This window comes from Dromaius novaehollandiae, chromosome 34, assembly GCF_036370855.1.
Source record: "Dromaius novaehollandiae isolate bDroNov1 chromosome 34, bDroNov1.hap1, whole genome shotgun sequence".
Classification (NCBI taxonomy): Eukaryota; Metazoa; Chordata; class Aves; order Casuariiformes; family Dromaiidae; genus Dromaius; species Dromaius novaehollandiae.
The window spans coordinates 497586-617722 of NC_088133.1; the positions used below are offsets into that span (position 1 = coordinate 497586).

At 71.1% G+C, this 120137-nt stretch overlaps 12 protein-coding genes and 1 long non-coding RNA gene across 24 annotated transcripts; 5 read left to right on the plus strand and 8 right to left on the minus strand.

Moving 5' to 3' along the window:
• Positions 1-2571: 2571 nt before the first annotated feature.
• SIPA1L3 (signal induced proliferation associated 1 like 3) lies at positions 2572-40790 on the plus strand. 3 transcript variants are annotated; one of them, XM_064503086.1, is made up of 23 exons: positions 2572-2692; positions 6696-6851; positions 18317-18423; positions 28073-29876; positions 30269-30399; positions 30931-31119; positions 31688-31862; positions 32009-32112; positions 32468-32625; positions 33066-33642; positions 34297-34571; positions 35261-35512; positions 36102-36251; positions 36527-36654; positions 36885-37003; positions 37289-37695; positions 37814-38029; positions 38574-38736; positions 38827-39028; positions 39412-39555; positions 40173-40284; positions 40373-40454; positions 40559-40790. In XM_064503086.1, exons 4-23 carry the CDS (start codon positions 28391-28393, stop codon positions 40706-40708), a joined length of 5220 nt encoding a protein of 1739 aa, XP_064359156.1. In that variant the 5' UTR covers positions 2572-2692; positions 6696-6851; positions 18317-18423; positions 28073-28390; the 3' UTR covers positions 40709-40790. The 3 variants fall into 3 exon arrangements, with proteins under 3 accessions (XP_064359156.1, XP_064359158.1, XP_064359157.1); XM_064503088.1 differs by having other exon boundaries at positions 37817-38029; XM_064503087.1 differs by lacking the exon at positions 18317-18423.
• Positions 40791-42790: 2000 nt separating this feature from the next.
• DPF1 (double PHD fingers 1) lies at positions 42791-51594 on the minus strand. Of its 6 annotated transcripts, none has more exons than XM_064503098.1 (12): positions 51428-51594; positions 48034-48194; positions 47348-47440; positions 47154-47281; positions 46306-46395; positions 46149-46227; positions 45899-46030; positions 44309-44359; positions 43519-43638; positions 43198-43310; positions 43042-43123; positions 42791-42970 (listed from the first exon to the last, which is right to left on the minus strand). In XM_064503098.1, exons 1-12 carry the CDS (start codon positions 51457-51459, stop codon positions 42900-42902), a joined length of 1152 nt encoding a protein of 383 aa, XP_064359168.1. In that variant the 5' UTR covers positions 51460-51594; the 3' UTR covers positions 42791-42899. The 6 variants fall into 6 exon arrangements, with proteins under 6 accessions (XP_064359168.1, XP_064359169.1, XP_064359167.1 ...); XM_064503099.1 differs by lacking the exon at positions 51428-51594 and adding an exon at positions 49153-49278; XM_064503097.1 differs by having other exon boundaries at positions 43519-43581; positions 47154-47440.
• Positions 51595-53376: 1782 nt separating this feature from the next.
• Positions 53377-61300, minus strand: NUMBL (NUMB like endocytic adaptor protein). The gene is made up of 9 exons (XM_064503092.1): positions 61171-61300; positions 58940-59081; positions 58466-58540; positions 58300-58374; positions 58080-58220; positions 56446-56650; positions 56047-56355; positions 55775-55930; positions 53377-55286 (listed from the first exon to the last, which is right to left on the minus strand). The coding sequence occupies exons 2-9, from the start codon at positions 59063-59065 to the stop codon at positions 54775-54777; spliced, it is 1599 nt and encodes a 532-aa protein (XP_064359162.1). The 5' UTR covers positions 59066-59081; positions 61171-61300; the 3' UTR covers positions 53377-54774.
• On the plus strand, positions 60750-72792 carry SNRPA (small nuclear ribonucleoprotein polypeptide A). Of its 4 annotated transcripts, XM_064503105.1 has the most exons (8): positions 60750-60754; positions 70026-70063; positions 70872-70966; positions 71210-71382; positions 71465-71641; positions 71717-71857; positions 72068-72156; positions 72237-72792. In XM_064503105.1, exons 3-8 carry the CDS (start codon positions 70894-70896, stop codon positions 72394-72396), a joined length of 813 nt encoding a protein of 270 aa, XP_064359175.1. In that variant the 5' UTR covers positions 60750-60754; positions 70026-70063; positions 70872-70893; the 3' UTR covers positions 72397-72792. The 4 variants fall into 4 exon arrangements, with proteins under 4 accessions (XP_064359175.1, XP_064359174.1, XP_064359173.1 ...); XM_064503104.1 differs by lacking the exons at positions 60750-60754; positions 70026-70063 and adding an exon at positions 70117-70235; XM_064503102.1 differs by lacking the exons at positions 60750-60754; positions 70026-70063 and adding an exon at positions 70259-70281.
• Positions 62098-66923, minus strand: COQ8B (coenzyme Q8B). Of its 2 annotated transcripts, XM_064503090.1 has the most exons (14): positions 66769-66923; positions 66561-66608; positions 65706-65931; positions 65550-65627; positions 65319-65441; positions 65152-65237; positions 64662-64802; positions 64490-64571; positions 64285-64378; positions 64064-64205; positions 63793-63900; positions 63500-63565; positions 63339-63425; positions 62098-63263 (listed from the first exon to the last, which is right to left on the minus strand). In XM_064503090.1, exons 1-14 carry the CDS (start codon positions 66781-66783, stop codon positions 62985-62987), a joined length of 1575 nt encoding a protein of 524 aa, XP_064359160.1. In that variant the 5' UTR covers positions 66784-66923; the 3' UTR covers positions 62098-62984. The 2 variants fall into 2 exon arrangements, with proteins under 2 accessions (XP_064359160.1, XP_064359161.1); XM_064503091.1 differs by lacking the exon at positions 66561-66608 and having other exon boundaries at positions 66769-66922.
• On the minus strand, positions 67720-69393 carry ACTMAP (actin maturation protease). Its single transcript, XM_064503101.1, has 5 exons — positions 68961-69393; positions 68765-68889; positions 68547-68676; positions 68385-68455; positions 67720-68304 (listed from the first exon to the last, which is right to left on the minus strand). Exons 1-5 carry the CDS (start codon positions 69287-69289, stop codon positions 67970-67972), a joined length of 990 nt encoding a protein of 329 aa, XP_064359171.1. The 5' UTR covers positions 69290-69393; the 3' UTR covers positions 67720-67969.
• Positions 72793-72878: 86 nt separating the features above from the next.
• Positions 72879-73788, plus strand: MIA (MIA SH3 domain containing). Its single transcript, XM_026097949.2, has 4 exons — positions 72879-73203; positions 73269-73402; positions 73476-73586; positions 73667-73788. Exons 1-4 carry the CDS (start codon positions 73092-73094, stop codon positions 73700-73702), a joined length of 393 nt encoding a protein of 130 aa, XP_025953734.2. The 5' UTR covers positions 72879-73091; the 3' UTR covers positions 73703-73788.
• Positions 73789-74099: 311 nt separating this feature from the next.
• On the plus strand, positions 74100-81712 carry RAB4B (RAB4B, member RAS oncogene family). Its single transcript, XM_064503106.1, has 8 exons — positions 74100-74294; positions 77118-77198; positions 78363-78477; positions 79111-79173; positions 79317-79471; positions 79897-79992; positions 80187-80336; positions 80444-81712. The coding sequence occupies exons 1-7, from the start codon at positions 74279-74281 to the stop codon at positions 80300-80302; spliced, it is 642 nt and encodes a 213-aa protein (XP_064359176.1). The 5' UTR covers positions 74100-74278; the 3' UTR covers positions 80303-80336; positions 80444-81712.
• Positions 81713-82969: 1257 nt separating this feature from the next.
• On the minus strand, positions 82970-86119 carry LOC112981919 (cytochrome P450 2C11-like). The gene is made up of 9 exons (XM_064503094.1): positions 85955-86119; positions 85683-85845; positions 85423-85572; positions 85184-85344; positions 84235-84411; positions 84019-84160; positions 83763-83950; positions 83307-83448; positions 82970-83222 (listed from the first exon to the last, which is right to left on the minus strand). Exons 1-9 carry the CDS (start codon positions 86117-86119, stop codon positions 83041-83043), a joined length of 1470 nt encoding a protein of 489 aa, XP_064359164.1. The 3' UTR covers positions 82970-83040.
• A 678-nt stretch (positions 86120-86797) lies between these two features.
• Positions 86798-91583, minus strand: LOC135325251 (cytochrome P450 2G1-like). The gene is made up of 9 exons (XM_064503108.1): positions 91171-91583; positions 90257-90419; positions 89614-89763; positions 89370-89530; positions 88778-88954; positions 88572-88713; positions 88271-88458; positions 88043-88184; positions 86798-86979 (listed from the first exon to the last, which is right to left on the minus strand). Exons 1-9 carry the CDS (start codon positions 91351-91353, stop codon positions 86798-86800), a joined length of 1488 nt encoding a protein of 495 aa, XP_064359178.1. The 5' UTR covers positions 91354-91583.
• An 816-nt stretch (positions 91584-92399) lies between these two features.
• Positions 92400-96772, minus strand: LOC135325249 (cytochrome P450 2G1-like). The gene is made up of 9 exons (XM_064503093.1): positions 96568-96772; positions 95928-96090; positions 95046-95195; positions 94806-94966; positions 94191-94367; positions 93961-94102; positions 93682-93869; positions 92725-92866; positions 92400-92598 (listed from the first exon to the last, which is right to left on the minus strand). The coding sequence occupies exons 1-9, from the start codon at positions 96745-96747 to the stop codon at positions 92417-92419; spliced, it is 1485 nt and encodes a 494-aa protein (XP_064359163.1). The 5' UTR covers positions 96748-96772; the 3' UTR covers positions 92400-92416.
• A 982-nt stretch (positions 96773-97754) lies between these two features.
• LOC135325252 (uncharacterized) lies at positions 97755-101668 on the minus strand. Its single transcript, XR_010386378.1, has 2 exons — positions 101609-101668; positions 97755-101097 (listed from the first exon to the last, which is right to left on the minus strand). It is a non-coding gene; the product is annotated as an uncharacterized LOC135325252 (long non-coding RNA).
• Positions 101669-101686: 18 nt separating this feature from the next.
• On the plus strand, positions 101687-117519 carry AXL (AXL receptor tyrosine kinase). Its single transcript, XM_064503089.1, has 19 exons — positions 101687-102065; positions 103247-103457; positions 103776-103876; positions 104614-104796; positions 106229-106309; positions 106385-106500; positions 107542-107779; positions 108861-109000; positions 109373-109508; positions 110632-110809; positions 110888-110979; positions 111871-111966; positions 112679-112756; positions 112833-112925; positions 113256-113377; positions 114455-114564; positions 115091-115250; positions 116012-116148; positions 117037-117519. The coding sequence occupies exons 1-19, from the start codon at positions 101945-101947 to the stop codon at positions 117389-117391; spliced, it is 2748 nt and encodes a 915-aa protein (XP_064359159.1). The 5' UTR covers positions 101687-101944; the 3' UTR covers positions 117392-117519.
• The last annotated feature ends 2618 nt before the right edge of the window (positions 117520-120137 follow it).

A 120137-nucleotide genomic window follows, 5' to 3' on the forward strand; every position in this document is an offset into this window, starting at 1 on the left:
GGTGCCCCTGCCAGCCCCCGCCGCGGCCATGCCGGAGCCCCGCGCGCCGCCGTGCCGCTGGGCGCCGGCCAGAGCGGGGAGGGGGCCGCGGGGGGCCATGTCTCCGTGCTGAGTCTGGGCAGCCTCTGCCGCGCCCGGGGGTGCTTCGCCCTGGGCGCCTCGGCCGGGCCCGGGAGGGAGGAGGGGGACGGCACTGGGGGTGGCTGTGATGGGTGCAAACCTGGGGGGAAAAGCTCAGTTTACATCCCCTGCTCGCCCGGGGAGCTTGGGGCGAGGGGCAGCTCCTCGTGCCTCACCTCTGCCCGCCGCCCTCCTCTTCCTCAGCCCGGCCTCCGGCACGGGTCCCCGCGGCATCGCCTGCCTGGTGCCCCCCAGCTCCGTGGGCAGCTCCGGGGACTCGCTCCGCTCCGTCTCCGGGCTGCTCCGCAGCCGCTGCTCCGCCAGGGACAGGCTGGACGTCAGGGGCTCCTCCGGGGGCCGGCGGAGGGTGCAGACGCAGAGCGCGACGCCCAGGCAGCCGGCCAGCACCCGCGTCGGCACCCGGCTGCGGGCGTCGTAGAGGCGCACGGTGCTCTCGCACAGCGCGACCAGGGCGCGCGCCGCCGGCTCCGCCTGGACCCGCTGCACCAGCTCCCTGCCGGGCACGCGCACGCCGCCGGCCGGGCTGGGGGCCGCGGGGGTCCCCGTGCCCAGCACCCACCAGCCCAGCACGCCCAGGCCGCCGGTTGGCGTCCCGGACACCAGGCAACGGAGGCCAAGGATGGGGACATTGCCGTAGGTTTCAGGGATGCCGGGGTTGGAGTCCTGGCTGGGGGTCAGAGCCAGGAATGGGGACGTTTCTGCAAGTTTGGGGGATGCTGGGGTTGGCGTGCCAGCTGGGGGTTGGAGCAGGGGATTGGGACATTGCCGTAGGTTTTGGGAATGCCAGGGTTGGTGTCCCAGACACCAGGGAACGGAGCCGGGGATGGGGACGTTGCCATAGGTTTCAGGAATGCTGGGGTTGGTGTCCCGGACACCAGGGAAAAGAGCCGGGGATGGGGACGTTGCCATAGGTTTCGGGAATGCCAGCATTGGCGTCCTGGCTAGGGGTCAGAGCAGGGGATTGGGACGTTTCCGCAGGTTTTGGGAATGCTAAGGCGTCAACCCAGCGGGTTCGGAGCGGGGGACTGGGATATTTCTGTAGGTTTTGGGAATGCTGGGGTTGGTGTCCTGGCTAGGGGTCGGAGCCAGGGTTGGGGACATTTCCGTAGGTTTTGGGGATGCCGGGGTTTGTGCTCCGGCTGGGGGTCAGAGCCGGGGATCGGGACGTTTCCGCAGGTTTTGGGGCCGCGGATGGGGCAGGGAGCCGCGCGCCGCCGGGGTCACGTCCTGGCCGGGGGCCGGAGCAGGGGGATTTTGGTGTTTTGGCGGTTTCGGGGAGGGGGGGTCTCACCTCGGGCTGGCTGCTGCCCGGCCTCTCCCAGGCGAGGGCGACGAAGATGTGGTGGGTGTCGGCGGGGCAGAAGCAGACGGGGGCGGTGGGGCGGCCGGGGCTGCTGGCCCGGTAGGTGACGGTGGGGTGGTCGCTCAGGGGGCCTCGCGGGGGCCCTGCGGGCAGAGGGACGTGCCGGGGGGGCAGCCGCGGCCCCGCTCCCCGGGGTGGTGGGGTGCCCAGGCCCTACCGCGGCCGCCGGCAGGCTGTGGAGGATCTGGGCCCGCAGCTCCCGCCACGGCGGCTGCATCGCCCTCGCGGCCCCTTTTTGGGGTGACAGGTGGCAGTTTTCTCCCAAGGGGCTGCAGAGACCCCCCCCCCCCCCGAGGCCTCAGGCAGGGCTGGGCCCGCCAGGCCCTGTCGCCATGGCTGGGCCGGTTGCCATGGTGACGCGCGGGCATGGCGGCTTGGCCCCCGGTGACACGGTGACACGGCCCCCGGTTGTCCCGGGTCACCGTCCTCCACACCTGGGACGTGGCTTCGCGTCGCAGCCGCTAGTGGGCGATGCCACAGAGGCCATGGCCGGCCGGCGAGGCCACCCTGGTCCCCCATCCCCTCCGTCATGTCCCATCTGTGTCCCCTCCACGTCTCATCCAGGCCCTCCTGTGTCCCCTCTGTATCCTCCATGTGCCCACCTGTGCCCCCCCCCCCACGTCCCCTTGTAAGGGGCTACGGGGGGCTGCCTGGCCCTGCCCCAGGCGGGGGTGACCCCTTTCCTTGCTGCATTGATGGGGGGGTCCCCATCTGGCATGTGTCACCTGTCCCTGTTGCCAGGGCGGGGGGGAGCCCCCATGCCCCCCAGCATTGGCACTTCATGTGTGGCACGGGGGGGCTGACTCTCAGTGTCACTCGGGGTTAACTTGCCTGCTGCATGGGGGGCACTGACCCCCTCCAAAGGGGATTTAGGCCTCGCACCCCTCCCCCGAGCCCCCCCGGGACCCCCCCCCCGCCTCGCACAGGAACGGGGCGCCTGCCCCTTTAAAACCGCCCCCCCCCGCCGCAGCGCCGCAGCGCCCTCTCGCGGAGTGGAGGGCGCCGAGCAGGGCGGGGCGACTGTCTCCGCCCCCTCCGTGGCCCCGCCCCCCGGTGGCACCACCCCTCCGTGGCCCCGCCCCCGCGGCGTGCACTCCCTCCCTTCAGTCGCCTCGCGCCCGGCTCCGGGGTGCCCTCGCGCCGCTGCCGCGCCGCTATTGGCCCGTGTCCTCGCGCCGCTGTTGCCAGGTGAGAGACCCCTTCCCTTGGCCCTGCCGCCGGCTCAGTCTCCCCCGCGGGCTCGGGGGAGACGGGCGGGGAGCGGGGGGTGCCGCCGCCGCCGTCCCGCGGCGCCTCTTCCGGGCGGGCGCGGGCTGCGGGGAGGCGTAGAGCGCGCCGGGTGCGTGGGGGGGGGGGGTGACTAAAACCACCGGCTCCCCTGTTCCTTTTCCCCGCGGGCAGCGGCCGGCGGTGCTGGGAGTTGTAGTCCCCGGGCGCCCGCGTGGCCCTGGCGGCGGCCGGGGAGGGAGGGCAGAGAGGACTACAGCTCCCAGCAGCCCCCGCGCGGGCTGCGGGAGGGGGTGGTGCCGCTGCCCCGGAGGAGTTGGGGCCCCGTGGCGCGGGGGTGCCGCCGGGGGGGCTCGGAGAGGCCTCGTGCTTTGCGGGGGGAGGCGTAGCAAAAGGAAGGGTCGGGGGAGGGGGGCTGGTGCCCTGGGGGGGGCTTTTGAGATCCTTTTTTTGGGGGGGGGGGTTGTAGCAGTGGGGGGGCTCCTGGGGTGGCTGGTGCCTTGGGGGCTGCTGTGCCCCATAGGGGTTTGTTGCCCCTGCAAAGGGGGGGCTTCCTGGTGCAGGGGGCATTTGTAGGCCCCCCCCCCCCCGCCCTGGGGAAGGTGGCAAGGACGGGGCCTGGCTCCTGCCAGGCCCCCTGGGAGGAGGGAAGAGGAGGGGGCAGCCCGAAACCAGGGCTGCCCCCTCGCAAGGGGGGCAGGGGGATGTTCCCCCCTTGCCGCCAGCGTCGTCCTGGGGAAGAGCCCCTTTCCTGGCCATTTTTGGGGGGAGACGGCGACCGTCCGCAGGGTCCTTGGTGCGGGGAGGCACGCGCCGTCGGGAAGGACCACCGCGGTGCAATTCCAGCCTGGCGGTTTTGGGGAGCTGGTGAGCGGGTCCCCAAAGTCCCAGGCCGCCCCGGCCCTTCCCGGTGGGGCGGGAGGGGGCTCACCTCAGGTGGGGGCCGGGGGCTCTCCGATCCCAGCGGCGGGCCCGCAGGTCCCAGCTCCCCTCCCGGCGCTGGGCACGCTGCACCGTGAATCTCCTGACCTAATTCGGGATCGTGGAGACAATCGACTATTCATTCACTGGGGAAGTTGCCTGTGAATGTGCAGGGCCGCTTCTTTGGTGGCTTGTGTGCGTGTTTGTTTAAAAAAATAAATAAAATAAAAAAATCCGGCGCTGATGTCAGCAGGGGATGACTCGGAAAGCCGGCGGCGCGGGGCGCTTCGCCTCGTCGGCCAGCGGCGCGTTAGCAGGGTCGGCGCGTTGTGCCCGGCGTGCGCCGGCACGTCCTTGGGGCCGCAGCACCACGTTGGGCCGTTTCCCGGCTTTCCACCCGTTTCTGCGCGGAGCTCGTCCCAGCGCGGCTTAACCCCGCGACGCTGGGCGGACCCGGGCGAGGGGTGAAGCCGCCGACGAAGGAGCGCGGATGTTTTTTGCATCAAGTCCTCTGTGCGGGTAAATGGGGCTGCGTTCGCGGCCCGGCCCGGCGCTGCCGCGCTCCGTTTCGGGGCGGACGGTCCGGGCAGGTCTTCCTTTAAAAACGCCGTCCGTGCACACGGAGGAGCTCGACGTGCAACAGGAATCAAAGGCCGGTGTTGTAAGAGAAGCTGAATCAGCTAAACGGGAGCAGAGCAGACGATGTTGAGGAGGAGGACGTTAAACTCGCTGCCTTTGCCTTGGGGTATCGGCTCCCTGGCGCTGCGCGAGCAGCAGCTGCGGCGCGGACGCGCGGGGGGATTCGGCGTGAGCCCCCGGGGGGGTTTACGGCGCTGGGGCAGGGGCTGTCGCAGGCAGGTTCGGCATCGCCCGCTCGTCTTGGCCGGCGTCTCGGTGCCCCCAGGGTTCGTGCTCGGGGGAGCAGGTGAGACGAAGGCGGCTCGCGGCTCGGGGGGGTCGGGGGGCCGCACGCACCGATGCGGCAGCCCCCGCCCCGATCCCGGCTAAGAGATTTCTTGCCGCCTCCGAAAGGCGTTTGGAGGAGGAGCCGTACCTGTGCTGGCACCGAGCCGTGCCCTTCCTTTGGGCTGAAAAGTGGTTTTTCTTTTGTTTTGCGTCGGTTTGGGGTTTCGTTCCGAGGTTAATCCGGGAGGTTTCTGCTCCCGCGGTCCCGAACACCTGGGTGGGTCCTCACAGATTTCCAGCCAGCATTTGAGGAGCTCCCTGGGATATTAATGAGCGAGAGAGAAAACAGGGCTGTTTTGCCAGAAAATGCTTGCTCAGAACTGTAAGTGTGAGCAGGAAAGGACTGTGCTGCGTGTCCGGGAACGGGGCTGCGTTTCTGAACGGCGCCGTGGAAGGGGCCTGTTCCCCCCGGAGCCTCGGAGAACGCGTGTGATTCCCATTAGCATTAATGGAAACTGGTGTAAATTAAAGTCTTTATTTGCTTTGCTAAGATGTCTTGTTCAACTTAGCGCCGGCTCCAAAATTACCCTTTAAAAAGATATTCAGCTTTCAGAGCAATCTCAATGGAAATGCTCCCTTTAAAGAGGGGGGAGGAAAAACAACCAAAGCGGGGGGGGGAAAAAATCCCCGACCTCCCAGTGCTTCCTCCAGACACGGTTTGTTTAAACAAATGTCCCCTCCTCTGCAGTGTTTGCAACCCAAACACAGAGGCAGGGAGCGTGCAGAAGTGAAACCGGCCTGGATAGTTCCCTTTGTCCAAAGGGTTTGCAAACCTGTTCGTGACCCGGCGCGGCAGCAGCATCCTCGGGGGGGAGGCAGGTCCCCCCTCGTGCAAGGTGCCTGCCCTGCAGGGTTTGTTTTCGGCCCATGCGAGGACTGGGGCGGGCGGATTCCCGCGAGCAGGCCCGGACGGGGTGCTGGCGAGCGCCCGGCAGGGCTCGGCGCGGGGAGCGTGCCAGGCGGCAGAGCGGATCCTGCTCCGTGCCGCGCAGGTGCCACGTCGGCAGCAGCTCCGGAGGCTTCGCGCCCCGCTTCGCCGGGTTTGCGTACCAGCTGGGGGGAAAACCCTCCCCGAGCGGCAAAAGGGCACCGGCGTCGTGCCGCGTCCGGCCGCCCGGACACGGTTCCGCGGCGGTCTCTGGGATGCCTCTCCGAAGGGCCGCGCTCCTCCGGGCCCCCTCCCGCAGGCTGCCTGTTGAGGATGCGCGTGTGTTTTTTAATTAAATCCCATAATGAAACTTGCCTCATCCTGACCTATTTGCGCAGGCACCAAAGAGAGCCTGACTCCGAGCGGGGCCGTTTGTTAACGAGTTGCCGCTAATGAGAGCGGCTGGGAACGTGCTGATGGGTTTCGTTCTTGGCACGTCGGAGGACCTGTGTCCTTGCTGCGGTGGGAAGGCAGCGGGGCCTTTTCCGTCGGATCGTGCCTCTCCGTTATGTACGGTGCCGCCGGCACGGGCGACGTCCCGCCGAGGGTCCGGCCCCGGCTGGTCTCGGGGCTCCCGGCCCGTGTCGCGCGTCCGCTGGAGCCGCGGGGCCGGAGCTCGGGCCGTCGGGATAGCGACCTCCGTCAGAGCCGGAGGAACCGTGTGTGCACGGACCAGGGGCTGACTTACCCTCCTGGATGGGCTTTTTGCGTGCTGTCTTATTGGGTTTTTTATTAGCATTTTGTTTGCACGCAGGTCTGATTAGCAGCACGTTCTCCACCCATATATGTTTACCCCTTCCTCCAGCTTCTGAAATACCTCTAGTTCAAGATAAGAAGCAACAGGAATTAAGGTTTGAAGCTCTTCAGAGCTTCTGAAGAGCACCTAGTGTGCAGGGGGATCCTTGGTGCCGCTGAAATCCCAATAACGGGGACGAGACCGCGGCCACCGCGCGGGACCCTCGGGTGCGGGGAGGCGGGCGCGGGGCGGATCGCCGCAGGCATGGGCTGGCAGGCCGGATCCCTGCGGTTCCTGTGGAAAAGCCATGAACGGGGGCAAATCTCTTCATCTCTTGTCATGCTAAAATGAACTCGCTGTGTCTCTTCTTATAGCTATGAACTTACTATTTCTTTTTTTTTTTTTCCTTTTAGTTCAGAGCCTTTCCTCAAGTTTTGACCCGGCTGATGACGGCACTTCTATCCCTGCAATCGTTGGGCGAACGCTGCAGGAAACCTCTCTTGTCGGCTGTCTCGCCCCGGAAAGCTCCCGTCGGGTGAAGGGGAGTCTCCGAGCCCGGGCCCCGCGCGGTAAGGAGCTCCCGAGGCTTTCCTACCCGTTCCTACGTGTGCAGAGGAAACCGGGCTGGAAAAGCTCCCGCCGCTGACGGCGGCCTGGCTGAGGCTTGGCTCATTGTTGTGCTTATTGGGTGTGTAGGCTTGGATTTAGCCCGCTCCGTTCGAGGAAGCAAGCTGGACTTGGCCCTGCAGCAGGGAGGTGGAGAGCTCTCGGCCCCTGTCAGCGTTCGGGTCGCGGCATTCGCCCCTGTGCGGCGCGTGGGGCCGTGGCCGCCTCCGAGCCCCTTCCCTGTTGTTCTGGCTGTGCAGACAGTTGGCTGCTGGTCTCCGCTGAGCAGTCGCAAGCTCGACAGAAACCATTGTCCTCTTCGGCCGAGGATTACAACCCCGTCCTCTTTCACACGCACTGTTTTCACAGCAACGGGTGCCTTTGAATAATGGGTTTTGAGGTTCGCTCTGCAGTCCGTTTGAATTAGCTGGAGGCATGTATCATTAATCCCTGTTCTTTATCAGGAGCTGCATGCTAAAGTCCTTTCCCTGGGGGAGAGAGGTCCCGCGTGCTAACGGCCGCTGCTGCGGGATCGGTGCTGGTAGGTGTCGCAGGCGTTCGCAGCCGGTGGAGGCTGGTGCTTTCTGGGCTTCAGGAGCTGACAGTGGCGTGCTTTGGTTGTGAATTCAGGTTATTTTTCTTACAATCATAAAAACACTTTGGAAAAAGGTGGAGAAAGCCCTCTGGTTTGCTTTTTGGACTTTCATCTACTTAATGACTCTGTTGCTGATAAGAGTGTGTTAGGAAACAGATCTGTTGGTCGAAACAACCCTTCGTGCTGTTTGGTTGATGAATCAACAGCAGCGGCTCAAAGCTGGTGCTGTCGCAGCTGGGCCGTCGGTGTGAAGGAGGTGGGAAGCGGCGACAGTAGCAGGTCTCTGCCGCGAGGAGCTTTCCCTCGGGAAACACCGCGGGAGCGCGGAGCAGCGCGTCCCGGCGCCGGGACGCTTTCCCCCTCCGCCGCCGACTTGCCGCCCCGACGCCATTGAGCCCCGGGGACGGCGGTGCCCCCTTTCCCCCCGGCTCAGCCTCGGAGCCGTGTCCCCGTTTGGGCACCTCGGAGGGAGCGCGTTGGGGCCGGGACGCGGTGCTGCGGGGCTCGGGATGCTCCTCCGGCAGACGCTGCCTGGCGCTTGCGCGGGCCTCGCTGCGGTGCTGGCGGGAGGTTTGGCAGCGTGCGCGTTGCCTCGTCGCCCTAGAGAAATGACAGACGTAAAGACGTCGCAATCGGTGCAACCTTAACTCAACAGACAGCGTGGGAAGAGGAGGTGAGGCTGTTACCGTGTCCTTCGCGCTCCTCGCTGCGCTGCTTGCAGCCGTGCTGTTCGATGTGCCAGAAATCCTCCTTCGGCTTCCAGGACTCCCGCTGTACTCGAATGAAATCACCCTGCCCTAGCTTTCCCTCCTTCCCCGCGGGCTCCGTCGGTGTAATCCAGACCAATGAGGCTATTTGAGTGTGCTTCCCCCGCTGTGTGTTTGGTGCGTGTGAAAGGAAATGGCTATCAGCACGTTGCTCTCTTCTTGCTCCGCTTTCCCTGAGCAGAAGCGCGGCCGGGGAAGGAGGCGTTAGCAGGCAGCCCGCGGCCCGGAGCTCCCCAGCAACCGAGCAGGCGATGCTCCTTACGCTGGAGATGAGCAGGTTTTAATTAAATGGCGAGCTAAAGGAGCAAAGTTCCCTAACAGCAGACGTCTCACCCGTTTCTACTGCCCGATATCCTGCTCGATGCTAGTGAGAAAAAAACCTCCTGGGGGAAGGTTCAGGGTTCCCCCTTGGCTTGAGCAAGGCCAAGGCGGTGCTCCCGCTCCCCAGGGCTCTCAGCGGCACAAGCTCGGCGGGTGCTCCGTGCGGGCGGTTCGTGGGAAAGGCTCCGGGAATGCGCGACCTGGAGAGGTGCCGCACCATGGACCAGTGCGGCTGCGTTTAACGGACCTGCTTGGTCTTGAGCGCTGGCTCCGCGCTGCGAGCAACCTCCCGGAGGTGTCCGAGTGTGCCGGCGTGCTTCCTCCGCGGGTGCCCGGAGCTGCTGCCGTGCTGGGACCGTCAGAACCGCCGTTACCTGATACCGGCGTTGGCGCGTTTCTAGCGCCAGGCAAGTACGAATCTGCCTGTACTTAGAGTTCTGTTGAAAAGTCCCGTGTTGTCTTTGGTTTGACGTGCAGGGCGAATACTGGACTATCTCTAATTATACCGTCTCCATCAGATAAACGCGGGGAGATCTGTCTGGCTAATGCCGAGATTAGCTCGGAGCATAAATATGAAGGCAGCATCTGGACCGCGTCCTGCCTTCCTCCCAAGCGGGCGCAACGTGCTCCCGCAGCACCGAGGGCCGCTCCCGTGACAAGGTCTGAATTGTCATTTTGTGCCATGTTGTACGTAGTTCTGATATTTAACCATCTGGTTTTTATCCTTTTCCCCCCCTTTTTGCAATGATAAAATTAATGGCATTCTCATTGCTCAGTAATAGGGATTATTTGGCCTTAACCAGCCCTAATTAGGCACAAAATTGTGAACCTCTTAGCTTAATCACTTTACTAATTTTCTCTTTGGAGGCCGCAGCATTAGCTGTCGACTGGTTTTGTTCTTGCTTGGCTCTTACCTGAAGCTCAGCTTTGCCAACTGTGGGTCTGCGTGTGATGCTCAGGAAAGGCTCTTTTACCAGAGAAACTGCAAAACTGGGAAGAGAGGCTTGTCTGACCCCGCTGCTCCGTGGCCTCTCCAAGTCAACCCCTGGGTAGGCCAAGAGCTCTGCCACGGGGCTGGGGAGAAAACTGCATCCGTGGCTAGAGCAGAAGACGGTATATTTGGGTATATTTGGTTTTTTTCCTGGCATTTACTTGCTTGGTTCTTGGTTCAAGTCCTTGCAGTTCCTCTTTGCGGTGGGCTCGGTGCTGAGTGCGGGGTTACAGGGGAGGCTTCCCTGGAAGGAACCGTGAGATTTCAGGGTAAAAACTCAGATCTTCTGCGAGACACACGGTATAAATAGCCTGTCCACCCAAATGCAGCCAGCCAACCGCCCTGGCTCTGGCCAAACCAAACGCACCTACAAGCAAGTCACAAGCGTGATGCTTTTCCTGTTGGCCATGAATGACCTTCAGCGGCTTGTCGCTTCCTGGGGACAAGTGTGCAGCTACGGAGCGCTTGGGTCATCGCATGCTCCTTTTTAAGGTCTAATCGCGAGAAACGAGGAGTCCTTTGCACCGAGCCCCGGCAGAACTGGGAGCGCCCGTGCGAAACGTGCTGCGGCTCCCGCGCCGGGGAGGTGAGCGTGGCCCGAGCCGCTGCCGCTGCCGCTCTCCAGATTGCCCTCAATTTGTCACATCGTGCTCGTTTGCAGCAACTGGGACGTGTTCTTGCGTTACCAAGTAACAGCAAATTGGGGGCAAATTATGTATTATTTTTAATTGCTTGGCCTTTATGCTAAGGCTACATTAGCGAGTTGCTAAACCGGCAAATGTTGCAGAAGGAAGCGCGGAGCGAGGCAAGAGAAGCCGACTGTGTAATGGGCCCTCTTGTCACAGGCTTCTAACTTCTGAAAACAGAAATAATTTTCAATCTGGAAAAAAAATACTGCTTTGCCAGTAAGAAGCCTCACTTTCAGGAGATATCTGCAGCGCTTCCCTGAGCTCCCAGGATGGGGTTTGCAGCGTGCGCTGCAGCTGCATGGCTGTCCGTGGAGCGCGGGAGGGAGGAGGCGTAACATCTCGGGAGCGACCCACGAGGTTTTTGGTGCTGGTGGTGGCTGCGAGGAGCAGGGTGCCGTCGTGGCACTGGGGTCTCAAGGTGGAGGAAGGTGTTAAATCCTTGGTCCTCATCCTCTGCTGTCCGGTTCACCGGCATCGTCCTGCACTGGTGCCTCTGCTCCCTCTGTGCCTGGGTCTCTCTCCCGGTTTCGTCCTGTCTGTTGAGCCTGGAAGTGAGTTTTCTTCGGATACTTCGGTTCCTCCTGCAAGTGAGTTTTCTTCGGTGCATGTCCCGCACCTACCCCAGGGGACGTTTGGGCCTTCGGCGCTGCTGTGGCAAAGGGAGCCCGTGAAACGCTGGGGCGCAGGATCTGACCCGTCGCCTCGTCCCCGCGGAGGTCGTTAGCGGCGTGCCGGGGAAGGCGCTGGGGCCCTGTGCGTCCCCCCAGGTCCTGCGCTCTCTTTGTGGCTGTCGCTTGTTGGCTGTTCGTTAAGTACCTGTTTGTTTGGCTTTTTAGTTCTTCGCTCAATTAGAGCCGGTGTTTCACCCTTGGCAACCGGTTGCCTCTGTGAGCAGCCAGGCTTGAGCCCTGGGGTCAGCGCGCTGGATCTGCGGGCTCTTTCCTAGAAAAGCAGGTTTGCGTGTCCGCGCTCCTGCCCAGGCTCGCGCGGTGACGGAGAGGAGCGGTGGCAGGTTTCCGTGGGCTGTAACCCGCGGATGGAGAAAGCCCCGGGCACCCCGGGCCCTCTAATCCTGTTGCAAAAGCGTCAGATTAAGTGCTTGGCCCGTCTGATGCCGTTTCTGGCTGAAGAGGACCAAGCAGGCGAGCGGGGACAGACCGAGCCCGTCCGCAGCACGGCAGCGCTTGCGGCCCCGGGGCTCCGCTGCTGCGGGTCAGCCCCGCGCCCGAGCTCTCCCTCTCGGAGCTGCGGATGGAGGACGCGGCCGATCCCGGCAGCCCGGCTACGTGCGAGGCTGTTAACAACTTAGCTGTCAACGGAAAGAAGAGTTGCTGCCTTCAACGCTTTCTAGAAGCCCTGCGGACCAGAAGCCCCTTCCCAGGCTGATGATGAACGCTTGTTCGGGAGCCCTGGGGTTCGGCGAGGAGCAGCTCTAAGATCCTGCGTGCGAAAAGGGTGAAAATGTTTGCTTAGGAAAACCGCCCGTGCCTTATCCAGCCAACCCCCTCTGAGCTTCAAAGCGGGGCTAAGTGCCTCTGACCTCTTTGCTGCGGATGAAGTGGCCGCTCTCACAAATGCAATTACTGCCTTTCCTCCAGCCCAGCTGGACCCAAAAAGCGTTGCGTTGGATAAGCCTGGCGCTTTTTCACTGCAGCCAGCTTGGGCAGTGGTTTCTGACATGGAAGTAGGTGCGAATGATCATTGGTAACGCCACTTTCGTGCGACTCCCGGTGTCTTTGCTCCGGGGTCCGTGTCCGTGGTTGTCCACCCGCAGCTGCGCAGGGCTCCTGAGGTCTTTGCACCTGGATAATCCCACGGAAAGCCTGCCTGGGCTTCGAGGTGGGGCGCTGCCGTGTAGCCGGCACATCAGCGCGCGAAGGCTCCCGTGCTTGGGAAAGAGAAGTCTCTGCACTGTGAACTCCCGTTCTACCGACCTCGCTGAGCCAACGCAGCAACGTCCAGGGCAAACTTCCCCGTTACGAGATGCGGCGGCTGCGCTGGATCCTCGCGTCGAGGGACGGGAGAATTCCCATTCCCCATTAACGGCGAGCTCCATTTTGAGATGTGCACTGAGGGAAGACAGCGGCCACAGGGCTGTAGGCTGAACTCGAAATTATTTTGATCTCGTCTCAGACCAGCCAGGAGGTATAAAGAACCTATTCATTCCTCCAGCTGGAGCAGAGGTTAAGTGCGTCTGTTAAATATGCTGTTATGAACACTAACCCTTTAAACGAGATGACGGGGGTAGGCTGGAGGTTGTGGGCTGCTAAATTAAAGTAGTAGGAGCTTTTGTGATGAGAGATTAAGGCTGTTTGTGGAGACTCATCTCCCGTTGTACAGAAAGTTTATGTTGCTGTGGTCCACAGCGGACCCTTACAAAGGCTTAATCCACGCAGACTTCTAAAATTATAAAGCATTTGTTGACTTGCTGGTACAGACCAAACAAATGGATGAGTATCGCCAGTTGAAAAATAAAAAGCATTAAAGTTTCTCAGATGATTGCTCGGTAATCCCCCGGCTCCGGATGGAGGGCAGCGGATTTCCCGCTGGGTTCTGCCTCTCGGGAAGATTTTCACTCGACGTCTCCATCTGTAATCCAGGAATTGCACGGCTCTGCTCCAAGGTTGGTGGTTTTAGCTTTGCTTGGACGATCTAGCAGAAACACCGAGTTTTGCAGCATGCAGCAATCTGCGCTCGGTCACCTGCACTAGCGTAATCTGGATTTGGGATGCAGGGTCGGTTCTGGAGGGATGCTGTAATTTGACAAATCTTGGTCCTTTCTCTTCTTCGAATTCTAGTGATTTCAACAGTCTTGGGCCTGTTCGTAGCTCTTTGTAGTCGAGCCTTTCCCCCCTGCCTTGCTCCCGCTCGCTTTGCTGGTGCGTTGGGCAGCGGACGCAGGCCGGTTTCCAGCCAGCTGCTAGGACAGCATGGAGGGGGCCGCAGAAAATCACAGCGATTTGTTGAAATCGAAACACAGGGGCTTCAGCCGGAGCTAAGGCCAGCAAGGCCTGGAGCAGCGCGCGCTCTGCACCTTAGCAATCATTTACCCCAGTGCAAACAGCGAGGTGTTAGCAGTGCTCGGAGCAGGCACGGTCGGACCTCTTCTTACCTGACGGAGAGCTGCGTTTCGGGGCTGGGCTCGGACCCTCTGCCCGGGGGCAGCTGGCCGTAGCAGCACCCCGGTTGCAGAAGCTGCTGCCCCGAGTTCGCGCCGGGCTGGAAAGCCCAGGGCCGCCGTCGCGCCGGGCTGCCGCGTCCCCTCCCCAACGGGTCCGGCGAGGCTGCACCGCGCCGGCGCTGCCGCAAGAGCGGGGAGCCGGGAGGATGCTCGTGCGGGTGGGGATCCGGCGAGGCGATGCCGGCAAGTCCTCCTGCCGTCACGTGGATCTCCACGGGACAAGTCCTCCTGCCGTCGCGTGGATCTTCTGCCCTGCTGCCAGCGGATGAATTTGCTGCCTTCTGCAAATAGAAGATCGGACCGCCTGCCTTTCCCGTCACCCCGGCTTCGCGAGGTCGCTGGCAGTCACGGAGCGGGGCGGTTCCGATTTGGTTAAGGTGGGGTTGTTTTTTTAATACTTGATTTGCATCGGTGGGAAACATCCAGAGAGACCTTGAGGTTCAGCGTGGGGCTGCTGCAAGTGCAGGAGCAGCCGGCACGCCAGATGCGGGTGGATGGTCAGGAGTGTTTATGTGATTCAGGTGCGCCTGGGACCTCTTCTGCTCTCCTGTAAACACCGCGTGAGCCCCTTCCTTCCTTCCTTCCGTCCGTCCGCAGTTATATCGAGTCATCTTGCAGTAATATATTCAAAATTTGGGTCTTGGTGGAGGAAGCAGCCCACCCCTTGCCAAGCAGCTGTTCTGCTGGGCTGGATTTCTGCCCAGGAATAATTTCATCCCAAAAGGAGCAGTCCAGGGCTCGGTCTTGTTCTTAAAACCTGCTGCATGTTGCTCCACGTGATTTTTTCCAAGCGTTTATCCGTGCGGCGGCCGGGGAGCTGCTGGGGCTGGGGGTGCATCGCCTGCACCGCCGCCCTCCCGGGCCTTTGGGGCCGGCTAGAGAAGCCCGTCAGCATCGCCAGCCTCGCGCGGAGTCAGCAGGGCTGATTGCAGCCGGCTCGCCTTGACACGGTCCCTCCTGAATGTTTCATGTCACGCCTTTAAATATTTCAGCGCGTATGTCTTTCACGCCCCTGCTCCTTCCCCCCGGACGGGGCTGGATGCGGTTTGCTGCAGGCGGGAGCCCGCGGCCGCCGGAGCCGCCGCCGATGGGGCCGGGCATTCGGCGCCCGGGGAGGAGGCTTTCCGCACGACTGCGGCTCCAGCGGGGCCCTATTTTTCTTTCTACCACGCTGATTTTTGCAGCACGTATTTGCTGAAGCCGTCCTTCAGAAGCTAGCTTCCTTTGATCCCTGCCGTTAAACTGATTTTTCTTGTCATGGGGATAATTCACGGGATGAAACGTTGCAAGAACGATGCCTCCCGCGTTCCTCCCCTTGATAAGGGTTAAATCTCTCCACGTTTGGGAGCGGAGAGGAAGGTTGGACCGCGGCTCCTCCAGCTCGGCCTGCGAGCGGCCCTCGCTTTGCTGCGGGGGGTCGGCAGCGTTTCCCACGCGCCCGTAGCAGCATCGGGAATCCTCGCGCAGCCCCTTCCTCCCGCCCCGCCGCTCCCCTTATAGCCCTGTATCTTTAGCAGGAGCTTTGGCTGAAGGGGCCCGGCCTTGCTCGCGGCAGCACGGTCCCTGCTAGAAGAGGGTCCCGGGCGGCTTTGCCCATCCCTCCCTCCCGGTCCGGCTTCGGGGCCGGGCCAGGCTCGCGTTGCCCTAGACTCGAGGGTTGCAGGCTCGTTCCGAGCGTTGCTGTAGCCATTGAACCGAATTTCCCGTGCTTCCGATGGAAAATCCCCCCTTGGCGGCCTGCTTTCGTGGAAACGCACAATCCCGCTGTCCTGGGCACTCCCCGGCTCTCGGCGCAGCCGCGGCCCCCCGGCTCGCTCCGCGTTTCCCGAGTGCAGCTCCGCATCGCGGACGGAAAAACCACCGCGGGGCCGGGGCGTGGAGAGGGTTGTATAACTGCTCTGAGCGCTTGTCTGTGCAGGTTTGTGCCCGTGCCGGTGCGAGGGCAGGGCGGGAGCCGGCTCTGGGCCGGCCGGCTCTGCTCTCCCGCGTCCCCCGTGCGCGGCCGTGCCCCCCGCTTGCACCCGCGCGGCGGAGTCGCGGCCAGGCTTCCCCAGCACGCGCCGGCGCACACGAACGTGCGGCTGCCAAATGAAAAATTAACGCCTCCGTGAATCTTTCGTGTTTGCTCCACTTTCCGTCGCCGCAGCCGCGGGAGAGCGCGTTCCCCCCGGCAGCGCGGTGGGCAGGGTGCTCATCACCCGCTGCCCGAAGCCGCTGCCCCGCTGTCTCCAGCGGGAGAGCTGGGCGAGCGGAGGGTGCCGGGCCCGGAGCGGCTCCGCGGGGAGGCCGGGACCCTCCCCAGCTCCTAATGGCACTTTGCATTTCGGTAACGAAGCAGCTTGGGGCGTGCAAAGTCCCCTGCAGCGTGCAACGGCCCCCGTGCTGGTAGCGTGTGTGCGATGTCCCCCCGCGACGGGCAATGCCCCCCACGACAAGCAATGCCCCCACGCTGGCGCCGTGCAACCCCCGCAGCTTTCCGAGGGCGGTTCTCGTCTCCGTGTCGCTCCGGCCGCGCCATCGGCACACCTCGGAGCCGCGCGGCGCTGGGCCGGGCGCCGGCGCTGGAATGGGCCGTGCGGCCGTGTTTGCACACTCGCTGAGCGCACACACCCGCCCGCTCGCCGCGCTCTGGTATGTTCATAAGAGAAATTTGATATCAGCCGCTGTAAATGCCTATCGCGGTGATCTCATTTCTGAAGCCGAGCAAACATGCCATTATGCGGGAAAAGGGTCTCTCCGGCGGCGGGCTGGGCTGCTCGCGAGCTCCCCGGGCGCCGTTTCCGCAAGAGCGCTCTGTAAACTTAACATGCAGCAAACCGCGTTGAAACGAAAACCCGCTCATCTTCAGCCCCGCGCTGGAAGCAGCTCCCAGCCGAAACGCGGCTCTGGGGCGAGCTGCCGGGAGTCAGCGTTTGAGTTTCACCTGGCAGAGTTTGTTTTGGGGTGAAGCCACTTTGCTTCATAACTGCGCCGTCGGGGAAGCGGGAGTGCAGCGTTTCGGAATATAACACTCGGAAAACACCCCGAGCCGCTGAGCCGGGCGGCTCTTTCTGCAAACTATGGGGAAGTCGCTTGGAAATCAGGCTGGGAGCAAGCCACGGGCATGTTGCGTGCATCTCCTGGTAACCAAATTAATTGCTCCCCAGGCTATAAGCTCATAACTCGTAAGCAGTAAAACGAGATCCCTCCCTGAATGAGCAGGGATCGGCATTCGAATTAACCGGTTCGCTTCGCGCAACCCACGACGCCGAATGTTTTCCAGGTTAATCTCGCAGCTCTGCCGAGGGCTTTGGCAGCGCGGGAGCAGACGCCGGCCCCGCGCGGGCAGGGGGAGCGGGTTTCCCTCCGTCCCTCGGGCCCTCTGCAGCCCTCAGTCCGGATAAAAACAATATGGAAGATGAACCGGTCGCTGCTCTGTAAGCGAGAGGAGCCAAACGGTGCGGAGGTGCCCGGCGGGTGGATCTTCCGCGAGGTTTCTTCCCCCGCCGCGGTGGAATTGATGCATTAGCGAGATGCAGTAAATGCGATCTCGTTAGCGGCCGTGCTTTCCCTGCCGGGTTCTTTCCGAGTTTTTCTGGCTTTTTGTGGAATGAAACCTTAAGTCCGAGTGTCTGAACCTCCTTTCGTACCTGTGGCACAAAAGGGTTTATTTCTAGAATCTGTACTTTATTGTTTTCGGATGAAAAGGACTTTTTAACCCTTGGATTGAAGCAGGTAGCGATGCCGGTAGTGCAGGAGCTGGGCAGCAGCTGCTCTTCCAAGCAAACGCTGACCTTCGCTGTCAAAACGCCCCGAACGCTAGAGACCCGGGGGCGATTTTGCTGTCGGTAAACAGGAGTCCGCGCGCTCCTGGGATGCCGCTGCCCGTCTGCGCTTCTGGGCGCGACCAGCCTGGGTGGGTGAGTCAGTCGTTACGGGGAAACAGGGCTGAAAGTCGGCCCGTCCCGCGCGCCAACCTCGGCCCGTCCCGCTCACGCACCACGGCACGTCTCCCGGCCTTTGCCCCGCGGTGAGCGCGGCATCTCCCGGGCCGACCCGCCCCGAGTGCCCGGGGCCGACCTCTCTGCTGCTGCTCCCGGCCGACGTCTCTGCCTGCGGGTTTTGAGGGGAAAGACTTGCTTTCCGCGACTCTTAGCGCCGTACCTGGTGTTGCTCCTGCGCACCCAAATTGTGTGCAAAATGCTTCGTTGCTTAAGCCGTCCCGCGGGAACCGCTGCATCCTCGCTCCCAAGAAGCGCTCGGGACGGCTCGCGCCCTGCCGCGGCTCACAGCGAGCAGCTTTGCTGGGCTTCCCCCGGGGAGCCTCGGCGTCACCGCGGCTCGCAGCGAGCAGCTTTGCTGGGCTTCCCCCGGGGAGCCTCGGCGTCACCGCGGCTCGCAGCGAGCAGCTTTGCTGGGCTTCCCCCGGGACCCCAGGACGGGTCCATCGAGACGAAACCCCGGGCCGGGTCGCAGAGGCACCGAGAGGCCAAGCGCTGCCGACGGCGCCCGAGGCCGTCGGCAAGGGGCTCGTGCCCGGCGGGGTCCCTCGTGGCTCGGGAAGAGTCACCGCCTCCCTCGGGAGCCTCTGCTGCTGTTCGGATAATCAGGAGTAAAACCGGGAGGTGTCGGAAGGCGGCGGAGCTGGTCGGGCCGTGCCGTCGGGCCGGCGCTGAGGCACCCGCTCCCTTTGCACCCGCGCGTGGGCAGCGGCTGGGCGCCGAGCTCCGAGTTTCTGGCTTAGGAAGCTTTTTTCTCGTTCATCTGATGGGATTTGGGTGTGTAAACGTTACGGAGTACGCGTGACTAAGAGAAAGCGAGTGAGTTCGGGATTGCCCGGGGGACTGGGGAGTTTTGTCTGAATCACGCTTTTTTGGTCAAAACGAGCACGTCTTTGCGTTACAGCGTTGCCGCGCGGCCTCGGACGAGAGCGGTCCCCGTCGCCGCACGCCCAGTGCGAGGGAGCTTTGCCACGGACGCTGGGCGGACGGAGTAGAGGAGCCGGAAGCCTGGTGAGTCCGGGTGGGAACGGGGCGTCGCGGAAGCGGTGCCGGTAGAACCGTGGTGGGTATCGCGCCAGGCCGGCGTGTGCCCACGTCCCGGCCGGGATGCTCCCGGAGCCGGGGGTGCGCCCACGTCCCGGCCGGGATGCTCCCGGAGCCGGGGGTGCTCCCACGTCCCAGCCGGGATGCTCCCAGAGCTCCTTGTTTGGGCGCTGAAGGGGTTTTACGGGCTCATCTGGGTGCCGACACGTTTATCGCGGCGTTACGAGCCTGCTGCCTTCGTGCAGGAGCACGGCGCTTCCCGGGGTCCGCTTCCAGGGCCCTCAAGTGAGAGCTTCTCCCCTGCTCTGGAAAGCCGAGGTGTTTTCGCCGTCGCTGTGACGGGGGGTTGCATGGGCTGGTGGCAGCGCCCGGCGCTCGCGGTGGGGTGGGGGTTTTGCTCCGCCGTTGCGTCCCCTCCCGACTCAGCGCCGTTAGCTGCAAAGCCACCCGCAAGCCTGGCGGGTGCCTGGCCCGGGGGGGCCTGGGGTTTCCAGCCGCGGTGCCGTGAGCCGCTGCTCCCCGTTTCTAGCAACAAAGCCGTGGCATCGCGGTGGAGGGATCTGATCCGGGCTGCGGTAACGCTCGGAGACCTGGGTTTGGGATGTGCCCCATCACGCTGCGAGGAGACAGTGTCTGGTTTCAAAAGCTGCTTGCAAAGTTGCCCGGCAGCTGTAAACGCAGAGATCGGCACGTGCACGTGCAGGGCTGCGCAACCGGGTAACGACTGCGCGCGCCAGGAGCCAGCGTCGATCCCTGCCCACGGCGCATCCGGCCTCTCTGCGTCCGGCAGTGCTGTAGCACGACACAAAGTCGTTTAGTAACTGAGAGCGTCACTGCCTTCCCCTGCTTTCGACGTCCCTTGATAGGAGAGGCTTTGGGCGCTCTGGAAGATGGATTGCTCCGGTCTTCTTCCCAGCGAAAGTCTCCGGAGTCCCTAGGCCCTCGGGTGGCTTTTGTCGCGCTTTGGAGCTGCCGCTTCCCGGGGAAAGTCCTGCATCTGCGTGGGACCGAAAAGCTGGCGTAAGAGCTCTTCGTCGCAGAGGACCTTCGGAAAGGGCTTTCTGCAGGAATGCGACCTCCGTGCCGGTGCCGTCGGGAACCCGGCGCTAGCGCAGCCCTCCTGGGGATGGAGGGAAGGGGCAGAGAAATCCCGGGACTGCCGCAGGGAGCAGCCGTCCGGCCCCGTGGCAGAGCCGCAAAGCAGGGGGAGGCCGAGGTCTGCGGGCTGGGGGCCGGCAGGAGAAAACCGAGTCCCCGGTGCCCCTCGTGGCGGGCAGCCAGGAAGGGCTGTCAGCCCGGTGCCGGCCGCAGGTGGGACCGCGGGGGCTTCTCCGCGTTCGAGCCTGCTGTAATGTGTTTTCGGAAGCCCCCAGCCCCGGCCATCGCGAGATCGGTCCTGCTGAATTCCCTGGGCCAAGCTTCACGCGGAGAGGGTGGCCGTGCCGCAACGGCCCTCTGCATCGTGTCCGGGAGCACTTTGCTTTTCCTAGGAATTTCCTTTGCATTCTGGGGCCATCCTGCGTCTCCCTCCCTCCTTTGCCCTGGGCGGTGGCGGTGGCATCGTGCGGCGGCTGGGAGGACACCTGCAGCGGCCAGCTGCTCCGCGCGTGCGTGAAAAGAGCCAAATCCGACTGCCGGATTTGCAACGGCCGCGTGCTAACCCCGCTGCTGCTGATCTGCTGCGTAAACAAAGGCGGCCGCTCCGGCTCCTCCGAGCCCGCGTAGCCGAGAGCGTCCTGCCAGGGAGTCCCTAACCCCGGCTGCAGGGCTCCTCCGCACGCGGCCGCGGCTCGGCGGTGCCCTCGGAGAAGGGAGAGCGGTGCCGGGTAGCGCGGGGGGTGTCAGCACCCGAGCCCAAACGTGCGGCGTGCTCAGGCCGGTGGAAACCAGGTGCTCCAAGGGAAGTGAAGTGCCCGGCCGGAGACGCGGCTCCGGGGTCCGGCAGACGTCCAGCGCGTTCGGGTGCCTGAACGGCCGTTCGTGTTCCTCGAAACACCCCTGGTTAAGGGGCCGCTTTGTGTTTAAATCCCCGAATCTGTTCACTCTCCACCCGCTTTGCTGATGTGCTTTGCTGCCTAAATAGGACCGTGAGGCTTCGGAGGGCTGCGGGCAGGATACATCCCTCTCCGCTGGCGGGAAGGGAGCAGCGAGGGTGGGAGGGTGTCAGAGCACGCAGGTGACCTCGGCCACGAAAGCCGGGACCTCCCCGCGATTGCCGATGGCGAGCAGCAGCCGAGGCCGGGAGATGCGCCGCATCCCGCTGGGAAGGCCGAGCAGAGTCAGGCCGACCTTCCCTGCATCCAGGAGATCACGGCTTAGGAATGTTCCTGCGGGGAATTGCGTATCGACCCCGCTCCGACCATCTGTGCTGTCCAGTTATTCCCCTCTCGCTGGCTGCCGCTGATTTCTCATTTTCCGGAGGAAATATCACGGCAGAGGGGACGGCGCATAGCTGCGGGATGACACGCTGCGGCTTCCCTCGGCAGCCGCGATGCCCAGGAGACGCGCGAAGATGCAGATGAGAGCGGAAAACACGGGTCAGAGGAAGTCTCGGGCACTCTCCTCACTCATGGCTTAGTCAAGAGCTTGGGAGCCGGGTTTGCCCCGGTGCAGCCGGGCGAGCAGCCCCCGGGTAACCTTGGCCAGGAGCCGTGCGGGCTCGCATACCTCAGCTGGATTAACCTCTGCGTCGGGAAACACGAGCCGTAAAGCTTTATAACTCTTTATTAAATACGGCAGTAAAGCAGAACCTCCTGAGTAATCTGCCCTTTTTCGGAGGGACGAAACCTTGTCCCTTCGCTTGGGAGGGACAGAGATTTATTCCTGGTCTTCCTGGGGCTGCTTCCAGCTGTCATAATTACCAGAGGTAAACATAGATCGTAAGTGTTTTGACTCCTACCAGGTTTTCCATCGAAAGTCCTGACCGAGATGACAATGTGGAGGAGGGATGATGAATTCTTCTGGAATTTAACCCTCTGCGGCTCGCTCCCGAGCGGGCCGGGGCCGCCTGCGGCGTCTTGGATTACTCCCGGGGTTGCTTTTGTTCTGCTTGCGTGACAGTTAAAACAAAATCTGCCAATTAAACCTGAAACTTGATGCCTGTTTTGTACCTGCTGCAAACGCGCGTTAACGACTAATCCCGGGGTCTGGGGAGAGAGTGCCGACCCGGAGCCGGCGGATGTCGCCTGCCCTCGGGAGGACGTGAGATGGGAGGGACGAGCCGGAGCGAGGTGAGGCTGGAGGGCTGCGAACCGCGTCCTCGCGCTCGCTCCGTCCTCGGCAAGCTGCTCTCCCTAATAGGCCGGTCTGTATTGGAACAGAAAACAAATATTTTTGTCGTTTCGAAATGCTTCGGCATGACGCTACATAGCGCTGGATGGAATGCACATGGAATTAATTATCCGCGGATGCAGAGAACACGCGAATACATCGGATGAGGTGCTTTCTGCTGCAGACTCTGTAAAAGAAATGAACATCAGGCATCGAGTTCTGGCATTCATTTTGGGGTGGAGAGTGGGGTTTATTAATAGCTGATGTCTATTTAAGGGCAGGCAATTCTGATAGTATTAGTCCCTCTTCAAGATCTCTATTTTGGATCAAATTCTGCAGCTTTATGACTGGCTTGTCTGTTTAGATACATTCGCTGTTGCTCTTTGGGGTGGATTTTGTCCACGAGGGAGCCGGTTCCTGCCCTTGGCAAGGCTCTGAGCGTCGAGCTGAACGGAGCCCTTCAGGACCGCTGTGCGCTTTGACGTTGGTGCTGATGTCCTGACTAATGCTTGATTCACGAGCGCTGCTCCGAGGTTGCCTTGTGGTTCTGACGGCCTTGGCCTGGCTTCCCCTTCTGCTGCACACTCATCCCCGGCGCGAGCACGGGGAAGAAAATTCCCCCGCTCTTGGTGCCGCTTCCCGCTCTGCAAAATGGGGATCGTCGTCTGCCTCTCGCCTCTTTTTTCCTGCGTGAGCTGTTTGTCCCGGCTCCGCAGCTGCCTGCGTTAACCGCTCAAAGCCCTGCGGAAAGGCGATGGGGAACGGGACGGATTTGCCGAGACGGCGCGCGTCCACGGCATCACCTCTATCGATAGTGTGCATAATTTATGCTAATACGTGCCAAACCATCTGTTGCTCCCCTTTATGGACTGGCCGAATGGCTCTCGGTCGATGTAATTACCCTTCTGTAAACATCCCTTTTGTGCCGGAAAGAAATGAAGTCAGCCTTTGGAGCGCTTGCCCTCCTTGGCACTCTCCGGGTGCCGATCTCCAGCCTCGGAGCCGGAGCCGCCGGCGGGGAGCTTTCGTCCGGACAGAGAAGTGCCGCTGGGTTTGCGCGAGGAGCAGCGCGGGGCTTCGCTTTGGTTTTGGGGCCCGAGCGGAGCTGCCGTGCCGACGCCGCGCCCCGGACCGGCGTTTCGGCTCTGTGGGGAGCGCGGCCTTGGCGGAGGCGTTGGGGCACGGCCGCTCCTCCCGCCGGGGGCTGCTCCGGCCGGTCTCCGCGCTGCCTTCCACCACCCTCCGCTTTTGGAGAGCTGGGAACGCCGCTCCAAGCGCCTCGGCGCTTCGCCGTGGGGCTCGCGGCCCCCCCCCCCCCCCCCCCGCGCCCCGGCTTTGCTGACGGCCCTTTCAAAGGCTCCTCGGCATCAGCTGGCCGGGGCGGCGGGCTGGGAATTGGCCTGCCCTCGGCGCCGGCGGCCATCTGGCCGAGGTGACGCGCCGGCCGCGGGGCACAAAAGCAGCTCCCTGCCCTCCCACGGCTTAATCGGATGCGGGAAGCCCCCGGCCCCAGCTGGCCCCGTTCCCCTTTCCCATGGGCGCGCGGACGAGGGCAGCTCTTGCTCCGCCTGTTTGGGTTTCAGCGGCGATGGGCACGGCGGGCCTGGGGCATCGGCTGTGCGTCGCGGTGGGACCAGCCGCCTGCCGCCCGCTCCGCGCCGACCCCAGCCGCGCGCCCCGGGGCGCCGGGTAAATCGCCGCTCCGCGCAGACAGCGCGCGAGATTAATCGAAGCCCTGAAGTTTGCGGATAATGCCGGGATTTAGCAATCATCGGATTGCTCCGGTTGGAAGACTTCTCCGGGCCGGGGTTGTCATGGCGACGGAGCATTCCCGCGGAGGGGCTGCATCCGCGGCTCATCCCCCGGTGTGTCCCTTGCGGGGAAGGGGGACGCCCGGTTCCCCCCCGGGGACCGCATGGAGCCAGCCGGGGCCTCGGGAGCTGCTCCGGCGCATCCCTCACGAGCAGCCCGGAGCCGGCGCGCGGGCGAAGGAGCCTCGAAGCCCGTCCGGGCCATGACCGTTTCTGCGGGGGGGCAGGTGCAGCGAAGCACGGCGGGACTGAACGCGTTAAAACGCTTCCCCTGCTCCCATTTCTCGATTAATTTCTGCAATAATATATGCAGATCCCCTTAGCAGGGTACCGCAAAGGCTTCAGCCGAGAAATTCCCCTCGAACGTGGCTTTGTGTCCCCTCTCCGTGCATTGACATAAAAGCAGTGCTGCGAGGGACGAGGGGAGGTGTTTGGAGGGGGGACGTGCTGCTGCACCCCGGTCGCCACCGGCCCGCGGCAGCCGCCCTTTCCCGCAGCCCCGTCCCGTCCCCGCGGCCGCGGCGCAAGGACGAACGTTGCAGCGCGTTGCGCCGGTCCCGAGCAGCGCCGGGGCCCCGCCTGGGAGAGCCGCGCCGGGGGGGAGCCCCGCTCCTGGCCTCGCAGCCCGGGCTGCGCACGTGGCTTCTGAACCACGGGTGCGTAACTTGGGAAGAGGCGTTCGTCTCGTGCGGCTGCCCGACACCGGCCGCTCGCCAGGCTGAAAATAAACGGGAATTAAAGCCAAGCGCTGCCTTGCTGGTGTCGGCCTCTTGGTGCTGGGGACTTCGTTAGCGGCCGCTGCGCCGCGGCGTGCTCCCGGGCCCGGATCGGGGTGTCGGAGCCACCGGGTATTTCCCCGGAGCCGGGGTTTGCCGTGGCGTTTCGCAGCCGTCCCCGAGACGCAGCCCGCTCGTCGTCGATGGTCTGCCCGTCGCCTCGCGTCGCGGCGGCAATCCGTCCCCGCGGTGCCCGCGGGCTTCTCCCGCTGCGAGTCGCGGGCCTGGATTAAATCCGACACCGTGGTTTTCTTACTGAGGCTGCAGCAAATAGGTCAGGACTGCGCTGCTTGATGCTGCATGAAGGTTGTCGTCTCTAATTATCTCCGTAACACTTCTCCTCCGCCTACCGTCTCAGGTCACTGCGGCTGATGCCGTTTTCCAGGGTGTTGCTTGCTTTTTTCTGGGCTCCTCGGCGCGTTGCCAGGGGACCTGTCAGTCGCCTTTAATTCTCCGCAGAAGTGTTTAATAAAGGCTGTGCAGAACGGGTAGCGCCAAGCCTGAACTTGGGGCAACCGAGCTAATTTGCCTGCTCGGATGCAAACGGCCGTCTGAACGGGAGATTCCCCTGGGGAGGGCGCGGGCTGGGACCGGGACCAGGACCAGGACCGGGACCGGGACCAGGACCGGGACCAGGATACCTCCGCTCGCAGGCAAAGGGGGCCGCGGCCCACCCTGCGGCTCCGGGGGCTCCGGAGCCAACGAGGCCGGGAGAGAAAATAATAGACGGCGGATCGCGATCCCGGAAATCCCTGCTGCCGGGGGTTTATATATAAATCTTGTTGGAGTGCTTTTATTTTTGCTTTTGGCTTTTCTCTTGCTTCCTTCTCTGTCTGCGCTGATGGTGTCAGGAGTCACAGGACCGTGTGTCAAACGCGAGAGGCCCCGCTTGGTGCGTCGCTCCGGCTCCCTTCGGACGTGCCGGCTCCGGGGAGAGGCGCGTTGGCGATCCAGCCACCCAGACCTGCGCCAAGGCCTGCGCGGAGCCTGAACCCGGCTTAAACCTGAGCACCGGCCCCCCGCTGACGGGGGCTGGATGGATACGGGTCCGGGCGGAGCGGCGGTCGGTTAAATCCACGCCGGACGCGCGAGGGCCGAGGCGCAGACGCGTCGCAGCGCTGTCGCGGCGGCTGGGATTTGCTGCGAGCATCCCGCGAGCGCGATCTGGCAGCTCGGAGCACCAGGGCGGAGGCAGAGCAGCCTCAGCGGCTTCCGCTCGCCGCTGCCCGAATACGCGAGCTGGAAAAAGCCCGTCAGCGGCGCCGGGAACGGGCTCCCTCCCGGCCGCCGGAGCAGCCCCGCGCCTGCCGCCCGCCGCCCGCCCGCGGCCCGATGCAGCAAGCCGCCGTCGCCCGGGTCTCGTGACTCGCTTAATGCTTCCCAGACGGCGCGTGAGAGCGAGCGGGGGCAGCTCCCACCCGGCAGCCGGCTTCCGGCAAGCGCAGGCAGCCGGCAGCCCGCTCGGACGGGGATGCCGGCGGCGCCGCAGCCTTTTCGGTGACCCGCGGCGCATCGCCGGAGCCGCGTCCTTCCCGCCGGTCCGTGGCGCTGGCGGCCGGGCTCGGGATCCGCGTTCCCACCGTGGCACCCGCCGAGCCGGGCTCTGCTCCGGCCGGATCCTGGCAGCGGGGAGGGCCCCGCGGCACGGCCCTGCGCCGCGGCACCCTGACAGATGCCTCCTTGTTAAGGATTCCCTGTCTGCATTTAATTAAGACTTTCAGATATTGATTTAATATCCACTCCCAGCAGATGTGATCTTAGTCGGCTTCCAGTGTAATTAGCCGGGATTAGTTTAGGTGCCGGCCCCACGCTGGCAGCCGGCGGGAAGGACACGCGGCAGCCGCCGGCACCGGCTAATACGGAGCGCAGACGGATTAGCGCTCGTCCGTCCTGGGTGCGGACGCTGCCGCCCGGCTCCGCAACGCGCCCGCGGGCGACGCGGGGCTGCCGGCGTCCCGGGACCGGGCGATGCTCGTGCGCCGGCACCCGGGGTACCGCGGGGCCCGGGGACAGACTTGCCCCCGCAGCAGCGAGGGGTTTTCCCGGCCGTCGGCCTGACGGGAGCGTTATTCTTCTTCAGGCTGATTCAGCCTCGGAAAAACCGTGCGAGCGTGCCGCACGCCCACGGCCCCGGCGCTGGCTGCGGCACAAACGCTGCCGTGGGCGTCGGGGTGGGTCTTCGCGTCGGCGCTCCAGGAATAGACCGGGAATCTCCGAGCGCCGTATCAGCCTGCGATCGTCAGCTCGGGGGGCTGAATCACTGCTGCCGGCGCGGGCGCGATTTTGGGTGAATTCGAGCAACTGGGGGCTGGCGGGGTGCTGCTCCGGCTCGCAGCCCTCGCGCCACGCCTCGCCGCGTTTCGCTGCCGTCTGGCCCCGAGGTGCGGAGCGGAGCCGCATGCAGCCCCGCGGCTCGGCGCACGGCTCGCCCCGGGCGGCAGCGCTCCCTGCACCGCCGGGCATCGCTGCGGGCGGGCGGGCGGGCAAGCCGGAGCCGCGCAGCCGCTGCCCCCGCTGCCGTCCCAGCCCTGGCGCTCCCTCCTCTCCCCCTCATCTACCCGCTTGCGCTCTGCCGTCGCCCACTCCCAGATCCTTGCTTTCCAGCTCGGATAGAAAAAAGCCGTCCGCAGAGGTTAAGCGCGCTCTAACGTGTCCCTTGTGTTTGGGAGGTGCGGGCAGGGCCCCGCGGTCGGCGCCGGAGCTGATCTCCATTGTCTGCGGAGGCTCGGCGTCTCCGCGCAGCTGGGTCTCCGCGCCGGTGACCTATTTCTCCCGCGCAGCAGGATGCAGCACGGCAGACTCCCACCCGGGGCCGCAGAGGAGCCGCCGAAGGAGAAGCGACGGGCTGAACTCGGGAGATAAAAGCGGTGGCCAAGCCCTGAGCAGGCGGCTCGGCGTCCCCGGGCGGGGTGCCGCGTGTCGGCACGGGGTGCGCGGGGAAGCGGGAGCCGTTCGGAGCCCGGGCTGCAGGGAGCCGCCGGAGGTTTCCTGGGGGTTTCCGCGGTCGGCGCGTGGCTGCTCTGTTCGGCCTCGGTGCGGGTGGCTCCGGGACGTTGATAAAGCAAGAATTTCCGCTGGTACCGTCTGTCTGCCTGGCAGATCTCGCCCGAGCTGCCAGCGCAGTTAGGTGGCACGGGGAAGGGCTTTGCCCTGCTCCGGGTTTGCGGGGTGTGACGGGGGGGTCCGTGTCCGACAAGGAGCTGCCAGGCACCGGGTCGGGCTCGGCGCTGGGATGCCGTCGTCTCCGGCGGGGATACGGGGGCTCCGGCGAGCTTCGTGCCGTTTCCCCAGCCCGCCTGCAGCGGCCGGGGAGGCGTTGTGTCTGCGTCGTTAAATGCATTTATTATTCATCCTAAATGCTCCGCTGCCCTGCAGAAATAGGTCAAATGGCTCATTTACGCTTCCGCGCGGAGCCGGTCCAAGGTAACCCACTTCCAGGGGTCCCGGCGAGGGCGGCGGTCTCGGGGGTCAGGCGATGCTGGGAAGCTTCAGTTCTGCGACCGCGAAGCGGCTCCTTCCCGGGCCGCGTTCGTGCAGAGGAAAGCACGCCGGTGCTTGGCCCGGCCGGCACCGCTGCAGCCCCGGCCTCGTGCGCTCCGAACGCCGGCGGACCTTAAAAACCGGAGCGACCCCGTTTCTCCAAAGAGGAGCCCTCGTTGCGGGAGGGCTGCGGTCCCCGTTCGGCTCCGAAGCGCTTGCACGGTCCCGCTGCCCGAGCTGCCGCCGCTTCGCTAACTCTGCTCTCTCTCCCCGCGGCAGGACGGCCTGGGAGACGCCGCGGAGCGCCGCTGCGGCCCGGCTGGCGTGAGCCCCGCGGGGACGAGCCCGCGGCCGTGACGGGGACGAGCCCGCGACGCGGAGGAGCCCCCGGCCGCGACGCAGAGGAGCCCCCGGCCGCGACGCGCAGCAGCCCGAGCCGGCAGCCATGGGGCAGCCGCGTCCTGAGGCCGGGCGCCGCGGGGCCTCGCTCTGCAGCCGCCTGCCCGCCACCCCCAGCAACGGCTGAGGCCGCGCCGCGGCGGCGGCGATGAGCGGCGCCTTGGCCCCGGCACCCAGGCTCGGCTCCCCGCTCGGACCATGACCTCCTACCGCCCCGCGCAGCTCGACGGCGCGGACCCGGCCGCCGCCGCCGCCCCCAAGGACGGGCCGCCCGGCGCCCGGCCCGCCGACTACTACCCGCCGGGCTACCGGGCGCAGAACGGCAGCGTGCCGCAGGCGGGCGCCGAGGGCCCCGCCGCCCCCCGCCCCGCCGCCGCCGCCGCCACGCCGGCCGTGCCCAAGATGGGGGTGCGCGCCCGCATCGCCGACTGGCCCCCCAGGAGGGAGGCGCCGAAGGAGCCGGCCGCGCCGAGCCCCGGCAGGGAGGCGGAGGCGGCCGCCGGCAGGGACGTCGCCGTGCCCCGCGGCCTCCAGAACGGGCAGCAGCCGGGCGGCGGCGGCGGCGGCGGGGGGCTCAGAGCCCTGCACCGCCTGGCCCGGCGCAGGTCCAAGGACGTGGAGTTTCAGGAGGGCTGGCCGCGGTCGCCGGGCCGGGGCTTCGCCCCGCTGCGCCACAGGAGCAGCAGCGAGATCACGCTCAGCGAGTGCGACGCCGAGGAGCCGCTGGAGCCGCGGGGGGCGAAGCTGGCGGGCGGCGCGCCGCTCTTCCGCGAGTACGGCAGCACCTCCTCCATCGACGTGCAGGGCATCTCGGAGCAGAGCTTCTTCGACATGCTCAACGAGTTCCGCAACAAGAAGCCGGACCCGCGGGCCGCGACGCCCGAGCGCCTGGGCGAGCTGCTCCGCGCGGACCCCGCCGGCGCCCCCGGCCTCTACCCGCCCGGCGCCGCCAAGGCGGAGGCCAGGAACGGGCCGGCGCTGCCCCGCGACGAGCTGCCCTCGCAGCCCAAGGAGAAGCCGCGCAAGAAGGGCCCCAAGGGGGAGGCGGGCGGCGACTCCATCTTCAAGAAGCTGCGGAGCAGCCGCAACGAGGGGGAGCCCGGGAAGGGGCCGGCGGAGGCGGAGGAGGGCCGGGCGCCCGAGGCCGGCAGGGCCTGGGTGTGCCAGAAGAGCTTCGCCCACTACGACGTGCAGAGCATGCTCTTCGACCTCAACGCCGTGGCCGCCGCCCGCGCCGTGGTGGCCCAGCGGCGGAACACCACCACGGGCGCCTCGGCCGCCTCGGCCGTCTCCGCGGCCCTCTCGCGCGCCTACGGGCTGGGCGGGCTGGACCCCGCCTTCGCCAGCACCGAGGACCTCAACTACAAGGAGAACCTGGAGCACGACCTGGGGGACAACAACAGCAACGAGCTGCTGCTCAGCTGCCCCCACTTCCGCAACGAGATCGGCGGCATGAGCGAGCGCAACGTCAGCTTCTCCAAGGCCTCGGCCGGCTCGCCCGGCGGCCCGGCGGCCGACGGCGGCTTCCTGGAGCCCTGCCTCAGCGTGCACTGCACCAACGCCAGCATCTCCGTGCTGGAGCTCCCCAGGGAGCTGCAGAGGAACCCCGGCCGGCTCAGGCACTACAGCGTCGAGCACGTGGACCTCGGGGCCCGCTACTACAGGGACCACTTCCACGGCAAAGGTAGGGGCTGCAGGGCAGGGCCGGGCTGGGCTCGAGCGTCGTGCTGGAGAGCAGAGCCCGTGGGAGAGCTAACGCAGACCCGGCGCGGACCCTCCGTCCCCGCGTGCCTGGGGTCTTTGGCAGAGATCCCCGGGGTGGGGGTGCAGCCGAATCCTGCCCCCAAAGCAGACGTGGGTGTAGCATCACCGAGGAGCACCCGGCTCCGTATTAACAGGCACGGCGACAGCGCGAAGCCCTCGGCACCGCCGTGCTGGGAGCTGGGAGGTCCTTGCGTGCAGGGGAGCCGCCGTGCTCGTGGCGGGGCCGCTGCCCCCTCGGCACCTCCGCGGTGGCAGGGATGCGCCGGGCCCACGCTCCGTCACGGCAGCTCCCCCGCGCCCCTTTGCTTGCAGAGCACTCCAACTACTTCGGGGTGGACGAGAAGTTGGGCCCGGTGGCCGTGAGCATCAAGCGGGAGAAGCTGGAGGATCACAAGGACCACGGCCCCCAGTACCAGTACCGGATCATCTTCCGGACCAGCGAGGTACGTCGCCGCGTCCGGAGCAGCCGGGCTGGCCGTCCCGCAGGGCGGTCGGTGTCTCCCACCGCCTTTGCCAGGCCTGAGCCTTGCCCGAGGCTTTTCTGGGGGGGGACACGCACAGGCAGCAGCGCCCGGTGCCGGGGCGGAGAGCGGTGGCTGCAGGGGGACGCGCGGTCCCCGCCTGCCCGGGGCTGCCTGGCAGCCTGTGCCGCAGAGCCCCAGCCCGGCGCCGGAGGACCCGGAGCCGCGTAGCCGAGCTGCAGCGCGCGATTGCACAAGCCCTTCCTCATCGCTGTGCGTTAGCTCAGACACTCGTGGGCGTCCCGGGCCGCAAGCGTAGGCATGCCCCCGTCCTCCCTATCGCAGCCATCTCCGTCTTCCTTTAATCACAATTCCCATAGGGAGCTTCGGCTTCGGGAGCCTCTCACAAGAGGCTCTTGTTCCCAGGCGAGAACAACGCGCCCGTTGTGAGCCGCGTGCTCTCGCCTGTGGGAAGGCGGGGTGCCCCACAAGCCCTCTCCCCTGCTCCCCCAGCTCGTCACCCTGCGCGGCTCCATCCTCGAGGACGCCACTCCCACCGCCACCAAGCACGGGACGGTCCGCGGGCTCCCGCTCAAGGACGCGCTGGAGTATGTGATCCCCGAGCTCAACATCCACTGCTTGCGGCTGGCCATGAGCACGCCCAAGGTCACGGAGCAGCTCCTGAAGCTCGACGAGCAAGGGGTGAGTGGGGCGGGGGGTCCCAGCCGCCGCGGCTGCTCGCGAGCCGGGCTGGATGCCGCCGCCGGGCTCCCGGGCCTCGCAGCATGGCAGCCACGCGGGCACGGCAGCGCTCCGGCGTCCCTGGGGGCACCGGGATGCTGGGGGCTCCTGGAAGCCCGGCTGGGGTCTCCGCTGATGCCGGGGCGAGGCGGGAGCCGATCCCCGCTTTCCCGGGCTCCCGGGCGCAGCACGGCCCGGCAGCGTGGCGCTGCCCTGCTCCTGGCAGACTCCTCCGCAGCAGCCTGGCGCGGTTTAGCGGTGCGTAAGGCGAGAGCGAGCAAGTCCCGGCGTGCTGGGAGCCGCTCTGCCGCTGGGCCGGCCGCGCTGCCTGCTCTTAACCTCTTCGTGCTCCGCTCGGGTTGCAGCTCTGCGGAGCAGGAGGGCCGCGAAGCCCCGGCTGCGGGTCTGGGGCGCGCCCGAGCCCGGCGGCGGTTCCGGAGGCGCCGGGAGGCCCCGGGGGTGCGGGCGTGCGGGTGCCGCGGGCATGCGGGTGCCGCGGCCGTGCCTCAGGGCCGCCCTCTCCCCGCAGCTCTGCCGGAAGCACAAGGTGGGCATCCTGTACTGCAAAGCCGGCCAGAGCTCGGAGGAGGAGATGTACAACAACGAGGAAGCGGGGCCCGCCTTCGAGGAGTTCCTCTCGCTCCTCGGCGAGAAGGTGTGCCTGAAGGCCTTCAGCAAGTACGCTGCCCAGCTGGACACCAAGAGTAAGTGCTGGAGCTGGGGCCGGGCTCCCGGCCCGCCCGGGTCCCTCCGTGCACCGGGCTCGGGGCTGCCTCCCTGGCGGCACGGGCACCCTTCCCGCGGGAGCCGGCGGCCCCCCTCCCGACCGACGGCCTCCGTTGCCTCGCAGCCGACTCCACGGGCACCCACTCGCTGTACACCACCTACCAGGACTACGAGATCATGTTCCACGTCTCCACCATGCTCCCGTACACCCCCAACAACAGGCAGCAGGTGAGCCCCGGAGCGCATGCCCCAGCGCCGCTCGGCAGCCCTGGCAGAGCCCGGCGGCCGAGGGGCTCGGAGGAGGGGACCGGGAGCCCCTTGTGCCCTCGCCGCTCCCGTGACGCCTGTTTTGAGGCTCTGGGCTCAGGCGGTTCGGGGGCTGCAGCCCCGGCCCGCGGTCCAGCCCGCTCCCGCGGCTGTCGGGGCGCCCGGCCGTGGCGGAGGAGCGAACCTCGCCGCCGCTGCGCCTCGCTCGCTGCGTTGCTTCCTAACACCTAACAAAGAGGCTCGCGGGGACCAGGGCCCCTGTGCCATCAGGGCACGGACACTACTAATACGTTTTTTTTCCCCCTTACCTCACTAGTTACTGAGGAAGAGGCACATAGGAAATGACATAGTCACAATCATCTTTCAAGAGCCCGGCGCATTGCCCTTCACTCCCCAGAATATCCGATCGCACTTCCAGCATGTCTTTATCATTGTCCGCGTCCACAACCCTTGCACTGATAATGTTTGTTATAGGTAAGCCTGACTGCTGCTAACCGTGGCTGCCGGCTCCGGGCGCTCGCGGCTGCTCCGCGCCGGGCTGGGCTCGGCTTGCCTGCACCACCGAACCACCCCGCGTCCTCGGCCGGGGCGGCCCCGGCGCTGGCTCCGGGGCTCGCTCTGCTCAGCCGTGCCTGGCCAGCGCTGCGCGGAGGGCTGGTGACGCCGAGGCCGGGCACGTCACTCAGCCCGCGTGGGGTGGCGGCGCCTTTGGAGGTTCCTCCCGTGCCTCTTGCCTCTCTGGAGCGGCGGGACCGTCGCGGCGCCGAGCGGAGCTCTGCTCCCGGTGCTCACGGCAGCAGCCGGGCAGGGAGCGGAGCAGGGAGCCAGGAGCTCCCCGGCCCTTCCGGGGGCTTTGCTTTTGCGTCCTGGCGGGGGACAACGTGCTCCTGAGTGATTTTCCTTCCCCCCCCAAGTGTGGCTGTGACCAGATCCAAAGACGTCCCGCCCTTCGGGCCCCCCATCCCCAGCGGCGTTACCTTCCGCAAGTCCGACGTCTTTAGAGACTTCTTGCTGGCCAAGGTGATCAACGCGGAGAACGCCGCCCACAAGTCGGACAAGTTCCACACCATGGCCACGCGGACCCGGCAGGAGTACCTGAAAGACCTGGCCGAGAACTGCGTCACCAACACGCCCATCGACTCCACTGGGAAGTTCAACCTCATCTCGCTCGCCTCCAAAAAGAAGGAGAAGACGAAAGCCCGGGCGGGAGCGGAGCAGCACAGCGCGGGAGCCATTGCGTGGCGCGTCTCCGCGCAGGACTTTGCCCAGGGAGCGGAGATAGACTGCATCTTGGGTATCTCCAATGAGTTCATCGTCCTGCTCGATCTGAGCACCAAGGAGGTGGTGTTCAACTGCTTCTGTGGGGACGTGATCGGCTGGACCGCAGACACTTCCACCATCAAGATCTTCTATGGCCGCGGGGACCATATTTTCATCCGGGCAGCTGAGGGCGGCCCCGATGACATCAAAGAGATCGTGCAGAGGCTCAAGGTAAGCAGCTGGCTTTGCACACGGAAAACCTTTGTCGTGTTTTCTTTGTAATTTGTGTAGGGCCCGCTCCAGAGCGGTGGACATGTTCAGACCATTTTCATCTAAGTGGGGCAGATGTGGGCTCTGAGAAGAGGCCGTAGACTCACCCGGTCCCGCAGGAGGTCCGCAGAGGGGCTGGTCCCCTTTGCACCCGTGGGTAGAGAAGGGGAGAACCCAGGAGCTCCGAGGTGCGGGAGGACAGTGCGCTTCAGGGCTGCCGAGCGAACGGGGCTGGGAACGCCACGCGCGGTGGGGCAGCAGACTGGGGCAAAGCACTGGCGGGTTGTTCTGCTGCAAGCGCTCGGCTCGGCTCTTCCCAACGGATGCAAACGTGGTGCCTGGACGGGAGCACGGACGAGACGCAGGGATCGTGCGGTGCTGAGGCAGGTCACCCACCTGGTGGGAAGGCGGCAGTTGGGTGTGAGAGGAGGATTCCTGGCTGCCAAGCGGGTTTTGCATCCTCCAGAGCCCTCCGAAAGCAGAAAGCAGAAGGCAGGGACACCGAGCATTCGCCTCGCTCAGCCGCGGGCTTTGGGCAGAGCCGGGGCAGGCAGCAATGACCCTCCTCCCGCTGGTGAGCGGGGCCGGGGGTGACCATCCCTGCCGCTGCCCCAGGTTATGACCTCCGGCTGCGAGACCGTGGACATGACCTTGCGGAGGAACGGGCTGGGCCAGCTGGGCTTCCACGTGAAGTACGACGGCACCGTGGCCGAGGTGGAGGACTACGGCTTCGCCTGGCAGGCCGGCCTCCGGCAGGGCAGCCGGCTGGTGGAGATCTGCAAGGTGGCCGTGGTGACGCTCACCCACGACCAGATGATCGACCTGCTGCGGACGTCCGTCACCGTCAAGGTCGTCATCATCCCGCCGCACGAGGACGGGGCGCCGCGCAGGTAGCGCCCGGGGCCGCCGGGGCTCGCGGCAGGGTGCCGGGGAGGGGGCCGGCGGTGAGACGTCCCCGGGCCGCCCTCTCCCCCGGCGCTGGGGCCGCGATAGGGGCTGGGGCGAGCCGTCGGGAGCCGGGGCAACGTCCGCCCTCGCGCGTTTTCCTCTCCAGCTCTTCCGAGCTGAAGCTTTAATTAGTTCTGAAAACGAGGAGAGCAGAGCCGCGAGCGGCCCTGCGCCGGCCGGCTCCTGTCCCGAACGCCGGCCCGTGAGCGGGTCGGTGCCGGCGCGCCGTGCCGGTGCCGCGATGCCGCACGCTGCTGCTCCTCGGGGCCGTGAGCCGCGGGCTCGGATGGGATCAGCTCCAGCCTGCGGCTCGGTCCCTTCGGCTCAGCGGCACGGGGAAACCTGCCTAAGGAGCCGCTTCCCTGCGGGTTTGGGAGCTATTTTTAGGCTGCCGCGGTTTCCCCCGCGTGCGGCTAAGTAGGTCGCCTGCTCCACGCGTCGCCCTCGCACATCGCGGGGAGATGATATCACCGGCAGCCGCGTGCGGCTGCACCGCCCGGCCCGGCGCCGGGGGACGCCGCTTGCCGGGGAGGGGAGCTTTCGGCTGCCGCCCCGGGTGAAGCCGGGTGCCCCCGCGGGGGCTGCTCCGGGCGGCACCGGCCCGGAGACGACAGCGGCGTCCGCTCTGCAGGGGATGGGCCGAGTCGTTCGAGACGAGCGGCATGGAGCACAAGGGCGAGCCGGAGAGCGTGCCGGCCGGCTACCGGCCCCCGTACCGCAGCAACTCCGCCTGGCAGTGGAGCGGCCCGGCCTCGCACAACTCGGCGCCGGCGGGCAAGTGGTCCGAGCCGCCGGCCCTCGGGCACGGCCAGTCCCTCAGCCGTGCCCCCAAGCAGACCGCCACCGTGCCCTACCGCGAGCCGCAGCCCCTGCACAGCAAGAGGTAAGGCGCGGCGGCGAGCGGCGCGGCCGAGGCTGCTGCGGGATGCTCCAGCCTGCCAGGGCGGGTGCAAACGGCCCGCCGGACGCTGCACGTGTAATTGCTAATTAAACCCAATTTATCGCGGGAGCGGGGAGCTGCCCGGCCTCACGCTCACCGCAGGCTGCCGGACTGCACGCGAGCTGCCGTTTTGTCTCGCCTTCCCCTGCGCGTTGCAATGCCGGCTGCTCTTGCTGATGTTTTACCCGCGCAGGCGAGCTCTGCCCTGCCCGGCCCAGAGGTGCTGCCCGCAGCCCTCGAGTGCCTTGTGCAGCCCCCGGCCGTCAGCAGCTGCTGCGGCTGTTTGCTAGGACTAGTCCGGAGATGCTTCCCGGCCGCGCTGCGTGCCCGGAGAAACGGGGGGCTCCGGACCCTTCCCGCTCGGCATCGTACAGGCTCGAGGAACGGGGGGCTCCGGACCCTTCCCACTCGGCATCGTACAGGCTCGAGGCCGGGCTGCGGGAGCGTTTCTGGCCGGGCGGCTTCTCGGGGTGGAACGAGGGGCTGCCGGGAGCGAACGTAACCCCTTTCCCCTGTGTCTCCCTGGGACCAGGCCGGTCAGCTTCCCCGAAACCCCCCACCCCACCTCGTCCTCGCCGGCCGGAGCAGAGAGGGTCCAGCCCTACCGGCAGCCCTCGGGCAGCTTCTCCACCCCAGGCACCGGCGGAGCCGCCTACGCCCGCTATAAGCCGTCTCCGGAGAGGTAGGTTGGTGCCGGAGCGCCCGCGCGGGCAAGGCCGACCCCGGCACGCTGCCGAGGGCGCATGGGCCGCGCCGGGCAAGGAGCATCCTCCCTCCTCCGCCCCGCTCTCCGGGCAAGCCTGGCTCCCCCAGCCCCTTCAGAAAGGTCCTCATTCCCCACCGAGGGAAAAATCCATCCGGGGATGAGCCTTCGCGATGGCTCTTCTCCGTGCTGTCCGCCTCCCGCGTGGCGCTGGGACCGCCGCGCCGGCCGTCACCGCTCTCCTCCCTCCCCAGATACGCGGCCTCGCAGCGCCCGCTGCTGCCCTTCGAGCCGCACGCCGGCCACGACGCGGCCTCCAGCGGCGACTCCTCGTCCGGGGGGCTCACCAGCCACGAGAGCACCATGGAGAGGCACAAGCCGGGTAAGGACGCGGGGTGCCGCCCTGCCCCGCGCCAGCCTCCGCCCGAAGCGCCCCGAGCGCGGCTGGCGAAGAGCCCCAAGGCTGGTTCGCTCCCCGCGCCGGTCCGGCCCGGCCCTCGGGACGGGTTACCCATCGCCTCCGCGTCGCGGGGCGCGCTCCCGTCCCGCCAGCTGCCCCGCGGTGACGCCGCGGGTCCCCGAGGTGACGCCGCGGGTCGCGACTCGTTGCAGAGCCGCTGTGGCACGTGCCGGCGCAGTCCAGGCTCCCCGCGGCGGCGGGGGGCGGCGGGAGCAAGCGGCCCGGCCGGCAGGAGCTGGCGGGCAAGGACTCGCCCAACCGGCATTCGAAGGTGAGCGCAGCTGCCCGGCACCGCGCGTCCTCGCCCGCGGTGCTCCCCTCGCCCCCGGCCCCCGCGAGGCCTCGCCGGCCGCTCCGGGGAAATTCGGCTTGTCCGAGGGGCGAGCCCAGCGTCCCCGGCAAGGGGTGTCCGGCAGGGCGGGGCGGGGAGGTCCACACGAGCCCCTGCCCCCCTTTTCCCCTCCCCTTTCGGGGCTGTGCCCCCCTGGGCGTCCCCGAGACGGAGCCCGGACGCCGGGGTGACGGGCAGGGCTCAGCGCCGGGGCCGGCTTTGCAGGGCGAGGCGCAGTACTCGAGCCACTCCAGCAGCAACACGCTGTCCAGCAACGCCTCCAGCAGCCACAGCGACGAGCGCTGGTTCGACGGCACCGACGCCGCCGAGCCCGAGCCGGACCCGCTCTGCAAAGGCGGCTCCAGCGACAGCGGCATCGACACCGCGCTCTACGCCTCCAGCCCCGGCGGCCCCAAGCCCTGCCGCCCGGCGCCGGCGCGCGACAAGCTCCCCAAGGCGCCCTACGCCGCCCCGCACGAGAACGGCGCCCGCCCCGCCGACAAGAAGAGAGAGCCGTCGCCCACCGTCAGCGCCGGCAGCCAGGGCAAGGGCTACCGGCCCAAGCTGTACGCGCCGGCGGCCGGCACGGCCGCGGCCCCCGGCAGCAGCCCCGACCCCTTCAAGCAGCCCGGGTGAGTTGGCGGCTGCGCGGCCGGGCCGGGCGCCCTCGTCCCGCTCGTCCCGTCCCCGCTCCCGGCGCGCTGCCCGTCCCCGCCGCGAGCCTCGCGCTCACCGGCTCGTGTTTTGCAGCAGCCTCAACCCGCGGCCCGGTTATCCCGCTTACAAAGCGCCCGTGGCCGAGACGCCCCGGCCCGCGCACGCCTCCCAGCCCGGCTCCTTCCAGCTCTCGGCCTCGGTGCCCAAGTCCTTCTTCTCCAAGCAGACGGTCAGGAACAAGCACGCCTCGGGGTGGAAGCGCCCCGACGACGCTCCCGCCCGCCCCGCCGCCTTCTCGGACCCCAAGAAGTAAGCGCGGGGGCCGGGCCGCGGGCAGGGCTCGGCGCGGGGGCTCGGGGCTCTCCGGGGGACGTCGCGGCCGTGCCGCGGCCAGGGGATTTGCAGCAGCGCTCGGGAGCGGAGGGCAAAGCTCTGCCACCCTCCCCAGCGAGCCGCGGCCCTTTATCCGCGGAGCCCTTTGGCTCGGCGCCTCTCCGGGGGACGAGAGCTTTGAATCCGCTGCGGTGGAGCGATTTGCTCCTTATCGGCGCAGGCAGACGTGCCGCGGGCCCGTCGTTAGCATTCTGGCCGAATCCCGGCTCGGCGGGAGGCGACTCGCCGCCTTATCTCTGCCTTTGAGCCGCAAAGCCGGCAGCTGAGAAGCCGCTCGAGCCCCGCTCGGCCCCGGGCTCCGGGGCTCTTCCCCCCGCCGGGGGGGTCGGGTTCGCCCCGGCCTCGCAGCGGGGTCCCGGCCGCGCCGTGGGGCAGCACTGGGGCCCCGTGGGGCCGGCGGGGAGGTGGGGCCGGCGGGGGAGGCCCCGGCGCCGTCTGAGCCGCCCCTGGCGCGTGGCAGGCAGGTGGACGTGACCACCAAGAACGTCTTCGGGCAGCCGCGGCTGCGGGCCTCGCTGCGGGACCTCCGCTCGCCCCGCAAGAGCTACAAGTCCACCATCGAGGACGACCTCAAGAAGCTCATCATCATGGACAGCTCGGCCCCGGAGCCGGAGCGGGACGGGGTGAGCACGGCCCCGGGGGAGGGAGCGGGTCCCCGCGGGCGTCCCGGCAGGGCGCGCGGGATAACGCCCCGTTTCCCCCCCCCCCCCCAGTCCCCGCAGAAAGCCCTGCAGCGGACGCTGTCGGACGAGAGCCTGTGCAGCGGGCGGCGGGACGCGGGCTATGCCAGCGCGGCCTGCTTCGAGCCGGCGCTGGCCAGCGACGTCCTCTTCACCAGCGCCTACCCGTCCAGCACCCTGCCCACCCGCCGGCAGCACCCGCCGGCCGGCAACGGCAGCCTCCCCGAGAAGAAGTGTGAGCGCGGCCGGGACGGGGCGGACGCCGCGGCTCTCCCCGGCCTGGGGGACGTGGGAGCGGGGGTCCCTGTCCCTGCCCCGCGCCAAGGACGGGCGCTGCAGCTGCACGGCGGCATCTGAGCTGCTGCCGTCGCCGGCTTCGGCAGGGCACATCCTCGGGGAGGCTCGCGGGGGTCCCCCAGCCCTGTCCTACGGTGCTTGGCCAAGCCACGCGTCCCCAAAACTTCCCGCCGGCACTGGCTGCGGAGCCGGCTCCGTCCCGAGGGTTTCCCATCCCCCCGGGAGCGGAGCCGCGTTTGGCAGCTCCCCCCAGCCGCGTCCGAGCGTCCCCGGCGTCCCCGGGGGCACAGCTCGCGCTCACGCCGCGTTTGCCCCCCGCAGCCACGATTTCCGCCTCCGAGCTGTCCCTGACGGACTCGCGGGACAAGCCCATGCGGCGCATCGACCCGGGCATGATGCCGCTGCCCGACACGGCGGCCGGGCTCGAGTGGTCCAGCCTGGTCAACGCGGCCAAGGCCTACGAAGGTGGGAACGCCGGGGCGCGCGGGGCCGGGTGCGCGTGGGGCCGTGCGGCTGCGTTTGCACCGGGGACGGGGCGCGGAGAGGGAGCCGGGCGCTGCTGCCTCCGCGCTCGGGACCCCCCTGGACTGCCACCACCCCCTTTTTGGCTCCCGTCTCGCCGGCAGCGGGCGGGCGGAGCGGCTGCGGACGCGGGGGAGCCTCTCCCTGCCGCGGCCCCTGCAGCGACGCAGCCGAGCCGCCCTGCTCCCGGCCTGACCCGCTGTCCCAGCCCACCCGCGACAACTCCTCCCGGCGCGCCGTGCTCCGGGGACGCCGCGCTTTGTTTGCCGTGGGGCTGGGGCTCAGGGGCTGCCGGCTCCGCGCGTCTCTGCCGGCTGCGCGTCCAGGTAGGAGCTGCGGGGGCTGCGGGAGCCGCTGCTCCCAGGGCCGGAGCGGGATGCGAAGGGGCCGATGCTGCTGGTCCGGCTGCAGCATCCGGGGTCTCCCGTGGGGACGGGGGGCCGCGTGCGTGCGAGGGGCGCAGCGTGCACTGCCGGGAGCAGACCCGTTTGCCCGGCAGTCGCTGCGGCACGGTGTGCGGCGCGCCGGGGCCGGCAGTAACCGCGCGCTGGGCTTTGCAGTGCAGAGAGCCGTCTCGCTGTTCTCCCTCGCCGACTCGGCGCTGAGCCCCGAGAGCCCCGTGCACCTGGGCCCGGAGCGGCAGCCCACGGCGCGCAGCACGCCCACCATGAGGTGAGGGGCCGGGGGGGCTGGGGGGGGCCGCGCGGGGCCCGCGGCCGCCGCGGCCGGGCACCCACGGGCTCGGTGCTGTGCCGCGCAGCGAGGAGCCGCCCCTGGACCTGACGGGGAAGGTCTACCAGCTCGAGGCCATGCTGAAGCAGCTGCACAGCGACCTGCAGAAGGTAGGAGCGCGCCGCCCCCCCCCCCCCCGGGACCCCCCCGAGCGGGACGGGGTGGGGGGCGGCTCCGGGCGGCGCTCAGCGGCCCCCCCGGCTCTGTGCCGCAGGAGAAGCAGGACAAGGTGGTGCTGCAGGCGGAGGTGGCCAACCTGCGCCAGAACAACCAGCGGCTGCAGGAGGAGTCGCAGACGGCCAACGAGCAGCTCCGCAAGTTCGCCGAGATCTTCTCCAGCGCCGTGGAGAAGAAGGAGCTGTGAGGGGGGGCCGCGAGCCCCCCCCCCCCCCCGCCACACGCCGGGGCCCCCCGGGCTGCGACGGATGCACGGACGCACGGACGCACGGACGCGGGGGGCCGCGCGCAGGTGGGTTGCGCTTTCGCAGCGCCTCTCCCCGCCGCGGCGCACAGGCAATAAGGAGCAAGGGCGGGGGGGGTCCACGCCGCGCCGGCCCCCCCACGGCGCCCGTCCCCTCTGCTGGGACCGTCCCGGCCCCTCTGGTGCAAATCCCGCCGGCGGGCAGAGGGGGGGGCTCGGGGGCAGCGAGCACTTTCTCTAAGCTAAATTATTTCCGAGCGGAAGCAGTGCTGAGAGCGGCTCAGGAAGCGTTAAACCCCCCCCCACAGACCCCCCCCAAACTGTTTAAATGTAAATGTTCTTTATAAAACACTATATTTGTATAAATGGTACTGTTTGTAATCTTTTTTTTTTTTCTATGAGATTTCTGCACTTGTGGCCGGCAAATGCTGTGCGCGGGGGCTCCCGGCCGGGCGGCAGCGCGGGGGCCGCCGGGGCTGGGGGGGGCGCAGGGCCGGGACGCGGCGTGGCACCCGCTATGCAACGCCGAGCCCGGCCCCGGCATCGCCACCGAGGAGCCCCCGCGTCCCCCGGGGCCGGCATCACTGTGAAACCTGGGATCCTGCTGCACCGGGCCGGGATCCTGCTGCAAACTGGGGATCCCCTGCACCACACCAGGACCCTGCACTGGGCCAGGATCCCGCTGCAAACCGGGGATCCCCTGCACCGTGCCGGGATCCTCTGCACTGCGTTGGGACCCTGCACCGTGCCGGGATCCTCTGCACCAGCCAGGATCCTGCTGCAAACCAGGGATCCCTTGCACCACACCAGGATCCCCTGCACTGTACCAGGACCCTGCACCGCAGCAGGACCCTGCACCGTGCCAGGATCCCGCTGCAAACTGGGGATCCCCTGCACGGTGCCGGGACGCTGCACCAGCCGGGATCCCCTGCACTGTACCAGGACCGTGGACTGCACTGGGATCCCCTGCACCGTACCAGGACCCTGCACTGCCCCGGGACCCTGCACTGTGCCAGGACCCCGCTGCACCGTGCCAGGACCCTGCACCGCCCAGGATCTTGCTGCAAACGGGGGATCCCCTGCTCTGTACCAGGACCCTGCACTGCACTGGGATCCCCTGCACCGCACCAGGACCCTGTGGCGAGCCGTGACCCCCCTCTGCACCGCACTGGGATCCCCTGCACCGCACCAGGACCCTGTGGCGAGCCAGGACCCCCCGCACTGTGCCAGGACCTCGCAGCAAGCTGGGCCCCCCCCGCGCCGCGCCGGGACGCCGCCGGGCCCTTTTGCACCGCGCTGCGATAGCGGCGGGCGCGGGACCTCGTGTGTATATCGGAGCGTGTACATTTTGTCTCGGTGTATTTTATAAGGACCCGGCGCCGGTGCGATGCAAGCTGTCTTATTTAATTCCCCCCCTCCCTTTGCTCCAGACCCCCCCGTCCCATCCCGTTCCCGTTTTGCTAATAGGAAAATAAAACCTCGCCGGCGCCGCGGTCGCGCGTCGGGGCTCGGCCGGGTGTAAAAGGCAATAAAGGGCTCGGCGCGGCCCCCCCGGCCCCCCCCGGGCGCGGCAAGGAGGCGGAGGCCGGGCGCGGGACTGGACCAGGTTTAATGCACAGACACTCAAAGCACACGGCGGCACCGACAACAACACGACGGAGGGGGGGCGGCGCGGGCGGCTCGGCTCGCTCCGCGCGGGGGGCACCGGCGACGCCCGGGGGGGGTTTTTTGCATTTTTTTAATCCCCCCCCCAACATCCCGGCCCCCCCGTTTCCCTCCCCTCTTTGCACCAGGAACAACAGAAACCCACCACAGGGAAGAGCCGTGCGCGGCGGCGGCGGGGGCCGCCCCGGCTCGCCCCCCCCCCAACACCCCCCTCCCCGCCGTAATAAAATAAATACCCCCACGGTTTGGGGGGGGGCGAGGGGGGGGGCCGGACGCCCCGCGGCACTGCGGGGCGGGGGGGCAAAACACCACCCTCATTTCACATCATGCAACGTCCCGTCCCCCCCCCCGCCCCCCCATTCCCCCCCCCCCCGGCTCCGTTATGGCTTTCGCAGGATTTGGGCTGAGCGGCCGCGGCGCCAGGGCCCGGCCCGGCGGGGGGGTTCGGCCGCCGGCCCCCCCGGCCCCCCTAGGTGAGGGTGATGTAGGCTGACGCCTTCTCCTTCAGCTGCCGCAGACAGAGGTGGCAACTCCAGCTGCCTGCGGGGACAGCGGGGGGGTCAGTGGGGACTGTGCCCCCCCCGGCCATATCCCCCCCCCCCATCACCCACCTTCGGGGGGCTCCGCCATGGGGGGGCTCAGGCAGTACATGTGGTAGCCTCGGTCGCAGTCGTCGCAGAAAAGCAGCTGGTCCTGGGGGGCAGAGCACGGGGGGGGGGTCAGCGGGGTTTGGGGGGGGGCTATAAAAAGGGTTGGGGGGGGCTCACGTCGTTCTCGGAGGTGCCGCAGAGGCTGCAGGACTTGCACTCGATGCACTGCCACCGGTACGTGCGCACGGCCGCCGTCATGTTCACCGTGAACTGCAGGCACGAGGGGTGCCCTGGGGGGGGGCACCGGTCACCGGGGGGGCAGGGGACAGCACGGCCCCTCCCGGCCCCCCCCGCCTGCAGAGCCAGCTGCCGCCTTGCACAAACACACGTGTGCATGCACAGGAGTGCACCCGCAGGCACCCCCAGCACCCTAAATAGATATATGTATTTATATATACGCCCCCCCCGCAAATCGTGCCCCCCCAGGCCCGGCGGTACCGGAGCGTCCGCAGTCGGCGCAGGAGATGAGGTCCTCGGGGCAGCCGGTTTTCTTCGAGCCGCCTAGACAGAAATCACAATAACCGTTTGGTATGACCGTGCCGTCCGGGGCTTTCTTAGCTGTAAAACAGCAAGGAGACGCCGACATCAGGGCATGCAGCGCACGCGGACCCCCCCCGAACCCCGGACCCTCCCCCCAAATCCCTGACACCCCCCCAAAACCCCACCACCCCCCCAAACCCCCAACCGTCCCGGCCACACTCCCACCGCCCGCTGCAGGCACCGGGGCCCCAAAGGCTCCCGTCAGCTGCTAATGCCCCCCCCGATTGATAACCCACCCCCCCAATTGCTAATGCATCCCCCCGATTGCTAACATGCCCCCCCATTGCTAGTGCACCCCCCCATTGCTAATGGCCCCTAATTGCTAATGCACGCCTAATTGCTAACGTGCCTGCTAACTGCTAATGCAATGCCCCCCCCATTGCTGATGCCCCCCCATCATGCCACCATTGCCAATAACCCCCTGCAATTGCTCGTGCCCCATTTCCCCCCCCCAGCTATTGCACCCCACTGCTGATGCCCCCCCCAATACTAACAGCATCCATTGCTGCAATCGCCACCCCCCCCCCGCAGTGCCCCACTGGGGGGGCAACAGCCTCGTTTTAGGGCACATCAGAACCCACTGGCCCGGGGGGGGGTTATGGGGGGGGTTGGGGCAGCGCTGCCCCCCTGGAGGGCCGTGGCGGGGGGGGGGGGGGCCCTGTGCACCCCGGGGAGGCAGCGGGGTTACCTGTGTGTCTGCGCTGGTTTTCGGGGACCCAGTTCAACTCTTTGTAAAACTCTGGGGGGGGGAAGCAAGAAACAGGATGAAACTACCCCCCCCACCCCGGCCCCCCGCATTGCCTGGGGAGGGGGCACGGCAGGACCCCCCCCCAACGGGACACGGCAAGCCCAACCCCCCCCCGAGCTGTTGGCACCTTTGGGGGGGGGAACAAGGACCCCACCCCCTCCCCGCCATGCTGGGCTGGGCCCAGGCGTCCGGGGGGGTCCCCCCCCCCCCCGGGCGCACCCATCGTTCTTTGTGCGCCGTGCGGTGCCAGTGCGCAGGTTGCCATGGAAACCGGCAGGCGATGGGGAGCCACCGTCGGGGGGGGGAGCTGGGCACTGAGCCCCCCCCAATCCTCCCACCCACCCCTGGAGGGGAAGGGACCCCCCCAGGACTCCCCCATTGGATGGGGCAGGGACCCCCTCCCAGGACCCCTGGGACCCCCAGGTGGGGCAGAGACCCCCAAATAGGGCAGGGACCCCCTGGGATGGGGCACAAACCTCCAGGAACCCCCCCCCATGATGGGGCAGGGACCCCCCCAGGACCCCCCAGAATGGGGCTGGGACCCCCAGGATGGGGCAGGAACCCCCCAGGACCCCCCAGAATGGGGCAGGGACCCCCAGCACCCCTCAAAGATGGGGCAGAGACTCCCCAGGACGGGGCAGGGACCCCCAGGATGGGGCTGGGACCCCCGCGGTGGGGCTGAGACCCCCCCCAGACCCCCCCATGATGGGGCTGGGACCCCCGGGATGGGGCTGAGACCCCCCCCAGAGCCCCCAGGATGGGGCTGGGACCCCCGGGGTGGGGCAGGGACCCCCCTAGACTCCCCCAGGATGGGGCTGGGACCCCCAGGATGGGGCAGGGACCCCGCTAGACCCCCCCATGATGGGGCTGGGACCCCCAGGTTGGGACAGGAAGCCCCCTAGACCCCCCCAGGATGGGGCTGGGACCCCCAGGCCGGGGCAGGGACCCCCCTAGACCCCCCCAGGATGGGTCTGGGACCCCCAGGATGGGGCAGGGACCCCCCCAGGCTCCCCCAGGATGGGGCAGGGACCCCCCTAGACCCCCCCATGATGGGTCTGGGACCCCCGAGGTGGGGCAGGGACCCCCCCAGGCTCCCCCAGGATGGGGCAGGGACCCCCCCAGGCTCCCCCAGGATGGGGCTGGGACCCCCAGGATGGGACAGGAACCCCCCTAGACCCCCCCAGGATGGGGCTGGGACCCCCAGGCCGGGGCAGGGACCCCCCTAGACCCCCCCATGATGGGTCTGGGACCCCCGAGGTGGGGCAGGGACCCCCCCAGGCTCCCCCATGATGGGGCTGGGACCCCCAGGATGGGGCAGGGACCCCCCCAGGCTCCCCCAGGATGGGGCTGGGACCCCCAGGATGGGGCAGGGACCCCCCCAGGCTCCCCCAGGATGGGGCTGGGAACCCCAGGATGGGGCAGGAACCCCCCTAGACCCCCCCAGGATGGGGCTGGGACCCCCAGGCCAGGGCAGGGACCCCCCCAGCCCCCCCCCCCGGGCCGGGGCAGGCCCCCGGCGGCCCCGCTCACGCTTGTGGTTGTTCTTGCGGTGGAAGGGCAGCGCGTGGCGCTCGGCGTTCTCCTCGCCCTCCTCCTCGGCCAGGTGCGTGTGCGTGTAGTGGTAGCTCAGCCCCGGGCGGTTCTTGTACCGCTTCCCGCAGACTGGGGGCACGGGGGGGGGCGGGGGGGTCAGCGGGGCCGCAGCCTGGAGTGCCCCCGCCCCAGCGCCCCGCGGGGGCCAAGCCCTGCCCGGACGCCTGGGCCCCCCGGCCGCACTCACTGTCGCAGACGTAAGGCTTGTCCCGGTCCTCCAGCGTGGCGGCATCCTGCCTCTTCCGCATGCCCCCGATGCCGTAGGCCTGGGGGGGCGGGGGTGAGGCCGGGGCGCGCGGCCCCCCCCCGGAGCCCCCCCAGCGCCCCCCCCCCCCGGCGCCCACCTTGCCCTTGGCCTTGTTTTTCCGCCGCGGGGTGTCGTCCTCCAGCTCGTCCCCCTCCAGGTCGTGCGGGAACTCCCCCATCGGCTGCTTCTGCAAGAGCCCGGCCCAGGCACCGACGCGTCGACGGACGCGCGGACGGACACGCGGACACGCGGACACGCGGACGGACACGCGGACGGACACGCGGACGGACACGCGGACATGTGGACGGATGCACGGACACGTGGACTCACGGACACATGGATGGATGGATGCACAGACACGCACGGACAGACACACAGACACGGGGACAGACACATGGACGGACACACGGACGGATGCATGGACACATGGACGGACTCACAGACATCCAGACAGACGCATGGACACGGGGACAGATGCACAGACACATGGACTGACAGACATGCAGACAGACACACGGACATGCAAATGAACACAGGGACATGCAGACGGACGCATGGACACGTAGACCCATGTAGGCAGACGGCTGCACGGACACGCAGGCAGACACACGGACACGCAGAGTCAGGCACACGCAGATGGACGTGTGGACACGCAGACACACACACGGATGCACAGACAGATTCACAGACGTGCACGTGTATGCACAGACACGTGGGCAGACGCACGGACACGCAGACGGACACATGGACAGATGCACAGACAGACACCGGGCCGGCCGCCCTCCCCTGCGGATCAGGGACGGATGGACGGAGGCTGGAGGGATCGATGGGGCAGGGCAGATGGATGCACGGGGCAGGGTGGACAGACAGACGGACGGGGCAGGGCGGATGGACAGACAGACAGACGGGGCAGGGCGGATGGACGGACAGAGGGACGGGGCGCACCTGGCAGTCCAGCACCGCCTCCTCCTCCTTGAGCTCCGTCTTCTTGTCGCCGGGCTCGGCGCAGAGCAGGGCCTCCAGCACCGGCCCCTCGGGGAGCCCCCCCTCCTTCTTCAGGGGGGCCTCGCAGTCTGGGGGCAGAGCGGGCTCAGGGGGGGCCGCGGGGCCGCCGGGCCGCCGGGACCCCCCGCACTCACAGGGCCGCAGCCGCGGGTCCTCCAGGATGTTCAGCCGCCGCTTCTTACGCCAGCACCGCGCCGGGTAGGTGTAGATCTGCCCCGGGGCCAGGCCTGGGGAGCGCAGGGAGGGTCGCTACGGCCCCGCCGCCCCCCGCCCGGACCCCCGCCCCTCCTGGGGGTGCCGGGACACGACACGGGGGCCGGGGCTGCAGGGGAGCAGGCAGGGCATGTGCGAGGGGGGGTAAGGGGATGCAGGGTGGTGGTGGGACACCCCTGGGGTGCAGGGGGACAGGGCGCACGGGGACGTGGCAGGGTGCACGGGGACAGGGCGCACGGGGACGCAGCAAGGTGCATGGAGACGGGGTGCACGGGGACCTGGTGCATGGGGACGCAGCTGGGACGCACGGGGACACGGCCAGGGCTGCACGGGGACGCAGCGAGGGTGCAGGGGACGTGAGCAGGGGCACGAGGGGACGCAGCGAGGGTGCAGGGATGGGGCCATGGGTGCCCGGCGACGCAGCGAGGGTGCAGGGGACGTGGCTGGGGGCGCAGGGGGACACAGCGGGATGCCCAGGGATGCATCAAGGGTGCAGGGGGCCGCGGCCGTGGGTGCACAGCGATGCGACAGGGTGCACGGACAGAGCTGCCCGGGGATGCAGCGAGGGGGCCGCGGCGGGGCGCGGGGGGGCCGTGGCGGGGCTCACCGGGCCCCCGGTGCGTCTTCTCCATCCAGATGTAGCAGTTGTTCTGGGCGACGCCGGTCTGGGAGTCGAGGAAGGGCAGGCGCATGCTGCGCTCGGCGCAGAGCCGCGCATTGTAGCTGCGGCAGTGCTCGATGGCCTCGCGGTAGAACTCCTCCCCGAGGCTGCGCGGCAGCGGGTCAGCGCGGCCCGCGACCCCCCGCCGGGCCCAGGCGTCCGTGCCGTGCCATGGGGGCCCCGGCGTCCGGGCCCCGGCTGCCCCCCCGCACCGGGACGCTGGCTCCCTGTGCCAGTCTGCCCAGCCGGGCGCCCCAAATCCCCCCGAAATAACCCCGAATCCCTGCAGCCAGGATGGAGACCCCCCCGCCCCAAATCCCCCCGGACTGTCCCCAAAACCTTGCAGCCGGGACAGAGACCCCACACACACCCCAGCCGGGCGCCCCAAATCCCCCCGGACTGTCCCCAAATCCCTGCAGCCGGGATGGAGACCCCCTGCCCCAAATCCCCCTGAACCACCCCCAAATCCCCGCAGCCGGGACGGGGACCCCCCATCCCACCCCAAATCCCCCTGGACCGACCCCAAATCACTGCAGCCGGGATGGGGAGGGGGACACAGACCCCCCCGGGGGCCCAGGCGTCCGGGGGCTCCGGCCCGGGGGGGAGGGGGGGGTGACAAGTGCTTGGCAGCAGGTGTCCGGCGGGGGGCGCCGGGCCCCGGACGCCTGGGTCCCTGCCCGCGGGGGGGGGGGGGGGCGGGGGGTTGGAGCAGGGGGGCGGGGTTGGGGCCCGGACGCCTGGGCCCTCCTCGCCCGCCGCTGCGGCCGGGGCAGCCGGGACCCTCCCGGCGCCGGGGATGCGCGGAGCGGGGCGGCGAGGAGCCCCGGGGGGGCGGGGAGCTCCGCAGCGGGGCCTCCCGGGGGCTCCGGCCCGGTGCCGGTGCCGGTCCAGGTCCCGGTGCCGGTCTCGGTGCCGGTGCCGGTGCCGGTGGCGGGAGCCGCCCCCCGACGCGGGGCGCCGCGGGCGGCGGCGGCGGCGGCGCGGGCGGGGCCGGGGCGGGGGGGCCGCCCGGGCCGGGGATGGGGCCGCCCGGGCCGAACCGGGCCGAACCGGGCCGGCACTCACCATTTGAGGGGCTTGTGCAGCGCCGTGGCCATTTTGCGCCGGCGGGGCCGCTCCGCCGCTCGGGCACGGGGAGGGGGCGGCGGGGCTCAGCCCCCGCTTCCCACCGCCTCCCCGGAGCCCCCCCGGCCCCCCCCGCCGCCCGCCGCGCAGGGCCCCGAGCGCCCCCCGCCCCGGGCCCGCCGCCCCCCCCGGACCCCGCCGGCACCGGGAGGGGGGGTGGGGGGGGGGACTACAAATCCCGGCATGCCGCGCCCCCCCCGGCCCGCCCCCCCGGCCCCCATTGGCTGGGGGGGCTGTCAGTCGCGGCAGGGGGCGGGGCTGATGCCCCACCGGGGGGGGCATCCCCGCAGGGCTGCACCCAAAACGGGGGGGGAGGGGGAACCCCCCCATGTGCAGGGGACCCAGGCGTCCGGGGCTGCCAGGGCCCCCGACCCCCTGCGGGACCCCCGGCTCCGCGTCCCCGGGGTGTCCCCTCCCCGCCCCCCGCAGTGACAGCCCCAGCGGCACGCACACGCCTCGCACACGCCTCACACACGCCTCGCACACGCCATCAACGCGGACCCAGCGGGCCGGGCACACGCGGCCTCGTGGGGGCACACGCCTCAACGGGTCAGGTACACGCGGCATCGCGTGTGTGCACACCCCGTGCACACACTGCATCACGTGTGCACACACGCACACACACACACACCCCGTGCACACACTGCATCACGTGTGCACACACGCACACACACACACACCCCGTGCACACGCTGCATCACGTGTGCACACACACACACACACCCCCCGTGCACACGCTGCATCCTGTGTGCACACGCACACCCTGTGCACACGCTGCATCATATGTGCACACACCCTGAGCACACACTGCATCACGTGTGCGCACACACACACACACACACACACACACACACACACCCCGTGCACACGGTGCATCGTCTGTGCGCACACCGCGACAGTCCATCCACCTGCGGCCTGGTGTGTGCAGATACACCCCGACAGGCCGTGCACACACGGCATCACTTGTGCACATGCACCAACAGGCCGTGCACACGCAGCCTGGTGTGTGCAGATACACCCTGACAGGCTGTGCATGAGCAGCCTGGTGTGTGCAGATACACCCCGACAGGTCACCACCCGCAGCCTGGTGTGCGCACACACCCCAACAGCTCCCCGCATGCGACCTTACCCACGAGCACACGCCGAGGCACAGTGCACTCCTGCACCTTCCCAACAGGTTACCCACACACAACACCTGCACACACACACACACACACACACACACGCACACCCGGCCGGCTGCTGGTGCACGGCCCCACGGTCACACGGACACGCTGCCCACGTCTCTGTCCCCAGCCCGGGTGCCCTGGGCACCCCGGACACCCCGGACACCCCGGACACCCCGGACTGCTGCGCATCCTGTGCGCCCCGGACACCCTGCGCACCCCCGACACCCTGAGCACCCCCAACAGCCCAGACGCTCTGGGCACCCCGGGCTCGTTGTGCACCCCCAACACCCTGAGCACCCCTAGACACCCCCAGACACTTTGGGCACCCCGGGCTCATTGTGCATCCCAGACCCCCCCAGACGCCCCGCACACCCCCAGACCCTTGGGCTCGCGGTGCACTGCTGTGCACCCCAGATGCCGCAGGTACCCCAGACCCCCCCAGGCTCGCTGCGCACCCCCGAACGCCTCCCGCACCCCAGACCCCCTGTGCACCTTGGAGAGCCGAGGCTCGCTGTGCAGCCCGGACACCTCATGCGCCCGGGCCCCCCCGGCTCGCTGTGCAGCCTGTGCACCCCAGATGTGCCCTGCACCCCAGATGTGCCCTGCACCCTGTGCACCCCAGACGCGCTGTGCACCACCGTGCACCCCAGACGCGCTGTGCACCCCAGATGCGCCGTGCCCCCCGGACGCTCGGTGCATCACTGTGCCCCCCGGACACCCCGGACACGCTGTGCAGCCCCGTGCAGCCTGTGCACCCCAGATGTGCTGCGCACCCCGGACACCCTCTGCACCCCCGGCTCGCTGTGCAGCCCTGTGCCCCCCAGATGCGCCGTGCACCCCAGATGTGCCCTGCACCACTGTGCACCCCAAACACGCTGTGCACCCTCTGCCCCCCGTGCACCCCGTGCACCCCGGGCCCCCCCGGCTCGCCGTGCATCACCGCGCGCCCCCCGCAGCCCCCGGGGTCCCGCGGCCCCGGCCCCGCCGCTGCCCCCTCCCGCGGCCGCTGCCCCCCCCGGCCCCCCCGGCCCCCCCGGCGCACTCACGCCTTCAGCGGGTTGTGCACGGCCGCGGCCATGGCCCCGGCGCGGCTGGGGCCGAGCAGCGCCCCGGCGCCTCATTCATCCTCCGCGGCCGCGGCCGGGGCCGGGGCCGGTGCGGGCGGCCCCCAGCCCGCCCCGCGCCCCGGCACCCTGGGAAATGTAGTCCCGCCGCCCCCCCGCGCCGCCCCCCCGCGCCCAGCCCGGCCCCGCCGAGCCCAGCCGAGCCCGGCGCCGCCCCGGCACCCTCGGGGCGGGGGGACGGGACGGGACGGGACGGGACGGGACGGGGGGGGACCCTGCCCCACTGCCGGTGGCATCCCGCGACCCCGCCCGGCCCCGAGACCCCCGCCGGGACCCCCGCCCGCACCCCCCGGGTGGGACCCTGGCACCCCCCGGACCCCCACCCGGCCCAGACACCCCCGCCCGCACCCCCCGGGTGGGACCCTGGCACCCCCCGGACCCCCACCCGGCCCAGAGACCCCCGCCCGCACCCCCCGGGTGGGACCCTGGCACCCCCCGGACCCCCACCCGGCCCAGACACCCCCGCCCGCACCCCCCGGGTGGGACCCTGGCACCCCCCGGACCCCCACCCGGCCCAGAGACCCCGCCCGCACCCCCCGGGTGGGACCCTGGCACCCCCCGGACCCCCACCCGGCCCAGACACCCCCGCCCGCACCCCCCGGGTGGGACCCTGGCTCCCCCCGGACCCCCACCCGGCCCAGAGACCCCGCCCGCACCCCCCGGGTGGGACCCTGGCACCCCCCGGACCCCCACCCGGCCCAGAGACCCCCGCCCACACCCCCGGGTGGGACCCTGGCACCCCCCGGACCCCCACCCGGCCCAGAGACCCCCGCCCGCACCCCCCGGGTGGGACCCTGCATCGCCCCGGACCCCCACCCGGCCCAGACACCCCCGCCCGCACCCCCCGGGTGGGACCCTGCATCGCCCCGGACCCCCCAGCGGGCCCCTGGACCCCCGCACCAGCCCCATAGACCCCGAGCGCGACCCCTGCCCGGACCCCACGGGCGGGACCCTGGGGCAGCCGAGACCCCTGCCCGGACCCCCCGGCAGCACCCTGCGCCAGCCCAGACCCCCCGGCGGGACCCCGGGACCCCCCAGACCCCGGGCGGGACCCCTGCCCGGCCCCACAGGCCACCCAGCGGGACCCCGGGACCCCCCAGACCCCGGGCGGGACCCCTGCCCAGGCCCCATAGACCCCACACGGGACCTCCGTGCCGCCCCTGAGCCCCCCGAGGCAGGACCCCATGCCCAGAGCCCCGGGCAGGACCCCCGCGCTGCACCCAAAGACCCCCCCCGGGCAGGACCCCCTGCCCAGGCCCCATAGACCCCGGGTGGGACCCCCAGCCCAGGCCCCATAGCCCATGTGGGACCCCCAGCCCAGGCCCCATAGCCCGAGTGGGACCCCTGTGCTGCCCATGGACCCCCCCGGGCAGGACCCCAGCCCAGGCCCCATAGACCCCGGGTGGGACCCCCAGCCCAGGACCCATAACCCATGTGGGACCCCCAGCCCAGGCCCCACTGACCTCAGGTGGGACCCCCACGGTGCCCATGGACCCCCCCCAGGCAGGACCCCAGCCCAGGCCCCACAGACCCCGTGTGGGACCCCTGTGCTGCCCATGGACCCCCCCGGGGAGCCTCCTGCCCCCGCCCAGCCCCCCCGCAGGAGGCCCCGTGGCGCATGGGGAAACTGAGGCAGGGCAAGGCCGGGGGGGGGGCACAGCTCTGCCCCCCCGCCGCGGCGGCCCCTTTAAGCAGCGGCAGGGATCCCTGCAGGTTGCCACGGCAACGGCGAGTGATCCAGTTCCTTATGCAAGATAAGGCCATAAATATATATATATGTGTGTGTGTGGCTGGGTGTGCACGCGTGTGTGCACGGCTGTGCACGCGTGTGCCGGCCCCGCACGTGCCCCCCCGTTGCGGCGCGGCGCGGCTACGAAGCGGAGGAGCCTTTATTCGCGTCAGCGCCGTTCGCAGGTACAAAACCGTGGAAAGGAAGGTAGAAAAGGCCGCGGCCCCCCCCGCCGCGGTGCCGTCGCAGCCGAGGGATCGGCGGGGCGCGGGGGGGCCCGGTGCACACCCGCCCCGCGCCCGCACGCCCGCACCGGGGCCCCGTGCACGTTGCACTGGGGCCTTTGCACACCTCGCACCGGGGCCCCCGCACGTTGCACGAGGGCCTTTGCGCACCTTGCACAACAGCCCCACATGCATTGCACGAGGGCCTTTGCACACCTCGCACCAGGGCCCCGCACATGCTGCACGAGGGCCCCACGTGCATTGCACAAGGGCCGTGCGAACAGCTTGCACGAGGGTCCCGCGCACACCTTGCACGAGGGCCCTCCCAGGCCTTGCACGAGGGCCTGCACCCGCCTCGCCCCCCGCGCCGGGGCCCTGGGGGGGTTGTGCTCCTCGCACAGGGGCCCCGCTGCCCCCCGGCTCCCCCCAGGCCCGCGTGCGGGGGGGGCACCAGCCCCTTCGCCCCCCTTGGGGGGGGCAATGCCCATTTGGGGCACACATTGGCAGTAAGAGCAGCACCGCTGGCACTGACGGAGGCGGGGGGCGGAGAGCGGGGGTCACCCCCCACCGGCTGCGGTGCCCCCCCGAACTAAAAGGGGAATATATTTATATATATATTATATTAAATTAGAGAAAAATACAAAAATCTGCTTAAGTTAAAAAAAAAAAAACGCAAGAGGATCTGGAGAGGCCAGTGCCCCCCGCCGGGAGGGGACCCCCCCCCGGGCCCTCCTTGGTCCCTGGTCCCCCCGCAGGGCCAGGGGGGTCCTGGCCCCCCAGCGCTGCCGGGAGGGCTCAGACCCCCCCGGGGCTGAGAGCAGCCGCAGGGGGGCTGGGGGGGGCCCAGACCCCCCCCCAGCCTGGTCCTGCCTCCCCCATCCTCCTGTGAACCCAGCAGCCCACCCTGGGCCCTGCTGGGGGGCACCAGGGACCCCCGCCCTTGGGGTGGGGGTACTGGGGACCCCCTTGGTCCTTACTGGGGGGCACTGGGGGTGCCCCAGTCCCTGCTGGGGGGCACCAGGGACCCCCAGCCTTGGGACAGGGGCACTGGGGACCCTCCCAGCCTTACTGGGGGGCACTAGGGATGCCCCCAGCCTTACTGGGGGGCACCAGGGACCCCCAGCCTTGAGGTGGGGCACTGGGGACCCCCCTTGTCCTTACTGGGGGGCACTAGGACCCCCCCCAGCCTTGCTGGGGGACCCCAGAGACCCCCAGCCTCAGGGAGGGGGGGCTCCAGGACCCCCCAGGCTGTCAGCAGGGAGCCCCAGAGCCCCCCCGGCCCCCCACCCGCAGCAGCGGCGAGGGGGGGGGGTCGCTCACAGCTCGATCTCGAAGGTTTTCTGCGGGTCGCCGGCGAAGGGGTTGGGGGCCGGCGGGGGGGGCTTGGAGCCCAGGGCCGCCCACTGCACCTCGAAGGGGTCCGGGGGGGCCGGGGGGCGGGCCGGGGGGGGCGCGGGGGCGAAGGGGCTGGCCTTGGCGGCCAGCTCGGCGGCGGGCGGGGGGGCGGCGGCGCAGAAGGCGTTGGCCACCATCTGCGAGGGGGTGATGCCCACCACGGGCACGGCGGGCGCCCCGAAGGGCAGCGCCGGCGGGTAGGCGCCCACGGGCACGAAGGCCGGGAGGAAGAGGCCGGGGGGGGCGTAGGGGGGGCCGCCGGGGGGCCCGGTCCCCCCCGGCTGCTGCTGCTGCTGCTGCTGCTGCTGCTGCTGCGCCTTGGCCGTCTTGGAGACCTCCTCGAGCCACCGCTCGGCCTCCGAGGGGGTGCGGCGGTGGCCCGGCTGGAAGGGGGGGGCCCCCGCGGCCGCCCCCTCGGCCCAGGACGCGGGGCCTGCGGGGAGGAGGAGGAGGAGGGGGGATGAAGGGGGGAGCAGGGGGGCTGCGAGAGGCGCGATGCACGGGCCTGGGGGGGGGCATGGGGGCTGCACGGGGCGGGCGTTGCAGGTGGGGGGCACCCGCATGGCCCCCCCCGCCAGCAAGGGGAGGGATGTGGGTGCCTCCATGCGTGGGGGGAGGTTGGGGTGCCCCTGTGCAAGGGGGGAGATGTGGGTGCCCCTGTGCATGGGGGGAAGCAGGTGCCCCTGTCCAAGGGGGGAGATGTGGGTATCGCCGTGCAGGGGGGGATGTGGGTGCCCCTGTGCAGGGGGGGGATGTGGATGCACCCGTGCAAGGGGGGGGATGCGCATGCTCCATTGCATGGGGGGGGATGCAAGGGACCCCATGCGTGGGGGGAGGAACACGGGTGCCCTGCTGCAAGGGAGGGGGATGCGGGTGTCCCCATGCACGGGGCGGGGGGGGATGAGGCCGGGCCGGGGGTACCTGCGAGGCCCCCCTCCGCGGGGGGGGTGGCGGCGCCGTTGGGGGCCGCGAGGCCGAAGGGGTCCCCGGGGGGGCAGGCGAAGGAGGCGTCGATCTGGCTGCAGAGGTCGTTGATGCCGTCGCTGTCGCCGGGGGGGCTCGACTCCAGCTCCAGCACTGGGGGGGGGAAACAACACACGGAAAGGCGTCGGAGGACCCCGAAACCTCAGCACCCCCCGAGGCGACGCCCAGGGGGGCAGCCCCCCCGGGACCCCCGCGGCCGAGCCCCTCACCGGCGCCGCGGGCCTGGAAGCTGTCCTTGCGCTGCAGGGTGGAGGGCAGCTCGTCGAGGCGCAGCGAGAGCTGCCGCTTGAAGGGCGAGTTCTTCTGGCTGAGCGCCGGGAAGCCGCGGAAGGAGCCCTGGCGCACCAGCTGCTCCAGGGGCGCGTGGCGCCGGGGGATGGCGTGCTGCGGGCCCCCCCCCGCCGCCCCCTCCGCCGGCGAGGTGGCGGCCGGCGGCGGCGAGGCGCTGCGGGGCTGCGCCGGCCCGGGGGGCTCCGCCGGGGCCGGGGCCGGGGCCGCGGCGGGGGGGGCCGCCTCGGCTGCCGGGAGAGCGGGGTTAGCCCGGCCGCCCTTCCTCGCCCTCCTCCTCCTCCTCCTCCTCCTCCCCCCGCCGCCGCCCCCCCCAGCACCTCGCTTCTTGTCCTGCAGCTGCCGCATGACGCCCTGGCGCTGGGCCGGCTGCGCGGCGCCCGGCGCCCGGAAGGAGCCCTCGCGGGCGAAGCTGGTGCGGGAGGTGTCGAAGGAGGCCGTGACGCCGCACTCCTTCTCGCGCCGCTGCTTGCGCTCCAGGCAGGCGGCGAAGGCGCAGCCCACGGCGTGGCTCAGCCGCTCGCCCTGGGGGCACGCGGGGCCTCAGCGCGCCGGAGCCGGAGCGTCCTGTGCCACCGGCCCCGGAGCCGCCCGCGCATCCATCCCCGGAGCCGCCCGCGCAGCCGGCCCTGGAGCATCGCATGCAACTGTCCCCGGAGCATCCCGCACATCCGTCCCCAGAGCATCCCGCGCATCTGTCCCCGGAGCATCGCATGCAGCCGTCCCCGGAGCATCCCGCACATCCGTCCCTGGAGCATCGCATGCAACCATCCCCGGAGCATCCCGCACATCCATCCCCGGAGCCACCCGCGCAGCCGGCCCTGGAGCATCGCATGCAACTGTCCCCGGAGCATCCCGCACATCCGTCCCCAGAGCATCCCGCGCATCTGTCCCTGGAGCATCGCATGCAGCCGTCCCCGGAGCATCGCATGCAGCCGTCCCCGGAGCATCCCGCACATCCGTCCCTGGAGCATCACATGCAACCATCCCCGGAGCATCCTGCACATCCGTCCCCGGAGCATCCCGCATGTGCCAGAGCATCCCGCACATCCATCCCTGGAGCATCGCATGCAACCATCTCCGGAGCATCCCACATGTGCCAGAGCATCCTGCGCATCCGTCCCTGGAGCATCGCATGCAACCGTCCCCGGAGCATCCCGCACATCCATCCCCGGAGCATCCCACATGTGCCAGAGCATCCTGTGCATCCGTCCCTGGAGCATCACATGCAACCATCCCCGGAGCATCCCGCACATCCATCCCCAGAGCCACCCACGCAGCCGGCCCTGGAGCATCGCATGCAACTGTCCCCGGAGCATCCCACACATCCGTCCCCGGAGCATCGCATGCAACTGTCCCCGGAGCATCCCGCACATCCGTCCCCAGAGCATCGCATGCAACTGTCCCCGGAGCATCCCACACATCCGTCCCCAGAGCATCGCATGCAACTGTCCCCGGAGCATCCCGCACATCCGTCCCTGGAGCATCGCATGCAACCATCCCCAGAGCATCCCACACGTGCCAGAGCATCCTGCGCATCCGTCCCTGGAGCATTGCATGCAACCGTCCCCGGAGCATCCCGCACATCCATCCCCGGAGCATCCCACATGTGCCAGAGCATCCTGTGCATCCGTCCCTGGAGCATCGCATGCAACCGTCCCCGGAGCATCCCGCACATCTGGCCCTGGAGCATCCCAGATGTGCCAGAGCTTCCCACGCAACTGTCCCCGGAGCATCGCATGCAGCCATCCCCGGAGCATCCCATGCATCCGTCCCCGGAGCATCCCGTGCATCCCAAGGCATCCTACTTGCCCAGCACTGGGGCAGCCCTCGCACCGAGCCCTGGGAGCCCTGCACAAGCTGGAGCATCCCCCGCGAGCCGGCGCGTCCCCCGCGCCCGTCCCACGCGTCCCCCGCGAGCCGGCGCATCCCCCGCGCCCATCCCGGCGCTCACGGAGTCCTTGAGGGCCAGGAAGCAGTGGCAGATCCAGCGGCGCGTGGTGCCGTCCCGGCAGATGTAGGAGAAGGCCTTGTCGAAGTTGCGGTCGGGGGCGCAGAACGAGACCTTCTCGATGGTCTGGTCGACGAGCAGGTCCTGGGCGACGGGGGGGGGGACGCGTGAGCCGGGGGGGGGCCCGCATGCCGCCCACCCAGGGCCCCCGGGCGCCGCTCACCTTGGTCTTGTCGTCCACGACGCGGAGCCCGTCCGCCGACACCCACAGCACCGACTTGACGGCCTTGCGGCCGCTCTGCAAGGAGGCGGCGTGAGCGAGCGCGGAGCGGAGCGGAGCAGAGCAGAGCAGGGCGGGCGCCGGGCCCGGCCGCCCCCGGGGCACTCACCGCTTTGAGCTTCTTCACGGCCTCCTCACACACGTGCATCCCCCGCGACTCGTCCACCTCCGCGTGGCCCAGGTACTGCGGGGGGGCGGGGGAGGACGTCAGCACGGGCCGTGCCCCCCAGCCGCCCCCGCGCCAGCATGTCCGTGCATGCCAGCACACGCTCGTGCACACCCGTGCATGCTGGCACACGCCTGTGCACACCCGTGCATGCTGGCACATGCTCGTGCACGCTGGCACACGTTCATGCATGCCGGCACACGCCCGTGCATGCTTGTGCATGCAGGCACACACTCGTGCACGCCCGTGCACGCTGGCACACGCTTGTGCACGCTGGCACACGAGCACCTGGCCCTTGTGCACGAGGCTCCGCGCTGGGCGGGCGCCTGTGAACACGGGCACAGGCACAGGCGGCCCCGGGGCCACGCTGCCCCCCGGGCAGAGACGTCGGGACCCCCGGCCCCCCCCGGCGCTCACCCGCACGGGGAAGCTGCACTTGCCGCGCCGCACGGCCTCCTCGTCCGCCTGCCATTGGTGGGGCCGGCTGGCCTCCGGCACGTACGCCGGCTTCTTGCGGCGCAGGCTCTGCCGCAGCTTGTTCATCGCGGACCCCGCAGGCCTGGGGGGCACAGGGACGGGGCGGGGGGTGAACGAGCCCCCCCCGCCCCAAAGCGGGGCCGGGACGCCTGGGCTCTGCCCCCAGCGCCCTGGCATCTCCCTGGAGCCGGGGGGTGGGAGGGGTAGGACCGCCTGGACCCCCCCACCAGCGCCGGCCCCAGGCTGGGGGCGAGGGGGGGCATCCCCCAGCTCCCCCCCCCAGCACGCTGAGCACCCATGGGTGCAGGTTGCAGCCGCTCCCCAGAGATCAAAGCCGTGCGGGGGGCTGGGGGGGGCCCCGTCTCCCCCGCTTTGATCTCAGCAGCTCCAGACTGATCTGGGCCGTCGCAGCCCCCCCCGGGTATATTTAGCCCGCGGAGGGGCCCCCCCAAGCTGGCAGGCGGTCGCGGCGGGGGGCTGGGGGAGCTCAGCAGGGGTGTCACAGCCGGGGGGGCCTCAGGGCGGGGGGGGACGTGGGACACGGCAGCTGGGAAAGGCAAACTCTGCCTCGGGCCCCCGGCACAGACGTGCCCCCCCCCCCCGGCGCCCGCTGCCAAATCCCCCCCGGGGCCCGCGCCGGCAAACACCGGCCCCGGCGGTTGTTTCCTCAGCTGCTGCCCCGGCCCCCCGCGAAGCCCCCGGCCGGGCAGGGGGGCGGCCCACGCCGCGGCTCCCACGGCCCGGCTCTGCGATGGGGGGGGGGGAAGGAGACACCCCGGACGGGGAAACCGAGGCAGGAGGCATCGCAGTGGCGCAGCAGCGGCTGGAGGGGCGGCCGGCGGGGGGGCTCGCCGGGGGGGGGACGCCGGGGCCCCTTAACGGACACTAATAATTCCCGATCGCTTCCGGGCTTCCTGCCTCGGCCCGGCCGCCGCTCCCGGGGGAGCATCCGCCGCCCGAGCGCCGGGGGGGGCCGGGGTGAGCGCCGGGGGCCGCAGCGGCCTGGGCCCCCCCCCCCCGCGGCCCCTCGCGCACCCGTGGGACGCCGGTGCCTCCCCCGGCCGCGGGGAGCAGGGGCTTCGCCCGGCCCCTCTCCTCCTCCCGGAGCCGGGGAGCCCGGGGGTCCGGACGCCCGGCCGTGGCCCGCCGGGAGGGGAGCCCGGGCACCCGGGGGGCTGCGGAGCCGGTCCCGTCCCGGGGCCCAGCGTCCCCAAATCCCCCGCAGGAGCCGAGGGGCTGGGGGGGGGGGACACCCCCAACGAGGCGGAGGGGGCAAACCCGGCCCGCCCCACGCCGAGGGGGCACCCGCCGCCGACACCCCCCGGGTGGGGTCCCGCCTGGCCCCCCGGGGCGCGGGCAGGGCCCAGGCAGGCAGCGAGGGGGGGGCGTGCGGCCCGCTGCCCCCCGCCCTGCACGGCCCCCCCGGCCGCCGAGGCCTCGCGGCCCGGCCCCACCACGGGCTGCCCCCGGCCCCGCGGGAGGCCCCCAGCCCGGGAGGGGGGCTGCCCCCCGCCTCCTCCCCACCCAGGGCCACGCGCGGGCGATGCCACGTCCTCACCCCCCCCCCCAGCCCCATAGCCCCCTGCCAGGGCGCAGGGAGCCCCCCACGCCCTCCCCTCCCTGGGGCTGCACCCACGGGCCGGGAGCGCCAGGCCCCACGCGTGTCCCCCCCCCCCCAAGGGCCCTGGGAGCCCACGTGTGTCCCGTCCCCCCCCCAGGGGCGCCACGCTGCAGGGGGCTGCCGGGGGCAGGGCCCAGGCCCCGCACCGGCCCCCGGGCTCCCCGCCCCTGACTAAGCACCGGGGGGAGCCGCCCCTGCCCTGCGGCCCGGGGGGGGGGGGGGGGGGGGGGACGGACCCGCCGCCCCCGCTGCCCAGCCGCCCCGCGGCCCGGCCCTGCCCCGGGGTGGGGGGACACAGCTGCCCCGGGGGCAGGAGCAGCGGCCCGAGGGGGAGACGCGACGGCCCCGGGGCCGCCCCGCACCCGGCGCGGGGGGACGTGGCTACCCCGGGCGGGGGACAGCGCTGCCCCTGCGGGCCCCGGGGCGGGGGGGGGGGGAGCTGCCCCTGCGGGCTCCCGGGGGGGATGCAGCCGCCCCGGCCCCCTGCCCGAGGTGGGGGGAGGCCGGTGCCCCGGGGGGGGGGGGGGGGGCGCGGTGCCCCCGGCCTTACCCCGCCGCAGCGCCGCGGCTCCGCTCGCTCCGGCAGGACCCGCCGCCGCCCCCGGCCCCCCCGCCGGGCTGTGGCTACGACGGTGCACGCACGCGCCTTCCGCTTCCCGCCCGCGGCCCCGCCCCCTCATGCATATGCAAACGAGGCGTCACCCCCCCACACACCCCGCCGAGGGTCGTGGGCGAGCGCACCGCCCCGATATGCAAATGACCTCCTCGGCCCCGCCCTCTCCCCCACGCCGTTGGGCGAGGGGTCTGCGGTATGCAAATGAGGCGGCCTCGCCCCCGCCGGCCCCGCCCCGAAGCCCCTCCCGTCTCCACGGGCGCGCCCGGCCACGCCCCCTCCATCACCCCATTTCCCTCAACCGGTGAATATGCAAATGAGGCGCCCCCAGTCGCCTCCCCTCATTGGGGCGGCGGAGGCGAGACCACCCCAGCCCCGCCCCCACGGGCTCGAGGGCTCATGAATATGCAGATTGGATGATGTGTAGCCACACCCTCTCATTTACATGGAGGCTCCGCCTCCTCCATCTGGTTCCCCCATACACGCAGCTGGGCTGCCCCCCCCATGCCAAGCCATCCCGCGCCACCAGCCTGCCCCAAAACACGGCCCCCTCGCCCCAAAACTGCCCCCGTAGCACCAGCCTGCCCCAAAACACGGCCCCCTCGCCCCAAAACTGCCCCCGTAGCACCAGCCTGCCCCAAAATACAGATCCCCCCACCCCAAAACCAACCCCCCAATCACCAGCCCGCCCCAAAACACGGATCTCCTGCCCCAAAACCAACCCCCCAAACATGGACCTCCTGCCCCAAACCGACCCCTCGCTACCCACCTGCCCCAAACACCGATCCCCTAAAACACAGACCCCCCCCAGAACAGACCCCCCCCCAGCAGCGCGCCCCCATGAAGCCACCCCACACGCCAGGATGGGGGTCGCCCCGGCCGGGCCGCGTCCTGCTCCAGCGCGGGGCAAAGTCACCGTCTTTATTGCCCGCGGCGCGAGGAGGGAGCCGCCGCCCGGGACCGGGATCACGGCACGGCGGGATCCGGGGAGACCCTGGACCCGCCCCCAGGGTCCGTGGGGCATCCGGGAATACCCCAGCCCTGCCCCAAGGATCCACAGGGGGATCCAGGGAGACCCTGATCCTGCCCCGAGGGGGTGCAGGGGGATCCCTGGAGATGCCAGACCCACCTCGAGAGTCCGCAGGGGATCCGGGAATACCCCGGTCCTGCCCCAAGGATCCACAGGGAGATCCAGGAATACCTTGGCCCTGCCTGAGGGTCCGCAGGGGGGATCCCAGGAGATCCTGGTCCTGCCCCAAGGATCCACGAGGGGATCTGGGAACGCCCCGGTCCTGCCCCAAGGGTCCATGGGGGGATCCCGGTCCTGTGCCAAGGATCCACAGGGGGATCCAGGGAGACACCTGGTCCTGCCCCAAGGATCCACGGGGGATCCGGGAACACCCCAGCCCTGCCCCGAGGGTCCGCAGGGGGATCCCGGTCCTGCCCCAAGGATGCGCGGGGGGATCTGGGGAGGACCTGGCCCTGCCCCGAGGGTCCACGGGGGGATCCGGGTCCTGCCCCGAGGGTCCATGGGGGGATCCCAGTCCTGCGCCAAGGATCCACAGGGGGATCCAGGGAGACCCCTGGTCCTGCCCCAAGGATCCACGGGGGATCCGGGAACACCCCGGCCCTGCCCCAAGGGTCCGCAGGGGGATCCTGGTCCTGCCCCAAGGATCCACGGGGGATCCGGGTCCTGCCCCGAGGGTCCGCGGGGGGATCGGGGAGGCCCCGGGGCGGCCGCCCCCGCGGCGCTACGGCGGCGATGCCCAGTAGCGGGCGTAGAGCTGCTCGAAGAGGCGGCGGCAGGGCACGCGGGCGCGCAGGCGGGCGCAGGCCAGGAAGGCGCCGGCCATCTTGCGGTGCAGGGAGTAGCTCTGCTCCGGGGGCGGCGCCAGGCGGTGCCGCAGCAGCCCCGGCACCAGGGCCTGGAGGCGGCGGGCCGTGCTCTGCGCCCCGAAGTCGAAGGGCCCCGCCGCCGCGAAGGCCTCGCCCAGGATCATCACCGCCTCCACGTGCGCCGCCTCGAAGGCCTGCGGGGCGGGGCATGGCGGGGGGGTCAGCGCCGGCGCCGCCCCGGCCCCCCCCCGCCGCCCCCGGAGCCCCACCTTGCTCTCGAATCCCGTCAGGAACTTCAGGTCCCTGGATTTCCGGAGCACCTTGTCCCGGTCGCCGTCGGCCGCGGCCCTCACCACCTGCGGGACGGGGCGTGAGGCGGGCGGGCGCCGGGGGGGCCGGCGGGCGGCCGCGTGCGCGGGGGGGGCCGTACCTCGATGTAGTGATCCGTGAAGGCTTTGTCGAAGGAGCGGCTGGCCCCGAAGTCGAGCAGCGTCACCTGGGCGGCAGGGACGGAGGGACGGACGCTCAGGACAGGGAGACGGATGCTCGGCACGGAGGGACGGACGCTCCGCCAGGACGGGCGCACGGGAGCCCTCCGAGAGCCGCTGCCGCATCCCGAACGCCCCGCGGAGCGGCGCTTCCCTGGGAGCAGGGCCGGGGGGAGCGGAGCCCCCGGATCCCGGCCCCGCGAGCCGCCGGCGCGGCCGTGGGGAGCCGCCTCACCCGGTGCTTCCCGGCGTCGTAGAAGAAGTTGGCCCAGTTGGGATCCGTCTGCATGAAGCGGAACTCGAAGAGCTCCCGGAGGCAGAGGCGCAGGATGTTGGAGCAGATCTGCGGGGCGGCGAGGGGGGGGTTATTTCGGAGCAGGGTGGTCCCGGGCAGGTCCCAAACCCGCAGGGGGGACGCGGCGGCGCCTCGGCCCCCCCGGGCGCGATTTCGGCACGCTGCTCCCCAAACCCAGGGTGCCGGGCCCGGCTGCTCCGGGAGCACTCGCCTCGTCCCGCACGTCCTGGCTGAGCTCCAGGCACCGATCCAGCGGGACGCCACTGCCCAGCTCCATGCACAGCACCCGGCTCGCCGTGAGCTCATCGATGACGCGCGGCACCGCGAAGAAGGGGTCGTCCCGCAGCAGCCGCCTGGGGCGCGGGGGGGCGGCGGTGGGCGCGGGGGGGCTCCGCCGAGCCGCCCCCACCCCCAACCCCGCCGCGGCGGTACCTGAACGTCCGGGCACAGCCGGCCTCCCGGTGATAGTCGCACTCCCACTCCAGCTCCTTCTGCAGCACCTGCAGCGTGTTGTCGGCGAAGAGGCCTGGGGAGGCGCGGGGCTCAGGGGGGGCGCAGCGGCCCCCCCAGGCCCGAGGGCAGGTGGCGGGGGGGGCCCCCGCCCGGGGGGGCCCCTCTCCCGGGGGTCGGAGCTCACCCTCCGGCAGCGAGACGCTCATCTTGAGCAGCGAGAGCAGGTTGTCCACGTCGCTGCGGATGCTCTGGGCGATGCCGGGGTACTGCGGGGACGCGGGGCGGCTCGCGAGGGGGGGGGACACGGGGGGCACGGTGCCCCCCATCCCGGCGCCCCCCAGGACCCCGCGGCTCACCTGGACTTTGACGGCCACCTCGGTGCCGTCGCGCAGCACGCCGAGGTGCACCTGCCCGATGGAGGCGGCCGCGAAGGGCCGCTCCTCGAAGGCCGACATCTTCTCGCGCCAGGCCGGGCCCAGCTCCTCCGCCAGCACTTGCTGCGGCACAGGGAGCGGGCGGCGTGTGCGCCGGGACACGCGTGTGCATGCCGGGACACGCGTGTGCGCACTGGGACCCGCGTGTGCGCGCCAGGACGCAGGCATGTGCGCCGGGACACGTGTGCCGCAACCCCGCGCCGAGAAAACGGGAGAGGACGCAACACCCTCTGCGCCAGCCCAGGGGAACGCGCCCGCCCGGCAGTGCCCGACGCGAATCCGAGGCCGTCGGGACAAGGGGGACGAGCGGCCCTGAGGCAAAAACCCCCCCCGCCGCTGCCGGGAGCACCGGAAGCACCGGGAGCCGGGATGGGAGGGAGGCCGGGGCCGCGCAGGGCCGTGAGCTACTCACGCTCGTCTGCCAGCTCGGCATGAAGTCAGCGCTCTGCCGCACGCGCTCGAAGATGCTCTGCAGCTGGGGGCTGAGGAAGCTGCTGTCTGTGGGGAGAGGGCGCGTGCCGGAGCCTCGGGGGGGGCGTGGGGGGCGCGGGGGGGCCGTGGGGCGCGGGGGGGCCCTACCTTGGATGCTCAGCATCTGCCCCAGCTTGAGGGCGGCACCGCGCACGCGGCACAGCGTGTCCACGACGCGCTCGGCGTTGGCCTCCGACAGGAAGGGGCTGGCGTCCAGCAGGGAGCCGGCGGCTGGGGGGGGGAACCGGCGTGAGCCCCCGTGGGGGGGGGGGGATGACATGGGGGGCAGCCCCCATGCGGAGCCGCCGCCACGGGCCCCCCCGGCTGCCCGGTACTCACCCCCGGGCGGGCGCTGACCGCCCAGCGCCGTCCGCGCCGCCTCCGCCAGGGCGCCCAGGCCCAGCCCCACGGCGAGCCCTGGGGGCAGACAGCGCGCGGGGGGCAGACCGTGTGGGGGGCAGCCGCCCCCCCCTGCCCCCCCGGGCCCGGCCCTACCTCCGAAGCTGGCCAGGCGGCCGAGGCGCGAGGCGGGCACCGTGCGCTGCCGGGCCCGGGCGCTGAGCTGCGTCGGGGTGGTGCGGGGCCGCCCGGGGGGGGCCCCACCGGCGCCTGGCCCCCCCGCTGCCTTCTGCCGCGCTTCCCGGGCCCGTCGGAGCTCGTCGGCCGGCAGCGCCCGGAGCGCCGCGTCCCGGCGCAGGGGGCGTGCGGGGGGCGCCGGCAGCTGGGTGGGGAGGGTGGGTCTGCGCTGAGACCCCCCCCCGGGACACCGGGGCCCCCACAGCCTCCGCCCCCGGTCACCCCGAGGGGACAGGGCAGGGCTGGGCGTGGGGACATGGGGTGAGGGGGGCCCTGTGCAGGGGCGGGGGGGAACCAGGGGGTCCCAGTATGGGGGGGGACCAGGGGGTCAAAGGGTCCCAATATGGGGTGGAGCCGGGGGGTCCCAGTATGGGGAGGGGGGACCAGGGAGTCAAAGGGTCCCAATTTGGGGGGGGGGGAACCAGGAGGTCCCAGTACGGGGGGGAGTCAGGGGGTCCCAGTATGGGGAGGGGGAACCAGGGGGTCAAAGGGTCCCAATTTGGGGGAGGGGAACCAGGAGGTGCCGGTATGGGGGGGGGAACCAGGGGTCGGGGGTCAAAGGGTGTCTGCCTGGGGGGGGGTGTCAGAGGTCAAAGGGGGGTCAGAGGTTGGGGGTCAGAGGGTCTTTAACTGTGTGTGGGGGTCAGGGCTAGGGTCAAAGGATCACTGCCCGGGGGGTCAGAGGTCAAAGGGCCTCATCCCGGGGGGAGTCAAACGGGGTCAGTGCGGGGGGGGGGTCAGGGGGCGGGGTCATAGGTCAGGGGTCAGACTCACCCTCTGGCTGCCCGCGGCCCCCCGCAGCACCGGCCACGCGGCAGCCACCTGCGGGAAGGGCCAGAGGTCACGGCCCCGCGGGCAGCTAAAGGTCACCGCTCACCACCCCGGAAGGCCGCGGCCCTTCGGCCCCGCCGGACCCGCGGGTCAAAGGTCGCGGCGGCGGGGTCAAAGGGCGCAACGGCCGCCGGGACCTGCTCGCACTCACCCCGCTCCGCGCCATCGCGCCGCTTCCGGGCTCAGCGGCCCCGCCCCCCCCGCCGCCAGCCAATCGGAGCCTCACCTGCCCGCCGTAGGGGCGGCCAATGAGGGAGCAGGGAAGGGGAGGCCCCGCCCCGTGCCGGGAGGGCGGGGCTGCAGCAGCGCGCATGCGCCGGAGACGGCGGGGCGGGGCGGGGCGGGGCGCGGCGGGGCGGGCACGCGCGTGAGCGCACGAGCACGAGCGTGCACGGACACGCGGGGGCGCCCCGCACCCTGTGCGCCCGGCCCCATTGCACCCAGGCCCATTGCACCCCACATCCTGTGCACCCGGCCCCATTGCACCCCACACCCTGTGCACCCAGACCCATTGCACCCAGGCCCATTGCACCCCACACCTTGTGCACCCAGCCCCATTGCACCCCACACCCTGTGCACCCAGACCCCATTGCACCCCACACCTTGTGCACCCGGCCCCATTGCACCCAGCCCCATTGCACATGGACCCATCGCACCCTGCAACCTCCCTACCTGGCTCCCAGGGGTGCCCCGCCCCTGCCCACCAAGCCCCACCCCACCCAGTGAGCCCCACCCCTGCCTGTCAAGCCCCACCCCACCCAGTGAGCCCCACCCTCTCCCCACCAAGCTCCACCCACTCAGGGAGCCCCGCCCCCTGCCCACCAAGCCCCGCCCTGGGCAGCGCAGAGGAGCAGCAGCCCTGACCCCCCCCCCCAGTCCCTCCCCCAGCCCCATTCCCAGCTGGGGGGGGGGTGGGAAGGACCCAGGCGTCCGGGCCCCACCCCCAGGCTGCCCCATCCCTGCCTCAGTTTCCCCCCAGCCTGCAACAGGGCCCCAGAGGGGACCCAGGCGTCCTGGCTGGGCCTCACCCCCAGGAGGACGGGGTGGGGCGTGAGAGCCGCCCCCCCCCCCCGGCGCAGCAGGAACCGACATGGCGAGCGAGTCCCAAACGTTCGCCTTTAATTGCCGGAGCCGGGGCGCGGCGGTGCGGGGGGGGTCCTGGGGGCGACCCAGCCCCCCTCCGCCCCCACCGACGGCACTTCCCAGACAGCGAAGCCTCCCGGGACGCGGCGGCCCGAAACATCCTGGCTTCCCCCTCCTCCGTGTGCCGGGCGCCGTGGGGCAGAACCGGGCCCTGCCTGCGCCGTGGGGCAGAGCCACGCCGTGGGGCAGCGCCGTGCCGAGGCCCCGCGTCAGGACGGCACCGCGCCGGGGCCCGGGGGGTGCAGCAGCACGGCCTGGCCGCAGAGCCCGGCCCGCACGCCGCCCGCCGGCACCACGTAGACGCGGCCGTCGCCGGCGCGGCGGGGGCTGAAGTCGGTGAGCTGCGCGTTGCTCTCGTGCAGCCGCCGGTAGCCCCAGAGCTGCGGCCGGCGGCTCTTGCCCTGCTGCGCCAGCACGAAGACCTCGGCCACCTCCTCGGCGGGCGGCAGCCGCGGCCCCGGCGCCGCGTGGAAGAGCCCGGGGATCTCGGCGTCCTTGCGGCAGCCGGGGCTCAGCGCCGGGCTCCGCAGCCCCAGCAGGGCGCCTGGGGGGGGGGGCGCTCAGTGCTGCCACGGGCCGGCCCGGACCCCCCCGGCGTCCCCCCCCCCAGCACCGCGGACCTACCCGAGACGACGGCCCAGTGGGCCTTGTGGCCCCGGCGGCAGCAGGGCTCGTGGTTGCTGTCCTCGTCGTAGCTGCGGCGGCGTTAAGGGGCGCAACGGGGCGGCGAGGGGGGGCACGCGGTGGGGGGGGTGCGGAGGCGGCGGGGGGGGCACGGCAGGATACGGCACGAGCAGGGGCCGGCCGGCGGCCAGGTGCCGCAGCACCCGCGGGCGGTTCTCGCCGTCGAGGCCCCCCGCGAGCAGCTCGGCGCGGCACGGGAACAGCTCCTGGGCCAGCGCGGCCATGGCGGCGGCTGCGGGGCAGAGCGGCAGGGCAGCCCGTGGCCCCCCCCGCCTGCCGGCCCCCCCCACGGTGCCCCCCCCGCCCGGCGGCCCCCTCACCTGAGAACATCTCGCCCTGGGCGGTGAAGGCCCGGTCCCGCGCCGCCTGCACGATCTGCTCCAGCGAGACCTCCCGGGGGGGCTCCAGCAGCGCCGCCGCCATCCACAGCGCCACCAGCCCGCACCTGGGGGGCGCGGGGGGGCCGTGGGGCACCGGCACCCCCCAGCCCCCCCCCCGCTGCCCCCCCGCACTTACTGAGGCCCCTCCTGGATGAGGGAGGGCACCGGGCGGTGGAAGAGGAGCCACTTCAGGTGCCCGCTGAAGCTGGGGGGAGGCAGAGGCTCAGCAGGGCCCGGTGACCTGCGGGAGGGCGGAACGGGGCCCACGCGGGGCTCAGGACCCCCCCCCGCGCACACCGGGGCCCCGGGACCCCTCCGTGGGGGGACGCGGCCCGGCCATGGGGGCCCCCAGTACTCCCAGGACTCCTGGCCAGGGGGGCCCCCGGGCCGCCACGGGGCAGAGGCCGCGCCAGGACCCCCCCCGGGTTCGGGGCAGACCCCGGCCGCCCCGCACCCCCCGGTCATGCCGGGCCCCCCGGGTCAGACTGGGCTCCCCGGTTCCTCCCAGGTCAGGTCAGGCCAGGCCAGGCCGGGCCCCCCCCGTTCCCGCCGGGCCCCGCCCGCCCCAGCCCCCCCCCACCTCTCCCGGCGCCGCCGCAGCAGCTCCCGGAGGCCCCCCCCGTCGCCGTCCGCCGGCCCCGCCCGCTCCAGCGCCTCCCGCAGGAACCGGCCCGGGGGCGGCCCCGGCGCGGGGGGGGGCGGCAGCGGCGGAGGGGGGGGCGGTGGCGGGGGGGGCGGGGCGCCGGCCCCGACCAGCGCCATCGCCTGGGCGAAGGTCAAAGGGCGCCGGGGCGAGAGGTCATGGCGGGGGGGTCAGGGGTCAGGCCGCGGGGCGGGAGGAGTCGCGCGGCGCGCGCACGTGCCCCTGGGCCGCTCCCTTTGCGCGTGCTTCCGGCCTCTGCTCCGCCCCTTCCTGGCCTCGTGGCGGAGCTGACCAATAGCGCTGGACCCCGCCAGCTCCGCTCGACCAATCGCGCAGGAGGTGGGCGTGGCCGCGGGCCGCTCCGGTGGGAGGGGCTCCTCACCCCGAGGGGGGCCGGGCGACCACCAGAAGGCCCGTTCTGATTGGCCTCCTCGAGCCCGGTGACGGCTTCTCATTGGCCCCTCGGCCGGAGCCTGCCGCGCTCTGATTGGTCGCTCTCGCCATTGGCGGGCGAGAGCGAGGCGGCTGCGCTGCCATTGGCGGGCGGCGGGCAGGGCTTGGTGGCGGCAGCAGCAGCAGCGCGCTCGGGGCCATCGGTGAGGGGCGGCGGCGCCGCCGGGGCGCGGGGCGGGGGGGCCCGGGCGGGGCGGGGCGGCAGGTCCCCCCGCCATCACCGGGGCCTGGGGGAGGGGGGGCGACACCCCGACACCCTAAACCCCCGCCCCGTGGCCGCCTCCACATCCGGGTCCTTCCTCCCCGGTCTTTGAGGTGGGGAAGGGCCCGGATGTTCCCCCGGGAGGGGAAGGACCCGGATGTAGGGACCCCGGGGGGGAGTCTGGGGTCCTCCCGGGGGGGGGGTGGTTACCTCATCCGTAGCGCCGCTTCCTCCCTCAGCCCCCCGGATCTGGGGGGGTCCGGGGTCTTCCCCCCGCACCCCGAGGGGTTCAACCTCTCCCTGGGGATTTTTCTTTCCCCCCCAGGGTTTTTTGGGGGGGGGGTCCGGGGTCTTTCCCCCTCCTGGGAGAGCTTTAACCCTTTCCTAGGGCAGTTTCTTCCTTCAGCCCCCTGGGTCTGGTGGGGTCCAGGGTCTCCCCCCCCCCCCCGGGGGGCTTTTACCCTTTCCTGGAGCTCTTTCCTCCCTCAAGCCCCTGAGTGGGGGGGTTCCGAGGTCTTTCTCCCCCCGTGCAGGGTTCCGGGGTCCGGACGTGTCCCATCAGCCCTGTGGGTTCCCCCCACGCCGGGAGGGCTCGAAGGGAGTTGTCCTCTTGTTTCTGACCCACCCCCCGCCAAATGCTGCAGCCCCGGGTCCCTGGGCAGAGCCTCCCGCCGCCTGTGGGAACTGCCTCCCCCCCGCCCCCCCCCCGGGGCTGCCCCAGCCCCCTCCAGCCCGGTCTCTCCCCGCAGGTCCAGGTGTCCCGTCTCCAGCATGGCTGTCCAGGACGCGCGCCCCAACCACACCATCTACATCAACAACCTCAACGAGAAGATCAAGAAGGACGGTGAGGGGCAGCCGGAGCAGGTGGAAGGGGAACGCGGGAGGGATGAGCGGATCCTGCCTGCATCCGGTCTCGGGCGGTTGCAGAGGAGACTTTTTCTTTGGTTTGTCCAAGAAAGGCTAAAGTTGTTCAGCCGTTGAGGGAAACGGCGCATTTCTCTCCGGGGGGAGCCCCGCTCTTAACGAGCAGCAGCTGCTCATTCTCCGCGGCGCTCGATGCGTGTTACACCCAAACTTTGCCTCCTAGAGCTGAAGAAGTCCCTCTACGCCATCTTCTCCCAGTTCGGCCAGATCCTGGACATCCTGGTGTCCCGGAGCCTGAAGATGCGGGGCCAGGCCTTCGTCATCTTCAAGGAGATCAGCAGTGCCACCAACGCCCTGCGCTCCATGCAGGGCTTCCCCTTCTACGACAAGCCCATGGTGAGCCCTGCCGCGCCCGCCGCGCTGCCAGGAACCGGCCCCCGGGCCTGCAGCACCCCGCTGACACGTCTCCCTTCCCCAGCGGATTCAGTACGCCAAGACGGACTCAGACATCATCGCCAAGATGAAGGGCACCTTCGTGGAGCGCGACCGCAAGCGGGAGAAGAGGAAGCCCAAAGGCCAAGAAACTCCCGCCGCCAAGAAAGCGATCGCCGGGGCCGCCGCGCCGGTCGCCTCCGCCGTGCAGGGCGCCGTTCCCGTGAGTGCGCCGCCGGAGCTGCCGCGGGGCGGGTCCGCGCGCCGGGGCGGGCGTTGAGCTCGTCTCTCTCCGCAGGGAATGCCGCCGCTGAACCAGGCTCCCCGCATGATGCACCACATGCCAGGCCAGCCGCCCTACATGCCGCCGCCCGGCATGATCCCGCCGCCCGGCATGGCTCCCGGCGGGATCCCTCCCGGGGCCATGCCCCCCCAGCAGGTGACGCCCGCACGGGCGCGGGGCCGGGCTCGTCCCGGCGGGAGCGCGGCGGGATGGGGAGAGAGGCGGGCGCAGCGGCCCCAAACCTCGCAGGGCGGCTCGGTCGCGGGACGGGCGCAGGGAAGGGGACTCGGGGCCCGCCCTCGGGATGGCGGGAGGTGCCCGGCTTCCCCGCGGAGCCCCCCCGGCTGAGCCCGGCTCTCTCGGCAGCTCTCGGAGAACCCGCCCAACCACATCCTCTTCCTCACCAACCTGCCCGAGGAGACCAACGAGCTGATGCTCTCGATGCTGTTCAACCAGTGAGTGGGGGCCGGGCCGCGGCCGCGGGGGGAGCCGCGGGGGCGGCCGGGGCCCCGCTCACTGCCCGCGTCCCCCCCAGGTTCCCCGGGTTCAAGGAGGTGCGCCTGGTGCCGGGCCGGCACGACATCGCCTTCGTGGAGTTCGATAACGAGGTGCAGGCGGGAGCCGCCCGCGACGCGCTCCAGGGCTTCAAGATTACCCAGAACAACGCCATGAAGATCTCCTTCGCCAAGAAGTGATCCGGCGGGCGCCGAGCTCCCGGGACTGCTCCCCCCGCCCTGCCTCTCCGCCCCCCGCCAGCCCCTCTCCGGGGCTCGCTCACTTGTTCCCTCCCCCCCCCCCCCCCCCCGAAGGTAAGTCTGTCCCCGAGGCTGGCCGAGTCCTTGTCCCCAGCCCCTCTCCGTCCCCTGCGGCACCCGGGGTCGAACGGAGCCGGAGCTCCGCCCGCCGCATCCGCCGCGCTGCCAGGCGGGTAAGTGGCCCCCCCGGCTCGGCCGCGGGCGACGGCTGGCACCGGGGGGAGGAGGGCGGCGGCGGCCGACCCCGTCCGCGAAGCATTGTACCCAGAGTCTGTTGCTCAGACATTGCACCTGGAGCTTTCTGTTCTGGAATAAAACCCTCGTTCGTCTCTTTTTCGAAGGGCTCCCGCAGCCGTTTCTTTGCCGCGCGGGGTTTGGGGCGGCAGCGCGTCGCTCCGCGGGCAGAGGAACGGTTTCGGCCGAGTCTGGGATGGGACGGGGGGGGAGGCGAGGGGGCCGCCGTGGTGCTTCCGCGCCCCCCCGGCTGCGGTGCCCCCCTTCCCCTGGGCGCCCGGCTGGGACAAAGGCCCCAGTGTGCGCCGGAGGCGGGAGAAGGGGCCGCCTTGTTCCCGTCCGGGGGCCGGACCGGCGGCGGGCGCCCGCCCCCCCGTCCCTGTCCCCGTCCCCCGGCCAGGATGGCAGCGGCGCTGCGGGCCGCCCTGCTCTGCGTCCTGCTGGCACCCGGCGCGGCCGGGCACCGCGACAGCCTGGCCGAGAGGAAGGCCTGCGCCGACGAGGAGTGCAGCCGTGAGTGCCGGGGGGGCCGGCAGCGGGGGGCCGGGGGGGCCGGGGCTGACCCCCCCCTCCCGCAGACCCCATCTCCGTGGCCGTGGCCGTGGCGGACTACGCGGCGCCCGACTGCCGCTTCCTGCCGCTGCAGCGCGGACAGGTCGTCTACGTCTTCTCCAAGCTGCGGGGCCGCGGGAAGCTCTTCTGGAGCGGCAGCGTGAGTGAACCCTGGGTGCGGGGGGGCCGGGGGGGCCGCCCGCCCTGCCTGACACCCCCTTCCCCCCGCGCAGGTCCAGGGCGGCTACTACAGCGAGCAGCCGGCCCGCCTGGGCTACTTCCCCAGCAGCGCCGTGCGGGAGACCCGCGCCCTGCGGCGGGCGGCGGTGGAGCTGGACACGGACGTGAGCGCCGGGAGGGTGGCGGCGGGGGGCACCGGGGGGGGGGGCTCTTTTTCACCTTTTTCTGCTCTTTTCCCTTCCAGGAATGGGATTTCTACTGCCACCGCAGCCGGCGCTGAGCCTGGCCCCCCCCTGCCCCTCGCGGCCCCCCCCGGCCCCGTGCCGGGCTGCTTCCCCCTCTCCTGAATAAACCCTGCTGGCAGCACCCGCGTGGGCGCGTGCGGGACGGGGCGTGGGGGGGCCGGGGGGCGGCGGGTGCCCTGGGCCCCCGGGGGCAAAGCGGGGGGCCGGGGGGAGCAGGGCAGGGGCCTGGGTCCTCCCTGCCCCCCTGCAACTGTCCCCACCTCGTGCAGTTACCCCCCCGCAACTGTCCCTGCCCCCATAACTGTCCCCACCTCGTACAATTGCCCCTGCCCCCCCCCCTTGCTGCCCCAGGCACCGCCGAACCCGCCGACCCCAACCCATCGGCCTGGCCCCGCCCCCTCGCTCGGCCCCGCCCCTCGCCCCGCCCCCTGGCTTGGCTCCGACCAGCCCCTGGCGCCTCGCTCGCGCAGGCGCGCAGAACCCGGAAGCGTCTCTCCTGGGCGCCGCCATATTGGCGGGTGCTGGGCGCCGCCATATTGTGCCCGCTCCCTTCCGCACGGCCCGGCGGCGGCAGGAGGCGGCGGCAGGAGGAGGCGGCGGCGGCGCCAGCCATGTCCGAGACCTACGGTGGGTCGGGGAGGGAGGCAGGGGCCGGCACGGGCGGAGGGGCGGCTGCGGGGGGCGAGGGGCCCGGTGGGCTCTGGGGGGGCCCCTCCGTGGGGCGGGGGCCCGGGGAGGGGGGGCTCTGCGGGATGGGGGCCCATAGGGAGCGTGTGGGGCTCTGTGCGGGGTGGGGGGATCTATGGGGCTCCGCCTGGGGCCCTGCGTGGGATATAGGGCTGCGTGTAGGACGGGAGGGGCTATGGGGGATGGGTCTCTATAGGGAGCCTGTGGGGCTCGGGGTGGGATGGGGTGGGGTCTGTGGGGCCTGTGTGGGGTGGGGGTCTGTGTGGGGTGGGGGGCATCTGTGGGGCTCTGTGTGGGGCTCTGTGTAGGATATAGGGCTCTGTGTGGGGCCCTGTGTGGGATGGGAGCCCTATAGGGAGCATGTGGGGCTCTCTGTGGGGCAGGGGGACTCCGTGGGGCTCTCTGTGGGGCCCTGTGTGGGATATAGGGCTCTGCGTGCTGCGTGGGGAGGAGGGGGCTGCGTGTGATGCAGCCCTATAGGGAGCCTATGGGGCGCTGTGTGCGTAGGGCGGGGGGGCCTGTATGGGCTGGGGGCATATGTGGGGCTCTGTGTGGGGTGGGGGGTCTGTGGGGATCTATGTGGGGCGCAGGGAAAGGGCATGGGGGGAGCCTACAGGACTGGGGGGGCATATGGGGCACAGCATGAGCCCCTCCAGGCGACGTGGGGCACACGGGCAGGCCCGCTGTGGGGCTGGGCGCTCCCATCGCACGAGCCGGAGCCCCCACGGCAAACACGGCGCCCCGAATCCTCCCCGCGGCGGAGGCTGCGGAGGGTCCCTGCACGGCGAGGCGCTGCCCTTGGCGCGCGACCCACGGCGCAGCCCCACGCCGGGGCGGAAAACCCCGGCCTGCCCGGCTCCGGCTCCGGCTCCAGCTCCGGGCAGCTCTACCTGGGATCGGCCGCCTAATGATTAAAGGAGACGGCAGCGGACGCGTGTGTGCGCGTGGGGCTGGGCTGGGAACGCCAGCGGAAGGGGGCAGCTCCGTGGGGCTGAGCGCGACCCATACGTCGCATTGTCCCTTCTCCTCCTCCGGGTTAATTGACGCCTCTGCGGAGGGCGACGGTGCCGACGCGGTGCCTCTCCCCGGGGCCGAGGCGGCCGGCTGCAGGTGCGTCCCCCTCCCCGTCCCCTCGCGCCGGTCCGGCCTCCGGCACCCGCTGGGTGAGGGCGGCCCGTAGCAAAACCTCGCGGCTTTCAGCAGCGGGTATTTCCCACGCAGCTCGGGAGAAAGTCTTTTCTTCGGGGCTTTTTCCTTCCGCCGCGTCTCTTTGGGTGCTTTGCATATATGCGGTTTTCCCTGCGTAGCTGGTGCCCCGGTTGTGTTTACGGTGTTTGCTGAAACCCGTCGGGGCAGAGCCGGGGCCGCCCCGTGCCCGCCAAGAGCGCGTTGCTCGCGCCACGTTTCGTCCCCGCGTGGCCTCGCTGCGAGACGAGCAGGCGAGGCCGGAGTTCCTCGGCTCTCCTCTCCCGTCGCGCGGGAACGCTCCCCGGCCAAAGCGGCTCCAAAATGCTTCCCTAGCGAGCGCGATCAGGAAGGGACCGAGCGTCCCGCGAAGGCGGCGGTGCTTGCGGGAGGGCTCCTCTCCCAAGCGCGTGCTGCCCGTTTTGGAGGCGCTGCCCTCCGCCAGCCGCGCAAGACTGTTAGGAGCTTCCCTGGAAAACCTCGTGGAATAAACAGCCTTATCTCAGGCGAGATAACGAACCCGGGGAGCTGCCTTCGGGCGCTGGGCTGCAGCTGCCGCTCGGGTAAGAGCAGTGTTTACCGTCAGCGCTTTGCGTCCTTGCAAAGAGCTCGTGCACTTTCCTGCTGCGCGCTTTCACCGGGGAGGGGAGGACGGGGAAGCACAGAGCTGGGAGAGCAGCTTCGGGGCTGTTTACTAAAGCCTGCAAGACCGGAGGAGTCTGAGTGGTATCGACCCAGCTGGCGCGTGAGGGCCGGCTGCCGCGCTGTGTTTTCTGGTCCCTGCAGCCCTCTCCCGTCTCCCGCTTAGCAGCGACGGGTAGACGAGGCCTCCTCCCTGCCGCCGCGCCTGCAGCGGTCAGCGACTGCCGCCTCCTCCCGAAAAAAAGCCAGAAAAGGGCATTTAGCTGCCCGCCTCGCTGGTCTCGTCCACCACCCAGTGCCCTGGTCAGCAAAGCTCGGTGTGCGGGAGGCGGAGGGAGCAGCTCCTTCGCCTTCTCCCCGGGGACAGGGATGTTTACGGGAAGCGCCGGGGCTCTGGCTGCGCCGCGGCCCATCCCGTTCCCGGGAGGCGATACCCCGCGCACGCGGGATCCGGAGCGGTTAAGTGCCTGGGCCTTTTTGCTTAATGCTTTTGTTTGGCGTTGGAGCCGAGGCTGAAACCCTTCCCGGGATCCCTGGGAGGTGCCCGCGTGGAGCAGCTCTGCTCCTGCTCTCCATCTCCGCTTCCCCAGCGCGAAGCAGAGGAGCGGTATGGTAGGTCCGCCCGGGTTGCTCGGGGCCGGTCGCGGCGAAGCGGCAGCCGCCGTGCTGCAACCGGAGAGATGAGCGGGGAGAGGCGTTTGGCCCGGCGGAGCGGGGCAGCTGCGCCGTCGGTGCGGAGAGGAGGCAGCTTCGCCAGGGAGCTTGGCGCGGGGGCACGCGGAGCCTTTCTTTCTCTCCGCGGGGGCCGTTGGGGAAACAAAGATGCCTCTGCTCGCGAGGCGTGTTCACCGCAAAGTTCAGGTTTCCTCAGCTCTTTCCCCATCCCGCCGGTTTGTGCATGCGTGTCCGTTAAAACGTGGTTGTTTTCCTCCCCAGATTTCCTCTTCAAGTTCCTCGTGATAGGCAGCGCTGGAACGGGGAAGTCCTGCCTCCTCCATCAGTTCATAGAAAATAAATGTAAGTTGCTCTCTTGACCGTCGCTAACGTGGACGTTGTTCCTCCTGACCGGATTTGTCTTTTGGACTAACGAGAAACGCTGCTGAAATATTTCCCTGTAGAACCTTTTTCCAGAGGAATGAAACGCCGTTCCGTAGCCTCAAACCTTCGTTGCCAGGCCCGGCAATGGAGCGCTCTCAAGTTTTGATGCATTAATAGAGCTTTGCCGTGAACCTCCAAAACTTCCTTATTCTCCTTTGAAAACTCGCTTCCTTTTTTTCCGTGGATAGAGGAAGGCTTTGAGCCTGCCTACCTGGAAGTGAAATGCCAAGAACCTCCTGCGTGGGGCTTTCAGATTTAATTTCACGTGTGTTGGCACAGTCCTGGCTTCCTCTCCTCAGCCGATTACAAAACCGCGTTGTAATGAACTTCTCGTGTTGGCAAATGATCTGGGCAGCTTAGGCAAATTGTGCCCGAGCACAAAGGCGTTTGCCCCGAGGAACCGAAATTGCGAGCAAACGGCGGCTGTGCCTGCGCCGGGGGCATTGCCGTTCCCGCCGGGTTGGCAGAGCAGGCCCGGGCCAGCGGCCGGGCGGTCGCCGCGCTCATCTCTGCACGGCTGCCGCGGTGCTCGCGCGGCATCAGAGGTGCTTCGCCGCCGCGGATGAGACTCGCGCGGCGCTGGAAGTGGTTCAGGGGCTTTGCGCGGGATGCAAAACCCTTGCAGCTTCCGCACCGCAGAGCCGTGACTTCCTTTTCTGAAAGCCCCGCGGTTTCAGGGCGCTTTTGCTTTTGGCAGAGCTCGGTGAGGCTGCGGGTGGGGGGGAAGGCTGGGCTGGGGGGAGCGGGCAGGGGGCTGCAGGCGGATGAGGGGCGGCGGGGGGGCTGAGCTGGCCCGGGGTGGTAAAGGCTGTTGGCAGGTCTGTCGTGGGGAAAGGAGATCTGCTTTGTGCCTCTCCCGAGCTAATGTGCTCTAGCCTGAAGATACACGTTTATTTCCCCTTTTCTTTGCCCCTCTGTCTGCTCTGAATGAAATAATTTGAGATCGCTGCAGCCCCAGAAATGGCAATCTTGTGTGTTGGTGCTTTAGTGCCTCGAAGCTGAGGTCGTGGGGAGAAGCGCCTGTTTTTGCCAGTTTCTAACGTGCCGAGCCCGGTCTCTGCAAGCCACCTCTCTGTTCTGCAGTCAAACAGGACTCGAATCACACGATCGGCGTGGAGTTTGGCTCCAAGGTCGTTAACGTAGGAGGGAAGACAGTGAAACTGCAGATCTGGGACACAGCTGGGCAAGAAAGGTTCAGGTATAAGGAAATGTTTTTTCTCTTACTGAATTGTGGTATCGGAGCCTGTGGATTAGCTTTGAAATCGTGCATAAGCCCGTGTCGTGTTCAGAGCCCTTTGGGTTTTGTTTCCCCCTCCTTTAAGCCCTTTCCAAAGTGGGTGAAACGTAGCTGCGTTTCCAAAGGCATCTGCCTTGGCTGCAGCGTGCAGCATGTGAAATGCTGGGCAGTATCAGGACTCGCCCGGCGTCTCGGCTAGCAACTGCTTTCGGCCTTGAAAAGAACATCAGCGCCTTGGCCGAGATGGGAGCCCTGACGGCGCCGGTTCCCCGGATTTGGGCCGGTTCTGTCTCTCGCCCGAGTCGCCTGCCGCTGTGGGGCCGTAAGAGCTGCCTCGTGCGTTGGCGTTTGGCTCCCCAGCTGGGCGCAGCCTCGGCAGGGCTGGGAAGCGGGTGCTCCCGTTGGTTTTTCCCCGCTTCCCGTTGCTTTCCGGACTCTCTCCGGCAGCGCTGCTGGGTCGGAGGGTTGTCGGCAGCGCTGCTGCACCTTCCCCGCGCCCCAGCCCTCCTCGATCCCCGAGGAACAGGGCCGAGGGGGGAACGCAGGCTCCCCCGGCTGCGCACCGCTCCTGTGCCGTCCTCTCTCCCTGCGTAGGTCGGTAACCAGAAGCTACTACCGCGGTGCGGCCGGGGCGCTGCTCGTGTACGACATCACCAGGTGGGTGGCAGCTCCCGGCGCCCCGTTTCCCTCCCTGCCTGCCTCCCTCCCGCCGAGGGGCTGCGGGGAGCTCGGGCGCTAGCCCTGGGCCTCTCGGCGCTGGGAAGGGCGGCTCTCAGCCCGCCCCTCCGCCCCCCTCGCAGCCGGGAGACCTACAACGCGCTGACCAACTGGCTCACGGACGCGCGCACGCTCGCCAGCCCCAACATCGTCATCATCCTCTGCGGGAACAAGAAGGACCTGGACGCCGACCGGGAGGTGACGTTCCTGGAGGCCTCGCGCTTCGCCCAGGAGAACGGTGAGGGCGGGGAGCGCGGGGACGGGGGGGCGGCACCCCCGGCAGCCAGGCCGTGGGTCCCTCGGGGCATCCCGACGTGCCGCCGGCGTCCCGGGGAGAGGCGGGGGCTCCGGCACGTTCCCCCGGGGCCGTGGAGCGTCCCCTGACCGGGAGAGCTCCCCTCGGAGCTGTGCGGGAGCAGGGCCGCGGGCGCATTCGCGTGTTGCCCCGTGATCCCGGATCTTGGTGGGAGCGAGATGATCTGGTCCAGGTTCTGGCTGCAGAAGGAGGGCCGGATCCAGGGAGGCGGGAAGAGCCGCGCTGCTTTCAGGCCCCGGTGCTTCGGTCGTCTTGTGTTTCGCCCTCAGCGGAGCGACTGCGCTCCCGGGCAGCGGTTCCCCGCCGGTCGTTGCCGTTGAAATAACCAGCGTGTTTCACTGCCTCAGAGCTCATGTTCCTGGAGACCAGCGCCCTGACGGGAGAGAATGTCGAAGAAGCCTTCTTAAAATGTGCGAGGACCATATTAAACAAAATCGAGTCAGGTACGGCGCTCGGCGCTTGGGCTGGGGGGCGGGAGAGGCGTTTGGCAGCAGCGAGGTTTGAATCCAAGCACGGGGATTCCCTCTTTGCCTTGTGCTTTCCATCCAAAACTTCACCTCCCTGAAACCGGGAAGCGAGGCGCGTTCCTGGGAAACGCCGCTTTTCCCCCGCGAGTGACTCCCCTTCCCCGGCGCAGGCGAGCTCGACCCGGAGAGGATGGGCTCGGGGATCCAGTACGGAGATGCCTCCCTGCGCCAGCTGAGGCAGCCGCGGGGAGCTCCGGCGCAGACCAAGCAGCAGTGCGGCTGCTAGAGGCCGCTTGGGCGCCGAGGAGCCCGTAGGCAAGGTGAGACGGCCGGGGGGAGCCTCCTCCCGAGCCCCCCGGACGGGCAGGCCGCCCCGCTCCTGCCCGGCGCCCGCGAAAGCCCTTTCGTGTCTTCTCCTCCCCGCCAGGACCACGTGCCTCGCTCGCCGAGTCCCCGCTTCCCACGGAGCCCCCTGCCCCCTCCTCCGTTCCGTCAGCCCTCCTCGTCCGAGAAGCCCTGGGACTCTCGAGTTTACCTCCGTGGCAAACGCCCCGTTTGATTGTATTTGACCGAGGTGGCTTCTGTCGAACGCTCCTCGCCCGCCGCTCGTCCGTCCCCGTGGCGCGAGGCCGGCTCGTCCCCGCCCTGGGCCGCGCCGCGGGCGGACCGCCCGGCTCCTCCGTGCCGACGCCTGGGGCCGGCGGGCGCCTGCGCGGCAGCCTCTGTCCCCGTGGGTCCTGTGCTGTCCCCCCCTGAGCAGGCTGGGTTTTGTTTCGCTTGTTTAAAAATAATCTCCCCCGAGACGCTGCTGCGGGGTGACGGTAGCGTTTTGGGGGTGCCTGGATGAAGGGGGGGGCCGCGGCAGAGGGGTCGGATCCCCCGGCCCGGGCTCCGGTGGGAGCGGCGGCTCGGCTCCAAGCGCCTCGGAGCCAGGAGCGGTGAACGTGCCCGCCAGCCCCTGGGTTTTGCCTTTTTCTGCGTTCTTCGGTTTGAATTTCCGCTCCCTCCGCACACCCCCACGGCGTTTTTTTAGGGAACGGTGCAAACACTCCACCTCCGCCCTGACCTCGCCGGGAAGCCGCTTTCCCCGGGGCCGGGCTCTGCCCCCCGGCTCCGTGTTTCGGGGCAGCGTCTCTCCCGTCGGCTCCGTCCGCCCGGAGCGGGATCCCTCCGCTGCCGACCCCTCTCCGCCGGCGGGGCGCAGCCCGGGGCCCCGCTCCCGTCGCCGTGCACCGGCCGCGGATGGGGTGCGGGAGCCTCCCCCCGGCACGGCTGCCAGAGCTGCAGGCCGGGCCCTTCCCCTCCGGCCGGGCCCCGCTGTGAGTTTTAAACCCTCCTTATTTAAAAATATCTCCAGCCGAGTAGGGGAAAAAAAACCCCACCTTTCCCTGCTCGGCTGCCCGGGAGCGCGTGTGCGTCCCTGCCCTTCGGCGGGGGGGGTTCGCTTTCTTTCTGCTTCTGTTTGTGTTATTTATTGCACTTGGGTGGGGGAGAGGGCCGTGGGGGGGGCGTCTGTGCTCCCCCAGCCCGTCTGCATGCACAGGAGGAGGGGGGAGAGGCGGCCGGACCCGACACGGTTTCTGATTTAGCCCAGGTTCGTTTTCTTCTCTCTGAAACAAAAAAAAAAAAGCGCGATTCCCTCCACCTTCAGGCTGTGAAAACGTGACTCTCGTACATAAAGTATTAATGTTTTCCAGTGCGCGGCTCCCGCGGCTCCTGTGGGGGGGGCGGGGGGCCGGCGTGGCGCAAAGGCCTTCTGTGGGGCTGGGGGCCGCCCCGGCGTGCGCGACCCGGACCCCCAAATTGCCCCGTGGGGGGGTGGGTTTGGGCCCCCCGGCGCCGAGAGCCGGGGTGGGGGGTGACCCCTCGCCTTCCCCCGGCGCCAATCGAGCTTAACGGCGTGGTGCGCTGCCCCGGACGCCTGGGCCCTTCCTTGGGCCTGGCGTTCCCACGTTTGGGGGGGGGGGTCTCCTATAGGACGCCTGGGCCCCCGTGCAGGGCGGGGGCCCCCCCATCCCGCTTCCCAGCCTGGGGCAGGAGGCTCTTCCCTGCTCCCGGGGCACGGAGTTAGCGGGGGCCCCGGCTTCACGCTGGCCACGAGCCTGGCAGCCCCCCCGCTGCCGGCTGGAGCAGGGGGCAGAGCCGGGCCAGGCCCCCCCACGCCGGGGGCTGCGGGTTGATCATTAACTTCACAAGGCCGCAGAGCAAACAGCCGGGGGGGCGAAGGGAGCTGGGCGGGGGGGGCAAAGGTGTTGCAAAAGCACCGGGGGGTCGAGGGACCCGGCATGCAGCTCTCGTGGCTCTAGCTGTGTCCTGCACAGCGTCCCTGGGGTCCTGCACGGTGTCCCTGGGGTACCGCCGTGGGGTACAGCGTCCCTGGGGTCCTGCACAGCGTCCCTGGGGTACCGCCGTGGGGTACAGCGTCCCTGGGGTCCTGCACGGTGTCCCTGGGGTACCGCCGTGGGGTACAGCATCCCTGGGGTACCATGCAACGTCCCTGGGGTACCGCCGTGGGGTACAGCATCCCTGGGGTACCGCACCCCCGGGGCGCCGCAGCAGCCCGCTTCCCCGCGCCCCCCACCACTCTCCCTCCGCGCCCAGGACGCAAACGTCGTCCCCCTGCTCCGCACGTCCCAGTTCGCAACCCGCAGGCCTTCGGCCCCGGGCGCTTCAAGTGCAACGAAGCCTTCGTGGTGCGGGCGAAGGCCTGGCGGTGATGGAGCTCTTCATCTTCCTCACCAGCACCCTCCAGCACTTGCAGCTCCGGGCCACGGGGACCCGGCGGACGTCGCCGTCACGCCCGAGTCCAGCGGGTTGGGCTGGACGCTGCCGCTCGTGCCGCGCTGAGCCCCGCGCTGCCCCGCTTTGCTCCCCGGGAAAGACCCCCGCGTGTCCCTGCATCCCCCCTCTTCCCGGCCCGGGCGCTCCGGGACGCCAGCAGCAGCACGAGGCGCGAGGGGCAAAAAATGCACTTTAGTTCCCGACGCAAGCGGGCGGCGGGCCGGGGGCCTCCGCCGGGGCCCCTCAGCGCGGGCAGAAGCAGAGCTCCACGGGCTGCGGCATGTTGAGGATGCCGCTGACGGCGGGGCGCAGGTCCACGGGGGCCGCGCCGGGCGGGCGCCGCAGCCGGAAGCGCTGCAGGATGGCGGTGAGGAAGAGGAAGAGCTGCGTCCGCGCCAGGCTCTCCCCCAGGCACATGCGCTTCCCTGCGGAGAGAGCGCGGGGCCGGCGTTGGGCGAGCCGCGTTTCGGGGCGGCCGGCTCCGGGCCCCGCTCCGCCCCGCCGCTCACCCGCCGAGAAGGGCAAGAAGGCTTCGTTCTTCTTGAAGGCGCCGTGCTCGTCCAGGAAGTGGCCGGGGTCGAAGGCCTCGGGGTTGCGGAACTGCCGGGGGTCGCGCAGCGCCGAGCTCAGCACCGGGTAGATGGTGCAGCCCTGCCGGGAGAGAGGCTGGCACCGGCCGCGCGCGGCAGGGACGAGGGGCCGCGCCAGGGCGGGGTGTCGCGGCCCGCTGCGCAAGCAGCGGTGAATGATTAAACCCACCGCGCAATCGATGATCAATGATTAAGCGCACGGCGCGATTAGCAAAGGGGCAATTAGCGCTGGCTGCATGCGCAGCGAGCGAGGAGCCAGGGCGGCTTCGCCGCCGTCGCGTCGCGCTATCCGCGCTCGGCCCCCGGTGCAGCCCGCAATCGCGGGCCGGCCCTTAATTAGCCGAATCGGCAGCGGGTGGAGGGGGCGGGCGGGACCTTGGGGATGGTGAAGCCGCGGAGCTGCGTGTCCTGCGTCACGGTGCGGACGAAGCCCAGGGGCACCAAGTCCAGGCAGCGCTGGGCCTCGTGGATGACGGCCTCGGTGTAGGGCAAGGCCGCCCGGTCCCGCAGCGCCGGCGCCCGCTCCCGCCCCACCGCCCGCTCGATCTCCTCCTGCACCTTGGCTGCGGGGCGGAGACGGGGGTCGGTGCTGCCCGGGACCCCCGGCGGCCCCCCGCCGCCCCCCCCCCACCTGCCACGGCCGGGTGCTCCAGCAGCAGCATGAGGCAGTAGCGGATGGAGGTGCTGGTGCTCTCCGACCCGGCCAGGAACATGTCGAACAGCGTCACTATCAAGTTCTCCCGCGTGAAGACCGTCTCCGGCTTCCCCTTCTCCTGCGGCGGGGGCAGCGGACGGGGTTTGGCCGCCGCAGCTCAGCCCCTGGCCCCGGCCCCGGCGCCGGCGCTACCTGCTCGATCTTGCGCAGGAAGGCGTCCGTGAAGTCCCGGGGGGCGTCGAAAGCCACCGTGGCCTCGTGCTCCGCGATCTTCCTGGCCAGGAAGTCCTGGACGAAGAAGCTGTTCCGGAAGAAGGTTTGGTGGGGGCCGGGCAGGCGGTCCATGATGCTGGGCATCATGTTGTAGAGCTGCGAGGGAAAGAGAGGCCAAGGGATGCTCGGAGCGGTGCCGGGACGCCCAGAGCAGCTCCTGGCACACGGCAGCGACGCGGTGCCGGGAGCGGCGCGGGGAGGCCTGGAGCTCTGTCAGGGTGCACGGAGCAGCTCCTGGCACGCGGCAGTGCCGGGATGCCCGGAGCGACTCCTGGCACATGGCAGCGACGTGGTGCTCGGAGCAGCGCCAGGACGCCTGGAGCTGCACCGGGATGCTTGGAGCAGTGCCCGGCATGCAGTGATGACGGCGTGCCCGGAGCAGTGCCGGGATGCCCGGAGCAGTGCCGGGATGCCTGGCGTGACTCCTGGCACGGAGCAGCGACGTGGTGCCGGGAGCAGCGCCCAGTGTGCAGCAGCGCTGGGATGTCTGCAGCAGTACCAGGACGCCCGGAGCAGCAGCGGGACACCCGGAGCTGCATCGGGATGCCCGGAGCAGTGCCTAGCGTGCAGCAGTGCTGGGATGCCCGGAGCAGCCCCAGGGTGCCCGGAGCTGCACTGGGATGCCCGGAGCTGCACCGGGATGCCTGGTGCAGTGCCAGGATGCCCGGAGCACTGCCAGGATGCCTGGAGCAGTGCCAGGATGCCTGGAGCACTGCCAGGATGTCTGGAGCTGCACCGGGATGCCTGGAGCAGTGCCTAGTGTGCAGCAGTGCTGGGATGCCCAGAGCTGCACTGGGATGCCTGGAGCAGCCCCAGGATGCCCGGAGCAGAGCCGGGGCCCCCGGAGCAGCGCCGGGACGCCCCTCACCTGCCCGGCGACAGAGCTCTCCAGGTGGAAGTTCTCCGCGAGCAGCCGGAGGACGTGCAGGTACTCCTGGTCGCGGTAGCTGAAGCGCTCGCCGAAGAGGATGCGGCTGATGGCGTTGCCCACGGCGGCGCTCAGCAGGAGCCCGGGGTTCAGGGGCTGCCCTGGGGCCGGGCGGGGGGCGTCAGCCTCCCCCCCGCCGCCTCCCCCCGTCCCGCCGCGTCCCCGCGGCGCCGCCCCACCTCTGCTCGCCGCCAGCTCCTGCAGCAGCAGCCCCGTCTCCTCCTGCACTTGCTCCTCGATGCTGCGGCGGCCCATGCCGAAGTCCCGCAGGGTGGAGAGGGCGAAGCGGCGGGTCTGCAGCCACGTCTCCCCGTTGCTCATGAAGAGTCCTGCGCGGCGGCGGGGAGGGTCGCGGGGGGGCCGGGCCGGGGGCCGCCCCGTGCCACCATCCTGTCCCATCGCCTCCCATCCCGTCCCGTCGCATCCCGCCGCGGCTCACCCAGGCCCTTGCCGATCTTCTCGGAGGAGGGGAAGCGGCCGCGGTCGGTGAACTCCTCGCTGCGGCTCACCAGCACCTCCCGCACCACGTCGTAGCCGAAGAGCACCACGGTGGGCTCCGAGCCCAGGCGCAGCATGAACACGGGGCCGTACTTCTCGCTGAGCTGCGGGGACGGGGACGCGCCACGGCATGAGCGGGGCCGGCTGCCCGTGCACCCCCGGCCCCCCGTGCACCCCCCGGGCCCCCCCCGTGCACCCCCCGGCCCCGCTCGCCTTGCGAAACGCCTCGCAGGTGTCGGCGGCCCGCAGCTGCAGCAGGTTGCCGATGACGGGCAGCGCTAGGGGCCCCGGCGGCAGGGTCCGGCCCCGCGGCCGCCAGCCCCACAGGGCCAGCAGGGCCAGCAGGGCCAGCAGCAGCAGGGTCCCCGCCAGCTCCATGCCGCTGCCAGCGGTGCCCCGTCTGCGGCCGCCCGGGCGCCGGCGGGAGCAAAGTCTGCGCCCGCCCGGCGGGTTGCACCCAGCGCCATTGGACGCCGCCGGGGGCCGGACGGGGCGCGGGGCTCGCGCGGCCGATGCCCCTGAGCCCGTCCCGGGGACGCTCGCCGGCCACGTGCACCGCTTGCACCGGGCGCCGGCCCCGCACGCTCCCCCTCGCCACATGCCAGGGCTGCAAACCGGCGCGGGAGCCGCCGAGGGTTTCTCCCCGCACTTGAGACGTGTTGGTGGGGCTCTGCACAGCTCTGCACAGCTCTGCACGGCTCTGCACGGCTCTGCACGGCTCTGCATGCTTGGCCTGGGGCTCTGAGCGGCTCTGCACGCTGCTTGGCACTCCGCACAGCTGTCTCAGTGCTCTCTGGGGCTTTGCACAGCTCTGCATGCTTGGCCAGGGGCTTTGCACCCCCCCGCTGCACCCTGCACCCCCCCGCTGCCCCCCCCCGCTGCCCCCAACGAGCCCGACCAGCACACGGCTGCTGCGCAGGGACTTTAATGAGGGGCGCGAGAGGCCCCCGGCGCCGGGCGCCCGCTGCAGAAAGGCCGCCGAAGCCCCGTGGTCGGGGGTCGCTGGCTCCGGGGGGGCCGCGGCTCCGTCCGGGGGGGGCCGGGCCGGCGCCGGGCTCAGCGCGGGACCAGGCTCAGCTCGTAGCGGGGGGGGACGTTGCCGAAGCCGCTCAGGCGGGGCGAGACGTCGAGCTGCGCCGGCGGCACCCGGGGCCGCAGCGAGAAGCTCTGCAGGACGGTGGTGAAGTAGAGGAAGAGCTCCATGCGCGCCAGGGCCTCCCCCAGGCAGATGCGCTTCCCTGCAAGGCGCGAGGGCGGCCGTCACCGCCGGCACGGTGCTCCCGGCCCGCCCGGCATCCGCCTGCATCCCGCCGGGAGGAGGCTCCGCACTGACACCCTGCATCCCGCCGGGACACTGCTCCGGCACCCTGCATCCCGCCAGGACACTGCTCCAGCACCCTGCATCCCGCCAGGACACTGCTCCGGCACCCTGCATCCCGCCGGGACACTGCTCCGGCACCCTGCATCCCGCCAGGACACTGCTCCGGCACCCTGCATCCCGCCGGGACACTGCTCCGGCACCCTGCATCCCGCCGGGACACTGCTCTGGCACCCTGCATCCCGCCAGGACACTGCTCCAGCACCCTGCATCCCGCCGGGACACTGCTCCGGCACCCTGCATCCCACCGGGACACTGCTCCGGCACCCTGCATCCCGCCGGGATGCCGCTCCAGCACCCTGCATCCCGCCGGGACACTGCTCCGGCACCCTGCATCCCGCCGGGATGCCGCTCCAGCACCCTGCATCCCGCCAGGACACTGCTCCAGCACCCTGCATCCCGCCGGGACACTGCTCCGGCACCCTGCATCCCACCGGGACACTGCTCCGGCACCCTGCATCCCGCCGGGATGCCGCTCCAGCACCCTGCATCCCGCCGGGACACTGCTCCGGCACCCTGCATCCCGCCGGGATGCCGCTCCAGCACCCTGCATCCCGCCGGGACGCCGCTCCGGCACCCTGCATCCCGCCGGGACACTGCTCCGGCACCCTGCATCCCGCCAGGACACTGCTCCAGCACCCTGCATCCCGCCAGGACGCCGCTCCGGCACCCTGCATCCCGCCGGGACACTGCTCCGGCACCCTGCATCCCGCCAGGACGCCGCTCCGGCACCCTGCATCCCTCCAGGTCGCCGCTCCGGCACCCTGCATCCCTCCAGGATGCTGCTCCGGCACCCTGCATCCCGCCAGGACACTGCTCTGGCACCCTGCATCCCGCCAGGACACTGCTCCGGCACCCTGCATCCCGCCGGGACGCCGCTCCGGCACCCTGCATCCCGCCGGCGGGGCCGGGGCACGCGGTACCCAGGGAGAAGGGCACGAAGGCGTCGTTCCTCTTGAAGCGGCCGTCGGCGTCGAGGAAGCGCCCGGGGTCGAACTCCTCGGGGCGGCTGAAGTACGCGGGGTCGCGCAGCACCGAGCCCAGCACGGGGAAGACGTCGGTGCCCTGCGGGCGCACGGAGGGAGGGAGGGTGCTGGGGTCGGGCACCGCCGCCCGCGACGCCCCGGCGCAGCCCCCCCCCGCCCCCCCACCTTGGGCAGCAGGTAGCCGCGGAAGAGGGTGTCCCGCGTCACCGCGTGCGGCATCCCCAGCGGCACGATGTCCGTCAGCCGCTGGATCTCGTGGATCACCGCCTCCGTGTAGGGCATGTTCACGCGGTCCTCGCTGGCGGGCGCGCGGTGCCGGCCGATGACGCGCTCGATCTCCTCGTGCACCTTCTCTGCCGGGGCCGCGGGGCGGGAGAGGGGCTGTGCCGGGCCGCGGCCCCATGCACCGAGCCATGGATGCATGCACCAAACCATGCCCCCCCCCCCCGCCCCCCCGGGGCTCTACCTTCCACCTGCGGGTGCTTCATGAGGAAGAGGAAGCCGAAGCGCAGGGTGGAGCTGACGGTCTCCGTCCCCGCGAAGAAGAGGTTGAGGGCGGTGAGGACCAGGTTGGTGCTGTTAAACTCGCTCGCCGGGTTCTGGCTCTCCTGGGGGGGGGACGATGCTGCAGGGCCAACGCGGCCCCCCCGCCCCCCCCCGGCCTCCCGCTACCTTGTCACCCTGGATGAGGAAGCAGTCGATGAAGTCGCGGGGGGCGGCGGGGTCCAGGGACGCCCGGTTGGCCGCCACGCGCGCGGCCACGAAGCCCTTGAGCTCCTCGATGAGGCGGTAGAGGCGGTTGTGGCGGCCGGGCAGGTACCGCAGGACGCCGGAGAACATGTCGTAGAGCTGCGGGGGACGCGGATGCAGCGCCGTGGGGATGCGGCTGCGGCAGGGACGCGGCTGCAGCGGGGATGTGGATGCAGCAGGGATGCAGCTGCAGCGGGGATGCGGATGCAGCAGGGACGCGGATGCAGCAGGGACGCGGATGCAGCAGGGACGCAGATGCAGCAGGGACGCGGATGCAGCAGGGATGCGGATGCAGTAGGGATGCAGCTGTGGCAGGGACGCGACTGCAGCAGGGACGTGGATGCAGCAGGGACACGGATGCAGCAGGGATGCAGCTGCAGCAGGGATGCAGCTGCAGCAGGGATGCAGATGCAGTAGGGATGCAGATACAGCAGGGATGCGGATGCAGCAGGGACACGGATGCAGCAGGGATGCAGCTGCAGCAGGGATGCGGCCCCGCGCGGGCCGGGCGCACCTGGGCCCAGGGCGTGCTCAGCTCCACGAAGCTCTGGTTGACGAGGCGCAGCAGCTCCAGGAAGGTGCCGTCCGCGTAGTCGAAGCGGCTCCCGAAGACGACGGCGCTGATGACGTTGGAGACGGTGCGGCTCAGGAAGTACGTGGGGTCGAAGGGCTGCTCTGCGGGGGTGGGGGGGGGGGACGGGGCTCGGCACGGCTCCCCCCGCGCCCCCCGCCCCCCCACCCCCCGTGCCCCCCCGCACCTCGGGTGTCGCGCAGGGCCTGCAGCAGGAACTGGGCCTCCTCCCGGATGCGCGCCTCGATGCTGCGCTTGCCCATGCCGAAGTTGCGCAGGACGGTGAGGGAGAAGCGCCGCAGCTGCTTCCACCGCTCCCCGTTGGCCAGGGCCACCCCTGCGCCGCCGGAGAGACCGGGCTGAGCGCGGGCTGCGGCCCCCGCCGACGCTGCACGAGGGCCGTGCAAGGCGGGGAGGCACCGGGGGGGGGGAATGTGTGCGGCGGGGGGGTGCACGGCATGGATGCACCTGGGAGGGACTGGGGGAGGGATGCAGGCAGGAGGGATGCGCATGGGATGGGTGCATGCAGAAGGGACTGGGGGGGATGCATGCAGGAGGGATGCGCATGGGAGGGATGCGCATGCAGGCAGGATGCTTGCAGAGAGGATGCAGGCAGGAGAAATGGATGCAGGAGGGATGCAGGAGGGGAGGATGCAGGCAGGAGGGATGGATGCAGGAGGGGAGGATGGATGCAGGAGGGCTGCAGGGGGGAGGATGCAGGCGGGCAGGATGCATGCAGGAAGGATGCAGGCAGGAGGGATGCAGGAGGGGAGGATGTTTTGCAGGCGGCCGCCGCTCCTGGCCCCCCCCAGCCCCGCGCCGGGGCCCACCGAAGCCGTTGAAGTTGCGGTCGATGATGGCCAGCGCCCCGCGGCCGCTGAACTCCTCGGCGTGGTCCACCAGTGCCTCCCTGACGGCCTCATGGCCGCAGAGCACCACGACCCGCCGCGGCCCCAGGTGCACCGTGAACACGGGGCCGTACTTCTCCCGCAGCTGCAAGAGACGGGCCGAGCGGGGCAGCGCGGGGCCCGCGCCGGGGCTGCGACGAGCCCCCGGGGTCGCAGCCGGCCCCCGGGTTGCATCCAGCCCCCCAGTATCACATCCAGCCCCCGGGGTCGCAGCTGGCCCCCGGGGTTGCAGCCTGGCCCTGGGGTCGCAGCCAGCCCCCAGCATTGCAAACAGCCCCCGGGGTCGCAGCCAGCCCTCAGGTTTGCATCTGGCCCCTGGGGTCGTAGCCAGCTCCCTGGGTTGCAGCCAGCCCCCAAGGTTGCATCCAGCCCCCGGTATTGAATCCAGCCCCCGGGGTTGCAGCCAGCCCCCAAGTTGCAGCCAGCCCCCTAAGTTGCATCCAGCCCCCTAAGTTGCACCCAGCCCCCAGCATTGCACCCAGCCCTGGGGGTTGCAGCCAGCCCCCGGTATCGCATCCAGCCCCCGGTACCGCATTCAGCCCCTGGGGTTGCACCCAGCGCTGGGGTTGCACCCAGCGCCTGGTATCACATCCAGCCCCCGGGTTGCATCCAGCCTCCAGGGTTGCATCGAGCCCCCGGTATCGTATCGAGCCCCCGGTATCGCATCCAGCCCCTGGTGTCGCACCCAGCGCTGGGGTTGCACCCAGCCCCTGGTGTCGCATCCAGCCCTGGGGCCACATCCAGCCCCGGGGCCGCATCCAGCCCCTGGTGTCGCATCCAGCCCTGGTGTCGCATCCAGCCCCGGGGCCGCAGCCAGCGCCGGGGTCGCAGCCCACCTGCATGAGGGCCTGGAGGGGCCTGCGGGTGCTCAGCTGCAGCAGGTTGCCGAGCAGGGGCAGCGGCGCGGGGCCGGGGGGCAGCCGCCCCTGCGGGTGCCGGTGCCGGAGCCGGTGCCGCTGCGCCGCGGCGAGGAGCAGGCAGCAGAGGCAGGCGGCCAGGAGCAGGGCGGCCGGCTCCATGGTGGGTGCTGCCGCCGCCGCCGCCCGCGCCCGCCTTATATCCCGGCAGCGCGGGGGGCGCGGGGGGCTCGGCGCCCGGCCGGGCCCGTTGCATAACCGGAGCCCGCGGGGCCCCGCCGGGCGCTTGGAAATTTCCAGGGGCGTTGGGCGACGCGGCTGCCCCGCCGTGCCCAGCGCCGTGCCCAGCCCCGAGCCAGCGCCCCGAGCCAGCGCCCCGGTCGCCTTGCGGGAACCGGTCCCCGGCGTCACCCGAGGCCCCGGCGGGACGAGCCGGGCCGGTCCCCACTTGTGCGGCGAAACCAAACACCCTTAAGGCGATTAAGTGCTGATTGTTCCCACAAAGCCGGTGCAAACACTGCGCTCGGCCACGCCAGAAATTTAATCGGGAGCGTTGGGTAACCAGGGGTGGGTTTGCGGGGCGGGGGGGCCGCGGGGGGGGCAGGAGCTCCGCGGGTGGCACCAGGGCAAAGGGGGGACGGGGCCGCGCGGCCGGGCCGGCGCTGGGGTCCCGCAGCAGGTTCCTGCAGCCGGTTCCTGCAGCGGGTTCCCGTGCCGGCTCCTCGCACCGGGCTCCCACGGTGGGTTCCTGCAGTGGGGTCCCGCGCCGGGGTCCCGTGCTCGGTTCCCGCAGCAGGTTCCCACAGTGGGTTCCCACGCCGGGGCCCCGCGGTGCCGGTCCCAGGGATCCCGTGGGGCTGCGGTGCCGGTCCCGGGGGATCCCGCCCTGGGGGTCCTGTGGGGCTGGTCCTGGGGGATCCCGCCCTGGGGGTCCCATGGTGCCGGTCCCAGGGATCCCATGGAGCTGCAGTGCTGGTCCCGGGGGATCCCGCCCTGGGGGTCCCATGGTGCCGGTCCCGGGGGATCCCGTGGCCCCGCAGTGCCCATCCTGGGGGATCCCGCCCTGGGGGTCCCTTGGGGCTGGTCCCGGGGGATCCCACCCTGGGGGCCCCACAGTGCTGGTCCCGGGGGATCCCACCCTGGGGGTCCCACGGTGCCGGTCCCAGGGATCCCGTGGCCCCACAGTGCCCGTCCCAGGGATCCCGCGGGGCGGCGCGGCCCCGGCTCAGCAGGGCACGGCGCGGAGCCGGTAGAGCGGCGGGATGTTGCCGAAGCCGCTCTCGAGCGGGGTGGTGTCGAGCTCGGCCGGCGGCAGCAGCGGCTCCAGCCGGAAGCTCTGCAGGACGGTGGTGAGGAAGAGGAAGAGCTCCATGCGCGCCAGGGCCTCCCCCAGGCAGATGCGCTTCCCTGCAAGGCGCGAGGGCGGCGGGCAGCACGGGCGGCCGGGCGGCTCCGGGAGCACCGGTGGCTCGGGGAGCTCGGTGGCTGCGGGGAGCCGGCACGGGCGGCCGCGGGGAGCCGGCACGGCGCTACCTGAGGAGAAGGGCACGAAGGCCTCGTTCTTCTTGAAGGCGCCGGCGGCGTCCAGGAAGTTGTCGGGGTCGAAGCGCTGCGGGTGCTTGTACATGGCGGGGTCGTGCAGCACCGTGCTCAGCAGCGGGTACACCTCCGTGTCCTGCGCGGGGGGCGGGGGGGGGTGAGCCCGGGGCCCGGCCGGGGGGGCGGTGTGCAGGGGGGGGGCATGCACGGGGCGGGGGGGGGGCACGCGCGGGGCAACGTGCACCGGGTCGAGCCAGGGCAGCGCACGGGGCAACGTGCACGGGGGCCGAGCCGGGACATTGCGCGCGGGGCAGCGTGCCCGGGGGGGCAGGGTGCACGGGGGGGCAGCGTGCACGGGGGGGGCAGCGTGCACGGGGGCAGCGTGCCCGGGGGGGCAGGGTGCACGGGGGGGGGCAGCGTGCACAGGGGCAGCGTGCACAGGGGCAGCGTGCCCGGGGGGGCAGGGTGCACGGGGGGGGGCAGCGTGCACAGGGGCAGCGTGCCCGGGGCCAGGCACGGCAGCGGGCGCAGGGCCACGCGCATGGGACTTCGCCAAGGCAGGGTGCACGGGGGCAGGGTGCACGGGGCGGGGGCAGGGTGCACAGGACCAAGCCGGGCAGCGTGCAACGGGAGCAGCGTGCAACGGGAGCAGCGTGCAACGGGAGCAGGGCGCATGGGATGAAGCCGGGCAGCGTGCAACGGGAGCAGCGTGCAACGGGAGCAGCGTGCATGGGACCAAGCTGGGCAGCGTGCAACGGGAGCAGCGTGCAACGGGAGCAGTGTGCAACGGGAGCAGCGCGCATGGGACGAAGCCGGGCAGCGTGCACGGAGGCAGCATGCACGGAGGCAGCGCACACAGCACCGCGGGCCCGAGCCCACCGCGAGGAGCAGCCGAGCCGGCGGCCGCGGTGCAGAGCGGCGGGGGGTGCGGGGGGGGGTGGGGGGGGGCACCTTGGGGATGACGTAGCCGCGGTAGAGCGTGTCGCGGGTGACGGCGTGCGGCACGTTCATGGGCAGCAGGTCGCTGACCCGCTGCACCTCGTGGATGACGGCGTCGGTGTAGGGCATGCGGCTGCGGTCCTCGATGCAGGGCGGGCGCTCGCGGCCGATCACCCGCCCGATCTCCTCGTGCAGCCTCTCTGTGGGCGGAGGGGCCGCGTGGGGCCGGGGCCGGGGCCGGGGGCCGGGTACTGGGTGCTGCGGGGCCCCGCGCCGGGCCCGGCCCCTCACCTTGCACCTCCGGGTGCTTCATGAGCAGCAGGAAGCCGTAGCGCAGCGTGGAGCTCACCGTCTCCGTCCCCGCGAAGAACAGGTTGAGCGTGGTCAGCTCCAGGTTCTCCATGTTGAACTCCGAGGCCGGGTTGTCTTTTTCCTTGCAAAGAAAGCAGAAAAAAGCCGGAAATGCGGGCGGGATTCCTCCCCCCGCCCGCGGGGCGGCAGCCCCCGGCCCCGGCGCCCACCTTCTGCATCTGGACGAGGAAGGAGTCGATGAAGTCCCGCGGGAAGCCGGGGTCGAAGGTCTCCATGTTCTGCTGCACCCGCCGGGCGATGAACTGCCGCATGCGCTGCAGCAGCCGGTAGATCTTCATGTGGGGGCCGGGGAGGTACTTGAGGAGGCTCCCGTTCATGTCGTAGAACTGCGCGGCGAGAGGCGAGAGGTGCCGGCGGCCCTGCGGCCCTGCACGCGCCAGGGCCCCACGATGCAGCCGTGCAGCTGCCCCCGCAGCCCTGCAGCCCTGCATGCACCAGCACCCGCCCAATGCAACCGCGCACCTGCCCATGCACCCCTGCATCCGTGCACGCACCAGGGCCCCACAATGCAGCCGTGCAGCTGCCCCTGCACCCATGCATCCGTGCATGCACCAGGACCCACCCAATGCAACCGTGCACCTACCCATGCACCCATGCACCCGTGCATGCACCAGGACCCGCCCAATGCAACCACGCACCTGCCCATGCAGCCATGCATCCGTGCACGCACCAGGGCCCCACAATGCAGCCGTGCAGCTGCCCCTGCATCCCCGCATGCATGCCGCATCCGTGCGTCCACCCGCGTGCCCCCCCCGCGCCCGCACCTGCGACCAGGGCGTGCTCAGCTCGCGGAAGCTCTCGTTCATCATCTGCAGCAGCGCCAGGAAATCTGCGTCCGCGTAGTCGAAGCGGCTCCCGAAGACGACGGAGCAGATGACGTTGGAGACGGAGCGGCTCAGGAAGTACGTGGGGTCGAAGGGCTGCTCTGCGGGGGGGGGGGGGACGGGGCTCGGCACGGCTCCCCCCGCGCCCCCCGCCCCCCCGCCCCCCGGGCCCCCCCGCACCTCGGGTGTCGCGCAGGGCCTGCAGCAGGAACTGGGCCTCCTCCCGGATGCGCGCCTCGATGCTGCGCTTGCCCATGCCGAAGTTGCGCAGGACGGTGAGGGAGAAGCGCCGCAGCTGCTTCCAGCGCTCCCCGTTGGCAAAGACCACCCCTGCGTGCGGCACGGCCACGGCCACGGTCACGGCACGGCCATGGTCACGGCATGGTCACGGTCACGGCATGGTCACGGCATGGTCACGGCACGGCCACGGCCACGGCCACGGCCACGGTCACGGTCATGGCATGGTCACGGCACGGCCACGGTCATGGTCACGGCATGGTCATGGCACGGCCACGGTCACAGTCATGGCATGGTCACGGCACGGCCACGGTCACGGTCACGGCATGGTCATGGCATGGCCACGGCCACGGTCACGGCCACGGCCACGGCCACGGCCACGGTCACGGTCACGGTGACGGGTGAGCGCCCCGGGCCACGGAACGGCACCCGCGGGGCTGCAAACGGGCTGAGCATCCGCAGAGCAATGGGGCTGAGCACCTGGGGGGCTGCAGACTGGCCTGGGGGGCTGCAGACTGGGGCTGAGCACCCTGCAAGGACCAGGCTGAGCCCGCTGTGGGGCTGCAAAGTGGGGCTGGGCGTCCTGGGGGGCTGCAAACTGGGGCTGAGCACCCTGCAAGGACCAGGCTGAGCCCGCTGTGGGGCTGCAAAGTGGGGCTGGGCGTCCTGGGGGGCTGCAAGCCGGGGCGAGGAGGCAGCGTGGCCGCCCGGAGCCGCCCCCCCCCCCCCCCCAGCTCGGCCCCTTCCTCGGCTGCAGCTCGGCACCGGCTGCTCCTGGGGGTCCCGCTCGGGGGGGGTCCCGCTCGGGGGGGGGGTCCCGCTCACCGTGGCCCCGGAAAGTCCAGTCGAGCGTCGGCATCTGGGCTCGGCCGGCGAAGGCCTCGGCCTGGTCCACCAGGGCCTCCTTGACGGCGGCGTGGCCGCAGAGCACCACCACGGGTTTGGGCCCGAAGTAGACGGTGAACACGGGGCCGTAGCGGCTGCGCAGCTGCGGGAGAGGCGGCTCGGCGCGGGCACCGGCACCGGCACCGGCACCGGCACCAGCACCAGGAACGGCGGCACCGGCGCGGGAAAATCTAGCCCCAGCGCGGGAAAATCTGGCCCCAGCGTGGGAAAAACTGGCCCTGGCATGGGAACATCTGGCAGTGGTGTGGGAACATCTGGAGCCAGTGTGGGAAAAACAAGCAGTGGTGCGGGAATGTCTGGCCCTGGCGCGGGAACATCTGGAACCAGCGCGGGAACATCTGGAACCAGCGCGGGAAAAGCTGGAACCAGCGTGGGAAAACCTGGAACCAGCGCGGGAAAAGCTGGAACCAGCGCGGGAAAAGCTGGAACCAGCGCGGGAACATCTGGAACCAGCGCGGGAAAATCTGGAACCAGCGTGGGAACGTCTGGCCCTGGTGCGGGAACGTCTGGCCCCGGGGCGGGAGCGGCCTCTGCTCGGGGCGCCGCACCCCCGACTCACCTTTTCCAGGGATTTCATGGTCTGGGAGGGGGAAATCTGGAGGAGGTTCCCGAGGAGCGGCAGCGGCATGGGGCCCGGGGGCAGCTTGCCCAGGCCGCCCTTCTTCCTCCAGAGCGAGAGGAAGAAGAGGTAGGCGAGGCAGGCGGCCAGGACGAGGGTGGCAGCTCCGCTGAGCTCCATGCCGGCGTGCAGCCCCCCCGGGCCGCCCCGCCCTATATACCCGGCCCGCGGCGCCTGGCCCGGCCCCCCCGTTGCATAAGCGCCGGGTAAATAGCCCGGGCACAAAGTCGCCGCAGCCGCCCCGGAGCTTTCCAGAAGGGACACGCGGCACGGCCCGCCTCGCCCCCGGCCCCCGCCCCGCCGCCCCACGGCGTCACCCTGCCCGCGGCCTGGCCGCTGCGGACCCGGGGCTGCGGGGCCCGGCCGCGTTGCAGGGCCGGCGTGCCGCGGGGCGATGCAGGGAGCTGCGGTGCATCGAGGGGCTGCGTTGCAGCAGGTCGCATTGCAGCGGGTCGCATTGCAGCGGGTCGCATTGCAGCAGGTCGCATTGCAGCGGGTCGCATTGCGGGGTGCTGCATTGCGGGGTGCTGCATTGCGGGGTGCTGCATTGCAGCGTGTCGCATAGCGGGGTGCTGCATCTCAGGGTGCTGCATCTCGGGGTGCTGCATCTCAGGGCATTTCGGGGCAGCGTGTTGCATGCGGGGTGTCACAGGGCAGTGCGTTGTTTTGCACCACGTCGCGTTGTTTAGCACCATGTCACATTGTTTTGCACCGCGCCGCGTTGCTGGGCAGCGCGTTGTGGACTTTGCCCCGGGCAGCGGCGGGTTGCGGGGTGCCACGCTGCGCGACTGCGTTTTGGGTGTTGCACTGCGTGACAGCGCGTTTTGGGTGTTGCACTGTGTGACTGTGTTTTGGGTGTTGCACTGCGTGACGGCGCGTTGTAGGGTGTTGCATTGCGTGCCAGTGCGTTTCGGGTGTTGCACCGCGTGCCGGTGCCCTGCGGCGGGGTGTTGCACCGCGTGCCAGTGCCCTGCGGCGGTTGCAGCCCGGCCGCTCGCTGCCCCGCCGGGACCCCCCTGCCCCCCCCAGCGATTTTCCCGGGAGGCGGCGGGGGGAGCAGGGAGGAGCCGGGCTGGAAAAACGGCGTCAGGCCGGAGCGCGGCGCTGGGCGAGGAGCAGAAACTGCATCAAATAACCGGAGAGGAGCCCCCGCCCGCCGGCTGCGGCAGCTCAGCTGGGGTGGGGGGGTGGGTTTTTATTAAGTTTTGCAATTTAAGCACAGCAGAAATCCCCGGCCAGTTGTGGGGCCGGTTGTGGGGCTGGTTGTGGGGCCGGTTGTGGGGCCGGTTGTGGGGCCGTTTGTGGGGCTGGTTGTGGGGCCGGCTCCCGCGTCTGCCTGGGCTCGGGGCCCCGCGGGCAGCAGCTGTGAAACGGGGTGAAAGCAGGGGGAAACGGGGCTGCGGGGGGGGGGGGGGACGGCGGGGTCGGCGCAGCACGGTGCAGCTTGGCGCGGTGCAACGCGGCACAGCCCGGCCGGGGCAGGGCCTGCGCCGGGGGGGCCAGGGGGGCCGGGGGGGCTCGGGACACCTAAAGCAAACTGCCACTGCGGCCCCGACCGTGGGCAGCTCCGGGGTGACGCCAGCACTGCCGCGTTTGCAGCTCCTCGCTGCCCGCGTGCGGCGACGGGCGGCTGCATGGACGCGCGGGTGCAACGGTGCATGGACACATGGGTGCAACGGTGCCCGGCTGCGCGGGTGCCCGGACGTGCAGGGGACGTGGCTGCACGGCTGCGCGGCTGCAACGGTGCCCGGCTGCATGGGTGCATGGATTCATGGGTGCCTGGACGTGCAGGGGACGCGGCTGCACGGCTGTGCGGGTGCAACGGTGCCCGGCTGCATGGGTGCATGGATTCATGGGTGCCCGGACGTGCAGGGGACGCGGCTGCACGGCTGCGCGGGTGCAAGCGCGCACAGGCGCGAGGGCGCATAACGCACGGCTGCAGAGCTGCACCGGTGCGAAGGGGGCACGGGCGCGTGGAAGACGGGATGCACGGCTGCAAAGGAGGCACGGGTACACGCGTGCATGGGTGCAAGGCTGCACGGGTGCAAAGGGTGCACGTGTGCACGTGCGCGTGCCCCGCCGGCCCGGCAGGCAGCAGGGTGGGGGGGGGGGGTCGCGTGCCCCCCTCTCCCCCTGGCGCCAGGGCTGCGGCGGGGCCGGGTGGGGCCGTGGGGCCGGGAGGGGCGGCGGGAGCGGTGCTGGCCCTGGACGGGGCCCCGCTGGCCGGGGGCCGCGCAGCGTCACCGCGCCGGGAGCACAGCCAGTTCCCGCCGCGCTCCCTCGGTGCCGGGCGGGCCGGGCCTGCGGCTGCCACCGCCCCGGGGACAGGGACGGGGACGGGGACGGGGCCCCCCCCGCCGGGGCGACTGCCACCCCCGGGCCCGGCTGGGGGTCCCCATGGGGTTCCCAGGGTCCCCAGTGCCTCCCCACGGCCGGGGCCCCCCCCGGTGCCAACCGCGGCAGTGGGGCTCTGTCCGCTGTGGGCCCTGCGCCGTGCTGCGGCAGCAGCAGGTCCCGGTGGGCGCGTGTGCAAGCGTGTGCATGGCATGTGCATGGTGCGTGCATGGCGTGTGCAAGCATGTGCATGGCGTGTGCATGGCGTGTGCCATGTGCAACGTGCCGGGGCGAGGCTGGGCCACTGCAGGGGGTGCGTGTGCATGGCGCATGTGCAAGCGTGTGCAAGGCGTGTGCAATGCACCACAGCTATGCACGGCCGCTGCAAGGGGTGCGTGCGGTGTGTGTGCAGGCGTGTGCACGGCGTGTGCCACGTGCAAGGCACGGGGGGCCTCACCCCGCCGAGGGAGGGGGCCGGCGCCCCGACGTGGCGCACGGGGCTGGGCAGCGCGCAGGCGTGTGCACCGCGCCGACCTCCTGCACTGCCGTGCACCGCACCGACCTCGTGCACTGCACCGACCTCGTGCACCACCATGCACTCGTGCACCGTGCCAACCCCGTGCACCGCGCTGACCCCGTGCACTGCACCGACCTCGTGCACCACCGCGCACCACCGTGCACCGCACCGACCTCATGCACTCGTGCACCGCGCCGACCCCGTGCACCGTGGGGGCCGTGCCCGGCCGGGGCCCCGGAGCGGCGGCGGTGGCGGCAGTGGCGGCGGCAGGGCCCGGCGCGGCCCCGCGGCAGGAAATGCCTTCCCGCTCCGCCACCCCCGCGGCCTCCCAGGAATGCGCCGCGGCTCAGCCTGCGCCCGGCCCGGCCCCGCTTGCGCAAGCCCGCGGCTGCGGACGGTGCCGCGCACAAGTGTCGCACGGGCGTCGCGCGGGCCGCCGGCCTTGCATGGGGCACGGGGGTGTTGCACGGGGCACGGGGGTGCTGCACGGGGCACATGGGCGTTGCACGAGGCGTGGCGGGGTGGCACGGCGCGTGCAGGCCTTGCACTAGCCTCGCACACGGATGCCGGTGTCATACAGGGTGTGCGGGGGTTGCACAAGACGTGCTGGCCTTGCACAGGTGTGTGGATGTCGCATGGGGCCCGTCAGCCTTGCACGGGGCACACGGATGTCGCACGGGGTGCACGGATGTCACACGGGGCGCACGGACCTTGCACGGGGCCCGTCAGCCTTGCACGGGGCACACGGATGTCACACGGGGTGCACAGACCTTGCACGGGGCCCGTCAGCCTTGCACGGGGCACACGGATGTCACACAGGGCGCACAGACCTTGCACGGGGTGCACAGACCTTGCACGGGGCCTGTCAGCCTTGCACGGGGCGCACGGATGTCACACGGGGCGCACGGATGTCACACGGGGCGCACGGACCTTGCCCGGGGTGCACGGACCTTGCACAGGTGTCGCACGGGTGTCGCACGGGGCTGAGCCCTCGCCAGCTCGTGACGCCCCAGGGTGGTGCAAAGCCGCCGGGGGTTCCTGCCCTGTCCAGGCGTCCGGCCCCCCCCGTGTTGGCGCCCGTGTCCCCAAGGCCGTAGTGACGCTCGGCCCCGTGTCACCCCCCCCCCGGCCGAACCACACGGAAAGTCCCCAGGGCCGAGCTGAGCCGGGGGGGGGGACGTGGGGGGGCTGGGGCACCCTGAGAGCGGGGGCAGCCCACAGCCCGGCCCCCCCGCAGCCAGCATCACCCCCCGGCAGGGACGCGATGGCCCCCCAGGAGCTGTGTTTGCACGGGGTCCTTGGGGTCGCCCCCCCCCCCAGGTCCCCAAGGCCCCGGCCGGGCCGGGGGGGTCACGGACAGACCATGCAGCGCGGGGGGGCTGGAGGCGGCTGCCGGGGGGGTGGGAGGGGGGCGGCTCCGGTTCCCCATTCCCCCTTCCTGTTTCGCTATGAGGCGGGGGCTGCCCGGACGCCTGGGCCCCCCCGCAGGCCGCAGCCCCCCCTCGCCGAGCGCCGCTTCCTCCTGGCAGCGGGGGCAGGGGCAGCCGGGGGGGGTCCCGATGCCGGGGGGGGGTCCTGATGCTGGGGGGTCCCGATGCCGGGGGGGGTCCCGCTGCCTCCTGGGGGGGGAAGGGGGCTCTGAGCAGCCCGGCGGGGGGGGCACACCAGGGTTGAGGGCCCCCCCCCGGGTTGCACCCCCCAGCCCGGAATGAGGTCCGTCCCCCCCCCCCCCCCGGCAGCTGGACCGGGGTCCCCTGGTGCAGCCCCTCCCGGTGCAGCCCCCTGCCCCAGTGCAGCCCCAGCCCCCCCGGGCACCCCCCCGGCACCCCCCCGGCACCGTGCTGTGCAGCCCCCCCCGTGCACTCCCATGCAGTGAATTCCCCCCCCCGCCCCATGCATCCCCCCCCCGTGCACCACTCGGTCCCCCCCGGTGCATCCCCCGTGCATCCCCCCCCGTGCCCCCCCGGTGCATCCCCCGTGCCCCCCAGTGCCCCCCCGGTGCATCCCCCCCGTGCCCCCCCCGGTGCATCCCCCGTGCACCGCGCCGGGCTCCCCCGCCTCGTGCATCTCCCGGGGCCCCCGACACCTCCCCCCGGGCCCCCCCCGGTGCCCCCCCGCCTCCCCCCGTACCCCCGGCGGCCGCTCGGCTCCGCTCGGCTCGCGGCGTCCCGGGAAACTTTCCTGCGCCGCCCCCGCCCCCCCCCTCCTCCTCCTCCTCCTCCTCCCCCCCCTCCCCCCCCGCCCGGGACGCGCCGCCCGCGCTCAGCGGCGCTGCCACCGCGGCCGCGGCTGCTCCGCCCGGCCCGGCCCGGCCCGGTCCCGGTCCCGGTCCCGGTTCGGTCCCGGCCAGGTCCCGGCAAGGTCCCGGTGCGGCCCGGAGCCGTCTGACCCGGAGCGGTCCCGGTTCTGGTCCCGGTTCTGGTCCCGGTTCTGGTCCCGGTCCCGGTTCTGGTCCCGGCCCGGCCCATGGCGCCGCTCGGCCCCGCGCTCCTCGCCCTGCTGGCGGCCGCCGCGCTCGGCTCCCGCCCCGGTCCCAGCTCCAGCCCCGGCCCCAGCTCCAGCCCCGGCCCCGATCCGGCCCCGCGCGGTGAGTCCGGGGCCCCGGGGCGGGGCGGGGCGGGGGGGGGCACTTTGGGGGGGCCCCTGGGGAGAGCCCACTTGGAGGGGGCCCGGGGGGGGGCCGGGGGGGGTCCCTGGGGAGGGGCCCTTTGGGAGGGGCCCTCTGGGGGGGTCACATTGGGGGGGCCCTTGGGCGGGGGGGCCTGTCCCGGCCGTGCCTCAGTTTCCCCGGCCGGGCCGGGGGGAGCCCGGGCAGGGCCCCCCCCACGGCAGGGCCCCCCCACGGCAGGGCCCCCCCCCACGGCAGCCCCGCCCGGCCCCGGGGGGGTTTGGGCAGCGCCGCTGTTTTCCAGCCGGGCGGGGGGGTCCAGCACCTGCGTCCCGGAGCCGCCCAGGGGCCCCCGCCCAGCCGCGACGCGCCGGCAGCCCGGGATAACCCCCCCCCGGGATAACCCCCCCGGGACAACCCCCCCCAGGATGACCCCCCCCGGGGTAACCCCCCCCCGATCCCCCTCCAGGACCCCCTCCTCCCCGGGACCCCCCCTCCCCAGGATACCCTCCCAGCACAACCCCCCCCCCCCGGCCAGGATCCCCCCCCGGATCCCCCTCCCTGCAGGACCCTCCCTGGGATACCCCCCGGCATACCCCCTCCCAGGACCCCCCAGTCCCCCCCAAACCCTCCTGGGGCTCTCTGGGGCCCCCTCTGGGACCCCCCCCCAGAATCTCCCCCCGGGCCCCCCCCCAGAATCTCCCCCCAGGATCCCCCTCCCAGGACCCCCCCAGGGACCCCCCCCACAGCCCCCCCCCGACCCCTCCAGGGCTCCCCGGTGGATTCAGGGGGCTTCGGAGCGGGGGGGCTCTCGGGGGGGTCCCGGGGGGTCCCAGGGACACTCGGGGGGGTCCCGGGGGGGTCCCAGGGCCGGGCCGTTCCCGCGCCCCCGCGCTGGGGCCGTGTCGCGCGACCCCTCGGCTGCTGCCAAAGCCGCTTCCCTTCCCACGGCCCCGGCGCCCCCCCGTCCCCCCCCCCGTCCCATCCAGTCCCAGGGGGGCAGCGCGGCCCAGCCCCCCCCCCGCATCCCTCCTGCGCCCCCCCACCGGGGTGCACGGGGGGGGGGGAAGGCCCTGCCCAGGGGGTGCAGGTGCACGGGGGGGGGGTGCAGGGGGGGTGCAGGGGGGGGGGGACACGCGCTGACCCCCCCCCGCCCGCAGCCGCCTCCTTCCTGGAGAGCCCGGCGAACCTGACGTCGTCGGCGGGGGGGGCGGCGCGGCTGCGCTGCACCGTGCGGGCGGCCGCCGACCCCCCCGCCGACCCCCCCGAGCTGGGCTGGCGGCGCGACGGGCACCCGCTGCAGCTGGCCGACACCGACCAGGCCCAGGTGCCGCTCGCCGACGGCCTCTGGCTCGTCACCAGCCAGCTCAGGTGGGGCCGGTGCCGTCGGGCAGCGTCGGGCAGCGCCGGGCACCAACGTGCAGCGCCGGGCACCGTCGGGCAGCGTCGGGCAGCGCCGGGCACCAACGTGCAGCGCCGGGCGCCGTCGGGCAGCGTCGGGCTCCGTCGGGCAGCACCGTGTGCCGTCGTGCAGCGTCGTGCAGCGTTGTGCAGCGCTGGGCACCAACGTGCAGCGCCGGGCGCTGTCGGGCAGCGTCGGGCTCCGTTGTGCAGCACCGTGCGCCGTCGGGCAGCGTCGGGCAGCGCTGTGCAGCACCGTGCAGCGTCTCACGGCCGCGCGCTCCGCAGCATCCCGGCCGTGCAGCTCTCGGACGCCGGGCGCTACCAGTGCTCGGTGCGGGTGAGCGGCGAGGAGATCCTGTCCGCCGAGGCGCACCTGCAGCTGGAAGGTGAGCGGCGGCCTCGTGCGAGCGTGACCCTCGTGCGAGCGTGACCCTCGTGCAAGCGTGACCCTCGTGCGAGGGCGGCCTCGTGCACACAGTCCTCGTGCACGGGCAGCTCTCAAGCAGAGCGGCCCTGGTGCATGGAAAACTGTTGTGCACGGGCAGCTGTTGTGCAAAGGCGGGCGGTCCTCGTGCACGGGCGGTCCTCGTGCGCGGGCGGTCCTCGTGCACAGCCGTTCCTCGTGTGCGCGCGGTCCTCGTGCGCAGCCAGTCCTCGTGCGCGGCCAGTCCTCGTGCGCGCGGGGCCCTCGTGCACGGCCAGTCCTCGTGCATGGCCAGTCCTCGTGCGCGGGCGGTCCTCGTGCGCGGGCGGTCCTCGTGCACAGCCGGTCCTCGTGCACAGCCGGTCCTCGTGCGCGGGCGGTCCTCGTGCACAGCCGGTCCTCGTGCACGGCCAGTCCTCGTGCACGGCCAGTCCTCGTGCACGGGCGGTCCTCGTGCACAGCCGGTCCTCGTGCGCGGCCAGTCCTCGTGCGCGCGCGGCCCTCGTGCACGGCCGGTCCTCGTGCGCGGCCGGTCCTCGTGCGCGGCCGGTCCTCGTGCGCGGGCGGCCCTCGTGCACGGCCAGTCCTCGTGCGCGGCCGGTCCTCGTGCGCGGCCGGTCCTCGTGCGCGGGCGGCCCTCGTGCGCGGCGCTGGTGAGCGGGCGGCGCTGGTGAGCGGGTCCCGCCGACGGCCCCGCAGGGCTGCCGCTGTTCTCGGAGGAGCCGCAGGACCTGGCCGTGGCGGCCGCCACCCCCTTCACGCTGCGCTGCCGGGCCCAGGGCCCCCCCGAGCCCGTGCGGCTGCTGTGGCTGCGCGACGGGGCCCCCCTGCCCCCCCCGCCGGGCCCCGGCGGCCCCCCGCCCTCCACCCTGGCCGTCGGCGGTGAGCGGGGCGCGGGGGCGCGAGGGGGGGTCTGGGTGCAATGGGGGGATTTGGGGTGCGATGGGGGGGTCTGGGTGCAATGGGGGGTCAGGATGCGATGGGGGGGTCAGATGCATTTGGGATTTCGGGGTGCAATGGGGGGTTTTGGGGTGCAATTGGGGTTGGAGGCACTGGGGGGTTCGGGGTGCAGTGGGGGGGCTCAGGGTGCAGTGGGGGTTTCGGGGTGCAGTGGGGGGGCTCAGGGTGCAATGGGGGGGTTCAGGGTGCGATGGGGATTCGGGGTGCAGCAGGGAGGCGATGGGGGGGGGTCGGGATGAGCTGGGCTCTGGGCTGCACCAGGGCCGGGGGGGGGGGCAGCACTGGGGTCCCCCCCAGCCCCGCGCTCCCAGGGCGGCTCCCAGCCCAGCCCCCCCCCCCCGCGTGCCCGGCATTCCCGGGGCTGCCGCGGCCGGTGACTCACCGGGGGGGGCCGCGGCCGGAGGTGACGGTGCCCTGAGTCACCCGCGGGGGCCGGGTGGCCGCCCCCCCCCCCCCCGCCGCGGTCCCGGAGCTGGCGCGGGAACGGGGACAGGGACAGGGACAGGGACAGGGACGGGTCCAGCTGTGCGGGGATGGATCCAGCTGTGCAGGGACAGGGATGGATCCAGCTGTGCGGGGGCGGCCGCGGGGCGGCGGGACTCGGGCCCGGCCCTGCACGCACGGCCCTCCTGCACCCCCCCCTTGCCGTGGGGCGCCCGCGTGCCCCATGGACCCCCCCGGGCACCCACAGCCCCCCGGGCACGCGCACACGTCATGCACACACCCGCTGCACGCACACTCCTGGCACGCACACGCACGCCCCGTGCACACGCCCGCCTCATGCACACACGCATGTCATGCATGTGCACCCACACGCACACGCCCCCGTGCACACGCATCCCGTGCACGCACACACGTCATGCATGTGCACCCACACGCACACGCCCCTGTGCACACGCATCCCGTGCACGCACACGTCATGCATGTGCACCCACACGCACATGCATCCCATGCACACGCATCCCGTGCACACACACACGTCATGCATGCACACCCACACACACACGCCCCCCATGCACACGCATCCCGTGCACACGCATCCCATGCACACACGCATGTCATGCATGTGCACCCCCATGCACACCCCACCCCATGTGCACACGCATCCCGTGCTCACACGCATCCCGTGCTCACACGCATCCCATGCACACGCATCCCGTGCTCACACGCATCCCGTGCACACGCTCCCCGTGCACCAGCCGCCCCGCTCCCCCCGGCACCCCGAGCCCTGCGGTGCCGCCCCACACGCCGGACCAAAGCGGGGGGGGGGGGACAGAGAGCAGGGAAGCTGCCCGGACACCTGGGCCCCGGACGCCTGGGCCCCCCGTCGCGCTGACACCCCCCCCCCCCCCAGGGCTGAACCGCAGCGCCACGTTCTCGTGCGAGGCCCACAACGCCCGGGGCGTCAGCACGTCGCGCACGGCCACCGTCACCGGTGAGCGGGGCACGGGGGGGGGGGACGGGGCTGGGGGGGTCCCTGTGCACCGCTCACCCCCCCCGCCCCCCCCAGTGGTGCCGCAGCCCCCCCGGAACCTGGTGCTGGTGACGCCGGGGCCGCGCTCGCTCGAGGTGACCTGGGAGCCGGGGCCCAGCGGGGAGGCGCCCCTGAGCCTCTGCACCGTGCAGGTACCGGGGGGGGCATTTGCCCCGGGGGGGGGGGTGCATTTGCCCCGGGGGGGGGTGCATTTGCCCTGGGGGGGGGGGATGCATTTGCCCCGGGGGGGGGGTGCATGCAGGGTGCACACAGGGCGGGTAGCAGAGGGGGATTTGCCCGGGGGGGGGGATCTGCCCCGGGAGGGGTTGTGTGCCGGGGGGGGCGGGGGCGCGGGGGGGGCTCGGGGCCCCCAGGCCGGGGCGGGAGCCCGTCGCCCACTTCTGCTTCAGCGCCGCCCGGCCCGGGGTCACCAGCGGCGCCGGGAACCGAAACTCGAAACTCGGCCGGGGCCGGGGGGGGGGCCGAGCGCCGGGGGGGGGCAGGGATGGCACCAGGGTCACGGTGTCCCCAGGGTCGGGGTGTCCCCGGGTCAGGCTGTCCCTGGGTCAGGGTGTCCTCGGGGTTGGGGTGTCCCTGGGCGCAGGGTGTCCCTGGGTTCGGGTGTCCCCGGGTCGGGCTGTCCCGGGTCGGGGTGTCATGGGTCAGGGTGTCCCTGGTGCAGGGTGTCCCCGGGTTCGGGTGTCCCTGGCCGGGGCTGTCCCGGGTCGGGGTGTCCCCAGGTCGGGGTGTTGCGGGTCGGGGTGTCCCTGGTGCAGGGTGTCCCCGGGTTCGGGTGTCCCTGGCCGGGGCTGTCCCGGGGTTGCGGGTCGGGGTGTTGCGGGTCTGGCTGTCCCGGGTCGGGGTGTCCCTGGGTTCGGGTGTCCCTGGCCGGGGTGTTGCGGGTTGGGGTGTCCCTGGGTCGGGGTGTCCCTGGTGCAGGGTGTCCCCGGGTTGGGGTGTCCCTGTCCCGGGCGAGGCTGTCCCGGGTCGGGGTGTCCCTGGTGCAGGGTGTCCCCGGGTCGGGGTGTCCCCAGGTCGGGGCTGTGGCGGGTCGGGGTGTCCCCAGGTCGGGGTGTCGTGGGTCGGGGTGTCCCTGGCGCAGGGTGTCCCCGGGTCGGGGTGTCCCTGTCCCGGGCGGGGCTGTGGCGGGTCGGGGGTGGCGGGGCGGCGCGGTGACGGCGCGCCGGGCGCAGGCGGTGCGGGCGGAGGAGGAGCCGAGCGGCGCGGCGGCGCCGGGGCCGGGGCCGGGGCCGGGGCCGGGGCCGGGGCCGGGGCCGGGTCTCTACGAGCGCGCGGTGCCGGTGCCGCCCTTCGCCCACCGCCTGGAGGCGCTGCAGCCCTGCGCCGCCTACCGCGCCCGCGTGAGCTGCCGCAGCGCCCAGGGGGCCTCGCCCTGGGGGCCCTGGGTGCCCATGAGCACCCTCGAGGCCGGTGAGCGCGGCCCGGACGCCGGGGCCCCGGGGGGGGGGGTGCCTGGGACCCGGGGGGGGGGGACGCCTGGGACCCTCGGAGGTGGGGGGCGCCTGGGACCCTGGGAGGTGGGGGGGTCCCGGACGCCTGGGCCCCAGGGAGGGGTGCTGGGACCCCTGGGTCTCTTTGGGTGCCCTGGGGGGCAGGGAGGCACCCGGACGCCTGGGCCCCTGGGAGGTGGGGGGTTCCGGGCGCCTGGGCCCCGGGGGGGGGGATGCCTGGGCCCCTGGGAGGTGGGGGGCACCTGGAACCCTGGGAGGTGGGGGGGTTCCGGACGCCTGGGCCCCGGGGAGGTGGGGGGTCCCGGGCACCTGGGTCCCAGGGAGAGGTGCCGGGACACCTGGGTCTCTTTGGGTGCCCTGGGGGGCAGGGAGGCACCCGGACGCCGGGGCCCCGGGGGGGACGCCTGGGCCCCTGGGAGGTGGGGGGCACCTGGAACCCTGGGAGGTGGGGGGGTTCCGGACACCTGGGCCCTGGGGGGGGTGCCTGGGCCCCTGGGAGGTGGGGGGGTTCCGGACGCCTGGGCCTGGCGGGGGGACACCTAGGCCCTGGGGAGGTGGGGGGTTCCCGGACGCCTGGGCCCCAGGGAGGGGTGCTGGGACACCTGGGTCCCTTTGGGTGCCCTGGGGGGCAGGGAGGCATCATGGGGGGGGCAGAGGGGCACCCACACGCCTTGGTCCCGGGGGGGTTGGGGGCACCTGGACGCCTGGGCCCCGGGGAGGTGGGGGGGTGCCAGGACACCGGGGCCCTGGGGGGTGGGGGGGCACCCGGACACCTGGGCCCATGGGGGTGGGGGCACCTGGATGCCTGGGCCCCTGGGAGGGGTGCCAGGACACCTGGGTCCCTTTGGGTGCCCTGGGGGGCAGGGAGGCATCATGGGGGGGCAGGGAGGCACCCGCACGCCTGGGCCCTCTGGGTGCCCTGGGGGGTGGTGGGGCTCGGGGGGGGGGTGCCTGGACGCCTGGGTGCCCTGGGGGGCTGTGGGGCTCCGGGGGGCTCCGGGGGCTGCCCGGACGCCGGGGCCCCGCTGACACCCGCGCAGCGCCCGGGGCCCCCCCGGAGAACGTGACGGCGGAGCGGGCGGGCGCCGGGGCCCGGGTGCGCTGGGCGGCGCCGCGCGGGCGCCTCAACGGGCAGCTGCGGGGCTACCGGCTGGGCTACCGCCGGCCCGGCGCCCCCGAGGTGAGAGCCCGCCCCACTGCGCGCCCCACTGCACCACTGCACGCCCCATTGCGTGTCCCATTGCACCATTGCATGCCCCATTGCATGTCCCATTGCATGTCCCATTGCATGTCCCATTGCACGCCCTAATGCACGCCCCATTGCGTGCCCCATTGCGCTATTGCACGCCCCGTCGCGCACCCCAACACCACGTTGCTCTCCCCAGCGCTCGCCCCGATACCCCGCTGCTCCCCCCATTCCTTGCCCCACTTCTTACCCCGTTGCCCCCCTGCTCGCCCCGCTGCTCGCCCCGATCTCGCTCTGCTCCTTGCCCCCTTGCCCCCCTGCTCGCCCCGTCGCCCCCGTGTCCCCACGTCCCCGTCGCCCGGGCAGGTGGTGCTGGACGTGGGGCTGGCGCAGGAGGCGACGCTGGAGCTGCCGCCGGGGAGCCGCAACGTGACGGTCCGCGTGCGGCCCTACACGGGGGCCGGCGCCGGGCCCTGGAGCCGCCCCGTCGCCCTGCCGCCCCGTGAGCCCCGCCGTGTCCCCTTGCGACCCACGGTGGCCCTGCACGGCCCCACGGCGTCCCCTGGCATCCCCGCGGTGTCCCCACGTGTCCATGGGTGTCCCCAGGGTGTCCTTGCAGGGCCCCACGGCATCCTCTGGCGTCCCCATGGCACCTGCTGGGTGTCCCCTTGGTGTCCCCATGCAACCCTGTGATGTCCCCAGGGCATCCCCACGGTGTCCCCCTGCATCCCTGCACTATCCCTGTGGCATCCCCATAGCGTCCCCACGGTGTCCCCTTGGCGTCCCCTTGGTGTCCCCATGCAACCCTATGATGTCCCCAGGGCGTCCCCACAGCGTCCCTGTGCATCCCTGCACTATCCCCTTGGCATCCCCATAGCATCCCCACAGTGTCCCCTTGGTGTCCCCACAGCATCCCCATGCATCCCTGCACTATCCCCACGGCGTCCCCACGGTGTCCCCTTGGTGTCCCCATGCAACCCTATGATGTCCCCAGGGCGTCCCCACGGTGTCCCCATGCATCCCTGCACTATCCCTGTGGCATCCCCATAGTGTCCCCACGGTGTCCCCACGGTGTCCCCAGGGTGTCCCCACGGTGTCCCCCTGCATCCCTGCACTATCCCTGTGGCATCCCCATAGCGTCCCCACGGTGTCCCCTTGGCGTCCCCACGGTGTCCCCATGCAACCCTATGATGTCCCCAGGGCGTCCCCATGGCGTCCCTGTGCATCCCTGCACTATCCCTATGGCATCCCCATAGCATCCCCACAGTGTCCCCTCAGTGTCCCCACGGCGTCCCCATAGTGTCCCCACGGTGTCCCCACAGCATCCCCATGCATCCCTGCACTATCCCCACGGTGTCCCCATGGTGTCCCCACAGCATCCCCATGCATCCCTGCACTATCCCCATGGCGTCCCCATAGCGTCCCCATGGTGTCCCCACGGTGTCCCCATGCAACCCTGTGATGTCCCCTCGGCGTCCCCATGGTGTCCCCACGGTGTCCCCATGCAACCCTGTGATGTCCCCACGGCGTCCCCACGGTGTCCCCACGGTGTCCCCATGCAACCCTGTGATGTCCCCTCGGCGTCCCCTCGGCGCCGCCCGCTGAGGCCCGTGCTCTCCCCGCAGCCGGAGCGCAGCCGCCGCCGGGGGCCGGAGCCGGGGGGGGGCCGGAGGTGGCGGGGGCCGGCGCCGGCCCGGCGCGGGGCTGGTGGCTGGCGGGGCCGGTGCTGGCGGCGCTGGCGGCGCTGGCGCTGGCCCTGGGGGTGCTGGGCGCCCGCCGCCGCCGCAAGGAGACGCGTTTCGGGTGAGCGGGGCCGGGGGGGCAGGCGGGGGGGGGGCGGGGGGGGACGCCGGGGCCCCGCTGCAGCCGCCTGTGCCGCAGGGAGGCCTTCGAGCCCCGCGCCCGCCGCGGCGACCTGGTGGTGCAGTACCGCGTGCGCAGGTCCTACAGCCGCCGCACCGCCGAGGCCACGCGTGAGTGTCCCCGCGCCGCGCCCCGCCGGTCCCCTGCGCCGTGCTGTGCCGGGGGGGGGGGGGGGACGTGCGCCCGGCGGGTCCCCGATGTCACCGTGCAAGGGTTGCACGCACCTGGCATGTCCCCAGCGCCGCGCCGTGGGTGTCGCCTGCACCCGGTGTGTCCCCAACACCGTGCCATGGGGGTGGCGCGCGCCTGGCAGGTCCCCGATGCCACGGTGCACGGGTGGCATGTGCCTGGCGTGTCCCCTGCGCCGCGCTGCAAGGGTGGCGTGCACCCGGCGGGTCCCCGATGTCACCGTGCAAGGGTTGCACGCGCCTGGCATGTCCCCAGCGCCGCGCCGTGGGTGTCGCGTGCACCCGGTGTGTCCCCAACACCGTGCCATGGGGGTGGCGCGCGCCTGGCAGGTCCCCCATGCCACGGTGCACGGGTGGCATGTGCCTGGCGTGTCCCCTGCGCCATGCTGCAAGGGTGGCGTGCACCCGGCGGGTCCCCGATGTCACCGTGCAAGGGTTGCATGCGCCTGGCATGTCCCCAGCGCCGCGCCGTGGGTGTCGCCTGCACCCGGTGTGTCCCCAACACCGTGCCATGGGGGTGGCACGCGCCTGGCAGGTCCCCGATGCCACGGTGCACGGGTGGCATGTGCCTGGCGTGTCCCCTGCGCCGCGCTGCAAGGGTGGCGTGCACCCGGCGGGTCCCCGATGTCACCGTGCAAGGGTTGCATGCGCCTGGCGTGTCCCCAGCGCCGCGCCACGGGGGTGGCACGCACCCAGCATGTCCCCCGCGCGGGTCCGGGGGGGTCACACGCCCCGGGTGGGTCCCCTGCGCGGGCCCGGGGGTCGCGCCCCCCCCCCCCGCAGCGCGGTGCCCCGTCCCACGCGCTGCCGCAGTGAACAGCCTGGGCATCAGCGCGGAGCTGAAGGAGAAGCTGCGGGACGTCATGGTCGACCGGCACAAAGTGGCGCTGGGCAAGACGCTGGGAGAGGGTGAGAGCGGGGCGCGGGGGGGCGCGGGGGGGGCGCGGGACCCCCAGGGCTGCTGGGGAACAGCCCCTGGCCATGCACACGCCTCTGTGTGTGTGTGTGTGTGTGTGTGTGTGTGTGTGTGCAGCTGGCGTGTGTGTGCGTGCTCAGGCGTGTGCGTGCCAGCACATGCGTGTTCAGGCGTGTGCAGGCAGGGAAGCGTGCATGCAGGCGTGTGCGTGCAGACGTGTGCATGCAGGTGTGTGTGTGCAGGTGCGTGCATGCTCAGGCGTGTGCGTGCAGGCACATGCGTGCTTAGGCGTGTGCAGGCAGGGAAGTGTGCATGCAGGCGTGCGTGCTCAGGCGTGTGCGTGCTCAGGCCTGTGCATGCAGGCAGGGACGCATGCTCAGGCGCATGCGTGCTCAGGCGTGTGCGTGCAAGCGTGTGCGTGCAGGCGCATGTGTGCCGAGGCATGTGTGTGCTCAGGCATGTGCGTGCAGGCAGGGAAGCGTGCACGCAGGCGTGTGTGCGCATGTACATGCATGCTCAGGCGTGTGCGTGCTCAGGTGTGTGTGCAGGCACACACGTGCTCAGGCATGCACATGCAGGCGTGTGCGTGCTGAGGCGTGTGCGTGCTGAGGCGTGTGCGTGCTGAGGCGTGTGCAGGCGTGTGCAGGCGTGTGCAGCCCCATGCGCGTGCAGCCCCGGCGCCACTGACCCCCCCTGCGCCCGCAGGCGAGTTCGGCTCCGTCATGGAGGGGCAGCTCAGCCAGGACAACTGCGTGCTCAAGGTGGCCGTGAAGACCATGAAGAGTGAGTGCCCCCCCGGCCCCCCCGCGCCCCCCCCCGGCCCCCCCGGCCCCCCTGACCCGCCGCCCCTCTGCGGCAGTCGCCATCTGCACCCGCAGCGAGATGGAGGACTTCCTCAGCGAGGCCGTCTGCATGAAGGAGTTCGACCACCCCAACGTCATGCGGCTCATCGGTGAGGCCGGGGGGGCGGCGGGGGGGGCGGGGGGGGGCTGCAGCCTCCCCGTGGGGTCTGCAACGTCCCTTGGGGTCTGCAACGTCCCCCCGGGGTCTGCAACGTCCCTTGGGGTCTGCACCCCACATTAGGGGTCTGGAACGTCCCCCCAGGGTCTGCAACGTCCCTTGGGTTCTGCACGCCACGTTAGGGGTCTGCACCCCACGTCGGGGGTCTGCACGCCACGTCGGGGGTCTGCTGCCCCGCTCTGGGGTCCGCCCCGCCGGGGAGCCCTGGGCGGGGGGGGCGGGGGGGCCGGGCCCAGGCGCGCGGGCGCTGAGGGCCGGGCAGGCGTGTGCCTGCAGAGCGGGGGCGGCGGGGGCTTCCCCTCGCCCGTCGTCATCCTGCCCTTCATGAAGCACGGCGACCTGCACAGCTTCCTGCTCTACTCCCGCCTGGGCGACAGCCCCCTGGTCAGCCGCGGGCCGGGGGGGCCGGGGGCCTCGGGGCTCGGGGGGTCTGGGGGGGCTCCATAGGGTCTGGGGGGGCCTGGAGGGGTCTGGGGCGTCCATGGGGCTGAGGGCTCAGGGGGGTTGGTGGGTCCATGGGGTCTGGGGGGGCTCCATGGGGTCTGGGGCGTCCATGGGGCTGAGGGCTCAGGGGGGTTGGTGGGTCCATGGGGTCTGGGGGGGCTCCATGGGGTCTGGGGGGGCTTGGAGGGGTCTGGGGCGTCCATGGGGCTGAGGGCTCAGGGGGGTTTGGTGGGTCCATGGGGTCTGGGGGGGCTCCATGGGGTCTGGGGGGGGTCCATGGGGTCTGGGGGGTCCATGGGGCTGAGGACTCGGGGGGGTTGGCGGGTCCATGGGGTCTGGGGGGGCTCCATGGGGTCTGGGGGGGGTCCATGGGGTCTGGGGGGTCCATGGGGCTGAGGGCTCGGGGGGTTTGGTGGGTCCATGGGGTCTGGGGGGGCTCCATGGGGTCTGGGGGGTCCATGGGGCTGAGGGCTCGGGGGGGTTGGTGGGTCCGTGGGGTCTGGGGGGGTCTGGTGTCCCGGGGGGAGTCCCAAGGGGTTGGGGGTCCCGGTGGGGTGGGGGGTCCTGGGTTGTGGGGGGTCCTGGTGGGATGGAAGGTCCCAGGCGGGGGGGTCTGTGGGGCTGGGGGTGTCTGTGGGGTTTGGGGCCCCAGGGTGGGGGTCCTGGGGGAGGGCCCAGGGTGGGGAGGTCCCAGGTTGGGGGTCCCAGATTGGGGAGATCCCAGGTGGGGGGTCCCAGGAGGTCCCAGGGGGTGGGGGGCCCCATGGGTGGGGGTCCCGGGGGTCCCAGGTTGGGGGTCCCGATGGGGTGAGGTCCCAGGTCGGGGGTCCCGGGGGTCCCAGGTCGGGGGTCCCGATGGGGTGAGGTCCCAGGTCGGGGGTCCTGGGGGTCCCGGGGGTCCCAGGTCGGGGGTCCCGATGGGGTGAGGTCCCAGGTCGGGGGTCCCGGGGTGGGTCCCCATGGGCGGGGGGGTCCCGGGGGTCCCCGGCGCCGGGCGCCCGTGACGCTGCCCCGCAGGCGCTGCCGCTGCGGACGCTGGTGGGCTTCATGGCCGACATCGCCAGCGGCATGGAGTACCTGAGCGGCAAGAACTTCATCCACCGCGACCTGGCCGCCAGGAACTGCATGTCAGCGCGGGGGGGACACGGGGGGACACGGGGGGGACACGGGGGCGGGAGGGAGGTGGGATGGGGGCGAGGGACCAGGCCCGGGGTGGGGACCGAGATGGGCACAGGGAGGGGATGGGGACGAGGAGGGGGGACCACGAGGGGGTGGGGATGGGATGGGAGCAGGAGGGAGATGGGGACAAGGTGGGGATGCGATGGGACGGGGATGGGGACAACGAGGAGAGGAGATGGGGACCAGGAGGGAGATGGGGACAAGGTGGGGATGCGATGGGACGGGGATGGGGACAACGAGGAGAGGAGATGGGGACCAGGATGGAGATGGGGACCGAGGTGGGGCCAGGGATGGGGATGGGGACAAGGAGGGGGGACCACGAGGGGGTGGGGATGGAGACCAGGAGACGGGATGGAGATGGGGACGGAGGTGGGGCCGGGAGGGGGTGTGGCTGCGGCCCCGCCCGCTGAGGCCCCGCCCTGCTGAGGCCCCGCCCCGCTGAGGCCCCGCCCGCTGAGGCCCCGCCCGCCGCAGGCTGGACGAGCGGCTGCGCGTGTGCGTGGCCGACTTTGGGCTCTCCAAGAAGCTCCGCAGCGGCGACTACTACCGGCAGGGCCGCGTGGCCAAGATGCCCGTCAAGTGGATCGCGCCCGAGAGCCTGGCCGACCGCGTCTACACCACCCAGAGCGACGTGGTGAGCGGGGGACCAATGGGAGGGCGCCGGCGCCTGGAGCCCCGGGGTCTGGCCAATGGGAGGGCGCCGGCACCTGGAGCCCCACGGCCGGCCAATGGGAGGGCGCCGGCACCTGGATCCCCGAGCCCTGGCCAATGGGAGGGCACCCACCTGCAGATCCCTGCAGCTGGCCAATGGGAGGGCGCCACCTGCGGATCCCCACCACTGGCCAATGGGAGGGCGCGGGCACCTGGAGCCCCGGGGTCTGGCCAATGGGAGGGCATGGGCCCCTGGATCCCTGCGGCCTGGCCAATGGGAGGGTGCATGCGTGTAGATCCCCCTGCCCAGCCAATGGGGGGGGGGGCAGATGTTGATTCCCCAGCTCCCAGCCAATGGGAAATGGGTGGGCGTAGATCCCTAGTTCCCAGCCAATGGGTGGGGGTGGGTGTAGACCCCTGGCTCCCAGCCCATAGCAAATGGGTGGGCGTAGATCTCCAGCTCTCAGCCAGTGGGAGGGGGCAGACATAGATCCCTGGTTCCCAGCCAATGGCAAGTGGGTGTGTGTAGATCCCCGGCTCCCAGCCAATGGGAGGGGGCAGACATAGATCCCCAGTTCCCAGCCAACGGGAGGGGACGGGCATAGACCCCCCCCCCGGCTCCCAGCCAATGGGAAGTGGGCGGGCGCAGATCCCCGGCTGCGGGCCAATGGGCGGGCGGGGCGCCGGCTGCGGGCCAACGGGGGGTGGGGGCGTGGCCGGCGCTCAGCCAATGGCGGGGCGCAGTGGTCCTTCGGGGTGACCATGTGGGAGATCGCCACGCGGGGCCAGACGCCCTACCCGGGCGTGGAGAACAGCGAGGTCTACGACTACCTGTGCCAGGGCCACCGCCTGCGCCAGCCCCCCCACTGCCTCGACGGCCTGTGAGTGACCCCCCCGCGGGACCCCCCCCAATGTCCCCTGGGCCCCCTGGGACCCCCCAGCCCCTCCTGAGCCCCCCACGTATCCCCCCAGCCCCCGGGACCCCCAGGATCCCCAGTCCTCCAGCCCCCTGGGCCCCCCTGAGCCCCCTGGGATCCCCCCAAGCCCCCCTGAACCCCCCCAGGACCCCCCCAAGCCCCCTGGGACACCCCCAAGTCCCTCTGAACCCCCCCAGGACCCCCAGTCCCCCTGAGCCCCCTGGGATCCCCACTCCTCCAGCCCCTTGAGCCCCCCCGGGACCCCCTGAGCCCCCCCCCAAGCCCCCTGGGACCCCCCCAAGCCCCCTTGAGCCCCCCAGGACCCCCCCAAGCCCCCTGGGACCCCCCAGCCTCTCCTGAGCCCCCCACATATCCCCCAGTCCCCCCTGAGCCCCCCAGGACCCCCAGTGCCCTGAGCCCCCCAGCCCCCGGGATCCCCAGTCCTCCAGCCCCCCAGGACCCCCCCAAGCCCCTTGGGACCCCCAAGCCCCCCTGAACCCCCCCAGGACCCCCAGTCCCCCTGAGCCCCCTGGGATCCCCAGTGCTCCAGCCCCCTGAGCCCCTGAGCCCCCCGGGACCCCCTGAGCCCCCCCCCGAGCCCCTGGGTCCCCCCCAAGCCCCCTGGGACCCCCCTGATCCCCCTGGGACCCCCCCAAGCCCCCTTGAGCCCCCCAGGACCCCCCCAAGCCCCCTGGGACCCCCCAGATCCCCCTGGGACCCCCCGAGCCCTCCAGCCCTCCGGAGCCACCCAGGACTCCCAAGCCCCCCGGGCCCCCTGAGCCCCCTGGGACCCCCCCCAGCCCCCCAGGCCCCCCCCCGGGCCCCCCCCTGACGCCCCCCCCCCCCCCGCAGGTACGGGCTGATGCGGCGCTGCTGGGCGCTGGAGCCGCGGGAGCGGCCGCGCTTCGGGGAGCTGCGCGGGGCCCTGGCCAAGCTGCTGCGGGGGCTGCCGGCCCCCCCCGGCCCCCCCGGGCCCCCCACCGCCCTCTACGTCAACCTGCGGCGGGCCCCCGCCCCCCCCCCGCCCCCGGGGGCCCCCGGCCCCGCCGCCGCCGTCCCCCCCGCCGCCCCCCCGGCCCCCCCCGCCGCCTCTGCCGCCGACGGGGCCCCCCCGGGCCGCTACGTGGCCTGCCCGGCCCCCCCCGAGAGCGGCCGCCCCCCCGGCGAGCCCCCCGCCCCCTGCGCCGCCTCCGAGGAGGGCGCCTGAGACCCCCCCCCGCCCCACGGCTGCCCCACTGCCACGGCCGGGACCCCCCCGAGCTGCCCCACTGCCAGAGCTGGGACCCCCCCGCTGGGGACGGACCCCCCCCCCCCAGCTGCCCCACTGCCAGAGCTGGGACCCCCCCGCTGGGGACGGACCCCCCGCCCCCAGCTGCCCCACTGCTACGGCTGGGACCCCCCCACCGGGGACGGACCCCCCCCCGAGCTGCCCCACTACCAGAGCTGGGACCCCCTCGCTGGGGACGGACCCCCCCCGAGCTGCCCCACTGCCACGGCCGGGACCCCCCCGAGCTGCCCCACTGCCAGAGCTGGGACCCCCCCACCGGGGATGGACCCCCCACCCCAAGCTGCCCCACTGCTACGGCTGGGACCCCCCCCACTGGGGACGGACCCCCCCCGAGCTGCCCCACTGCCACAGCCGGGACCCCCCCGAGCTGCCCCACTGCCAGAGCTGGGACCCCCCCGCTGGGGACAGACCCCCCCCACCCCGAGCTGCCCCACTGCTACAGCTGGGACCCCCCAGCCCCCCCCCAGCTGGAGACGGACCCCCCCGGCTGCCCCACTGCCACGGCCGGGACCTCCCCGGCCCCCCCTCGCTGGGGATGGACCCCCCCCAGCCCTCCCCCAGCTGGAGACAGACCCCCCCCGGCTGCCCCACTGCCACGGCCTGGACCCCCTGGATGGGGTCCCAGCCCCCCCCACATGCCCCCCCCAAACCCCCCAAAAGCTGGGCCCCCCCCCATGGCCCCCCCCATCACCAGAGCATCCTGGGACCCCCCAAGGGCCGGGACCCCCCCCAAGGGGCCAGGACCCCCCCCAGGGGCCAGGACCCCCTCCCAAAACTGCCCCCTCCCGCACTTTATGCTGGACTCGGCCCCCCCCGAGCTGGGGTCTCCCCACGGCTGGCCCTGGGGGGGGGCCCAGCTGTGCCCCACACGTGTGCGCGCCGGAGGGGGGGCTGCACGCGTGTGCCTGGCGTGTGCCGTGGGTACGACTTGCCGCTCTGTGCCTTTGTGTGTGCGTGCACACGCGTGTGCCTGGCGTGTGCGGCGCTGGGGACGCGACTTGCCGCTCTGTGCCTTTGCGTGTGCGTGCACACGCGTGTGCCTGGCGTGTGCGGCGCTGGGGACGCGACTTGCCGCTCTGTGCCTTTGCGTGTGCGTGCACACACGTGTGCCTGGCGTGTGCGGCGCTGGCACTGCCGTGGGTACGACTTGCCGCTCTGTGCCTTTGCGTGTATGCGCACACGCGTGTGCCTGGCGTGTGCGGCGCCGTGGGCACGCTTGCCGCTCTGTGCCTTTGCGTGTGTCTGCGTGTGCGTGTGCACACGCGTGTCCGTGGCGTGTGCAGCGCCGTGCGCGTGTGGCGTGCGCGTCCCTGTGCACGCGTGTGCGGGCTCTTGGCAGCCCTGCGCGTGCGTGTGCCGCTCCGTGCACACGCGTGTTCCTCCCCGAGCGCGTGCCCACGCGTGTGCCCCTGTGTGCGGCGGGGGGGCGGGGGGGCGCCGCCATAAAGCCCCTTCCTCCAGCAGCGGCCGCCTCCGCCTCTTTCTGCAGCGGGACGGGGACACTGGGGGGGGGACACCGGGGGGGGGGACATGGGAGGAGATGGGGGGACACGGGGGGACACAAAGGGACATGGGGGCCTGTGGGGGGGACACGGAGGGACACGGGGGGGACATGGGAGGAGATGGGGGGACACGGGGGGACACAGAGGGACATGGCCTGTGGGGGGGACACGGAGGGACACGGGGGGGACATGGGAGGCTGTGGGGGGACATGGGGGGGACACGGGGGACACAACGGGACACGGGGGCTGTGGGGGGGACACGGGGGGACACAGAGGGACATGGGGGACCATGGGGGGGACATGGGGGACACAGTGGGACACGGGGGGCTGTGGGGGGGACACGGGGGGACACAGAGGGACATGGGGGACGATGGGGGGGACACAGGGGACACAGCGGGACACGGGGGGCCGTAGGGGGGCCATGGGGGGGACACAGGGGGATGCAGCGGGGACATGGGGGGAGATGGGGGGACACAAGCGGCAGGGAGGGACACGGGGGGGACACAAGGGACGGGGGGGGCACTGGGGGCTGTGGGGGGGACCCAGGGCGGCCATGGGGGGAGATGAGGGGACAGAGGGGTCCATGGGGGTCACAGGGGGGCCATGGGGGGCACAGGAGGCTGTTGGGGGGCACTGGGGGGAGACGGGGGGGGCCACGGGGATGGGGGGAACCTGGTGGCCGGGGGCTCCCGCCTGCCACGTCCGTCCCCGCCGGCCGCGCTGGGCCGAACTGGGTCGGACTGGGCCGCACTGGGCGCCCCCCCCCGCCCCGCCCCGCCCCTGGCCGCGCGCCGAAAACGCCCCCGGCTCGGCCAACCGCCGCCGGGCTGGCCCCGCCCCCGCCGCCGGCAGCCAATAGGAAGCTGGCGCCAGTTGCTAGGCAGCATTCGGGCGGCAACACACACACGCGCACGCCCGCGAACGCCGCCAGGGCTCCGCCAATAGGAGCGCGCCCGCCCCAACCCGCCCGGGGCTCCGCCAATGGGAGGGGATGACGCGGCACGGCGAGCCGGCCAGTGAGAGAGCGGGTGGCGTTCTTGTCCCGCCCTCCGGCCAAACGCAGCCAATAGGAGCTGCTCTCCCCCTCGCGGACCCGCCCCCGCACTAACAAGCGAAGGAGCCAGCCAATGGCGAGCGCATGCAGGAAAGCGTCCCCGCTCTGG

Bases quoted from the DNA above. Each gene is read 5' to 3' on its own strand.
- SIPA1L3 (XM_064503086.1), top strand. From the start codon at position 28,391: ATGACCTCCTACCGCCCCGCGCAGCTCGACGGCGCGGACCCGGCCGCC. The intron at 37,004-37,288 runs GTGAGCGCAGCT...CCGGCTTTGCAG, and splicing joins CGCCCAACCGGCATTCGAAG to GGCGAGGCGCAGTACTCGAG. The intron at 39,556-40,172 runs GTGGGAACGCCG...TGGGCTTTGCAG, and splicing joins CGCGGCCAAGGCCTACGAAG to TGCAGAGAGCCGTCTCGCTG.
- DPF1 (XM_064503095.1), bottom strand. From the start codon at position 51,459: ATGGCCGCGGCCGTGCACAACCCGCTGAAGGC. The intron at 48,195-51,427 runs GTGAGTGCGCCG...GCTGCCGCGCAG, and splicing joins GTGCACAACCCGCTGAAGGC to CCTCGGGGAGGAGTTCTACC. The intron at 43,639-44,308 runs GTAACCCCGCTG...GCTGTTTTACAG, and splicing joins AAACCAGCGCAGACACACAG to CTAAGAAAGCCCCGGACGGC.
- NUMBL (XM_064503092.1), bottom strand. From the start codon at position 59,065: ATGAACAAGCTGCGGCAGAGCCTGCGCCGCAAGAAGCCGGCGTACGTG. The intron at 58,541-58,939 runs GTGAGCGCCGGG...GCCCCCCCGCAG, and splicing joins AGTGCAGCTTCCCCGTGCGG to TACCTGGGCCACGCGGAGGT. The intron at 56,356-56,445 runs GTGCTGGGGGGG...CTCTCCCGGCAG, and splicing joins GCTGCAGGACAAGAAGCGAG to CCGAGGCGGCCCCCCCCGCC.
- COQ8B (XM_064503090.1), bottom strand. The intron at 65,932-66,560 runs GTGAGTCTGACC...CTCCCCACCCAG, and splicing joins GGGCCGCGGGCAGCCAGAGG to CTGCCGGCGCCCCCCGCACG. The intron at 64,572-64,661 runs GTGAGCCGCGGG...GCGTCCCCGCAG, and splicing joins AGGTGGCCGTCAAAGTCCAG to TACCCCGGCATCGCCCAGAG.
- ACTMAP (XM_064503101.1), bottom strand. From the start codon at position 69,289: ATGACCGGGGGGTGCGGGGCGGCCGGGGTCTGCCCCGAACCCGGGGGG. The intron at 68,456-68,546 runs GTATCCTGCCGT...ACGCCGCCGCAG, and splicing joins GGCCGGCCCCTGCTCGTGCC to CTACGACGAGGACAGCAACC. The intron at 68,305-68,384 runs GTAGGTCCGCGG...CCCCCCCCCCAG, and splicing joins CCACTGGGCCGTCGTCTCGG to GCGCCCTGCTGGGGCTGCGG.
- SNRPA (XM_064503102.1), top strand. The intron at 71,383-71,464 runs GTGAGCCCTGCC...TCCCTTCCCCAG, and splicing joins CCTTCTACGACAAGCCCATG to CGGATTCAGTACGCCAAGAC. The intron at 72,157-72,236 runs GTGAGTGGGGGC...CGTCCCCCCCAG, and splicing joins CTCTCGATGCTGTTCAACCA to GTTCCCCGGGTTCAAGGAGG.
- MIA (XM_026097949.2), top strand. From the start codon at position 73,092: ATGGCAGCGGCGCTGCGGGCCGCCCTGCTCTGCGTCCTGCTGGCACCC. The intron at 73,403-73,475 runs GTGAGTGAACCC...CCCCCCGCGCAG, and splicing joins AGCTCTTCTGGAGCGGCAGC to GTCCAGGGCGGCTACTACAG. The intron at 73,587-73,666 runs GTGAGCGCCGGG...TTTCCCTTCCAG, and splicing joins CGGTGGAGCTGGACACGGAC to GAATGGGATTTCTACTGCCA.
- RAB4B (XM_064503106.1), top strand. The intron at 77,199-78,362 runs GTAAGTTGCTCT...TCTGTTCTGCAG, and splicing joins TCAGTTCATAGAAAATAAAT to TCAAACAGGACTCGAATCAC. The intron at 79,174-79,316 runs GTGGGTGGCAGC...CCCCCCTCGCAG, and splicing joins CTCGTGTACGACATCACCAG to CCGGGAGACCTACAACGCGC.
- LOC112981919 (XM_064503094.1), bottom strand. From the start codon at position 86,119: ATGGAGCTGGCGGGGACCCTGCTGCTGCTGGCCCTGCTGGCCCTGCTG. The intron at 85,846-85,954 runs GCGAGCGGGGCC...CCGTCCCCGCAG, and splicing joins CCTGCGAGGCGTTTCGCAAG to CTCAGCGAGAAGTACGGCCC. The intron at 84,161-84,234 runs GTAGCGCCGGCG...CCCCCGCCGCAG, and splicing joins TCCTGCGCAAGATCGAGCAG to GAGAAGGGGAAGCCGGAGAC.
- LOC135325251 (XM_064503108.1), bottom strand. From the start codon at position 91,353: ATGGAGCCGGCCGCCCTGCTCCTGGCCGCCTGCCTCTGCTGCCTGCTC. The intron at 88,955-89,369 runs GTGCGCCCGGCC...CGTCCCCCGCAG, and splicing joins TGAGCACGCCCTGGGCCCAG to CTCTACGACATGTTCTCCGG. The intron at 88,185-88,270 runs GTGGGGGGGCGG...GTGCGCCCGCAG, and splicing joins GCGGCTACCTGCTGCCCAAG to GGCACCGACGTCTTCCCCGT.
- LOC135325249 (XM_064503093.1), bottom strand. From the start codon at position 96,747: ATGGAGCTCAGCGGAGCTGCCACCCTCGTCCTGGCCGCCTGCCTCGCC. The intron at 93,870-93,960 runs GTGAGGGGCCGG...CTCCGCCCACAG, and splicing joins GAAGCACCCGGAGGTGCAAG to AGAGGCTGCACGAGGAGATC. The intron at 92,599-92,724 runs GTAGCGCCGTGC...CGCGCCTTGCAG, and splicing joins CTTCGTGCCCTTCTCCTCAG to GGAAGCGCATCTGCCTGGGG.
- AXL (XM_064503089.1), top strand. From the start codon at position 101,945: ATGGCGCCGCTCGGCCCCGCGCTCCTCGCCCTGCTGGCGGCCGCCGCG. The intron at 102,066-103,246 runs GTGAGTCCGGGG...CCCCGCCCGCAG, and splicing joins CCCCGATCCGGCCCCGCGCG to CCGCCTCCTTCCTGGAGAGC. The intron at 113,378-114,454 runs GTCAGCCGCGGG...GCTGCCCCGCAG, and splicing joins GCCTGGGCGACAGCCCCCTG to GCGCTGCCGCTGCGGACGCT.